Genomic DNA, 105,804 nt, shown 5'->3' with positions numbered 1-105,804 from the left:
TCAAGTGGGATGACGTCATTGACGCGCGCCGCTGCAGCACAGCTCATTCACTCCGGTAAGGACGTCCATCGTACTCCAAGGCTGTGTTCGAAACCGCCTACTACATACTACATACTTGAAAACGGCATACTCATCGATCAGACAGTATGCAGAGCGTTTACACACAGTGCACTTCACTCCTGCCCGAGCCGACATCAGCCGGCCTGAAAAGCTGATTTCGCTTAAGCTATAAACTCTGTAAATATATAACTTTAGCAACATTTGAAACATTTTCAGGCGAGAAAGTAGTCGTTTAGACCCCCAAGGTGTTGAAAATCTGACAAAATACCGGCTATTTACAATTTTGTTCCCACGAATTCGCCGCTAGTAAAGCTAGCCGCCGTGAGCAACGCACTTCCGGTTTCGCCGTTTTGACTGCTCTCGTCCCGTTAACTGAATTTGACCGTTCAAATGGCGATGGACGACGTCACGTTACGTTGCATCTTGGGTAGTTTGAGTGTGACAAGTAACCTCATGATGAATACTCAACATTTCGGCGAATCTAGTATGCATCTAGTGTACATCCGGGAACTTAAAAAAGTATGACTAGTAGGAAAAGTAGGCGGTTTCGAACACAGCCCAAGTCGTCAAAATCTGATAAATATCCTGCCATGTTGCACAAAACTAGCAGTAGCAAACTCCATGTGAAGTTTGCCGACCGTCACAGAGCACGGAGTACATAAACTGAGCTGCAACGGCGCGCGTCAATGACGTCATCCCACTTGACGCGTGTGTAGAAGGCTTCCTATAAGCCCCCGATAACAACCACAACACGGCAGCTATGAACTAACAGTGCAATAGTTTAAAAAAAAAAAAAAACTTCTCCTTTAATGAGAAAGAGGCCTGCCCATTTGACTCATACTTGTGCTCTTGATTGAGGAGTGTCACATGGGACACATCACCTCTGCTTTGTCCAACAGCATCAGGAGCCCAAATGCAAACAGCTTGGGTAAACTGAAACGTGTAACCTGACCTATTGTACACACTGACATCCAGAAAGTACACGCAGCACCTCACAACTGCAATCTGTTGATTTACTAAAATCGTACAGTCTCTTTTTTTACATTTGTAACTGAGCTCTGGTGCAGCACACCTCTATTTTTGAGACCCCTTTATAACTCAACTCTAGGCCACCCGTCTAATGGAATTCACTGGGTATAATCAGTTTTGTTAATAGTAAAGTTTCCCTCCACTAAAAACACATTTGAGCCTACCTAACATACCCAAGACATGTCATGAGAGAAGTCAGCCATCGCTTGCACGATTCAGCTAAGTAAGCTTCCTCTATTTGAGGATCACTTCAAACATTTACAGCTGAATTACTTCAATGTTAAAAAGTGTGATTTCATTTCTATTATTGGGAGGGACATGAGATTTTAGATGATTAATAACCATTGGGGAGGAACTTTAAGATTTAAATGGTTAGAAACAAGTGGGCTGACCGGAGGATAAGTAGGAAACCCGCGTGCTCGCTGTCAACATTGTTGCATATCCCCGAGTCATTCGGGAAGAAAACTGGAAAATAGGACTGCCACTCTATTTAAATTGTTTTTTTTTTTGTTTTTTTTTTTTTTTTAAGGACAGGATGCAAAATAATGGAAATTGCCTTTTTCTTGGGAAACAAGCGGGAGTGGCATTATTCCCATTGGGGACATATAACTTCTATAGTGTACCAAACCATTTAAACGCTAACCCAATAAGAAATGCAACATCCCAAATACAATAACGATGTAAAAAATAAATACTTCATTATTCTATTTCAGCGATATTAGAGTATGGTGCTAATCCTATCAGTGTGCTATTCATTACCACAAAGTGGCGGGGTAACATACATCAATACTGACAAACGAAACGTTTGATTTGAGTTTGGTCTTTCTCTTTGGTCCCAGTAAGAGTTTAGTTGATTTGATCTGAAATCTGCCTCGTTCATTATTCTGCTCCACCTTTTCCTACATGTTGAATCGGCGGGTTCTCCCGTGTAACGTTGGTAACGACACAGAAGAGAGCCCCCTTTAGCTTTAGCTAACGGTGTTCGTAGTCAGCGACAGCTAAGAGCTAAGCTCTGGCAAGTTTATCAAAGAGACAAAGTTAGCTATCCTGTTAGATACAACAATTCCAGCTTTCTAGTTCATTTTGTACCATACCTCATGCTATCTTTCTCGGCTTCCGAGGCTGACGGTTAACGTTCCGCCGCGTCGCCCGTGGCCACAATTTGATTCCACAACCTGTGGCTCTGATTGGTGGCGCGCTCCCGTTAAAAAACGGATGCAGCCGCATGCGTTACCGTACCGGACCGGACCGGACCGGACCGGACTGCACATGTGTTTAACGCATGGATGTATTATATTACATCACTGTACATCCGGATACGTTACGTTCACATCTGTGCATCATATGCACTACAGTAATCCTCGTGTTAACTATTTGTGTTTAAGTTTTAAAACGGCTCATTTTTAGGAAGAGTCTGCATGCCTGACTGCTTACACAGTATGTATGAGCCATATGTGCTCTAAAAAACAGCCCAATCATTAGAATGTTTAAGTGGTTAGGCTCAGCTCAAGGTTGGTTATGCTCAGCTACCCTGGCGGTGGATCTCTTAATAGAAACCATTTGGAAAATGGTGGAGATTCAAAAAATACTAGCAGTTGATTTTATTAAGCATCTGTCTATCAAGCCATATTCAATCAGATGAAACAACCCAGGTAGCTAAATGCTCTGAGACGAGGTGCTAAATGGGCATGGCCTCAAAATGGTCATCTTTTGAAGGGTCCGTTCAGAGTTTTTGGATTGGAAGAGATGGTGTCGTAGTCCAACCTGAACACAACTCCCTGCTTAATCGGCAGTGGGTCACAAAATTAAAGATGTGAGAGACAAAAAAACAAGTTGTCACTGATGACATGCTGAGGGGAATTAGGATTGATCGTGAAAAAAAGACTTCACTGTAAAACTCTTGCTTTGAGGCTTTTTATGCGGTTGCACATGGGAGTTTCACTGAATTTTATCTCTTTAGTCAGTTCTGGTCTATTGAGTCTAAGTTAGACTTCAACAACATCCACTGAGGCTTTGTTATTTGTACACTAGAGAAACAGCCATGATCAGGGAAAGCAAGTTTTACCACTAAACATCATTAATCCTTCTATATTTGTCTGAATGGGCATCACAGCCTATTACGCTTTCCTTGAAAAATCCTGTGATTCAGTAGACGTGCTCAGCAGGACCTGACTGTGTCCTACTTGTGCTCTTTTATATCTGTGACCTACTGACAAACAGATTTTCTCCAATCAGGTCATTTTGTACATTTTTAGACAGCTATCTGCTCTCACAGTCAGCTGCAAAACGGTCGGGTGAAATTCTGGTCAGGCTGCTTCATTAAAGGAGCTCTGAGTATTATAGGCCTTCTTGCTTGTGTGTCTATGCACTGGACCGAAAAAAAAAGAAACTGAAATTTAATTCTCCACAATCACAAAACAAAATCAGGAGTTTGGAGTTCCTTGGAAATTTGATGAAATAGATACATAATGTATATCACATTCACACAAATATTTTTTTTCTTTTTTTTTAGATGACAGCCTCGTGTCATCTCAAACCTTTCTGTTTTTGGGCTCACCTTTTAAAAGTTTCACTCATTTGTATCAGGGCCACTGTGAGGAGGGTCACTCTGACTGGGTGACTTCAAAACGTTGGTATCTTTGAGGACGGTGTCTTGGTGAAATGTAAAAGTTCACTCTGTCCTGAGATTGCTCTACACTGTAAAATCTAATTCGTTGACTTTACTTAGAAAAAGCATGCAAATTGATTGCCTTAAAAAACTAGGTAAAGTGGACTAGAAAAAAAAGCTGTACTTACAAATGCTGGATTCTGCTTGCACTTGAGTTAAAGTAACTAGAACTAGAAAGAGCTGTTCCTGCGAAACAGCTGTGAGAATGCTTATGAGCTGAATGGGGATTGCTGACCATGCTAAAAAAGTTGAAAATTGTAAAAAAAAAAAAAAAAAAAAAATTAGCAGTACAAACTGTTGCTGAGGTATTGGTTGAATGAATTGTGAAGTTGAAAAAGAAAATAGTGAAATGATTTTAAACTGATTGAAAAAGGGCAGAACTGTTTAAATGGCTGAAAAAAATGGCAGACGTTTGAGTGAAAAAAGCTAAAGGGTTAAAAACAACAGAAGGATTTCAAGCAGAATGAAAAGTATGGAAATTTTGCTGAGTCATTCTAAAAGAGTGTAATGGAAAGGATATGCCAGCTTAATTTGAACCTTAAATTGAATGTTAAAAGAGTCCAGAAGCACATTGTCACATTGAAGTTGAAAAAGAAATGAATGAAAAATGATTTGAAGCTGATTGAAAAAAGGCAGAATTGTTTAAATGGCTGAAAAAATGTCAGAAGTGTCAGGGAAAAAAGCTGAAGGGTTAAAAAAAACAAAAGCAGATTTCAAGCAGAATGAAAATAAGTGAAAAATCTTGATATTTTTCTAAATCATTCTAAAAGGGTGAAATGGAATGAATATACCAGCTTAATTGGAACCTTAAAGGATAAGACCGTTTTTTTTACATTGGGCCCTTGATTTCACTTTATAACATGATGTTCTACTCACCCCTGCTTGTTGTTGGTCATTTGGAGCTGTTCCGAAGATATTCGAGAGGCATCTGGCTGCTCTCTTGAGATATTCGGCCATGAAACGGTTTCCTATGGGCAAGCTTATACAGGCACAAACTATGCTGTTTATAATTTATTAATTACTGAACACTAGCACTGATAACGTGGAGGTGCGTCGCTTACTTAAAAAAATCCGGGTTACTAATTTTGAATTTTAGCCGAATGAATAAATAGGCAGCAGGTCTGTGGGCTGTCTGTGGTAGTAGCACGATGAGGACGTCAGTAACACCCACTTTACGACAAAAAAATCAAAATTACAGAAACCCGGATTTTTTTAAGTAAGCGACGCACCTCCACGTTATCAGTGATAGTGTACAGTAATTAATAAATTATAAACAGCATAGTTTGTGCCTGTATAAGCTTGCCCATAGGAAACCGTTTCAAGGCCGAATATCTCAAGAGAGCAGCCAGACGCCTCTCGAATATCTTCGGAACAGCTCCAAATGTTCAACAACAAGCAGGGGTGAGTAGAACATCATGTTATAATGTGAAATCAAGGGCCCAATGTCAAAAAACCGGTCTTATCCTTTAAATTGAAGTGACAGCTGAAGAGCATTTCACCACAGAGATGAACAGTTCTCATGAAAAAGGTCAAAGGTTAAATGGATCACCACAACACTGATTTTAAATGGGAAACAGAGAAGAAATAAAGAAATGGTTTGATTCAAAGCAGCTAATAATGTGACACTGTATCCTTCAGTGTTTCATAGCTTAAGTGGTAGGAAACAGTTCAAAGCAGTGTCCATCAGTGTGAAAAGGTAGAATCACATTTATGTACAAGTAAAATGGAGATTTAACATAAAAATGCACAATATTCTATAAAGAAGGTCAAAGGTCATGTGAATAATAGTTAAAATGGCTGAAGTATAATATGTAGCACAGAAGTTGAAGAGAGATATCCTCAGTGAGAGTAATGTTTGTGAACAGGTGCGCTTAACGAGCACACACCCAGCAGAACTGCACTGTAAAATCTGAAGCACAATATTCTATACTGTGGCCTCCTATGAGACAAAAGTTGAAGAGCGAGGAAAATAATTTGAAGACCGTCAGAAGCAGAAGGCTTAGAGGAACAATGTAGTTTTTATTTCAATTGAATGAAAGATTTTTAAATGGCAGCAGGTTGACGAAGGTAGTTTGCTAGGGTCCCGAAAATAAAGCGTTTTGCTTCTCAAAACAATATGCGTTCAAAAGAGTAATACATTCGCATCACAAAAAATCGTCCGTCCAGAAAAAGTCAGACCTCACAATCGCTTGGCGCTTTTGCCTCCCTTCATATCAATGCGTTCAGCCACCTGCCGATAGCCGCATCTGTTACGGTGTTTCCTGCTCGGAAGCAGGGGACTGCTCGGTCTGCACTTCGGTCTGCAAGGTTTACACAGCCCGTAGTGATACGAAGGTAGAGAGAAATAGCGCCAAGTGATTGTGAGGTCTGACTTTTTCTGGAAGGACGATTTTGTGATGCGAATGTATTACTCTTTTGAACGCATATTGTTTTGAGAAGCAAAACGCTTTATTTTCGGGACCCCAGCCAACTACCTTCGTCAACGCCAAAACGAGGCTGGAACTCAGCCTTGTCGCAGCAGGGGGTAAGAAAATGTTCATAAATGATATTGCTAATATGGGATGTCATACAGCTTCATGTCAAAAGAGGCGAACTATCCCTTTAACATTGGAGTTGGTGAGAGAATTTGAGAGATTGCTCTCGCTTGAAGGCTCATAGCTGAAATTCCGTAAATGTGAACTCTTTAGTAGTTGTATTGGCTGAAAGAGGACAATTTTTCCTACATTTTAAGATATAATTTGTATCTGTCAGTTAAACTGTATGAAAGTTAGAGGAATTTCTTTGAAAAACTGAAAAAGTTTAAACTTATCAGCACGCACTGCTGGCTGTCTCATTCATAAAAATCAAGAAGGAGCAAAAATGTTCATGTTTTTGATACTGTCATATTTCAAAATTGGCTTAAGATTTGAAAAAGCTGAAACAATTGGTAATAGCTGAATGTCTTGTGACCCATTTAAACTTTGAATTGTGCTGGATCAGCATTCTCACAATAAAGGAAAACAGAAAAACAATAGTGAGAATGCTGTATCAGCATGTGTGTGTCTTTTGATGTATGCAGAATATTTCATATGATAGAGGACACACAAAAAGGGAGTGACAGAATTTCTCCTTCTGATAGTCTTTCCTTCTTTCCAAAGCCTCTTCCTCCTCCTCTTCACACTTACTGCACAAGAAAACACAACAGTCGTTTGTGCATATGTCATCAGTCTCCAGTACAGTGGTGAAATCACGTCACATCCACTGAGGGCAATTTAACTTAAATGACTAGCAAAGAGGGTCTGCATCATTGTTAATAAACCGATCATTTGCCAGTCTCTTCTTACTGTCATCAGGAAGATGCAAGTTCTTTGAGGCCAAAGAAATTTGGCTTCATGCTACCTGCCAGTAGATTGTACCGTTACCTCCTTCAGAATATGCCTCAACTTCCTAGCATTGGATACTGGCCTGTGCAGAATTGTTATTACTTCGTCTTGTTTCTGGTAGATGAAGGAGATGGCATTGCTGCCCCCCAACTGATGTAGTCACTTTACTTGATGCTTCCAAGTAAACTTTGCTGACAAACACTGATTAAGTTATGCTCCTTACAGTTTACTAAACTGTTACTTCATAAAAGCTAGTAAGAAGTTGATATTGTTCATAACCGAGTAAAGATAGCAAATGTAAGTAAGTCAGGAAAAGTATTACATTTTATAGTGTGGATAAAGTTTTTACACAGCTTTTTTAAAATCTATTTTTGCCTGCTTCCATCTTCTACCCTGGCCTCTTCAGTCCAGCTCCCACAGCATGATCTTGCCATCACCATGTTTTACTGTTGGGTGGCAGTAATGCTCATCAGATTCTCTGATTTTGCTTCTCATTGTCTAAGAGTCATGCAGGTACTTTTTTGAGAACTTCTCAGCTCGCTGTTATGCACCTTGTAGTGATGACCAGCTTCTTTCAGGCCACTTTACCTTGAAAGGCCTGATTGGAAAAGAGCTGCATTGTTGTCCTTCCGTAAGGTTCTCCAATATCCACAAATAAACTCTGGATTTTATTCGATAACACATGGCTCTAGCATGCACAACTCTAGTGTAACGTGCAGTATTATTTTTCACCAAAAACTCTTTTGTACCAGACAAACGCTGTGTGCTTAAGTACTGCTGAGCAATTACAGTCACTATTTTTACAATAAAGACAAGCTCACTGGCATCCTGTGTCATGCTGGACAACTTCACCTAACTCAATAGAATAGTCTCGTGACTTTTATGTCTCATTGCTAACTCATGGACACATGCATTGTTTTTGCTTTATCCTCCTGCTAACAGCAGAAGACAACACAGTAGCTCAATAGCTTATAAATGCAGTCTGTGTTCACCAGACTGCACCAAAGACCAAAGACTGGCCCTGAACTGAACATTTTCCAAAGCTTTTTCCAAACACTTTCAGTTGAAAGCGCACCATTACATTTCTGCCCCAGAATTCAGTTTTCATTTCAATTTAGTTTATTTATATAGCGGCAAATTACAACAAATATCATCTCAAGGTACTTAAATAATATAGTCCAATTCAAGCCAATTGGAGTTCAATTAATTGTAATCATATTTCAATTAATTCCAATTAATTAATTTCAAAATAATCCAGTCAATTCATGGAGAGCCAATTCAAAAACAATTTCCTAGCTAAAGAAACCAACAGATTGCAGCGAAACTTGTCTTCAGTCCAATCTCCCGGCCTGAGCGTGCCTGAGGCGACTGTGGAGAGGAACGACTCCCTTTTAACAGGAAGAAACCTCTGGCAGAACCAGAACCAGGAAGGGTGGCCATCCGCCTCCACCAGCTGGGGTTTGAGAAGACAGAAAAGAGGGAACAACAAACGTAACACCATTCAAAGGATACTTGTTGGAACAGGGAAACACAAGTTAACGACCACAATAATGTCATAACTGAAGGCGCTGCCTCCCATTCTACTTTTAGAAACTCTGGGAACCTCAAGTAAACTTAAAGTTTGGGAACGAAGTGCTCTGTCAGGGAAATGTGTTATAATGATATTTAAGATATGATGGAGCTCGGTCATTAAGAGCTTTATATGTGAGGAGAAGAATCTTAAATTCTATTCGGAATGTAACAGGGAGCCAATGAAGAGAAGCTAAAACTGGAGAAATATGATCTCTCCTGTTAGTTCTCGCCAAAACTCTGGCTGCAGCATTTTGGATCAACTGAAGGCTTTTCAGAGAATATGTGGGACAGCCCAATAATAAAGAATTACAGTAGTCCAATCCTGAAGTAACAAATGCATGGACTAGTTTTTCTGCATTAATTTGAGACAAGAAGTTCCTGATTTTAACAATATTATGAGTCAGTTCTGAGTCATCCAGGTCTTTATGTCTTTAAGACATGCTTGTAGTCTGACCAACCTATTGGGTTCATCTGGTTTTATAGATAAGTACAGCTGAGTATCATCAGCATAGCAATGGAAATTTATGCCATGCCGTCTAATAATGTTACCTAATGGAAGCATGTATAAAGTGAAAAGAATCGGTTTAAGCACAGAACCCTGAGGAACTCCATGACTTACTCTGGTGTGTGAGGAAGATTCTTCATTTACAAGAACAAACTGAAATCTATCAGATAAATATGACTTAAACCAGCCTAATGCAGTTCCTTTAATCCCAATAACATGTTCAAGTCTCTGTAATAAGATACTGTGATCGCCCGTATTACAGACATCCCAAGTTCCAAAAACTCACCTCAGGGAGATGCTTAACGAACCCCGAATCTAGGATTATATAATCATTTATAATCTCTATGACATTCATTCTCAATAGACGATGAAGACAGAGGACATCTATTCAGGAAGTCCTTTTGCAAAGAAGTACAGTGGCATGTGTAGACAAATGGCACACACATTGATATTATCAAAATAGATTTTATTCTAGACCTTGAGATCTGAGTGATATTACAACAGTCTGATCAGTAGGCTGCAGACTGCAACCGTGTGAGTGAAAGAGTACAACAGGTCAGGGAAAAAGACACGAAAATCAGAAAATTGGTATTTACACGTTCTGTGTTATAATACACCAACAATTAAATTCTTCCTATAGTTTTTGTTCATTTCGAGTATGTCGCTACAAATAAATCAACATTACAAAAGTTTTGATAAGTACAAAACCTTCAATCATAGCAAAGATGAAATTAACGTTAGTACTTTCGGTAGGAACAACAGCAGGGAAACAAACAATCAGCAAACACATTTGAATGCAGTGTAAAAACCTGATCATCTAAAAAGAAAGCATTATAAAACACCATTCCACTGTCATAGACTTCATCTCAGGAGTAGCACTGCATTACTAGCACACATGCTGTATGATTAAATCTTATAAAAACTGTAGCAGTCGTCCCACAAATAAAGAAAAACAATCCAAAAAAAGAGAATCAAAATAAGAGGAAGAATACTTTCCTCTGAAATATGTCACAACAGCCGTGTGCTGTGTGAGAAGATGTTGCAATCCAGCAAATTTTTATGATTATAGCAGAGGAAAAACAGAGAAAAGGAGAAATAACAGTGGTGCTGTTTGAATTAATGGTTGTATCTCAGAGCAATGGTGTTCCTACAAAAGCTGAGAAGCTTCTGAAATGAAGACTTGTGGGAAGGCAAACACGGAGCATTCAGCCGCCACAGCCCGAGTGTCTTTAAGAAGGAGCCCAATCACTGCTGGCTTTATTTAAAGCAAATGTCAAGATATTCTTCAACTTTGCCACAAATTTTTTTAAAAATGAAATTCTAATGAAAACGTAAAATTGCCAGTACATCGTTGAATATCATTATGGTGACAAATAAGACCCAGAATGCCTCGTTTCAACTTGAAGGGGTCAGACGGATCCTCATCCATTTGAGCTCTGATTAATCCTAAACAGCAAGTTGAACATCAAATTGTGGCTGTATTGGCTTGAATGAGCCCCCCTCCCTGTTCTGCCATTGAAAATGCAGAAAATAAAGAGCACCTTTCACAGGACTTTTCTTTCCTATTCAGCTACGACTGTTGAATGGTATTTTATAAAAGCATTCCTCATATACATCACAGACTGACTGTTTCAAGCATCCAGAAGGTTTCTTTAAAATCCACCTTTAGCCCAGGGGTGGCGTATAAAAGATCCCCCTGTAATAGCTCAGATTCATCTGTAAATATGTTTATATGTTTTATATCTCAGATCCCCTGTTACAGTTTTATGCTGCCAGTTGGCTTTATAACAAGCACACTTGACTCAAAACTCAAATTCTAAAAACAACAAACAAAAGCGCCATCATTTGGAGCATGGCCAAATGGCCACAGTTATTTTAAAAAGCCTGTTCAGCCTGTCTCCCGTGTGTGTGTGTGTGTGTTTACGCAGGGCAATGGCTGCCTGACAACGGCACACCATATGCTGTGTACTTAGGTAACCGTTGGACATGAAAGCTGCTCACACTACCGAGTAAGAGTTTCACACTATTCTCTGTTCGCCTCCAGAGAACAATACGTACAACACCAGCTTAGCCTGATTACAACTCAGCAACTGACACAAAAGCGACTTTCCACTGACTGCACATCAACAGCACAGATCATCTTTCAGCCAAGAGATATTGAATTCTTCATGGCTCAAATTTACCTTTATGGTGTTTTTGGGGCACCGGACAACCATTTCCGGGGATGAAATTAACAAAGCACAGATCACCCATTGATTCACTGATCAATAAAGAAATAGGGCAAAATTGGGTAAAAAAAAAAACCAAAAAACATTTAAAAACTCTAAATAACTTCACCTTCTGCGCAGTACATCTGGATGTTTCAGCCTTAAAGAGGGCAGAAAGGTGAAGAAATGACTCTCCCAATCAACAACTCCCAACATCAATTTAAAAAGGAACATGACTCAGGACCACCTTGTCCTTTCTCCCGCCCCACATGTAATAAGAACACAATAGAGATCAGTAAAATCCAAATTCAACAAAACAATGTCCACAGGACACTAAATGCTGACATATGCAATATGCACACAGCAACAGAGAACAAAAATCTTTACAATTCTCATACAAAGGATAAAAAAAAAGAAGAAAGAAAGAAGAATCCTGGGGTTTTGGTTTGCTTGTGATGGGCCGATGTGTTTGCACTGTGTGACAAGAGATTTTTCTTCCTGCAGGTCTGTGGAGACCCAAACGGACCCGATGTCCGACGTCTGTGCGTAAAAACGGCGTGGACGATCGATGCTCTTTGCATGTACATGATGTAGGGAGCGCTGCAGTTGGTGTGAAGGTGGGCCATGGCATCTGACAGGACTACAGCAGTGTGGTGACAGGCAGGAGCAGTCATTTGGCTATGTACACATTCGTAGTCGGTCCATGGCTCCGTCCTATGAGTCATTTCCTCAGGTCTAGTACACAAACCTGTAAAGCAAGAAGCCACATAGAGTTAGACAATTTGACCCATTTAACCACAAACTGCAAAGTGAGGACTTTCATGGGCACAGGATACAAAGACATTTTTTTTTTTTACCCAAAACTGCAGACAGCAAAGATGTAATCAAATAGACAAGATATAAATAGATGACATCATACAGAGCAGGACTTTTGTTTTCTTTAATTCGCTTCCCTAAAGTCCTTTTTATATAATAAACACTTTGCACCTCAGATAAATAAGGCTGAATCCAGGAGACGCTCCTATACAGACTATTTTTTTTAATCTAGTGACTGGTCTGACAGTCGCTGGTACTGCTGCACTACGACTCCCCCTTCTCTGCTCAGTTAGTAGCTGAGAGGAAAGAGCAATAGTTACCACAAGAGCGCTGCTTGCACATTTTCACAATGATCTGCAGATATGCTCGTGTGGTTTAGTTGTCTGAGAAAGGTACAGAACTGTATGAGGGAAAAAAACTAAACACTGTATGTTTTTTTTTTTTTTTAATCTTTTCTTCTATTGCCCTTGTTCACATATGTTTAACCACCATTCCAACCAGCAGCAGCGGGTATTGATCGACTTTGGCTTAGATCTTCCCGCGTGGATGCTTTGAAACTGACAAAAACTTGAAAAAAAAAAAAAAAAAAAAGATAAACCAGCCTAATCATTGCAGAACTGTCAGAAATTGTGGTCCCTAAACAGTCCGCAGCATGCAGTGAAATAGCATCTTTTCGTGTTGTCATAGTTTAGTTTGTGTGGACAGACAATGAACAGGAGCTGTAGCTTCACGTGACGCTACAATAAAAGTTGATACAAGTCCAGGAAGAGATCAGAAAAAACAGTATATTTGTAATGGTTTCCAGTGCATGCTCATTACACAACAGTGGGTATAGACAAAGAAAGCTAAGCTGTCTAAAACTTCTGTTGTGTCGGCGAAGCCTTTGCTCGAGTCGCCAAGTACAGCAGAGACAGTGACAGACATAAACACCTAACAGGCGCTCTTACATGGTATCTGGTTGAGGAGATGGTGCCGTTTTCCACTGTGGAGAAACCTGCATTCAAGTCGCTGCTCCAGAAATTCGACAAGCGATATGAGTTGCCAGGAAAAACTTACTTCTCAGAAACTGCTGTGCCGAAAATGTACGATACAGTTCAAAGTGAGCTCAAAAGTGTGGACTTTTTCTCTGCCACCACTGACATGTGGTCAAGTGTGAATATGACTCCTTACATGAGTCTAACTGTACATTACCCGACCACAGACTGGACTCTTAAATCACGCTGCCTCGAAACGGTGTTTCTCAGTGATGGGAGTAACAGCGTTTAAGTATAACGGCGTTACTAACGGCGTTTTTTTCCCAGTAACGGGGTAATCTAATTAATTACTTTTCCCATCGTTACAACGCCGTTATAGTTACTGAGAATATAAAGTGGCGCGTTACTACAATTTGGTTGTAGGCTTTTGGCTACACATCAGCTGCACGCTGCCTGGAGAGAGCAGGGGTGGGGATGATGACACCGTTGCAAATGCGATGATGATTGGCTGCGTGGGCGGATGACCTGCTCACGCTGTCTCACTGCACGCACTGACGACTACGACTAAACACACACAAGACAGCGACAATGGCGACGAGCCAGGGAAGTTCAAAGGTAGCGTTCTCTAACTGGAAGTACCGGCACTACTTCTCACTCGTGGAGATAAAAGGAAAGAATGTGTATGTAACATGCACGCTATCATGCACCTTACATGAACCCATGCGAATATGAAGCACTTGTTGCTTCTGCAGCTGCTAACCCAACCCCAAGCCCAAATGCAGCTAATGTGAGCCCCAGCGAAGGAGACGGGGCCACTCGAAAACAAACAGCACTCGATTTTTCGGGTCAGAAACAGCCGACCACCATCACCATTTTATTTTCAATATTTATGTTTTTATTTCTATGCATCATATGGCAGGCTGCAATCTATTGAGTTCAAATAAATACCGATTGTTCTAAATGACTGTATATAGTGTTTTTATTCTTCAATCAGTTAATATAAACATATTTGATGTTAAAGATGTTATAGAACGTAACAGCGTTATAGAACATAAAAAATAACGCCACAGTTACTTTGCTGAGTAACTAATTACTTTTACAATGTGGTAACTGAGTTACTAACTCAATTACTTTTTGGGAGCAGTAACTAGCAACTGTAACTAATTACTTTTTAAAAGTAACTTGACCAACACTGGTGTGTCTGCCCCAGAATCCCACATCCGACAACATCGCAGAGGTTCTACGCAGTGCATTTGATGAGTGGTCCCTGGTTGAGAAGAAGCTGGCGTGCATAACGACGGATAACGGGGCAAACATCACCGCAGCAGTGAGAAAATTGAGCTGGACGTGGCTGAAAAACTTCGGACATAATTTACACCTGGCAGTGACAAACGCAATGGCAAGCGTTAAAGATCGCACATCCCGAGCAATGGGTCTGTGCCAAACCTTAGTGGGTGTGTTCTCCCAGAGCTGGCTGAAGAGGAGGGATCTGGCTGAAGAGGAGGGATCTGGCTGAAGAGGAGGGATCTGGCAAAAGCGCAAGCGGAGCTCCAAATCCCGCAGCACCGGCTCATAATGGTAAACTAGCTTTCAGAAGTTATATTTATGATCCAATTGTAACCCACTGCAAGTCCACTTAATAACTCAATTATCATTGAGCCTCCATATTATGATTTGTCAAAATAAACTGAAACGAAAAATAATGTTAAATGTTGACTTTTAATTAAAAAATAATAATAAGCAGTAGGGATGTCCCAATCAGGTTGTTTTGCCCCCGAGTCCGAGTCATTTGATTTTGAGTATCTGCCGATACCGAGTCCCGATACGATACTTCATTACAATAATGAAGAACGGCGAAGAAACAGATCCAGGATGTCCCTGATTTTTTTAATTTTATTCACTTATTATATAATTTAACACTTATAAACAGAGCACTTCTGTGAGGTAGCTTGAACAAAAAAAGTAATCATGTAATAAAAAAAGGTTAGTGCAACAATGTCGAAAATAAAAATGAGCAGCAGCTCAACTTGAAATACCTGGCCGACATGTAAACAAATAAGCAAATAAAAGTGGCACACTGTTATAAAGTAAGGTCAGTAATGTGCTTTTCGGAACTGCATTCCTAATTCTTACTCTCCTCCTCCGGGTTACTGTAATTTTGATTTTTTTGTCGTAAAGTGGGTGTTACTGACGTCCTCGTCGTGCTACTACCACAGACAGCCCACAGACCTGCTGCCTATTTATTCATTCGGCTAAAATTCAAAATTAGTAACCCGGATTTTTTTAAGTAAGCGACGCACCTCCACGTTATCAGTGCTAGTGTAGAGTAATTAATAAATTATAAACAGCATAGTTTGTGCCTGTATAAGCTTGCCCATAGGAAACCGTTTCATGGCCGAATATCTCAAGAGAGCAGCCAGACGCCTCTCGAATATCTTCGGAACAGCTCCAAATGACCAACAACAAGCAGGGGTGAGTAGAACATCATGTTATAATGTGAAATCAAGGGCCCAATGTCAAAAAACCGGTCTTATCCTTTAACTTTTTTCACCACCACCCAAAATGACAAGAAGATATTAATGTTACTAGCCAAACACAAAGTGGCTAGTACGTTTTCTTTTCTACCAGCCACACTAAGCTTAAATTTACCACCATTGGGCCAGTGTTAAAAGAAGAGCTGGTTTCTGTAACATGGTTACCCAGATGTCAGAACAGTAATTGGTCGTAAGTAAATGTCACTCTTAATTTAGATTAGTTGTGTGGTGTCATAACACTAGCACTTTTGAGAGCAAATAGAATGGCCAATCACTGTTTCTCACATTTGGGTAGAACTAACCACTGGACTACCAGATATCATTTCACCCTGGTGTTTAATTTAGAGCGAGATGGGCGGTGTTCGCTATTTTTAGGCGGCTTGAAACCATTACATTTCAATGAATCAATAAATAACATTACTGGCGACCAGTGTTTCTGTTACGTAGCGTTAAAAACAAGCTTGACACTAACTGTATTAACAATATCGAGCGAACAGGAGCTAAGCATTTCTACCGGAGCTTTAGCTAGCTCTCACGGTGTTCAAGACAAATTGTAGCGAACAGTGACTAGTTCTTAACCCATGTCAAGAGAGCTCCTCAGTTGAAAAAAAAAAACCAAACAAAAAAACAATCTCGGCTTTCTAACTATCAAAAAACGCCCAAATCAAGTCTGGTGTTTTTTAAAACCATCCAGCGTGAACAAGGAATTTCTCCATTCAACACCACTGTGAGCTTAGTTTCCATATCACTAACCTCGCAAAAGCAGGCTAGCAGGTAACAACTAGTATTTAACATCTGCAGCCGTCATGAGCTAGATAACGTGTTATGCCCTAAACATGATTTTCAGCACGCATGTTAGAATAACATTTATGTACACGTTTGCCACAGTAAGCGACTTACCTTCCATCAGTCAGTTTAGATCCAGCGGGAAATGAGGTTGCCATGTCAATCAATAAAAATGTGACTTTGCTGTCTGAATCACCCTTCTCTCTCTACTCATGTTGAGCAAGTGGTGGCAGGGGGGCTGTGGAACTGCCAGCCTGCTGTGCAGAAGGCTGAGTTTATCTCAGGTTATGCATCCATGCTCTTCCTTAACTTTCTTGCTCTTACAGAGACCTGGATCACCCCAGAAAACACTGCCACACCCGCAGCTCTGTCTGATGTGTACTCTTTCTCTCACACTCCCAGAGCTGCGAGGCGGGGCGGTGGTACTGGCCTGTACCCAGGCTCCGCCCTCGCAGTGACGCAACACCTTCGGCTCTGCTACACTTACTCAGGCAAACTGCTCATTCAGGTGGATTCGAGTTCCCGAAAAAATGGGAACTCCACCCACTTTGTCGGGAAGCAATCAACTTTGAGCAGCGCCAACGGCCCAGGGTAGAGGCGTGTTCAAGGTAGTGACGTGGTTGAACTGCCACTCAACCCATGGATTGTACACGGAAGCGCTTCATTCAATATCAACATGGAGCAGCGTCAAGCTTTTGACACTGCTGTAGATGCTGTAATGAAAGTGTTCGACGGGAGATTCTCGTTAAAAATCGAGCAAAGAACAGCCCTTGAATCATTTCTTGACAGGAAAGATGTTTTCGCCTTGCTCCCTACTGGCTTTGGTAAGAGTTTAATCTACCAGTTAGCCCCGCTGGTAGCTAAATCATACGTCAGGGGAAAGAGTGGTGTGATTGGCTTAAGCTTAGGCACAGCCTTTTCTGGCCACAACCAGTAGCAACCCGAGGGAGGCGGGTTGACCAGGCCATTTCGAATCGTATTCGTTATGGTCTTGGTCAGACCAGAATCTCGAAGAGATTTGAAAGTCTATGTTAATCAGGCTAACTGGCCTGTTGATTTCCAAGGACTGGAAATACTCTCTTTGTTCCCTCTTGCAATTCTCTCCCTCCTCCTTTGAATTTCATGCTGTCACTGTCTGTCACCCAGTCAAGCTCACCATCGCTGTAGTTTATCGCCCACCAGGCCCTATTGGGGACTTCCTGGAGGAGCTGGACACTCTTGTCTCTCACTTCCCTGATGATGGCTCCGGCCTCACCCTTCTCTGTGATTTCAACATCCAGACAGAGAAGCTTCACCCTCTTGTTTCTCTTCTCTCCTCCTTCGACCTAGCTCTCTCCCCATCTCCTCCTACCCACAAGGCTGGCAACACACTGGACCTTATCTTCACCAGGCACTGTTCTAGCGCCAACCTCTCTGTCACTCCTCTTCATCTCTCTCACCACTACTTCATGTCCTACACCCTCTCCCTCTCTTCTCCCTCCCTCCCGACCTCCCCCCACCCACTTGGTATCTTCTCGTCCCAATCTCCGCTCTCTCTCCCCCACTGACTTCTCCTCTTCTGTTCTCTTTGCTCTGCCTGCCCCTGAATCTTTTTCTCTTCTTTCCCCTGACACTTCTACTGATCTTCTTCTCTCCACCCTGTCCTCCTCTCTGGACAAACTCTGTCCCCTCACCTCCAGGCCTGCACGCTCAGCTCCACCTGCCCCTTGGCTGTCGGACTCAGTGCGTACTGAGAGGCGGAGCGTGAGGGCGGCTGAGCGCAAATGGAGGAAAAGTAAACTTCCTGAAGACCTTCTTGCCTTCCAGTCCTTTCCACTTTTTCCTCCTCTCTCTCTGCAGCAAAAACTGCCTTCTTCTGTAACAAAATTCAAACTTCTGCTTCCAACCCCAAAAAACTCTTCCAAACTTTCTCATCCCTCCTCCAACCCCCACCCCCTTTCCCCTCCTCCTCCCTGACGATTTCGCCGACTTCTTTGACAAGAAGGTTAACGATATCCGATCTTCCTTACCTCACCTACCAGCTGTCCACACCACCCACACCTGTCGCCCTCCCACTCCTCCCTCCCTACCACCTTCTCCCTCACCTCCCTCTCTGTCCCACTTCTCTCCCCTCTCTGCAAATGAGGTCCTTCACCTTGTAACATCCAGCCGCCCCACCACATGTTCCCTTGACCCAGTCCCTTCCCCTCTCCTTCATTCTGCTGCACCTGATCTTCTTCCTTACCTGACCCACCTCATTAACACATCTTTGACATCAGGCTCTTTTCCTTCTGCTTTCAGGACTGCCAGAGTCACTCCTCTTCTAAAGAAACCAGCTCTTGACCCTTCAGATATCAAGAATTACAGACCGGTATCCCTTCTACCCTTTCTGTCCAAAACTCTTGAACGTGCTGTCTTTAAACAACTGTCCTCTTACCTCCACCAGAACAACCTCTTGGATCCCTACCAGTCCGGGTTCAAGGTGGGCCACTCAACTGAGACAGCCCTCCTAGCAGTAACTGAGTCACTCCAAACTGCTCGAGCTAACTCTCTCTCCTCTGTCCTGATTCTCCTGGACCTTTCTGCAGCATTTGACACAGTGAACCACGACATCCTTCTCTCTACCCTGGAGGGAATGGGGGTTTCGGGCTCTGCACTCTCCATGTTCTCATCCTACCTGACAGATCGCTTCTACCAGGTCACACTGAGAGGGTCTGTGTCGAAGCCACGTAGGCTCACCACCGGGGTTCCCCAAGGTTCGGTCCTGGGTCCTCTTCTTTTCTCCCTCTACACATCATCTCTTGGTTCTGTCATCCACTCCCATAACTTTTCCTACCACTGCTATGCAGACGACACCCAGCTGATTCTGTCTTTTCCCCCTTCTGACACCCAAGTGGAAGCACGCATTGCTGCGTGCCTGGCAGACATCTCGGGGTGGATGTCGATGCACCACCTTAAGCCCAACCTGGACAAGACTGAGCTGGTGTTTCTCCCGGGGAAGGGCTGCCCATTCAGAGACATGGCCATCACCATGGATGACTCTGTGGTGACATCAACCCGGACCGCGAGGAATCTGGGTGTGACCCTGGACGACCAACTGTCGTTCTCGCCAAACATCGCATCAGTGACCCGTTCCTGCCGATTCCTCCTCTACAACATCTGGAGGATTCGCCCCTTCCTCACCGACAAGGCAGCACAGGTGCTCATCCAGGCTCTTGTCATCTCCCGCCTGGACTAAGGAACTCCCTCCTTGCTGGCGCCCCGGCTTCTGCCATCAGACCTCTGGAGCTGGTTCAGAAAGCTCGTCTGGTCTTCAACCTCCCCAAGTTCTCCCACACCACTCCCCTTCTCCGCTCTCTACACTGGCTCCCTGTAGCTGCTCGCATCCAGTTTAAGACTCATACCTCCAGGCTATGGTCAAGCCCTACACCCCTGCCCAACCACTTCGCTCTGCGGCCACCAGGCGCCTGGCTGCCCCGTCACTCAGGGGTCCCTGCGCACGATCGACACGGTCACGGCTTTTCTCTGTTCTGGCACCCCGATGGTGGAACGATCTCCCGACTGATATCAGGACAGCTGAGTCGCTGCCCATCTTTCGCCGCAGGCTGAAAACCCACCTCTTCAAGGAAAACTACCCTCCTCTGTCCTAGTTCCTTACGCACTTATTGTTTCCTCCACCACTGGCACCCTCTATATTTTCATTACCCCCTACCCGAACCAGGGTTTGAATCCCATTCCTGCTTTTCTTACCTCTTTTATTTCTTCCCCTACCCGAACCAGGGTTTGCATCCCATTCCTGCTTTTCTTACCTCTTTTATTTCTTCCCCTACCCAAACCAGGGTTTGCATCCCCACCCCGCTGTGACTGGTGTGCAGTTGGTGAGAGGCTGAGGTATCTGACTTATCGCACTTACTCTAGCACTAGTTTTGCTCTTAGCTGTTTGGTATTGGAAGGAAATGCACTTATGATTTCTTGTGACCTGAAGTTCTTTTGCCTACCGATGTTGAATGCACTTATTGTAAGTCGCTTTGGTTAAGAGCGTCTGCAAAATGACCGTAATGTAATGTAATGTAATGAATCAGTGGAATATTCGTAAGCGAGGACTGGCAACCAGGAGTGGGTTGTACCAGCTGATCAGAACACCAATAGAAAAGAAGCGCTAGTTATTAATAGCTATTAATCTCGATTGGCTGTAACCATTTGTATGCGTCAGTGGATGTACCCCCCCCAAAAAAAAAAACTCTTCGGATTTACATGATTCACACAAGTCACCTATTTTGGGACCAAAACGGCGAATTTCGCCGAAAGGTGAGGGATTTTCATGCCTGAATATCGCATACCGCGATATTGAGCCGCCCAGACTCACAGCAGGGGGAATTCCTCAACCGCAACCTCATTTTGTGACAGGGCCAAGAACTATTTGTTCATCTGCAGACACTTTCATAACCCTGCTGCTCAAGATTCGGTCTAAAATAAAATGAACACTCGGAACAATGGCAGAAATGGCAGAATGCCTTGAGCCTTGGCCCGCATTTGTCAGTAGCTGTGTGGCAGCAGCTGCTCTGCTCGTCCCTCTCCGTTGTGCAGGTGGCAGACCACACAAACCTACTTTTACAGCAGAAAACCATATTCTGCTCTCACTGGGTAGGAGTTGGTGGGAGCTTTTAAGGCATTTCATAGCATTGACTCATCCATGTCAACCTTTTAAAACACAGAGCAAACACACGCACGTGTGCCTGGTATAAAGGTTTGTTTGAAAGTCAGGCAGCAAAACTCACCGTTCCGTCTGACGCGCTGGCTCCTACTTTGTCCCCTGTGGCATTCCAGCACACCTCAAAGATCCCCCCTGTCCCTCGGTAGCTGTGGACTAAAGCACCCGTCTGAAGACAAACACACAAAAAACTCAGACTTACCACTTGTCGGCAACAACTTGATCAGTGTTTCTTCGTGTTTATTTTCGTGTGGTTCGGTCAGTGAATGAAGCACTGTATAACCTGAGTGTTCCAGATGTGGACACATTTGTCAAAAGATCCGCTGGCAAGGTGCCTGCCATCAGGGCTGAAGGCCACGCTGTAGACGGGCTCCTGGTGGCGGGTCAGTGTGTGAATACACACGCCGCGCTCCACGTCCCAGAGACGCACGGTTGAGTCAAACGATGCACTACAGAGAGAAGACAGGAGAGTTCCAAGTAAGCCTGATGTCATGAATCAGAAGTGTGTAGGGATGGAAACTGATAAGATTTTATTGATGGCAATTCCATCATCGATGTGGCTCTTCAACAATTGCCGGATGGATTCTTGACCCGTTTATCAATGAGGAAAAAGTACATCACACAGCTTTAGAAAGTTTACAGTATCAACACAGTTGCTTACCATCTGTAATCCATGAGGCAGCTTTTATGGTTGTGGGTGACTACAATAGAGCTATGATGAGGAAAGTTTTGCCTAAATATCACCAGCACATTAACTTTATCAACTCGTGGTGACCAGACTCTCGACCATTGTCGAGCCTACTGCGGGGCAGCTACACACCCCTCCCCCGCCCTGCCTTTGGAAAGTCAGACCACATTTCCATACTGCTTCTCCCCGCCTATAGACAACCCTGACCCCAGACGCATGTGGAGTAGACTATGCACCATCACAGGCTACAGAGGAAGGACTAGCAGTGATACCCCGCCCGCCGCCTCTCTCCCAGACGAACTCAACACCTTCTACGCTCGGTTTGAGGCGAGCAACGACACCCCTGCAGTGAGGCTAGCTGAGGACCAGGACGATCGCACGCTGACCCTGTCCACGACCAACGTGAGGAGAGCCTTCAAAAGAGTTAACCCACAGAAGGCAGCAGGGCCGGATGGCATCCCAGGCCGAGTCCTCAGAGCGTGCGCCGACCAGCTGGGGGGGTATTCTCCTCCATCTTCAACCTCTCCCTGAGTCGGTCTGTGGTTCCCACCAGCTTCAAGCAGACCACCATTGTTCCTGTCCCCAAGCAACCCTCCATCTCCTGCGTGAATGACTACCGTCCTGTAGCACTGACCTCTACCATCATGAAGTGCTTCGAGCGGCTAGACAGGACACACATCTGCTCCTCCCTCCCGACACCCTGGACCCTCTTCAATTCGCCTACAGGCGAAACAGATCAACTGATGACACCATCGCACTGACGGTGCACCGCCCTCTCCCACTTGGATAAAGTGGGCACATACGTGAGGATGCTGTTTGTGGATTATATCTCTGCATTCAACACGATTGTGCCCGCCAAGCTCGTCCCCAAGCTCAAGATCCTGGGTCTTAACAACTCCATCTGTAACTGGATCCTGAAGTTCCTGACGGGCAGGCCCCAAGTGGTGAGAATGGGGAACCTCACCTCCTCCGAACTTACCCTGAGGACTGGAGCCCCCCATGGCTGCGTGCTCAGCCCCCTGCTCTACACCCTGATCACACATGACTGTGTGGCCACTTTAAGCTCCAACGTCATCATCAAATTTGCTGATGACACCACCGTCCTGGGTCTCATCTCCAACAACGATGAGACTGCCTACAGGGAGGAGGTCAGTACCTTGGCTACCTGGTGCCAAGAGAACAACCTTTCTCTCAACGTCAGCAAAACGAAGGAAATGATTGTGGACTATAGGAAACGGCAGGAGGGGCACGCCCCCATTCACATCAACGGGGCTGAGGTGGAGAGGGTTTCCCATTTCAAATTCCTCGGTGTGCACATCAGCGATGACCTAACCTGGAGTAGACATTCTGACATGACAGTGAAAACTGCCCAGAAGCGCCTTTATTTTCTGAGGAGACTCAAGAAGTTTGGCATGTCTACAAAAACCCTCACTAACTTTTATAGATGCACCATCGAGAGCATCCTCTCTGGCTGCATCACTGCATGGTTCGGCAGCTGCTCTGCTGAGAACCGTAAGGCCCTCCAGAGGGTGGTGAAGACAGCCGAGCGCATCACCAGCTCCTCCCTCCCCCCCGTGCAAGGCATCTACCACACAAGATTAGGGATGTTAACCGATGACCGTATGACTGATGGTTGACCGAATCAACGTCGTTCGGTTAGAATTTTTCTGCCGTCGGTTTAAAAAAAAAAAAAAAAAAAAACTCACTATATCTTTAGAAATGTTATGTGAGCATGAGCCATCCCACGATGGAAGAACAACCGCAGCAGAGCTCACATAGAGCCCTCCTCAGAGGTCCTCTCTTACACCGGTTGCAACTTGTACGCCGTATATGACGGGTCCTGTCTGCGCAGTTAAAAAAAAAAAAAAATAAAAAAAAAAAAAATAAATAAATAAATAAAAAAAAAAAAAAATCGCCACTATTAACCTAAATAAAGCCAATGTGGCTGCGTGTGGACTACAACATAATAATAATTGTAAAACTGTAATGGCAAAAGACACAAGACTAACTTAGCCTACTTGTTGTGATATATTCATCTGCACTTAAATAGCAAGACGACAGGAACTTATTGCAAAGGATTTTGTGCAGCATCTAGCTACGCCACAGAGGCTGTTGGCATTCGGTAAGTTTTTTTTTTAACGAAGTCATTGGTTAACCTACTTTCCTGTAACACCGGCAAATGCACCCTTCTCTGTTTGTGACTTTGTAACGGGGGCTTTTAACAGCCCGAGTTCGGTGCCGCGTTTGATTCGTGTTTAAAAAGTACAGTGACTGGAAGGGCGCCGTTGCGCGTAATGTGTGGCTGTGCGTGTCTGCGCAGGCACAGCAATTATTTTTCTACCCAAAACCCTTATTCCTCCACAAGTACGCCTAGAACTAGTGGTCAATGATTGGGGAAAATGTATAATACCAAGGGCACGAACCAACATTAATTGTGTGGTGGGAGCCTAACCAGTCGGCAGAGAAAGACGCACGACAGGACACAGATATCATAAATGGCACTTATAGAATTTTCGGTGACCGACATTAATCGACTAATCAGGCTCAGTGGTTGGTCAAGACTTTTTTTAAATTTCGACATCCCTACACAAGATAACTGAGAAAAGCACGGAAAATCACCAAGGACCATAGCCACCCCTCATATGGACTGTTCAACCTTCTGCCATCTGGTAGATGCTACCGGAGCATCCGGGCTCGGACTAGCAGATTAAAGAACAGTTTCTTCCCCCAGGCCATCAGGCTACTCAACCAGTAACTCATTGGCACTCAGCCACTTTAGTTATGTACATATTCTCACCTGTGTGTGTGTGTGTGTGTGTGTGTGTGTGTGTGTATATATATATATATATATATATATATATAGAGAGAGATAGTCGCACATTTCACTTTAATTTTTATGCACAGTTAAATTTGTTTTGTCTTTTTATGCACAATTTTTCTACTTTATCTTCTTCCTTGGTTTTCATTAACCCTTCTCAATTTATTTAATGCTGTTGGCGACGCTTCGTCACCAAGAATTTCAATGTACAGTATGACCCAGTGTCTCTGTACAAATGACAATAAATCTAAATCTTGAATCTTAATCGAAAACAGAATCAACTGTGTCAACTTCTAACAGACAATAGGAATAAAATGCTGAAATGCTTCAAATAGATATCTCAGCAAATCATTTTAGCCACCCCTCTCTGAAAAACCATCTTTATTTAGACTATCAAAGACGCTGCTGCATACGTTATCACATAGTTTTTCCTACAAAAGAAAGCCCGCGTCACCCTTCCGTCTCCTCGGCGAAGAGAAGCCCCTGGTGGACAAGAGAGACCTTCCCAGGAAACGTGAAAGTCCACGGAAAGTCATCCACAACCAAGAAAGGCCCAGAGACGGCGGAACTGAGAGAAACCACTTGGACACCGCTGGCCATCAACCTGGTGTGTTCAAACTAACTGGGCTAAGTGTCGACCAAAGTAAGGTCTGCCCTCTTCTTCTCATTTTCAGGCGGTACAGTGGTATCGAGAGAATTCACTGTTAAAATAGATAAATGACTCCAAAGGTGTTAGCCTTTAACTGTAAATAGTAAATAAAATAAAGACAATTTTAGCAATTCCGGTAGGTTCCTCCATACTCTTGCCCCTTTCCAAATCTAAGTGCTCCCTATACAGCCATACATAAAGGCTCTAGCGTGGTTGCTGCGTCTGCTAGCGCGAGCGGTGTTGATGACGTCACGATTTCGTGCCGGCAATATATAGTAGTGCAAGTCGATGCGCCAGTAGTTGCAATTTTCTCCGTCACAGAGGTGGCGCTGCTACGTGAAGGTTACCGCTACTCTACAACCACGAAAGTCGAGAAGAAAACAATGCCACTGTCAAGAGCAGGAATACTGTCATCAATGATACTGCTGCAGTATCTGGATAATTTAAAATTTTTAATTCAGTCAATAGAGGTGAAGGTCTGAAGCCCCCGGCATCACCACTTGGAGTCTCTGCCCTCTCCTTTGCCTTCACGTATCTGTCCCGTAGCTTCTTCCACACATTCTTACAGAACTCTCCCTCTTTCCCCAAAGTTCTGCCAATCTCTGTTCAGTTTTGGGAGTTTACGTGGTCCCTGTGCTGTTTCACTGCAGTCTCGTACAGGTGCCTGAACAAACGCACCTCCTGACTGAGCCTGGTCTCAAATTGGTACATCCGGTACAGCCAAGTTGCAAAAATCGACTGGTGCACGACAACGCGCTGCGCCGTCTTTTCAAGGCAAGCGCCAGGACTAAAACGTCATTTTGTCGTCACGGGCCAAAACCGCCGTGAGCGACGCGTCAACTGTAACTCCGCCTTAAGTCAACGCATTTATCCTGTTTGTCCTTTAAGGTCCAACTCACTCAGGTCACATATACAGTGTATTAACACAGCCGACTTTCCAATAAAGCTCTCATTCACATACGTTTTAGAAAGTGTTTTGACTACAGCCACTGAAAGGCAGGACAGTGATGGGCACTGAAAATAAATCTCCTAACCGGGACATGCCAAAATCTGACAGTACGGTCAGAGCTGCGAATCTCATCAGATTATGACTACGGTTCAACCATTTACGTTTCTAAAGATGCACCTGATGTCATTTTATGGGACTCTTGTCAGAGGAAATATATAGTCTACTCTTTATTTGTTCTTCGTATGTTTCTTTTTTTCACTTTCCCAGCCATACAAGGGAAGAACATTTTAAGTGAAATTCATTTTATCAATGCTCATTTATTTTGTTATCACATTTTAGAATAGCAATGCTATAACTGTTTTAAACATTGTTAAAGAAAAAAAAAAAAGAGCCCGATTCGTTATTAGGATCTATGCTTGGTGCTAGATAAGCTGTATCGTAGCAGCAGTGGAGGCAGCCTCTTGTTATGTTTTCATGGCGACTGGCAAACTGCACATTAGTGCCACCATGTGGTGGTAGCAACATATTACCATCAAAACAAGGCTGGACTTGAATTTGGTTGTCAAGTGCTGATAGAGCCGTTTCTGTAGAGCCTAGTCTGCCAATACTGTGGCTCCAAGAACTTTACCTGCTGACTAAACTCAGGGTTCTACAACCAAATATGGCCACAGATCCTCATCTCTGAGAGCTGCCACAGATGTGGAGCAGAAAGTTAACATCAGTTAATTCATGACTGCTAAGTTGTGCTGGCTGTCTGTGTGTTTCCTGTGGTTACATATCTTTGGTCGGGTGAAAACCCCTCTCAAGGTTCCACATATTTGCTGTATTACCACTGTTTGTTTGTGCTTTCAAATGTGTTAAAACAATCCAAAGTGAGTTCAGCTGCATGACATTGGAGCTACACTTTTTTTTCTTCTGTTTTACAGCAGTTGTACGTAACGTAACATTGCGTCCAACTTTCTTGTTCCTCTAAGGCTGGAAAAATACCCCATTTGTGTTGTTTCTTTATCGATGCAGAATCATCCCCATCAGAGTCAGATGGACCTACATTTTCTACCTCGTGGTACCATGCATCATATTTCTATGACCCACCTTCTATGAATACAGAACTGCCATGTTGTAGATCATGTCAAATGCCTGATGAAGTAAAAAGAAGGAAAGTCTCACTTTGTACCCCTTACCTGGCCAGCATGAGGTTTGCACTGGGGTTGTTGGTCCCGGGGCCCGTGGGGCTCCACTTGATGGTGTAGATTTCTTTACTGTGAGCCTGTAGGTCATGGACACATGAGTCCTGCTTCATACTCCAGATCTATCACAGAAAGAAATAAGAGTAGAGGAAATAAGCAAAAAACAAACAAACAAACAAACAAAAAAGGGAGTTTGTCTAACATGATGTTCACAATGAGTTTTGTACTTCTCAGCCCTTTGGTGATATCCACGACACCGGCTTGTTTTGTGAACTGACCTTAAGTGTCATGTCATCAGAGCAGGAGGCCAGCAAGCTCCCAGTGGGATCCCACTTGATGGCGTTCACCTCGTTCTACAATGAGCAAGATTAGAGCAAACAAAAGCAGCAAGTTCAGAAATGCTTTGTGCAGAAGGCCTTAAACCAAGAATTCAAATTCAATGCCAATGTCCGAACAGCGTAATGAGTTCAAATGAATGCGATCGAACAGCTTTAGAACTGATCAGAAACTACAGCGATGCAGAATCAAAGCATGTATGACAGAACGGGAGTAAATCGGGAGAATTTGGATTCCCTCCTTGTGAGTGCTGTTTTACCGTGTGTCCCTGGAATGTCTTGACAGGTCTGTCCTGACCCAGCTTACACACATGGATGCACATGTCCGTGCTGCAGGAGGCAAAGGTGTTATTGCTCTGCCAGTCTACATCCAGAGCAGGTGCTGTTGGGAGGCAGAGACACACTCAGTGCTGCTGCATATCGAGCCAGAACACGAGTTTACTTTTCTTATTGCTACACTGGATCTCACAATAACTTGTACCTAAAAATACTATACGTGCCGTTATTTGTTTTTAAATGAAAAACCTTTTTTTTGGGAAACAATACTTTAAGGTTCTCAGACAGAGTGAGAATCCACCCCACCAAAATGCACATTTGATGCAAAAGATGTGACGGTATAGTTGTTAAATGGCAGGATCAAACATATCAGTCATAACGTGGAGAAAGACTTAAAGTCAGACAAAAACTGTATTTATTATTAGTTGAGTCTTGCTGCAGTTCAGCAAATACTGGATAGTGTCGTGGTAAGATTGCCACCTTTCGTGTTGGTGACCTGGGTTCAGATCCCCTGCATGAAAGGTACTACCTCCAGTAGGGGTCCTTAGGCAAGACCCCCTTACCCTACCTGCCTACCTGTAAGTCACTTTGGATAAAAGCATCTGCCAAATGTATAAACATAAAAAACATAAAACAAAAGGTAAAATCTGTCTAAAAACAAAGTCATGTGGAACAAACCAGCCGACTCCTGTCACTCACCCGAATGGAAAGGAAACTGCTGCTTTGCTTCTCCCGTGTGTGCGTCCCAGATAATCGTCGTCTGTGTGAAGAACATTTTCATCACTCACATAAACCAGCACCGTCTAGTTTAGGAGATCAGCACAACACAATACACAGATTCTTCCAGAAATAAACTCTTGAAGTCATGCTCAGGGCGTCTGTATATTGTGCACAAGTACAGAGCAACACGGGGTAGTTAATATATCTCTCAGACAGCTGAGGCTTTTCATAAACTTCCAAGTCAGGACAAAATTTAAAAAAACCCTCTGTTTTTTTTCTAGGTCTTAAAATGAGCTAAATACGACCTAAAATGAACTACAACACATGACGTATGACACGCTGTCATTATTTAACAAAAACTGAGCCAAAATGCTGAAGCAGTGTGTGAACAACAGCTTATGGAACCCCCTTTAGCAGCAATAATTTGAAGTGATCATTTTCTACAGGACTTCATCAGTCTCTCACATTGTTGCGGAAGATTTTTGGCCAACTCTTCTTTATGATGTTGCTTTAGTTCACTGAGGTTTACAGACATTTATTTATGTGCATCTCTCTTAAAGGTCCCACTACAGAATTTCATTCTGCTGTGTTTGGGATCATTGTCCTGTTGTATGATCCAGTTTCAGCCAAGCTTTAACTGTCAAGACTCCAGAATACTTTGGTACACAGAGTTCATGGTGGACTCAATCACTGCAAGGTGTCCAGGTCCTGTGGCTGCAGATCAAGCCCAAATCATCAGCCTTTCAGGATAAAAAAAACTCTCGGGGATGTGCCTGATATAAAAGCCAAAAAAAAAAACTTGTTCAAGCTGATTTCCTTTCTCTCTGTCTCGTTGAAATTTCACACACTGACAGAGATATAAAAGATCAATAAAAGGCCTTCTATATGCTTTTATAACCTCAGATAAGGAAAGTTAAATCCGATGTCTTGGAAATAAGGAGAATTCTCACTTGTCATTTATTGGAATTCAGGACCATGCACTTTTGTGGGGATCAAATGGAACATTTTTGATCCAACTCTAAATCCCACTTTCTGATTTACATCCAAACGGTCCCAAGGCTGAGCTCTGTTTCTCCTCACCCTCCTACTCCGAGATAGCACTGACATCCCACATCCTGCTCAAGGGTATCCAAACACTGAGTGTCTAAAACCAAAGGTGAATGTGTTGTAATCATCACACAAATTACATGCTGTAAAAACACAAGTGAAACTGGTTAGTTTGGTGCAACTCTTAACTTGCTGTTCTGAAGGGAAGACTGTAAAGTGCCTACTTAAGTCACCAGAGTATAGTATTCACCATGTTACCACACTGCCATCTACAGACTGTACTCTGACAGACTTTCACTCTCTACGCTGTCTGCAGCTTGAGGAATTATATCATGTCGTGAACTAATTCACTTCAGCATCGCTGTGTTTTAATATGTTCATTCATAAGGCACATCTACACATACAGATGTGCAAGTACACAAGCATTTCCTGTCCACTTTTTACCCATTGTTGTCAATAAGTCCATATGACTTCTAGAAAGGCATCTCATTAAAGAATGAGACATCGTTTTTTCTTTTGTCATTCATTATACTGTTTTCGGTTATGACAGTGAATTGAATTTACAGCATTTAAAGAAATAAAGTATGCTGAGTGGGATACTAATTCTGAATTAAAGAATAGATTCACGAAAGCTGGTTTTCTAATTTTTTTCTTTATACAGACGTAAGGATGTGTGTACTGTAATGAGTGCAAAACTGTTAAGCTTTAACGCTGCAACGGTCACAAACAGGTGGCTGTAGCTGAGGAGCAGCCGTCTGCCAAGTGGAAGGTCGGGGGTGAGAGTCCTGGCTTCCCCGGACCACCGGAAGTGTCCTTTGGCAAGACACTAAATCCCACATTGTGTCCATAGGTGTATGAATGTGTGTGATAGAGAAAAATGCACAACTGACAAAAAAACAAAACCCGATCAAATAATGAAGTGCATCTGATGGGCAGCACCTGGCTGTTGTTTACCATCCTCATTTCTACGGAAACAGTGAAGCTGGACCTAATTTTCCTCACGCTGCTTCTGTACTTTAGTTTAGTTTACATAGAATTGTACTTTCTTTTTCACATGGCTGCAAGTGTCATTATACTTCACTACACTAGATGGCAATGTTGACCAATGTAGAAAACACTGCTGTCACTGTGGCAGCACGCCTCTGTTCTCTCTTGCTTAGGTGAAAAGTAAAAAAAGATCCTGATATGCAATCACGGAGGGCAGTACACACATTTGACTGTGGCCTCATGCACGACGCATTTAAAGAACACCTTCCCTTTCTTCAACTGAGTTTTACAGGGATTAATCTTAATCTAATCATCGTAAAGCAAATTGGGTTGTAACATACAGTCATCTTTATGGTTATCATTAAAACTGTGATAGTAAGTGGTTTGGAAAATGACCATTAGAAATTAAATATGTCCTTAAATGGCTTCATTGTTTCAGACCAGTAAGCAAAAACTGGAGGAAATCTTTTTACATTGATATTAAACCCAAAATCACCATGTGCAGCTAAATTTTAGCTAAAATCAATATGTCTTACCTTGTCTACACCAGCACTGAGGATAAAGTTTCCTTTCTTATTCCATTTGAGTGCAAATATAGGGCCTTTATGCTGGCCCAAAGTACTGGCCAGGTTACCTGAAAACAGAACGCATCTTACCACAAGACCACACATTTCTTCTGCCAAAGCTATCATGTGACAGAGGGAGTGAGAGTTACCATCTTTTGTCCAGATTCTAGCAAAGCCATCATATGAGCCCGTTGCCAACAATGTGCCCTCACTCTGGAATAAAGACACAAATGATTCTGGTTAGGTTGAATCGGTGGCATCGGATCTGCTTCAGTTTCATCAGCATGTTTTACATCCAACCTCACAGGAGCAGCCCTCTGGCTTTATTTATGAGGCTCGCATTAAGTCAGAAGTGGTGGAGGACAGACAGAATATTTGTAATAATTTTGTCCTAATTAGATGTTGTGCAATGAGTTTTGCCATGCAGGGAAAATTGTTTAGCAGCTCAGCAGCAAAAACATGTTACACCCCCCCTCGTGGGAATGATTCGTCTTTGTATGCTGTGCATGTCTTTAGCAAGAAGAAAAAAAAGTGGTTCCAACCACTGATGTGCACACAGACAAACACAAACATTAACAGGGACAAACTCACATTCCAGTCTAGTGAGGTGACATCTTTGTTGCTGGGTACGTCCTGGCCCCCCTCTCGAATGCAGTGCCTCAGGACCAGCTGGGTGGATCCGCCGGTGCTGTTCTCACTCAGGTTCCAGATCCGCGCCGTGGAGTCCCCGGACCTGCCCAAGGCAAGACAAGCTGACATTAGGCACAGTGACGTGGATCGACTTCTAAGATCATTACTGAAAATGTTAGAAAACTGACCATCATAGCTCCTGAGCTGGGTTGGGGTTTAAAGGCATTTTATCGACCCTGAACCCAAATCATCAAATCCAAAACCTTTTAAAATCCCTATCAAACTTTTTTCACATGATCTGTTGAAGAAAAAGGAGAGGGACATTTTACAAGCACAAAAGTCAATGATGCTAACGTGGTTTGTGTGGATAATTGCCATCGTATGCAGACCCTAATAAATTCCTGTGTTCAGGACTGTCCCAGATTAAACTGCATTTTCTCCATTTTTAAGAGATCTGTCCCTATGTTGGAGTAGGACTCTCGTCTACAGTAAGTACCCAGATTAATACTTACCTTTACAATCTGGTCGCTTTTATAAGCGAGCAAATAATTGTTTACGGGCAACGTTTTAGAAAGATAATGAAACAGTCCTATTCTTTAATTTGATCTGCTTATCAATGTTTCGTCATTTAATCCACTGACCTTTAAGGGATCTTTTTTCTTTATTTATTTTTTCTAATGTGGCGTTCTATAAATACTTCGTAGTAGTCAGTGTGTCAGAGCACTCTCAGCTTAGCAGATCAGAAACAAATCCTGACAGGCAAGCCAAACTAAAGCCACTCAGAAGGGGCTCAAGAGGGAATTTTTTGCCATCTACAACAAATCATATAGCTATGTGGGTCTCCACACTGCGTCAATCAATTCCCTTCAGTTAGTTTATGCAGCCAATTCACAAGAAAAGCCATCTCTGGGTACTTTAAAGAGAAATTAAACTCGCCGAACCATGTCTGACACCACAACTCTGGACTGTGAGGGTAAACGTTCCAACACATTCTGTTGCTTTTAACTCTCACTGTGGGAGATCATCAGCACAAGTGACAACACGGTCGCTATGTGGACCCAGTCTGTTTAACTGTCTGTTACTGATGTGATAGATGTAAAAGTCCACAATATAACATCTGTGCAAAATGATGGGACATTTTTGAGGCTTGTGTTATTTTAGATGGGGCACTTCTCATGGCCATTCCCTGTTCATGTAGCTTTTAGCTTAGCCCTGCCCTAAAAACCTCCCAGATTCTCCTGACTGAGAGCATGCCGTCCGCTGTCTACATAACACACAACAAAACAAAGAAATACCCCTCTAATGTGTGCAATGATCACACACACTTTGACACAAATTATTTTCACACAGGTTTGCCTTTTGCCATCTAATTCCAGCATTTTGCTCCATTCCATCATTTCATTAGCACAGAAATGTTGGAGCTTTCCATGAGCAAAACACAAAGATGTAGGCATGACGTCATCAGAAGAGATAGCAGATTCACTGAGTGGGTTAGTTTGACTTAGACATTAGGAAAATAAATGACTTTGGTCCATTTCATTAAACATGAGCAAAGCGAACGTTAATAGTTTGGCTCCATCACCAAAGAGGTGAGTAGTGAGCAGAAACAGATCACAGGTTTTATAAAAAAATAAAATTAAAAAAAAAGGCAAAGAACACTTTGATGGTAAAAATGCACTGACTGCCACATGCAGGACTGTGCTAAACACCAGCTGTAGCTTTAGTGAGCTGATGTGTCAAATCTGTCAGTAGGGGCTGCTTAATAGTATTAACTGTTCCGGCCCCAGTGGACAGTGAACAATCTGCCACATTTCCACCATCAGCATAATATCAGGATACATGATGTAATAACAAGAATTCAGCATCCAGACATTCATCTCTGAGTTAAACTACAGAGGGATCATGACAGGGAAAAAAAAACAATGAATCCTGTCAACAATTTAAGGTGTAATGAGAGGAACTGCTTATAAAAACAATCTTTTTTAAATATTACATCCAAGTTTTTCTTGAAAAACAAAGTCAAAATGACTTCAAACCAAAATGTGAAAGGTTCCGTCAAAGTCAGAAAAAGTCCTAAAAGAGCAAAGATTTAGCTCTTTAATAGCTCCATGACTAAATCCCACGTTAATTTTAGGTTAAATCATTCTCTCTTAACCACAAACAGGACGAGAGAGGGGATTAAATTCTATTCTATTTATATAGTGCCAAATGACAACAAATGTCATCTCAAGGCACTTCAATCTGTCGGATCAGGACTGAGGGCTGCCATTTAAAGGCCATTTGCATCACCCACAAAAATGTAATGACAGAAAGACAAAGTTGTATTAAAGAAACTAAAGCATTAGTGGACTTGACCATCCACCTTTAAGCATTAATCCAGAAACCTTGTGATGCGTCGTAAATACTGACCCGGAGGCGAGGAGGTCGTTCACCGGGTTCCAGGCACAGATAAAAACTTCGGATTCGTGGCCCCTCAAAACCATGGCTTTGCTCTGCGGGATCTCCACATCCCTGTCCACTTCCATCATCTCAGAGTGGTGATCTATGGGAAGGAGTGAGAGTCGACCAATTTAATGGTTTAATGTAACGTTTTCCCAATCATCAGAAGGTTCCTCTCCTGGTATTGTTTAAACCCTTAAAAATGCACTTCTGTGATGTCATTTCATACTTCAAATCAGAGATGGGGACTCGAGTCGCACAAACAAAGACTCAAGACTTGACTTGAGACTCGACTTGGACTCGAGGCTTTGGACTCGTAAACAATCTTTGTTTCGTAAAATTATTGTTTCTGATCTTTATTTCAATAATTCCGTATGTATGACAAGGCTGGTGGCAGGCTGAGTGCGACATAACCTCACGCATGCATGCAGCAACTGATATCAAAACCACCGTAACCATGGCAACGTCAAGCTCATCTGGAACTGTGCCATATGTCGTCACATTTGGTTATAAAGCGTTCACGCAGACAGCAAACAAGCTAGTGGCCACTTGCCAAGTGTGTATTATCAGGATAAATGATGCTGGCTAAACTACCTCCGACTTCATCAGGCACCTGAAAACGCACAAGGACAGGTCAGTCTCTTTGTAATGTGAAAGGGAAACTTAGCGTGTATCGACAGGTACTAGCTAAGCAAACTAATCAAAGTAAATAGTGTTGTAAACTATATGCAGATTATAGCTTCATTGTTCACTTCATGGCGTTGCTGATTTTTCTGCAGCAGCCTGTGAAATTTGGGACGGACTTTGGTTAAGTAGCCTAGGTTAACAGTTACCAAATTGATTGCTAAACCAAGTTTATGTGGATGTAGTTTAACATTAATCATATGCTTATTTAAAATAGCCTAATTTTACAATTTTAGGGACAACTGATAAAATTCCAGGTTGACACATGAAAACATGAAAAATGCACTGAAATTGAGCTGAAAAATGTTATGAGAAGTTCAGGCTACACAGCCAGTTATTGATTTATCTGTTAATGTATCCTGTGGTGCAGAGCAAGCACACATATTTCCAAATACATTTATATACTTCAAACAACCTTTCATGGTGTTTCTTCACATTGGATTGAAATAGCCCTCTTATGTGACCATGCTCTGATCAATTTTGATCCTGCAGTGTATAATGATATCACATTTATTGATAATACAGTACATGCTTTCATGCCATAACATACAGCAATGCAGTCTTATCTAGACCAAATGGCATGTGTCTAATGGTAGAACATTCATTTCAGTCATTTGAGACTTGACTTGGGTCAAAAGACTTCAGACTTGACCTCGAACACAAAGACTTGACACTTGACTTGGATTTGGAAAAAAATGACTTGTGAACATGTCTGCTTCATATCAATATAGTATTAAAAAAGTCTCTTCATGCGTTCAATGTTTTAAGGCAGACAAACAGTGGTTGAAGCTGACATAAGTTCACACTGTTAGAAAGGCATCTGATGACCTTATGACAACATCATAATTGATTAGTGTAGACTGTATGATGATAATATCTGCTAAAGTGTGGGAGGCTGCAACTGTGAAGAGCAACACAGAGTTTAAGTGTCATGCTAATGTAAAGTAAGTTTAATGAGCTGACAGACCCATTTACCACTGTGTTTATTAACGCATTAACTGGTTTGCGACCCTCGTGAAAGAGAAACCATTTCATCGTCTATATTCTTCTGTGAATTCCACAAGTTATGTTTAGCTCATTCGACCTCCAACTACACAGTTCAGGTTTGTTTCGGCTTTCGCACACCCACAACGCCAGCGTCACGTGGATCAACACGTCACTCCATGCTTCTATTGGTTCATTAAGAGACCATCAGCAGCAGACACTGTCAGAAAGATGTTTCTAGTTATCTCTGGTTGTAAAACCCCAACAAGACAGTCTTAACCTCCCTTGCTGCCCAGTGTAGGACTACTGTTTCGAGCCACGATCAAAAATATTCCCAGGATTTTTTCCCAATGGTCATCTTTCATCTTGGATGACAGAACTGCACTGTGTGTGTATCAGGCTGTAGTTGTAACCCAACACCATTGCCTCATCTCTTAAACAGGAATCTATGAAAAGCCAATTAGCTCCACCAGCATCTTCGCCTGCTCACTGACTCACACGCAACACTCTACAAACAGCTACAAATGTGTTCCTACGTGAGATTGAACCTTGTTCCACACGGACAGTTTTGACAATTTAAACTGACAGGCCCCTCAGTTTGTTATGTACGAAACCCTGGCTGTTTGAATCCATGTTACTGTGGCTGTTGTTGGTATGCTTTGATGATCAGTCACGGCTCTGACTGGTTATACTGCTCACATTGCTCACAGAACGGCCTCTTGCAGAAAACAATACAGCCATTTCACATTACTAAAAAGTAAATATTTCACCAGAGCTGTTCTTTAAAGTGATACTCCGGAGTAGATTCAACCTGGGGTCATTTGAACCGTGATATCCAGCCAAGTAGCCCACCCGCAGTTTTTTCGATATTGGCTGAACATCAGCTGAGTTACTGAGTTATCCCGAATAGCTTCGTAAAAGGGTTAATGGATCCTGGTCCGTGTCTCCAAAATTACCACACTAAAATCACATGCCATGACACCAAACTTCTACAGTAGTACAAATATGGTCTGTACTCACCAAACGATGCATTTGGAAGTTTGAAAATAGTCTAGGAGTTTATTATTATCAACACAAGCCTGATAGCTTCTCTGCAGCTAAAGCTTCGTCGACGTCACTTCAGGGAGCTGGGAGCTTCAAAGTAAGATGAGGGTTGATCTACTACTGTAGACAACAAAGCAAGGCTGCTCAATTTCTCCATTGATAAAATAATTTCACAACTCTACAGCATAAAAATTCATAAAAAAAACATGTAGAATATAGCATATACTTTGTTGTCTACAGTAGTAGATCAACCCTCATCTTACTTTGAAGCTCCCAGCTCCCTGAAGTGACATCGACGCAGCTTTAGCTGCAGAGAAGCTATCAGGCTTGTGTTGATAATAATAAACTCCTAGACTATTTTCAAACTTCCAAATGCATCGTTTGGTGAGTACAGACCATATTTGTACTACTGTAGAAGTTTGGTGTCATGGCATGTGATTTTAGTGTGGTAATGCCAGGATCCATTAACCCTTGTACTAAGCTATTCGGGATAACTCAGTAACTCAGCTGATGTTCAGCCAATATCGAAAAAACTGCGGGTGGACTACTTGGCTGGATATCACGGTTCAAATGAGCCCAGGTTGAATCTACTACGGAGTATCACTTTAACTTCAGCCTAAATGTTCTAAAATAAAAACAAAACAATTAAAATTTTTCAGGGCAAAGGAATGCAATCAAACACAAGGAACTGCTATTTCCTGTAACAGAATAGCCTACAACATCCGACATGAATAATCAGTATTTCCCAAAACTAGAGACAGTATCTTAACAGCCAGGAAAGCAAACTCATAGAATCATATCAACAGTTTGACATCATCTTATTACCTAAAAAACAGACCTTTCCCCCTGCAGTAGGGGTGGGCGATATGTATCGTTTGCAAAATTATCGTGAATGTTGTTTTGACGATGAGTAATTTTGCAATATCGAGATATATATATATATATATTTTTTCAATCGCCAAAAATCAATAAAGTGCAGCGCCAGTGGTCCTCTGTCCTTACCACGGCGCCACGCCCTGCTTTGAACACTAATTTTTTCAAAGTAAACGCTTCGGACCCCGCGGGACACTCAGCTAAGAGCATCGAGGGGGTGCCGAGAGGCAGGGGCTGGGACAGACGGTAGCTCGCCTCGCGGCGGACCGTCAGCTCGATCACGAGATCCAACTACGAGCTTTTTAACTGCAGCAACTTTAAGATATGCTATTGGAGCTGGAATTACCGCGGCTGCTGGCACCAGACTTGCCCTTCAATTGATCCCCGTTAAAGGATTTAAAGAGTCCTGTATTGTTATTTTTCGTCACTACCGGCTTCCCGAGTCGGGAGTGGGTAATTTGCGCGCCTGCTGCCTTCCTTGGATGTGGTAGCCGTTTCTCAGGCTCCCTCTCCAGAGGGAGAAGTAGCCTGAGAAACGGCTCGCGGTTATCTAGAGTCACCAAAGCGGCCGCGGCAGCCCGAGGGGCACCCCGCATGGGTTTTGGGTCTGATAAATGCACGCATCCCCGAAGGTCAGCACTCGTTTGCATGTATTAGCTCTAGAATTGCCACAGTTATCCAAGTAACGGTAGAGCGATCAAAGGAACCATAACTGATTTAATGAGCCATTCGCAGTTTCACTGTACCGGCCGTGTGTGCTTAGACTTGCATGCTTGTGTTCATTTTATTGTGATCTTAATGCAAGTTTTAATTTTTTTTTTAAATATCGTCAAAATATCTTTATCGTGAAAATCCTAAAAAATATCGAGATATTTTTTTTTGCCCATATCGCCCACCCCTACCCTGCAGCATACATTAATACATTATCTTATTTCAACCAGGGAGCCAACAACAGTGCTTCTTTACAAGCTTTAAGTAAATAGTGCATGACTGAAAATAGCAGACTGACCAGAAGAGGAGGCTGTGCCGTTAAATGAGTTCCACCACTGTAAGGTAGTTACACCACACAGAAGGAGCAGCACGATCTGTAATGTACTAATCTGTAGGTCAAATATGTATAAGAAAGCGCTTGTAGTACCCAACAGTCACTTCTGTTATTCGTGTAAAATGCTGTAAAATAAATGTGAAACCAAGGGAAATACACTTTAGATCGATGCTGCCATTTGGAGCTTTTCCATAAGTGGGCAGAGTAAATAAAAGTTGTCAACTATCTCAAACACTAAGTAAGCTAGCAATGGACTTCATTTTAGCCCAAGAGAACGTCAAATGACCCCTCCGCAGCAGGTAACAGAATGCACATTAAGGAAGAAGCAGCGATTCCGAGGGAACCGAACAGCAAAATAAACTGTACAAGCTAGAAAAGATGGGGGGGGGGGGGGGAAAGGAAGCTGAACGAGACAAAACCACGACAAAACATGTGGGTAAAAGGAAAATACCGGAGCAAGCCACTTCCATTCAACACAAAACAAAACCTCAAAAATTTACTGGGGTTGCCATGGGAACTCATCAGAATGACTTTAGAGTTCATGCTGTGTAAGAGACTTACAGTCCAATTCAACAAATATTCCTGGAAAATTTGCATTAGTTTTATTTCCTACATTTACTCACGAAGGTCTTCGTGAAAACCCAGAATCATATTATTCAAGTATTTTGTATTTTATGTTGGATATATGGTAACAATGAAAAATGTAGACACTCATTTAAAAGGAAAAGGCAGGTCTGTTTAAAGCGTTCAGCCCTTCTTTTTGGGTGGTACAGAAACAGTACACACAGCCTTTTTGTTTAGAGGCTGATTCAGAGATTGTTTATAACCACGAGCTTGCTTACTAGCTAAGGCGTGTGATCCGTTTTCCTCTCCATTGGCAGCCCCCTCTCCATTCTTGGAGCTGCCCTGGGGCCCTGTGCTGCTGCCGCTGCCTGCTGCCGCCTGCTGCTGGGCCAGCTTGTCTCTGTAGGCCTGCTGCCTGGTCTGGACTACATCTGGCATCACAGCGTCAATCAGAGACAGAGACTCAATGGGCCTTCCGTCAAACAAAGTCCCATCCTACGCAGAAAAGAGGAAATATCATATCCAAACTTCCCTTACGGAAATAATAAAGTTTATTGATTGTGAGAATTATTGTCAGCAGCCAAAATAAGAGAAACTGTGGACACGCAAAAGGTGGCACTTCTTCCAGCCAGCCTAAAAGAAGTTTCTCCTAATTAATACTTGACAGTATCAAAATGCAAGCTGACCTCATTGATGCTGACTTCAGCCTCCACGTACTGCAGGCCCTTCTGAATGATGGAGATGAGGGCAGCAGGGGGCACCAGGGCTCCATTGATATTAGACTGGCTGATGTGGCTCTCTATGCCAAAGGTGAAGGCTGAATGGGAGAAGCCTGGAGGGAAAATGGATCAATTAGAAAGTAGGATTGAGTCAGAGATTGCTTCCGGTGTTCAGCGCCGAAGGGTAAAATTCATTCATTGGTAATCATTTCTATTTCACTGAAACTTGTGCAAGTTACAGCAATCACAACAGCACTCAGAAGAACTTTCTGTCAGACGTACCTGACTCTTGCAGGTATCTGTAAACCAGGAAATTGACCTCATCACTGCTTATGCTCATTTTTATTCCTGGTGTTTAAACCATTTGGTCAGCACAGGATAGGAGCCTGTAAAAAGCAAAGCACAGCACAGGAAGTGTCAGTTTAAGTTTGTGGAATTACACATCATAGAAGCCAACTGAAAGCTGGTTCCTACATTAACATCAGACAGAATCAGAAATGTAGGAGTAATTCTGGAGTGTTGACTAAGGTGCAAAGAAGCGCTGTCACACACACTTAAGGGATGGTAGAAGTTAACCCCTTAACCGACACAATGAGAGGGGATCCGGTTTGAAAAGAATATCACCTTGCATGACCTAAATCTTGAAACTTTAAAACAGAGAAGTAGGCAAAGATAAACGCTGTTTGATGAAGGCAGGGCACCAGTTTCCATTCATTAACCTACATCTGAAAATAATTTCTGCTGTGCCCGTGTCCGTCCTCTCTATCTGTTCATGCAGAACCCACTTTGTTTAGATGGGACGGTGGAAATAAACAGGGGGTCTGGACAAAGGACAGAACCTCTACTGTTTGTATATTGTCTGCCAGAAAAAGTCAATATTCTGCCACATCCCAGAGGCTGAGTTCCAAAACTAACTGAACCAAGAACCTAGTCCAAGCTGAACCAAGAGGTCAATGATCTATTAAAAGCCCTCCAGCAATCCCAGATGAGATTGTCAGAAAGTCCTAATGCTTGGAGGTTCCAATCACGACCTCTAGAACCCAGGACATCCCATCTAAGCTTTGCTAAAGACAAAACCGACAATATTTCTCTTTAAAAGCACGACATGATTTTTAAATAGAGGTGTGCTATTCCGCACATCAGTACTGAAGTCATGCTAAACTGTGTATTTCATTACAATTCATTCGAGGTTCAGTGCGTGGTTAGACACACTTAAAGCAAATGCCGAATTGCCCTCTTGTGTATATATGACACTGGCCTGGCTTTCAAAGGGTGCCGACGAAATGTCAACACCATGCCACTGACGCAGGAGCAGTGAGCAGGGTCAGAGCTCAGTTACAAGAATAAGTCAAACAATTCATCTGGCTGACCTTATGTTCAATGTGTAAATGTTTCATGAACATCAGCTCGGAACACCTGCTCAGTCAGTTTGTTATGTATGAATCCCTGGCTCTCTGCAGGGAGGAGTGGTCATCAAGACAGGAGAGCTGGTCATGAAAGTCACCTGACTGAATGCTACTGTGCCGTCATGTTTAAAGGCAGAGAATTGTTCTGAAAGCATTCAACTGTTGTGAAAGTCGGGCCTCAACGGGACACATCTGCACGGTGAAAACGCAGATCTCACGCACTTGGAGTAACTTTAAAATAAATAGTGCCTTGCGAAAGTATTCGGCCCCCTTGAACTTTTCAACCTTTTGCCAGATTTCAGGCTTCAAATTTTTTGTGAAGAATCAACAACAAGTGGGACACAATCGTGAAGTGGAATGAAATTTATTGGATGTGTCAAACTTTTTTAACAAATAAAAAACTGAAAAGTGGGGCGTGCAATATTATTCGGCCCCCTTGCGTTAATACTTTGTAGCGCCGCCTTTTGCTGCAATTACAGCTGCAAGTCGCTTGGGGTATATATATATCAGTTTTTCACATCGAGAGACAGAAATTCTTGCCCATTCTTCCTTGCAAAACAGCTCGAGCTCAGCGAGGTTGGATGGAGAGCGTTTGTGAACAGCAGTCTTCAGCTCTTTCCACAGATTCTCGATTGGATTCAGGTCTGGACTTTGACTTGGTCATTCCAACACCTGGATACGTTTATTTGTGAACCATTCCATTGTAGATTTGGCTTTATGTTTAGGATCATTGTCTTGTTGGAAGATAAATCTCCGTCCCAGTCTCAGGTCTCTTGCAGACTCCAACAGGTTTTCTTCCAGAATGGTCCTGTATTTGGCCCCATCCATCTTCCCTGTCCCTGCTGACGAAAAACAGGCCTAAACCATGATGCTGCCACCACCATGTTTGACAGTGGGGCTGGTGTGTTCAGGGTGATGAGCTGTGCTGCTTTTACGCCAAACATATCGTTTTGCATTGTGGCCAAACGGTTCCATTTTGGTTTCATCTGACCAGAGCACCTGCTTCCACATGTTTGGTGTGTCTCCCAGGTGGCTTGTAACTTTAAACAAGACTTTTTATGGATATCTTTGAGAAATGGCTTTCGTATTGCCACTCTTCCATAAAGGCCAGATTTGTGCAGTGTACGACTGATTGTTGTCCTATGGACAGACTCTCCAACCTCAGCTGTAGATCTCTGCAGTTCATCCAGAGTGATCATGGGCCTCTTGGCTGCATCTCTGATCAGTCTTCTCGAGATGAAAGTTTAGAGGGACGGCCGGGTCTTGGTAGATTTGCAGTGGTCTGATACTCCTTCCATTTCAATATGATTGCTTGCACAGTGCTCCTTGGGATGTTTAAAGCTTGGGAAATCTTTTTGTATCCAAATCCAGCTTTAAACTTCTCCACAACAGTATCTCGGACGTGCCTGGTGTGTTCCTTGGTCTTCATGATGCTCTCAGCGCTTTGAACAGAACCCTGAGACTATCACAGAGCAGGTGCATTTATACGGAGACATGATTACACACAGGTGGATTCTATTTATCATCATCAGTCATTTGGGACAACATTGGATCATTCAGAGATCCTCACTGAACTTCTTGAGTGAGTTTGCTGCACTGAAAGTAAATTGGCTGAATAATATTGCATGCACCACTTTTCAGTTTTTTATTTGTTAAAAAAGTTTGACACATCCAATAAATTCCATTCCACTTGACGATTGTTGTTGATTCGTCACAAATTTTTTTAATTTTATATCTTTATTTTTGAAGCCTGAAATCTGGCAAAAGGTTGAAAAGGCACTGTATATGTGGATCAATCATGAAAAAAAAAAAATCTTCATTTGGCCAAAATCTTTTTTTTCCTCACTGACTGCTACTTCATATCATTGTGTAAAGATGTCTACATAATAGCTATAAAAAACGAATTAACAAGTTAAAAGGTCTAAAGCATACCAGATGTTTTTCTTTTTTTTTTTTTTAATTCCAAAAATTTTACTTGACATTCCTGCACTTTATACAAGACTGGGTGATTAATTATGGGGATGATGCTGTTTAAAAGAAAACTTGGTGATGTCCAAACATGTCCATACTGCTGGAGCCATATTTGAAGGATTTTTGATTACAGCTAAAAAAAAAAAAAAAAGAAGTTCTTACTGAAGATGAATCTGTTTCTATTTGGATAACTCAAAAACCTTTTAAGATTTTTTTTTTTTATTAAATCAACACTTGGACAACGCAACGTTTGACTGCTTTCAATTCTGACTCAGAAAATGACAGAAGTTTTGCCGAAATGTGTGGCCTTTTACCAAAGTATAGAGTATCAATGAGAATATCTACAAGTGTCGTGTCAACATGCAGTTCATGTTTTAACACCGTCCTAACTATGATTAAGTACAAACAATACCCACCCCCATTCATAACATTTTACTGTAAAGCCAAGCGTTCACTGCTTTTCTTTTCTGACCATGCCTTCAGACACTTTTAGAATTATTTCTAACCGCTAAAGTTGGATTGCAAGAGCTGCCTTAGTTTACTCAAAGATGTTTGTAGGAATACAGTAGCAATAGGAGCTTATGGCATTTTTCCATCACATGGTGTGGTACAGTACAGTTTGGTTCAGCTCTGCCCTGCTTTATTTTCAACTACAGATAGTACCCTCTGGACGTGGGCCGGATCAGCTGTTTATCATCGCAGTGTGTGTGTGTGCCTCTCTGTGTTTATTGCATTACACGGATTTAGCAAAAGCTTTTATCCAAAGCGACTTACAATTAAGGCATATTGAGTGTTTTTTTGCCATGAGGGAGGTCTGTGACAAGCTTTCATCTTAAATGGGATTTTAATATCTTTTGGGAGTGATCATGAGGCCTACAGAGCTCAACTCGAGTTATCAAAGAAACAAAGATCGATCTGTACCTCTATATTCATAGTAAACACATTCATTAGCCATGCACACAATATGTGACCCTTGTGCACAGCTTAAATATCTTTGATTATGACTCTTGCATTGTTGACAGCTAAATGGGAAACATAAAGTGTATCTTAAAGTAGAAATTTAATGTATGAGAAGCTGCTCTGACAGACTACTATAACTCACCTATAACACTGGCCGAAAGGCAAGTTAATTGCATCCCTGGTGTACCATTTCAGGCTTCTAATTGACCAGCACTTCTGTTAAACTTATGTCAACATTCTGCACGGTTACATGCACAGTTCAGGCTGCAGTTACAACTTGACTTGGTTATCGAATTGAACCATAGACTTGTCTCAGTATAAATGCATGGGGGTGACTGACAGTGCTTACTGTGTGGGAGATCATCAAACACGGAAGTAGACGTCTTTAAATGACATGAATGCTGATTTTGTCAGATGATGCTGCGGTTACAAAGTCTGAATTTTATTCACGCAGAGTGACAGTCTGGAATTTTTTTTCAACTGTCTGCAAGTTCACACATTGTCTTAAAGGGCTGATTTTTAGTTATATTTCCTGACCTGTTTAGTTGTCTGACAAAAGAAATTTTAAAAATGCGGGAAACATATTGGGAATTTAACTGTATTAATAACCACTTTTTTTTTTTTTTTTTTTTTTTTTAAACAAAAAATTGGAACTTTGGAGTTAGTAGGGAGCACCTGAGCCCATATAAGTCTAGCTAAGTGAATACAAAGCAGAGTGATTTGAAATCCGCTGCATCATCTGGGTGTGTTGGTCTGATTTTGAGATGCTGCATTTTGTACAATTTTTATCTGACAAGTTTTGGTTAGACAAAATCAGTAATTTGCTTTTATCTAGTGTCATTCAGTGCTTACTGAATACATCCACACTATTAATACATTAAGTGGAGATGGACTACACCTGACAGACCAGTGTAGTCTGAGTAAGAACATTTTGATTTATAGACTTATTTATTGAATAAAACCTGTTCAAACACTTGAACAGTTTTTTAAACTATTTGATCATAATTTACCGTCCTGCACATTGTTGGACTGCTTCTTACACAGTATGTAATAGTAATATTGTCCCAGAAATATAAAAGTGCAGCCAAAGAAAGAGACCAAACTAAATCCATCAACAGAAACAAAACACTTAAGGCATCTTAATGAGACAATACCCATGTGATCAAGATGTCCTCAAGGGTGCATTGTGGCTCTGTTGTACTCAGCCCCTGGGAAGGAAAAACAAAACAAAACATAAACCTGATACATCCAGCCAATCTCATGAATCATACAACACAACAAAATTCAATACATGATTAGGACTGCACTAATATTTCACCAATATGGAATTGCACCCACTTTAGGCGCTATAAAAAAAATTAAATGCAGCATCTATTCACCCGAGGTTGAATTCAGCAACTTTTACTTGTCTATGACCCGCCAACTGGCTGTGGTATGATCGCAAAGGAGAGAACAAAACCTTTTAAAGACAAGTACTAATTTCAGGGAACTTACAGTCCCTATATCCCTGAGAGCGCCTCAGTATGAAACCCGTCTGCCGTGGAGAAAAACTTTGGGGACTCCTGCATTAAACCCAATACAGACGGGATCATCCATCCATCCATTTTCTATACCCATTTAATCCAATTTAAGGTTGCAGGGGGGGCTGGAGCCTATCCCAGCTGTCACTGGGCAAAAGGCGGGATACACCCTGGACAGGTCGCCAGTCCATCACAGGGCCACACAGAGACACACTACCATGCACACTCACACTCACTCCTCGGGACAATTTAGAATCACCAATTAACCTAATATGCATGTTTTTGGACGGTGGGAGGAGGTCAGAGTACCCGGAGAGAAACCCACACATATATGGGGAGAACATACCAGACAGGATCATAATTGGGCAAAAACAAAGTTGACACGGTGAAGGAAAGATGACATTCGTATTGATTTCTTACGCTACTATGTAATAATTGTAACAGTTGGAGCCTCAAGGTAAACAGTCAGTGGAACGGACTCTGTTCAGGTGCTATGAACCAGCAACAGAAGGAAAAGTAAGACATGGTGATAATGATGACCATGTTAGTGTTGCTACCTCGGTGACTTTTTCACTAGATTGAACTACTTTTCAGTCATAATTTACGAGCCACAGATCTACTGTCTATAAAGATGTTTCCACTGCTGCCCTGAACTGCCCCCTGGTCTTTTAGTTGCAGAAACACCTCTCAGAGAATGTGGCTGTATAAATGCACAGTACCTGAGTGTACGGGCAATAGAGAGGAAACTGGATATAAAAGGTTGGCAGAAAGCAGAAGGGCAAGGATATTAAATTTTGTGTAGAATGCAATCTAGAGATATTTAGTGACTTTTTGCCAGCATAGCTACTTCATAGCTGAACACAATGTTCAAACTTGAATTGACATTTCTGTTTGCTATATCCAGCTGTTTTTATACAGACAGATGATTATGTGATCATTGTGACGGGTCTTGGTACAAGTAACGTTGAGAGATTATAGTCAAAATGTGTACTTGATATTAAATGTCATGCCTCTAGTCTAAAATATAAACAAAAATTTAAATTCTGAAGCTGGATCATAGATGGGACAAGAACTGTGGGCCTTTTGTTTGGTGTGTATTACAACATTCAGCTACACAATTCAGCTTTTGCTCTGTTCTCTTTCAGACAAAAGGACCACCCACTGTGATGTGCCTTCTGCATATGACTGATTTGGTGAGAGTTAAACACAAACATATGTCAAAGTGCCAGGAATTATGTAATCAGTGCGAAATGAGCGAGACAGTATGGAGGCTTTTTACGGAAATAAGACACCAAATACACACTCAAGCGAGCACATGGGCCGAACAAACTTCAGCGTGTACATTAACTGGACAAGTGGTTACCCGCCTCAGAGCTCGTGACTTACACACTGGACTATTTGTACCGTAACACAACATTGAGTACAATGGCTCGGGTTCTGTATGCAGAATGTCTTAACAATAATTTATATAATCACTAATGTAATGGTACACCGTCAGCTGACCACATGTCATGGGTCCAAGCGTGGGTACACCAGGTAAATGGGCTTTATCGGCCTTGGCACTCCTAAAGATAAATACCAGCATGTACAACTTGCAGATCCTTTTCATTTAACTCCCTAACTCGCGGTAACTAGCAGTTCATTAGCAAAGGGCATATTTCGTGGCTGTGTCTGTCCTGTAATGACAGTTTTGTAATGTTAGCTTGCTGGCTACCATGCGTCTTCTCACTAGTTAGGCATGGAGGTAGCCGTACCCATCATCACACATGCAAGTGTGGCAAGGCGGACTACAATTTAGTTATTAAGATGTAGGTCAACCACTCAGTTTTCAAGCTAATACTGACAATGCCCCAATAGCAAAAGCCATGTGTATTGCTTTGTATGGTAGTATATAATGGCAATGTAGATAACTTTTTTTCCAAAAGACATTTCTGTCGACTACAGTAAGGTCGTCAAACCGCTGCCACTGAAGACTTGCCAACAAGCTAGCTTGCTAACTGGCTAAACCTAGCATGCTATGCTAATGACAGTTTTGACACAATCTCGTACCTGCTTGAATAAAACCTTTTAATTGGCGATATCTTCCACAGTTCTTGTGTTCAAGTCAGACCATATTATCGCTTTAATCGATTGCAAGACTGACCTTTTCAAACACAGATTAACTATCGTAAGGTTATAATATTAGAGCTAAAGCCCGGCGGTAAGAAGCCAGCTTCAGACACACATCGGGGTGACCTGGCATGCAAAAATTAGCTCCCTGTAACTACTAATATTTCAAAGCGCCACTCACTAAAGCTTAATGTAAAGATTATTAACCCGCGGAGACCACAGTACAGTATGTTTTCGACCCGTTTTCGGCCAAATGCAGTAAAACGGTGTGGGTAAAAATCGGAAAAATATTATCTAACTTCTTGGGATATAATACTATACAGTAACTAACCTATTTTCAAAAAGCCATCAAACAGCTCCACGTGTTTAGTAAAAGATGACAGCCGTACTCCAGCGTTGATTAAATAGAAGCTCCTGATCTGTAAGACACGTTCACGGCAACATGAAGCGGCATTTCGTCGTTGGAACCGACCGACGAGATGGAAAAGAAAAAAAGAAAAGAAAAAAAAACCAAGGCCTCGAGAAGTTTGTCCCGCAGCCAAGCACCAGTCATAACAGTGTTCTCTTGCCCATCCCCCACTACACCTCATTTCTGCCTGGCAAGTCACCACTAGCTATGGATTAATGACACCCCACCCCCTATCCTTTGCTCAGTCATTCAGACAGAAAAGTCAACAACAAGCTTACATCATCATTGCGATCTGTATTTTACACTGATTTTTAAGCTGCACACATCATCCACAATCATTTCCACAGTGCTCCATACGACGATGATAGCCCTGGCATTGCCATTGTGCTGCTCTATTATTACTCAAGATTTATTATCTTTGAGGGGGGTCACACATTTAAAAAAGAAAAAAAATGCTTACCTTAAAAAATGAATTTGTGCATGCTGCATCACAATATAAATGGTTTGATTGGGATTGCTGGTTACATCTATTCAAGTGCCTGCAAAGGCTCAGCCTTCTCCTGTGTGAGATGATGAGATACAGTGTAATGCTGTAGTCAGGATCATGAAATGGACATCCCTTTGTTACAATGCGTTTTGCTTTTACCATGAATAATAATCTCTGCACAACATCTTTATTTTATTTCACACGGCCTGTGCTTATTAACAAACACAGGCACACACCCATCCACATTAAAATACTGTGTGTGTAAGACTGATCATTTATCAGAGCATAACAGAACTCTTCCCAGGCTGTCATTTAATCTTTAACCAAATCAGGACTGATGATGAATCAGATGATCGACACCAGCCTGCAAAAATCTGCAGAGTTATAAGAGAATTATTTACTAAATATCTTTACATATGTGGCCGAGTGATGCATCTGTGTGTCTCAGATAATGCATCATGCTGCAGAGAGGAGCTCAAGCCTCTCAGCTGTTTGATCCTATCCCCTCTCTCCTTTATGCTTTTGCTCTTTGTTCTTTCAGCTTTTCCTCCGGACCTTCCTGTCTATCATACTGTGCCAAGCAACACTTTACCGTGCCATGTAACCCCACTGAATGATCTTGGAGTGCATTTAGTGAGACGCTGGGAGGATTTGAGCAGAGAAGGATTTAGGTTTGATTTTGAGACAGCACAACGTTTTGCACAGAATTCCGTAAAACCTACTGCAGCCCTGTTTGTCCCAATTTACAAATGAGCGGTCTCCCACATTCTGCTTCAGAAATATGCACTCCATCACTCCCACTGCGTGAGGGTGTTTTGGCTGGCAGGGCAAATTCCTCATGCCTAACATGCTTCACACAATGTATTATTAATTCTGGAGACAAATATTGTGTAAGTGGCTCACCTCCTCTCTGACACTGTAAATCTCACTCGTGCATTTTTACCTACTGTACATGCATAGTGCAGACCTATACTATAAGGATGATATATAGGAGGATGTGCGCATTTCAGCAGTTTGGAGGTCAGTTTGTGTCAGCATAACTTGGCACTTGTCTGTAAAATGAGTTTAGTGTTGTTTCTCTCCAGAAATGTGATAATTCAGCTGACTGATGTCGCGTGGGGGGGGGGGGGGGGGGGCGCGGCTGATCTGCAGGACAATAACAAGATCAGGTCTCATCAACTACCTTAGCAACAGCAGTATTCCCTTATCATTTGTGGGCATTTCTTGTTTTATATGCATTCACAGATTAGCGGCTTTAACTGAGATGAGAATAAATAAAGATTTTATTTTTGTTTAAAGAGAAGATACAGATAATAACTTGATAGCCGTATCAAGGATGTGTACTTGCTTGTCCCTTAATACGGGCGTTTACTCCTTTTTGCAAATGTATATGTGCCAAACCCAAAACTGGATATGTGTGCATCGGAGAGTCCCACCTGTCAGACCGGGGCTTCATTTATCATTTATTTATCGCAGGCCGATTCAAAGCATAGACTCAGAGCCAGGCCAACCTAACCAAGTTGCTTTTTTTGACATTCAAGTCAGAGTCTTATGCTTCACTGCTGTGATGTGTGTAAGGCAGAAAAAGAAGGAAAAGGGAGGAAGAAAAGGGACTGCAGCTCAGCTTCACTGCCTGCTCAGCAAGAGCTATTTTTAGATCCACAGGAACAAAGAAGCAGCTTTGCCTTTCATGCCCTGTGTAAATGTGTTGTTTCACCTCCAAATGTGGTGCTTGAAGACAGTCTGCATTGTGGGGCTATGTTTAGATTTAACCTCTAATAAAGAGAAAGGCCTTCCCATCTGCCCCTGAGTTTTTCTCATCCTATTTATTTATTCTGTGCAAAAATCTATGGTTGAAGTAGAGTACAATCAAAGAGCAAAGCACCTGAGCTAAGAAGCAGGAAAGAGTTTTGGAGTTCTTCAGGGTCACAGTCTTGTTTTGTCAACAAAGACTCACACAGTATTTGATGTGCTGCTGTTGTAAGGGACACACTCACATAATCTCACACACCAAAGAGGATGCAAAAAGATTGTAGCCAAGATCAGCTCAGTTCATCAAATAAGCCTCCATCTGGTTGGAGTGTAGAGAAAATGACTGCATACAGAAAAGTCATGCAACAAAAAATAAATAAATAGCTGGAGGACAGATCCAAAAGTGCCAGGGAAATCTAAAATGTCACTACCTGAGATTTGATAACAAAAATATTCAACAGAGGCTAAGTACATCTGTTCAAATCTAGTGAGCCACCTCTCATTACATTCAGTTTTGCTTCCCAGAAGCTCATCAGTTGTGTAATCTTTTAAAGTGGTCATGAGCAATAGTTTGTCAGACTTTCCGAAGGTCTTTCGAAGTTTTTCTTTGGACATTGGCCAATCTTCCACACACTTCCCCTCTAGTCTTTGCCACTCAGCATTTTCAGGAGAATATGTTTCTCTTGTCTTTTTTGTTTCGCCACTTAAAACTGATTTATAAATCGTTCAAGCACGAAAAGGAACCTAGCTCAATAACCGAACCCAGCGTCGTGTCTACAAATAACAGACAACCTAGCAAAGAAACTATTTTAATCTATAGCTTTAAGCACTTTGTTAGCAGCATGTTGCAAATACACAACATTTGTTACCATTTCTGTATTTACTGAATTGCCAAAGATAACATAGTTTGATAGAGAAAACAGTAGTTTTGCACCAACGAGGCAATTCCCACAGAGCTTTTTTCCTGAAAATTTGGCATATCTCAGCATGGTGTGCAGTATGTCCTTAGAGAAAACTGAACAGATGGAGGACAAAAGACGAAGTGTCAGACTGAAAAAGCTATCTACAGCAGATGAACAGTAATTGAAAGTGATGTCCTTAAGAAAGAGGGGAAAAATACAGCAAAGACCTCATACAGGACCATTACTTGATCAATCTACTGTTCACTGAAGCCTCATCAGAAATGGTCTCCATGGGAGGTGGGTGTCAAGAAGCCATTCTTAAGGAAGGGAAACAGCGAGAAAAGGCTGAGGTTTGCCAAATGACACAAGAAGTGGACTGAAAATCATTGGCAGCAGGTCTTTATGGAGGGATGAATCCTCTTCAGAGCCCAGACCTCAACATCATTGAAGCAGTGTGGGATCATTTTGACAGAGAACAGAACAAAAGGCAGAAAACATCCAAAGAAGAGTTTGGGATGTCTTCCAAAAAGCCTGGAGAACTGTTCCTGAAGACTCCTTAAAGAAATGACAGATAGCTCGTCTAAGAGGGTTCAGGCTGTGTTGAGGAACAAAGGTGCTCGGACCAAATATTTGACTTTGTAACTTTTTTGCCTGATTTCCATTTATGTTTGCATATGTTTGAATAAATTGCTTGGTCATTTCCTGTTTCTTTGACAGTATATAAAGATATAAAGGCACAAAGAAAGACTCAAGGCACATTACTTGGATCTACACAAACTGTTCAATAAGAAATGCTGCCTGTGTTTATCTGCTCACTGCTGTTTGAAAATGGGCTTCATAAGTTTACCAGCAACTTTAGCATTGTCAAATTTTTGCCATTTGCTGGTCCACTAAGAAGAAATATATAAGACAATATCTTCAAAAAGGTTTTCTAAATGCTTTTTTTTCTTTTCTCTTATGGAGAAATTAAACCAGCATCCTCAGCTAGAATCAAGTTAAATGATCCCTTGTAAACACACACATAATAATGTACCCCATTACAAAAGTGTCACACGTTTGCTCTTTTAATTTTATGCAAATAAAAGCATAATTAGTCAAATCTAAAGACATTCCATCTAAACTGTTTCTGGGAATCAGAGGAAAACCCCTAATAATTCACCCCTCTCCACTTTCTGAGGTTGTAGTGACACCTTGTGGTCACATTTAGCCACATACTTTTCTTTCGTCAGTGTGTGACTTTCAAGTTGCCTATACATATATTTATATATTGAACATTTGCAACATGTGAAGGTAGAGGTATTTGAATTCCTGAATTCTAGATTTGCTGCAGTGCTGACAGCAAAAATAGCAGCTGGTCCACAGTCGGGGGCCACTTATTCAGAGGTACAGTGGTGAGGCATTGTGCTGGACCAACTCAGTTTAAGCATGACAACATTATAAAGGGAACTCATATTACGAACACAGGTATGGCAGGCATCCCGTTCACTTGGGGTAAGAGTTTAAATAAGAGGTAGCCAGCTGCTGTCCCTTGCAGCCCAGACTTCATTGGAGAGCCACCGCTGACAGTTGGAGACCAGAGTCTGGATTATCATAACCACACAGCACAAAGAGGTAGGGCCTCAAAGATTATACATATTACCACTGCTATTTCAATTCAGCAAACACAAGTCATTGGCAGGAGTTGGGGCATACTGTAGTTTAGCTGCGAAAAACCCCCAAAACACTGAGACTGTGACCAGAGATAACACAGGCCATGTGCTAGTTTGAGTCTTCTACAGACCTCACATGTGATATTGATTCAGAAGGGATCAGATTTAACTACAGTGCAGGTTTTGTGCCGGATCCTTTGAATGAGATCATTCAGAAGAGGCTTTCTTGTGTATCCGACAGAGCTTGAATCAATCTTCTTTCTTTTTCTGTTAGCAATGTGTTGCAGACATGCAGTTTAATCTGGCTTCAGTTGCCCATTTGTGCACCTCAGAAAAATCTGTACGGCTTTGTTTTCCCTCTGTTTGGGAATAATGCAGCAGAGCAGGTAGACTTTTCTGAAGGAACAGCACTGGAACACATGAAGGAGGAGCAATAATGATTGGAAGGAGAGTGTAACAAAGACATTCTAGATCAAAGAGGATCTTAATAGGAAGCCATTCTGCGGTTCAGTTTCAGTTTGCACATAATTTGAAAAACACACAAAATCTGCAAGTTTAAAATTGAGCCTGCACATAATCACAACTCTGCTATGAAATAATGGGCCCCGGAGCTCATTGTACCCAGGAGTAGAGACTGCATGCATAGGAATGAGGAAACCAAACCTACGAACACTGGGAGTGTTTTGTTTGTCTTTTGCTGCTTTTCATTGTTTGCATCTTCTCACTGTTGTCATTTCTTACTCACACTTGTAAGATATTTTGGATAAGCTGCTAAATGATTGCTTAATGTGTGATTTTGTGTCTCTGTGTCTATTTTTTGTATCTTTGTAGTTGTTTTGCATCTCTTTGTTGTAATTTTGCATATCTGTGAGGGCCTTTCGCATCTCTCTGTGTCTCTTCTACTTGTTTTGCTTGTCTGATGTAATTTTGCATCTCTCTGTAGTAATTTTGTGTCATTTCATTGTTGTTTTGTGCCTCTTTATGGTTACTTTGCATGTCTTTATTGTCATTTTAGCATCATTTCATACCCATGATGCATGGACTCTGTCCTGTGGTCATTTTGTGTCTGTTTTTTTAAATCATGGTCAATCTGAACTGAATTAGGATTGTTTTGTCAGCAAGTTCCTCTGTGATTCTTTGTAGTATTTTGTATCCCAGTTACTTAATGCCTTGTTGTGATGATAGTAGTTTTGTTTCTCTAAAGTTAACATGTTGCATATAAAGCGGAACATTCAGGCTTCGAGTTGGCTGAAATGTGCAGCAGAACTTCAGTCATTTGTCCACCTGAGATGAAGAAACGCTCCCGGTGCTGTTTTGCCCTGCAGCCAGCACCTAATGTGCCTATTCAATGATCTGGTCCTTGAACAATATAAGATAACACCTGATTTACAATTATGTCGTCTACCTCATGTCGTTTTGGTTTACTATCTGTCATTCTGTCTCAGTTTCTTTTGAGGCAGCTGGAAGAAATATCAATTAAAGACACACCCATGGGGAGCAGGCAGGCAGGTCAGCTGATTCTATCTGCTTGATAGTAGGAAAATCTGAACAACCTGGTTTTGGCGTTGAAGCAGTTGTGCCTGGTTTTGGGGGCTCTCGTCAAACTCTTCGCCCTGCAGTCCTTCATGTGGTAACGCCACAGACCAAGAAGATTAGCATTGATATGGGGGGATGCAAAGTTTTTATTCAAACACTTTTCAAACCACGACTTTCAGCTCAGTTTTCGCAGTTTCACATTAATGATAATGCAACTAATTATTCAATTTTCAATTTTTCTTTCCCCGTGAATAAAATATGTTATGCTGTAAAAAAATTTTTTTTATGGTTAATAAAGCTAATATGATTTTCACACGATGAACTCTTTGTGTTTCAGGTTGTTTCTATCATTTGGAGCTCAGTAGGTGCTGCAAGGTCAGTTCAAAGCATGACCCAGCCTGTCTGCACCATATATCTTTAAGTCCATTCTAGTCAGTTAGACTGCCACTGTAAATCCAGCCTGCATTGCACATGAGGCACTAACACATCTACGGCTCTCACACCATTAAAAAGCTTATGCTGCTCAGAGCGGCACACGCAAGGAGGACGGCGGCTCTTCTGTAGCTGGTGTGTGTCCATGTTTAGCTGAAATCTATACAGCTATGTGTGGAACTTGAGGTGCTCCAGTGGCAATGGTCAGCATGCTTTTAGGGAGGAGAAAAGCTGGTTAGTGGTAAGACAGAACATTAAATTGATGTGAGTGAGACTCTTTGTTGCATGCAAATTCATGTGGAATGTTTCAAGGAGAGCGTATTAGTGGATGACATTCCTGGTTTCCTTCAGACGTCTTGTGTCACACTGGGGCTGCCTCTTTGCAGCTTTTCCCTTCAGCAGCTGGGAATGTGATAGAATGAGGAAATTACCTGTCTAAGAGGAACTTGTTGGCTTGTTTTCTAAATATTCTGCTTGAAGCACTCTGGGTATGTGAAACAGCCTGCTTATTCCCCTTTCATGTTGCTCAACAGAGAGCACAATGTAAGATATCATACAATCTGAAAGGAAGTAAGTTCACAACATATTCTAATTTACGACAATTACTTCATGGACTGGCATTTCTAATGATGTCTTTGCCAGCGATGGCGCAACCTTTTGATATTTGATTATTCCATTGCTTCAATATGAGCAGCTGATATCACGAAAGTGATATGGAGATATAAAAATAACATCTCCACGTAAACGTAAACAGATATGCATAAGATATTAAAATGTGGTAAATACAACGTCCCATCAACAACAACACATTATTTAATTGAAACAGTGTGTAAAAAACTAAGTCCACCCTTAATAACTCCATAATTAAGAGGGTAAGTAGCAGCCAGATGCTGCTGATGAGATGCACTTAGTTAAATGATCAAGTGAGCACCTCTATAACAGCAGAGGTTTTGTTAGTTTGCTGGTCTCGAGCATTCAGGTGTGTGTTAACACAATGCCAAGGAGGAAATACATCAACAATGATCTAAGAGAAGAAAGCAACTCTTGTTGCCCATCAGTCTTGAAAGGGTTATAAGGCAATTTCTAAACTATTCAGAGTCCATCATTCTACACTGTGGAAAACGTTTCACAAGTGGAAAATATGTTTTCAGACTTCCCAGGAGTGGACATTCCAGCAAGTTCACCCCAAGGTGGGACTGTAAAAAACCCAAGAGCTACATCTCAGACTCTACAGTCTCAGTTAACATGTTAAATGTTAAAGGTCAAGAAAGAATAGTTAGAAAAGGACTGAACAAGTTAGACTTGTTTGGAAATAGCCTCTTCTCATGGCAGCACAGCTTAGGTTTGCAAAGTTGCATCTGAACAGACCACAAGTTATTGCTGCTAAAGGTGGTTCTACAAGCTGTTGAATGATGGGGTGTACATAGTTTTTGACACCACGTTTCTACATTTTGGCTGAGTTTTTATTAGATGATTACACTGTGTAATATGTCGTGGAGTTATATATACCCATTTTTAAGACCTGATAAGGACCAGATGATTTTTTTTTCTTTTGTCCTTATGTGTGAAACCTTAGAATTGAGAGGTTTACTTTCTTTGTCACGTGACTTTATGTTCTGATGGTTTTGAATAAATGTTGATCTCTATGGTGGGTTTGCAATGACTGTCTATTTTTGTCTTGTCACTAAACCTTGGCTGAGCCAGAACCACGTTCATTCAGTTGAATTAAAGTCAAACTAATTCATGCAACAAAAGCTGCATTTGTGGCACTATGAACTCTGTGATTTCTGCCAATAGTAGGACCTGCAGAGAGTGAGACCAAACACACGCAAGGTGTTGTTATTGTACCTGGAGAGGACCCAATGACTTTGTGTTGACAGCTCAAGTGTTCAGGATACAGCTATTTGTCATCTTGTTTGCCCTTTGGAGCATTTCTTTGTGTTTAAAATGAGATGTTTACCTGAGTCCATTGTATGATGGGCGCTTCCTGTCCCAGCACACCATAATGAAGAACTGCTGTTTGCAGGGTTTTAAAAAGAAGCTTTACTCTTTACTAAATAGGACATATCTAGAAATAGTATTTGACAGCAGAAAAACATGACAAAGGTAAAGTCTTATGTGTCTTCGTCTTGGCTTACTCACTTTGTAACCAGTGACTGGGGAGTAAATGTGCAATTCATTGCAACAGTTTAAGATACAACTGTCTGTAATTTTTCACAGGACTTTTCCACAGTCCTGTCGTTCCGCTTCGAGGAGCAAAGGAGTGTGTTTCATCAAGAAAGATGTTTTTTGTGGCAGGGGCCAAAAATACTGCAGCATCGGGGAGAGGAAATGAAAGGAGGTAACAGATTTTTACCATTTCCTGCCCGAAAATACAGATTTAAAATGTGACAGGGTAAATGGGGCATTAGTTGCCAAGGGAAAAACTCTTACTGACCATGTACTTTTATATTACTGTTTGTTTGCACTTAAAAAAGAAACGATTTTTCTGTCATTTTCTATCATCAGGTCAATTTACCAGAAATTTCGTGAGGCAGATTCTTTTTTGGATAAGAAGAGGACGGTCACAGCTCTAAAGCCTGGAGAAGATCGGGCCATTCTTCTGGGCCTCGCAATGATTCTGTCTTCAGTCATGATGTATTTTGTCCTGGGTATCACCGTATTACGCTCCTATTCAGACAGGTACAGGCCCAATGCCAGAGAAGGCTTGTTTCCTCACTCTGATATGCCTTTCAGAAACATGTTTTATTCATTAGATGTGCCTGCTGACAAACTGTTTCAGTGCTCCCTCAGCCTGAAAATTGTTGAAAATGAATATTTAAAATTAGCCAGATATTCCAGAACGAATTATACCCCAAACTGAACTGATTTCTTTTTTCCCCCTTTGTTTGTGTATGAAAATGGATCTCCATTTAAATGTTACTGTAGCGTGTGGACAGAGGAGGGTGTGTGTGTCGTTCTCAACTCCACTGTCACAGCGGATATGAACTGTTCCTATAACTGTGGGTCAGACTGCTGGAGGGTGTCCAAATACCCTTGTCTGCAGGTCTACGTGAGCGTCAATAACACGGGCCATGTCAGTCGTCTATCTCACAACGAAGAGACGGAGGATGCCAGCTCTGAAGTGAGTACTGTGCCAGAGTGAAAACACTGAGGGTTGCTGAACCGTTTCAAATGTTGACAACGGCAGTCAGATTCTGGCCTGTTGACAGACTTTGTATTTGTTAGTTTTCAGTGCAGTGGAATAAAAGCAACTTGTCCCCAGTCATCCAAAACAAAAAGTGCGGCACACTGGTTGACCTGTATAACCTTCATTCCTCTCCTTTACAGTGTGTGTATGTGCCCCGATGTCAGAAGGACAGCATGGCCATGCACACTATCATCATGAACATTTCCGAGCGTTTGAAGGTGAACCAGCAGGTCCCCTGTTTCTATGACCCCAGCGAGCAGCAGGACACTGTCCTCCTGACCCGGCTCTACGACCACAGCGTCGTCCTGCACTCACTGCTCTGGCCCTCTTGCACATTCACAATAGGGGCCCTCATCATTGTGATGGTGAAGCTCACACAGTACCTCGAGAGACTTAGCGAAGAGATAGGGAAGATCAAGAGGTGAATTATGTGCCGCAGCAGTGGAACGCAGGCACGTGGTGGTTTTACACGAAAAGGATTGTTTAAGCCAAGTGAACTTGTTGCGCCCTCTTGAAAACTTTCCTCCTGGGCTGACACACTCAGGGCAGCTGCCTCCCACTGTTCCGTGAGGATGTTTATAAAAGAGAACTAAATGTTCCAAGGCGGAAACTGTCTGACATTTTACTGGCTGTTACAGAAAAAACTATTACTGTATTTTGCATGGTGTAAAGCATTTGATGAGGGCACTTGTTTACAAGTATTTGGCATACTTTAATGTGCCATATTATGAGCATCTGCTTGTCATGTCACATGACAGTGGAAAGTACTTCTGTGTGTAAAAAAATTGGCCAGTTTGTGGCCGATAATGTTGAGAAATGTTAGCAAATCCATTAAACGAGCGACCAAATAAAACGTGGTCTATCAGTGAACATGTCTTATCTGACAGGATTTTTTCATGGGAAACTCTTAAGGAAATGTAGCTTAATGAACAATCAAAGGTTTGACATTAAAAATGTATTTATGTTTTTTTTCTTTTTTCTCTCTCCAGTTTTTGCACTGACATAATACTAACTGGCAAAATATCCCAATTCTTCAACGTGTGACTCATTTCTGGGTGAATGCGCACATTTAAGAACATTTGTATTTGTTCACTGCCTCCACTTTATAGTTGATTTTGCAGTTGCCTTAGAACAAGCTGGGAAAACTATTTATGTCGTGGGTGGAGGCTGTAAAACGGACCATTCATCTTGCAGAAATGTTTCCTTTTTCTGTGAAGGATCCATTCACAAACATGCCGTAGGGACTATTTGATTTGCTTTCGGCTCTGCATATGACTGCGTTCAGTAACTAACCAACAGCAAAGGCTCTGTTTCCCCGTGTTCTCTTTGGTGACATTTCTTAAAATATACTTTGTCTCCCAACTAAGACAACACGGAATAAAAGGTTACCCGTGCTTTCCCCAGTCTCTCCACCGTAAGATAAACTGCTTCTCCAGCTGCTAACTCGGAGGGCGGTCCGAGATGATGAGCCTGCTAGTAGCCCTCGAACAGACTAGCTGTGTGGAGCTAGCGTGCTATTAAACACTGCAGTTTCTTTTTGGACACTATGATGAAGAAGATCATGAAGTTTTATAGACTTATTTCACTACAAAATATTGACAACATCACCGGGAGCTAGGGGTATCTTTTTTCCACTAAACCAGGACTGTCCCGAACCCTTACAATAACCGTTTAAATGGACAAACGATAGAGCTAGCACCGCTGCTTGAGACTCCACGAGCGGGCACGAATGGGATTAACTGAGCTAGCCGCAGCTAATGACGGTGCTGGCTGACTAGCTTCGCGGCTAACCGGTTGGCGTTAGCAATCTAACACAGGTAGCGTCAATTTTTGTATTTTCCTTAGTGTTCACTTTTTATGCTCTTAGAAACAACCACACAGTTACTCAAACAACATACTGTTGGGGTGCACCCTTTAGTATAGTCACCTTAGGCTAATTTTAGCTCATGTATGAGGCGAGGTTTTCATATTGCAAATGACATTGATCTGCTTTGTGAACTTGGCTAACGTGGTTATTTAGCTCGCTAAGATCCAACATTTTGCCAAAGTTAAAAACAGCACAAAAGCAACACAGCTAAAACTAATTCAGATGACTGTCAAGCTCAGACTTAAAGCTAAACCTTATCTGTATAAGCCGCGCTTAACTAATATGGGGTTAGCTTGCGAGTTTGTTTACATGATGTTTGAAGTCCCTTTAACCGACATCCCTGGATACTTCAGGTCAATGCTGCACTCTATGAGTTCGCTTTAAGTATTTTAACTCATTTCTCATAATGAGAACGTTTTACCGTCGATTATACGTCTCTGTTGCATTGATAAGGTTTGTCATCGCCGGGCTAGTTCATTTTCTGCCAGTTACATCGTCAAAGTTTGTCAGTCAAGTTGCCTCAAAATGTGTTTCTGTCAAACAGATTGAAAATAGCTTCATGTCTGTCTGAATCATGGTTAGTCCACACTCACCTAAGCAATGCTCTTTAATAATTCTCCAGCCATGTAAATACTCACTTCTTCTAAAACCTTTGGGATTCAATGATAAATCTGAATATGTCGGGAAATGTGTTCTTGACTTTTTTTTTTATGTCCTGTCCCTGCTGAATTGACTGTCAGTGAAGTCAGATATTTACCACAAGCATTTTACATTGCTAATTGGCAACATGTCCAGGGTGTACCTCACCTCTTGCACAATGACAGCTGGGATGGACTCCAGCCCTCCTCGAGAAATAGGGTATAGAAAATGAATGAATGGATGGATGGATTTTGCATTACTGCACACAAGACAGGAATTCATATATAAATTTGTTTCTTTCTTTCTCACAGTTGGTTGACATCGCTCATCTGGTAATTACCAGGCTCTGAATAGAGCGGATTTGCTGGCACAACCATGCCTCCCAGACCCTCCTCCGGAGAACTATGGGGGATGCACTTGATGCCCCCCAGCATCTTAGTGGACTGCCTGCTGCCAAATGGCATGATTCTCACATTGGAGTGTCTCCGAGAGGCCACACTTATCACAGTCAAGCATGAGCTTTTCAAAGAGGCCAGGAAGTACCCTCTTTACCATCTGCTGCAGGAGGAGAGTTCCTACATCTTTGTCAGTGTCACCCAAGAGGCGGAGCGGGAGGAGTTTTATGATGAGACACGGCGGTTGTGCGATCTGAGACTTTTCCAGGCCTTCCTCAAAGTTATTGAGCCAGTGGGCAACAGAGAAGAGAAAATTCTCAACAGGGAGATAGGTATGAGTCTGCTCTTATCATTGCTATTTGAAAGCTACAAAAAAAAAAAAAAAAAGAAAACGGCCTAGTGCCCTCCACAGTAATGTAACAGCTGTTGGCCTTGGCAGTGTCAGTACCCATAGTGAGAAGGATTACCTTAATACTGCTGGCAGTATACAGCCTATTGTGTTCCAGTGTGTTATTATTATGTCAAATGTCATAAGAAAATTAATTTAAAAGAAAAAAAAAATCCAAATTTTTACAAAGCTCTTTATTTCCCTTTTGTAGGTTTTGCTATTGGAATGCCTATTTGTGAGTTTGATTTGGTGAAAGACCCAGAAGTGCAGGACTTCAGAAGAAACATTTTAAACGTTTGCAAAGAAGCTGTGGACCTAAGAGACAGTAACGGACCTCACAGCAGAGCTTTGTACGTCTATCCTCCTAACGTAGAATCCTCAGCAGAACTTCCCAGGCACATCTATAATAAGCTAGATAAAGGTAAGACGAATCTTTGTGCTGATGACTCAGATGTTTGTAGGAATTAAATGAAAAGATTTTATGTCCAGAACTTCAAAGATCAGCTTTGTTGTGATTTTATGATGTTCTGCAAAACAACTCATCAGCATAACTCACAGAAGGGCAGGGTGTGAATATTTATTCAGATTCTTCACAACTTCTAATTAGAGCAGAACTGTGACGCGGTAATTCTACTTTCCTGCTTGCAGCTTCACTGTGTGCAAAATGGCTTGTCTGATCAGTTATTTTGTTTCCCTCAGGTCAAATCATTGTGGTGATTTGGGTCATCGTTTCACCCAGCAACGACAAGCAGAAGTACACCCTGAAGATCAACCATGACTGTGTGCCAGAGCAGGTGATTGCCGAAGCCATCCGTAAGAAGACGCGGAGCATGCTGCTCTCTCAGGAGCAGTTGAAGATGTGCGTCCAAGAGTATCAGGGAAAGTACATCCTCAAAGTCTGCGGCTGTGACGAGTACTTGCTGGAGAAATACCCTCTGAGTCAGTACAAGGTGATTTAATTCAATCATTGCCTGACTGCATCTGATGTTTTTCTTTTTTCTTTTCTTAAGGGAGAAGAAATCCACTTCACATGAAATTATCATACAACTCAAATGTGTTTGACATTTATGTTCAAGTCCTTTATCTTTTACCTATTGCTGAGTTGAAATTGTAAATGAGTTTAATTTATATGTTGATAAGCCCAGGAATTTCATCACCGGCTTTAAAATGTCACAAGACATGAATAGCTTCAAAATGTCACAATCACAGCCATCTTGAAATGTCACTTTGTTCTCGACAGTATGTCCGCAGTTGTATCATGCTGGGAAGGATGCCCAACTTGATGTTGATGTCCAAAGACAGCCTGTATTCCCAGCTGCCCATCGACAACTTCACCATGCCGTCGTATGCGAGGCGAATATCCACAGCAACGCCATACATGAACGGGGAAACAGCCACCAAGTCTCTTTGGACCATCAACGGAACGCTGAGGATCAAGATACTCTGCGCTACTTACGTCAATGTAAACATCAGGGACATTGACAAGGTACAACTGAAGCTGATTACATCCAAGTTCTTCAGTTTGGTTTGACTCAAACAGATTCTGACTGTAACCTCACATCTGTGTATCTTTTGAGGTTATTAGAAGATGTTGCACAGTGTGTCCCTATCCCTTCCAGTCAGTCATATGCTAAAGGAAATTTAATCACCTGGAGGCCGTAGAATATAAATCTTCTGCTTCTTGTTGCTTCTCTAGATCTACGTCAGGACTGGGATATACCACGGTGGAGAGCAGCTGTGTGACAATGTCAACACCCAACGTGTGCCCTGCTCAAACCCCAGGTAGAGAAGCCATAAAGGATACTGTTTCTTCAGCTTGGAGTTCACTCACCTTTTTGGCAGTGATGTGATCGAATATGCTAATTGTTCTTCTGCTGTTGATTCCAGGTGGAACGAGTGGCTGAACTACGACATGTACATTCTAGAAATTCCCAGAGCTGCCCGTCTCTGCCTCTCCATCTGCTCTGTGAAAGGAAGGAAGGGAGCTAAAGAGGTTAGCCATGAAATGCAGAAATGCCTTATCAAAAATGTTATGCCTAAGATTTCACAGCTACTTTTTTATGCCGCACCCATGGTCACAGATGGTATGAAACAAAGCTGTCAAAAAAACAATAAAAGATCGAGTGACATGCGTGCCTGTGACTAAACAAAACAGCACAGTGTTTAATTTTTTTTTTAAAAAGCCGAACACTTACGGTAGAGGCAAACGAGGTAGGTGGAAAATGGCCATGCTGTGTGTTGTAGACACACGATCAGTCAAAAGTGACATCTTTTTTAAATCTATTTTTAATGCCTTCTATTCATGCTCAAATGAGAGGAGATAACAGAAGTGGTTCATGTTTGAATAGTAAATGAGGAAGTTCCTTTTGTTCTGCGCCACTCCTGTCTGTTCCACAGCCCCAAGCCGTTTCCTTTCGATTGATTTTCATATTTATCATCACACTGGTATTTTTCCCTGTAGGAGCATTGTCCTCTCGCCTGGGGAAACATCAACCTGTTTGACTACACCCACACACTGGTAGCAGGAAAGATGGCTCTCAACCTGTGGCCAGTCCCACATGGCTTGGAGGACCTGCTAAACCCTATCGGTGTCACAGGCTCCAACCCCAACAAGGTGAACAGCAGCTGTCAACATTCTTGATATAATGCTCTCTCACTTTTTTCCTGTGTTTTTAGGAAGTTTAGTTTTTGTTTTACTTTCTTTTATCGAAGCAAAGGTGATCATATCATCATATAACAGCTAATGCAACCTCCTCTTTTCAGCTGTGGAAATAAACAAAAGTCTTTTTGAAGATACATTATAAGTTCCACAACTGTAAATGTCAACAAATATGATATTATATAATAATATTTCTGTAAAATTTGAATCTTGTCACATCATCATTAACCATTTTTTAGCTACGAACTTTCGAGCCTCTTGGCCGGCTGGTGGCACTCTGTGCAGCTTCAGAGCAGCTAAGCTGCCCTCATATAAGCACCCAAGCTTCTTATCCCTCTTAATTAATTACTTGTTGACACAGGCACCTTTCTATGATGACAAACCTTGAATGACCCTTCCCCTTCTACCACTTTCACACAGGAAACCCCTTGCTTGGAGCTGGAGTTCGACCAGTTCAGTTGCCCTGTTAAGTACCCTGATATGACCATCATTGAGGAGCATGCGAACTGGAATATATCCAGAGAGCTTGGCTTTAATTACTGCCACACTGGTTTGGTAAGGCAAAAACATCACAAGATCTCAATTTGATTCTGAGCAGCTGCTGCATAGTAGAACCTACACATGGAAACTGTGTGTTGCATTTTCATTCACATGATAAGCTTTGAAGACTCCATGTGTTGAGGAAATTGATAGTTTATCTTATAAAACTATTTGTCACATGGTTTGATAGAGTAACCGAGTGGCACGTGACAACCCCCTGACGGACGGTGACAATGAGCAGCTGCGGCAAGTGTGTACCAGAGACCCGCTGTCTGAAATCACTGAGCAGGAGAAGGACTTCCTGTGGAGGCACAGGTAATTCACAGGGGCTTGTGGACTCGAGTAATGGCTTACATCATTGTTTTACAGAAACGGTTGCACATATGGAGGCTGCTCAAGATGTTAGAACTCATTTATTATTTCCCCATTTAAGACACGACTGCGCCACTCTGCCAGAGATCCTTCCCAAGATCCTCCTGGCAGTGAAATGGAACTCCAGGGATGAAGTTGCACAGGTGAGCTCAGGTGTCGACTTCTTTGTTTTTGAGAGCCGATTTATTTATTTATTTTACACACAAGAGACTTTACATGCATGAACACTCTTGTGCACTGTAGGGTTGTTTAAAATTGCAATAATACTGTTTTTTTTCTTTCTTTTTTTTTCTATTCTGTGACAATTTTCATTCCAGATGTATTGCCTTCTGAAAGACTGGCCCGCAATCAAACCAGAACAAGCCATGGAGTTATTGGATTGCAACTTTCCCGATCCCATGATCAGAGAGTTTGCTGTGAAGTGCCTTGAGAAATACCTAACTGATGACAAACTCTCACAGTACCTTATTCAGCTGGTTCAGGTGCATTTCATCCTCAGAAAGAAATAACCTGTGAAACTTTTTCACTGTGCCGTGTTATTATGACAAGTGAGCTGACGTTTCAGCTTTGATATACCAAAGTTATTTTCCATATTTTCTGTGCCTGTGCCCAGGTTCTAAAGTACGAGCAGTACCTTGATAACCCACTTGCACGCTTCCTGCTGAAAAAGGCATTAACCAATCAGAGGATAGGACATTTCTTCTTCTGGCATTTAAAGTGAGTTAATTTAAAAAGGTCTTCTTCCAGGAAGATGAAGCTGTTTTTATGTGAAAGGTTAAACTGTTGTTTGAATGTCACACAACTGTCTGGTTTCAAGAAGTGTTAATTTAAGATCCTTTTTCAGAACATCTGTCAATGTTTTAGGACATTGTGGCTTTGTATGAGGGTTGGGAACATTTTCCATCAGGAGACAATCTCTTAATGTTTTTATTTGTTTTTGTTTTTCATCCTTGCCTTTATGCGTGAAGGTCAGAGATGCACAACAAGACAGTGAGCCAGCGGTTTGGTCTGCTGCTGGAGTCGTACTGCCGGGCCTGTGGCATGTATCTGAAGCACCTGAGCCGACAGGTGGAAGCCATGGAGAAACTCATTAATCTCACCGACCTCCTCAAACAGGAAAAAAAAGATGAGGCACAGAAGGTAATCTGACAGCTGGCAGCTGTTAATGTGATCCACTGAAGCATTGAGTTTAATCCTTTCAACACAGGGCTGGTTCTAGGCAGGCATATATGAGGGGGGCAGTCAGAAATGTGAAGGGGGCATCATGCGCAAACATCCAGCACTTTTTTTCCCTCTGCTTATAGTAACAGTGTTTTCTTCATGGAATTAGGTTGTTAGCAATGTGTCCAACCCCAACCTGGAGAAGTGCATTGCACTTTGTCAGGTCTCTACCTTCAGACCTGTCCAACTTGGGTGTCCCACCTGAAGACTAAGCTCCTGCTGGGGGGTTGTTATTTATTTTCTTTCTTTTTTTTTGGCTTGTGTTTTAGCTACCCAGTACTGGCTAAGATGATGCATTGCTATTGAAGTCACTGGGTAGCTGAGCAGGCTGCTTTGGGGCAGAACTTAATTGGGGGAGATACAGAAGCAGTGCTTGCTGATGTGTAGTTGAGCTAGCTGCTGTGTCTGATGTACTAGCAGCAGCATCATTGCTACTACTATTAGTGTAGGCAGGAGCAGCACTACACTTCTTAAAAACTCCCGGTCCTCCCGATTAGCCACTTCAGGCCTGTGTGTGTGTGTGTGCTGCGCAGCCTGTGAAGATACACAGCGGAGGGACAGAAAGATGAGAGGGAGCTGTATCTTGTCCCTTTTTCGGCGGATTTTTCTGCTACTGCAGTTACTTTTGTCAAATTGTAATGTAATAATTTTAGGGTTATATCAAAATGTGCTTTCTCAATTTTTCAAATTTTGATTTTGAGGGGGCAAGACGTTTATTTGAGGGGGCAATGCCCCCTCTTGCCCCTATGTAGAGCCGGCCTCGTTTCAACATCTGGACTGGTGACAGAGATGCCATGACACAGTGGGGTGTTGTAGTTGGGTATTTCCTTTCTTCTGTTTGTTTGAAACCAAACCACAATAAGACATTTCTAAAAAGTGAGTGGCCCTTACAGTGATAGTCACCGATTAAAGGTACAGTGTGCAAGATTTAGCGACATCTAGAAGCATAAACTGCAGATTGCATCACACAAAGACAGACAACTTCCCATTCCAAGTGTGGTGGGAATAGAGGTGGCCATGAAAAAAACAGGAAACGCCCACACTGGAGCCAATGTTTGCTCTGTCCCTTCTCAGCTGCTGTAGAAACACAATGGTGCAACATGGTGGACGGCAAAGAAATGTTTAAAGTTAGTTTCCACACATGTTAAAAGTAGGAAGAGCAAATCAGTCCTGCTTAGAAACTGTAATAATCCATAAATTTAGCTCATCTTGCTACCGATCCACTAAGGTAAGGAAAGTAATTAATATTCCATCTGATGCTAACTACAGGCTACAATAGCCACCAGCTAGTTGCTGCTTATACTTGTTAGTGGTCTAATGAGATGTCCTGGTTAGCTTGCTAATTGAAAAACTGCCTTGAAAGAATTGTGAAGCAAATTTGAAATCTGTATCTGAAATGTCACTTCATGGATTGTGTCCATCAGGCTTTTTTCTATTACCAGGTTTGGAGCGAAAAAGCTCCTTAAGTCCGGTTCAGACTACGTGATATTCATTGCTGTCGGATTGTTGTATTGTATAGTATGTGAAGTTCTTTGACAGAGGGTTAAACACAACTTAACCCCCGAAACGTCTGACTGAGCTTTAACAAGCACTTCTAGCTTCCATGCAGACAAGTCTGTCCTTGATTGCTAACCTTACAATATAACCTTTTTTTACACCGGTGAGAAAACGGCTAACATCCGCTAACATTGGGCTCTACAGTTCAACGTAAAATGACTGCAGTGGACCTGATTATCATAGGTATTTATTATTATGTATTAATGTGTTATGATAGATAATGATGATTATTGTTATGTTTAATATTATAGATGCTCACCACATCACAATTGATATGTGAAAGTTTACTTTTGCTTCTATGTTCATTAGTTCTTTCAAAAAGGCAAAAAACATCTCAAATAAGCATAAAAACATATTTTGTGAATAGCGGAATTTTTCTCTCTCCACGTTTTCTATCAGCTGTTTGAGATTGCATTTTAGAAATGCACATCAAGAATGTTGTTGTAAACCCGACTTGGGATGAAACAACCATTCCCCATTCAGTTATCACAATTTAGTACCATTTACGAAGTTCTTGTGACAACCTATTTGGACAGAATAGCCAATGTTCCCACAGATTTATGTTGTTGCCTGGACACACGGCACCGAACTTACTCTGAAATATCTTAACAAAAATGGAGAATTTCAGTCTGTGCCACCGTGACGCTTCTCTCCGGAATGCTTGTCTGCCGCCTGCTTGTCTTTGTCCACCAAGCTGTCTGCTGTTTGCATCAGTTCAAACTGCAACGTGCGTGGGCCAATGAGCATCATCCTGATTGTGTCACATCCATTCAGACTTTGGCTCGGGTCACATGGAATGGAAGAGTCCAAACAGTGATGTAATTAATTTATCTAATGATGCAGTCTGAATGTTTCCGCTGAAAAGACTGTCAGATCGCCCACTCCTACTTGATGCATTTTAGATGCCGTGTGAGTTTAAAAATCTTTGGTTTTACTTGTCAGTGTCAAAAAGCTGTGACCCTCCAACATGCCCACCAGAGGGTGCATGTTATTACCCAAAAAAACCAAAAACCTCTGTGAAGCAACATTACCTCATGTGAATGAGAATGGTAGATATTTTTGCTGAAGAAAAAATTGTCAGTAAGTTCCCACTATAGCATTTTTACCAGACTGACCTGTGCCTCCAGCACCAGGATATTAGTAGCTGATGGATTTCTTATCTCTTTAAAGGTTCAAATGAAGTTTTTGGTCGAGCAGATGAGGAGGCCCGACTACATGGATGCACTACAAAGCTTTACCTCCCCACTGAATCCTGCACATCAGCTGGGAAACCTCCGGTACATCAGCACTCACTTATCTGACTCTGTCCTCTCAAACAGTTGGAGTCTAATGTTCATTTCCTGTGCAGTTGTTGATTTAGCCTTTTCCCCTTCAGGGCTTTGACTGTTGGATGCAGTAAGAATTGTGGTGTTTTGTGTGAGAATAAAGAGCATTTAGGGACAAGATTTACTGACTGCTTTTAGAGTCCCGAGTTGAACTCATACCACATGACTCGACTGTGAGGAAAATAAAGCATATATTGTTGGGAGTCAGGGCTCACGAGCACTGCTGTGCTTAATGAAAAGTTACTCTCACCCTTATTTGTTATTTCTTTTCATGAAAAATATCCACACCTTTTTTTTTTTTTTTTTTTTTTTTTTTTTAGCCTGGAGGAATGCAGGATGATGTCATCTGCAAAGCGACCTCTCTGGTTAAACTGGGAAAACCCAGATATGATGTCGGAGCTGCTTTTTCAGAACAATGAAATTATCTTTAAAAATGGAGATGGTGAGTTTGGTCTGTTTGATCCACTCGGATCATCATTTATACTGCTTCCTTTTTTGTCCATCCCTACCTTTCTTTTTCAGTGCACAAACGCACACGCGCTGACCCGATGCTTGTGTTGAGCATGATTCAGTCTAAGCCTGTAGGGCGTGTCATGGCACACAGATAGAAAACCGTCTTCATGCTTTTTACACAGAATTCAGAAACGGGCTATTCGCAGCACATTTAGCCGCAGCAGCTCGTGCATTTTGCTGCACCATCTGAGATCGAGCTGACTTTGACAGCTCTGCTCCATAATGCATCACAGAGTTGATCAAAGCAGCAAAGCAGCTAAAATTCGCCTCACTGTTATCCACCTCCTTCCCTCTGCAGATCTGAGGCAGGACATGCTGACGCTGCAGATCATTAGGATAATGGAGAACATCTGGCAGAACCAAGGCCTTGATCTCAGGTAGGCTCCTCACTCCGTCGTGACAGCAGGGATGCAGGTACACATTAACAGGCACTGGGACCTTTCATGTTCTGCACTCCATACTCGAATGCAGATTAGTGGCAACCCCTGCCAGCCACTTCAGGTCATTTTATATAAGACTGTGAGTCCATCACTGCTGTATTAATTTTTTTTCTGCCCCTCTCATCCATTCTACCGTTCCCCTCTCAGGATGCTGCCGTATGGTTGTCTGTCTATCGGTGACTGTGTGGGTTTGATTGAGGTGGTGAGGAACTCTCACACAATCATGCAGATCCAGTGTAAAGGAGGTCTAAAGGGGGCGCTGCAGTTCAACAGCCACACACTGCACCAGTGGCTCAAGGATAAGAACAAGGGAGAGATGTGAGTGGCATAAAGCTGTGACTTCTACAGGAAAAAGTTCCTGAATAATCTCTGAGCTCAAGTATTTTCTGTTTGTTTGATTTCTTAGGTATGACCAGGCCATAGATCTGTTCACACGCTCATGTGCAGGCTACTGCGTGGCCACATTTATCCTGGGAATAGGAGACAGGCACAACAGCAACATTATGGTCAAAGATGACGGGCAGGTAAAGACTATAGCTGACTTTTCTTAATGTTTAGCTTTAATGTGGATACTTTTTGAATGATTCATGTAATGCTCTATGTTCTGATTTCACAGCTGTTCCACATAGATTTTGGTCATTTCCTCGATCACAAAAAGAAGAAGTTTGGGTACAAAAGAGAGCGCGTACCGTTTGTGCTCACACAGGACTTCTTGATTGTTATTAGCAAAGGAACACAAGAGTGCACCAAGACGAGGGAGTTTGAAAGGTAACAACAGCAGTTGACATGAGGTTATTTTCTTGCAACAAATGACAAATGATCTGTTACTTAGAGGACTGAAAAAAAGTGGGTGGATGAGGTGGATTTACTGCATATTCAGATGGAACTTTAGAGCATTTCTTAGACCCCTTTTTGACCAAGTGGTTCCAATGCTGTTCAGGTGCGAGAGCAAGTTCAGAGCTTTTTTTTTTTTTTTTTTTTTTTTTTTTTTTAAGAAACAGCTTAGAACTGCTCGATTTTCCAGTCGGAGAGCTACTACAGAGCTGGGTCGTTACATCACTTTAAACTCTGCTTGTAATACATTCGGTGTATTGTCAATTTCTATAGAGGATCATAGTGCTGAGAGACAGTTTACAACGTTGACAAATGCGACTGGAAATAATAAATGTTAAACAATAGGGAAATGAGACGCATGTTGAGCTCATGTTCTTATGCTGCTGCTTCAGCTTCACATCCATGTTGGAGCTCAGGTTTTTATCGTTCTCTCTTGAATTAAGCACACTTAATGCTACAGTGACTCTCAACACTTTAATTGGTCTCGTTGGTTACCATGACCCCCCCCCCCCCCAGTACTGGACAAAAGCGGTTCCTGGCACAGTAAAGATTTGGTGCTGCTGTAGCGCAGTTTTTTGGGAGTGGAATCTGGTGCTTTGGAGGTCGAAATAGTGAGAACAGTTCTAAATTAAGGTCTGGCCCCAAACCAGCACTGGAATCTTTTTGGTGAAAAAAAATAAACAAAAACAAAATGGCCCATCTGCTTAACCCAGCTTGAAAATGATTACATTTTTTAAAATGGGTTTTCTCCCTCAGGTTCCAGGAGATGTGTTACAAGGCGTATTTGGCAATCCGGCAACATGCCAACCTCTTCATCAACCTCTTCTCCATGATGCTCGGCTCAGGCATGCCTGAGCTGCAGTCGTTTGATGACATCGCTTACATCAGAAAGACCCTGGCCCTGGACAAGTCGGAGCAGGAGGCCCTCGACTACTTCATGAAGCAGATGAATGACGCCCACCACGGCGGCTGGACAACCAAGATGGACTGGATCTTCCACACAATTCGCCAGCATGCCATGAACTAAGGATGGAGGGAAGTAAAGGGCCGTAGCAACAACAGCACACTAAAAAACAGCTTTTCTTCCCAGATACACTAAAGCCTGGTTAATATTTCTGCCAGCTTGTAAATCGAAAACAATAATCGTCCAGCAGACGACAAAACAAGGATGCTCAGAAAGCCTTTTTTAGGGGACACGATGCCTAAAAGCTCCTCTTTACACAGGTGTTTAAATTTAGTTGCCCTGCATAATGAATTTAGGAGGGAAGGACAGAGGAGTACCTCGCCTATCTTTTTCATAGGAATTTAACAAGCGTAATGGACCTTGACAACGTTGGCTTTTATATGAACTATGGAGAAATGTTCTTTTTCTTTTTATTCCTTTCAAAACATCTCCACCATCAGAAGTAATAGAGGAACATCATGAAGCGGTGCACCATGAGACGGCTAGCTTTTTCCTAACGACCTACTTAAGTGTAACAGACCTTTTTTTTCCCCCTACTACCTATTTTGAAACTGATGAAAAGGAGGTGTGTGTGGAGTTGGTGTTATCAGTACACACACACAACCAAGAAGTTGTAATGAAACGACACTAAGGCTGAAAGCGCTCACTAATGCATTACTTTCCTTTACAATGGTATGAAAAGTCCACAACACTACAAGACTGACAGTCGGTGTGTTGATGAAGAAACTAAGCTAGAATTGAACCCTGTTTGGAGCAAACTAAAATGACTTATTTGTAACCCACCAGTGATGTGCTTAGAAATCATGTCACGCCAGACAGCCGACTTTTGTACAGCATGATATCCATATACTTGTATGCATTTGGTGCACATATTCCTTTTTGAGTCAATTTTCTACTGAGCCAAAGTACTATATGTATAACCCCACTACTCAGCAGTTTTATTGAGAATGAAAGAAAAGAAAAAAAAAAAAAGTCACTATTATTCCAAGTCTTGTGTGTACACATAGCACTGATCTCTGCAGTATTTGTTTTGTCTATCAGTATTACCCTGTGTCAGGCGTCCACCATCCACCCAACACAGATGGACCAGAGAAAACCTTTCTGATGGCCAGCTGTACAGCAGGATTTATTTTTATTTTTTTTTTTTTTTTTTTAAGTCTTTGTTTTTCAGCATTCAAAAATGGAAAAAAAAAAGGATGTGTAGTGTTTATTTAGCATCCTGCGCTGTTACACTATGCAAGTTGTGATCCTAACGTACTGTATATGCCAAAAAATGGAGGGAAAAAAAACAAGGTGATGTCAGAGTAAGGTAGAAGAAAACCTCCCTGAACATTCTCGCACTGAGAGGCGTTTCAGGGAGGTTTGTACAGAAAATAGATGGAAGAAAGAAGAGAGAAAAAAAAAAAGAAGCACAATGCTGCCGTGGAACGGCTTTGGTCTGCTTCTTCCCAGCAAAACAACTGTGAGAAACCTGCCTTTCTGGACCCTGCCTTTTACCTGTCCTTGCCATGCTTCTAACTAACTTTGGAGCTTTTATCTAAGCCATCTGTATGTCTGATATTGAGTTTAGCTTATCTTCTTGTTGTCAATCACAGGCTCTTGACATCCGGGTAAAGAAAATGAACCGAAGTGATATTCTCTCAATCCTCCAAGTGTCTTCTTCCGTACCCTTTCCTGTGATTGTTGCTCCCTCCGTGCGGAAGATCAGTCGTTGCAGATGTGATCACTGCACAGGCCCATGTGTAAGAGATCCGTTTAGTGTTCGAGCTTTACAAAATGATTCTTAAGAAGATGGTTTCCTGGACCCCTAAGTCACACTAAAAGTCCAGTTTGTGTTTCCTGCACATGGTTAAAGACTTAGAGTTGCTCAGGAAACCGATTCCACCAGGATGCATGGGCCTCTGTACAGGATACAGAGCAGTGGGCCGGACCCCAACTGCATAAAACTAAACCCCATGTACTTTATAGAAAAGTGATCTAAATGACGCTACTTCCCTTTGTACTTAGTCATAGTAGTTTCTTTCACACACTGCATTATGCATGAGGTCCTCAGATATCTACTTTGTATGTTTTTTTTTTTTTTTTTTTTGACCTGATGTTGTTTACTTGAATTTCGTGTATAGAGATGATCTTGTTACTTGTTTTGAGGTACAAAAAAAGTGACAATGAAGGTAACAGATACTGCTACTACATGTGCAAATGCTTTCCTTGAATAACTACAGAGGTAATATATTTTTGTATTTTGAAATGTAAACGGAACTCATATGTGTAACCGCTAACCAAAAAAGGAGGAGGCATGTGTAACATGCAACATTGTCATAGTAAAGTCCAGCAGCCATCTCCTTGATGTTGAAAGGAAGAGGTGAATGAAGGACAAGTTCACAAGTACCATCCTGGTATCAAACGGAGACATCTTGTCTTTCAGTGGAAGTCTACAAGCACAATAAGTTTGAAGAAACTACCCTGCATGTTTTAAAGCAAACGAGAGTCATGTTAATTATATAGTCATTTGTGTATATCATAAAGCTACTACAAATAACTCGTTTTAATCATCCTCATATGTCTGATAAACTGTACGCATTCATTTATTGTGTTGTTGAATAAAAACATTTTTCCCTACTTAGATACAGTGAAGAGAGAATGTCATCACAGGAGTAAACATGGGGTAAAAACGTACAGTTTTCCAGTGCACTTTATGAACAACAAATGTGAAACGGGGCTCAAAATGGAATTAATTGTAGTATTTCACAAGAAACCTGCTTGCAACAGGTTTTGCAGTATAAAAAATTTCGGAAAAGGTCAGTGCTTTAGCTGTGACATATTCAATTACAACAGAACAGCTGTTTTCTCCAAAGCCACACCACATCTGCTCAGTCCCAAACAGATAGACACTGGTGGTAGCTGGTATACATGGAGGACCATTCGTCAACTGACAAACAATAGGTATTGGGACGGGCCTGGCATCTTTCTGTCAGCATGTTATGGTCATGTATCTTTCACTTTTGCATTGCGTATCACAACCCCCAGCTGGTCATTCATAGCTGGATTTGTAAACCTCATAGAACTTTGGAAAACAGTTCAGATGTTTGTGGAAGGCACTGTGTGGCACTCGTTCTTTAGAATTAGACTAAAATTGTGTCCAGATGAAAGTGAACTCACATTTTACTCAGAGCAGGCTTTTACAAACCCAATTTCCAGAAAAGTTGTTTTCTAAAACGAAAAACAATAAAATCTGTTATTTGTCCTTTCATTTGAAGCTTTTAGATGTAATTACAAAGTCAATTATTTTCAGTCAGTTCATTAACCATTATTGTAATTGGAACATATTAACAAATGTAGAACTTGATGCCAGGAACACACACAAAAAAAGGAAAAGACGCATATTTACCACTGTGTTCGTTAAACTCTTCCCTTTGATTATACCTTTTAATAATTTGAGGATTCCAATTGTTGTAGTTTTTCAGAGGAATTTGTCCATTTTTGCCGAATAAAAGACTTAAGTTGCTCAACGGTCTGTGGTCATTGTCGTCTGAATCTCCTCTTTGTGATGCTCTATACATTTTCAGTTGGAGACGGTTGAGGACCGCTCTGTGATGTGATCTGTGTGTATGAAGCTGCGCTGTTGGAAGTCATGCACAATGAGGTCTGGCACAATGGATCTTCTGGGCAAAGACACCTTCATGGTAGCATATGTTTCTTAAAATCTGATACACAACAGTTCATCTTCAGTTACTTCTCATACCAGCACAGGTGCTGGCTGCTGCACTTTTCACTCCTAACAGTCTAGATGGTCTTTGTCATCTTTGGCACCTGGAACCTAACAGACATGTTCCCCAAGAGCAGCTGGAATGTGAACTCATTTATTATCACAGTCCACTGTCTTCTGTCCATTTGAGATGAGCTTGTGTCTAGAGAACTCTGTGTCATTACTGTATACAGTTTCTTTATATGGGGCTTCTTCCTTGTTTAAAACAGTTTAAGACAAAATTTCTGGATGCCGCAGTGGAATGTGTCGAGTCAAAAGTGCTTACAAGCATCCATGGTTATGCTCTGTAAATGCTGTACGACCAAATATCTTTAAAACCTTGAATTGAGAGATATTTTTTCAAATTTAATGGAGAGTCCCTAATGGAGTTTGGCACAAAGTGCATGAGCCACGAGCCGTCGTTTGCTGGGAAAGACTATATCTTTGGTGGATGCTCCTTTTATACCCAATCCTGACACCCTCACCTGTCACCAGTTAATCTGCTGAATATAGGATCTTCCAGAATACTGTCATTTATACATCGCATATACTTTTCTGTCTGTCTTCGAATCTCTTCCAACCTTTTTTGAGTGTGTTCATGCTTCAAATTGTAAATTTGTTTATATTTTCTAAAGACATTGAGGTCAGTCAGTAAAGCCATTAAGAATGAAAAATAATGGTTCGAACAAATCACAGATTTAAAGAATTTCACAAGTTTTCTGAAAACGGGGTTTGTTTAAAGCTGCTCTGAGTAAATTATTTGTAAATTCCAGCCCTACTATGTATCAATCTCATGATTGCAAATTGTGTTTTTGGCATGTTGCTGCTTAAACCCTGAATATGTCACGAGGGAGAATGCACGCTGGATCTCCGTAGAAGTCTGTAGAGTTTGTCCTGAATGTATCTTGAAGTCAGCCTTCCTACTGCTGTGTCACCGCTCACCTCAGAGGACAGATGGGCTAAGCACTGTGTCAGCTTCACAAGGCCCACGAGCAGAGCTCCACCACCAACCATCAAACAGGGCCACAGCAGCCCAAACAGGGCCCTCCTCAAAGTGTACTTCCTGTGTAGGATGACATGGTTGGGGTGCCTCATGTGGTCACTGATGCAGGAGGAAGGGCTCCCCAGGTGCATGTCCAAGCTTTTTTTCACTGTCTGCACTTCATTTTGCAGACCTTCTCGATCCATTTGGCACTTAGGTATGTAAAAACACTGGGAACGGAAAGATTCATGTATCATTTTTATTGTTTGACTGCCTTGTTACAGCTGGCAGAACTGAGTGCAACAAATAATAAAAGATGCAAGCGCTTTTTTGATTCTAGAACATTTTGCAGAAAACATTTGCAGCTTTGGGACAGAAAAAAAATATTTCATACAGTCTCTGAATACAACATAACACCCTCCTAATCTGTTACATCATTCACAAAAACATAAGAATTAGAGTACTGCCTCTCTTAAGTTTCTCTTTTAAAGTTTGAATTCTCAGATCTAGTACCCCAGGACTTCTATGATCCTCCTTAACATTCAAAAAGCGGATTCGGATATGTTGTACAAGGCAAATTCCTGAAACCTGAAACTGCTATAATACTTACCTTAGTACCAAGGAGTACAGACTCTTCATCAAAGTGGAGAAAGGCTCCCTGATTGGAGTCAGTGAAGTTCACTGTCGCCATGAGGCAGGGCACTGTGCTCACACCTCTGCAATCCACCCACTGTTCCAGGATCTCAGTCTGCTGCAGCACACAGCTGGCCTTCTTCTCCCAACAACTAGAAGACAGTCACCATGACAGGTTCAGAGAAGCCCATCCTAACCTGCTAGCTGGCAAACTTCCACTTTTCACTTTAGGATTGGTAAAAATACTGAACCAAGTAGCTTCAGTGACTTCTGAGCTCTCATCTGCTCAGAATTTTCGACATATGTACATATATATATCTTTATGTCCATATAATTCCATATATATATATGGACATATATATGTATATTAGCATCAAAACAATCTACATCTTACAGTCTCATCTGTGTCCAGCAGGCCTGATTCCCTTGTTATGGGAGGTTTGGGGAGTTGAGGCGCAGGCAGCAGTTATCTGTCATTCTACGAAACTTGACCGTTACCAAAGAGCCAGATTTGTATCCAGATGCAGGGATCGAGCAGCAGAAACTACAGAAAAATTATCTTTCCAGCTTCTTGACCGCAGTGGTGGCAACCTTATAGACTGTCATGAGTCACATCAGACGTGGAAGTAGTCTGACGTGGGGGCACCACAGTTTACCAGGGAGTAAGGTCTTGTCCATACTAATCAGTGACTTTAAGGTTTGCAATAAACCACCTCCACAAGCTCTTCGCAGCCAATTCCAGCGCTGTTGGTATGGGTGTGTTGATGTGACACCTGTGATCTGTTAGGTTGATGTTTACAATGACTATACTCCTAGATTTGTTGAGATTAAAATCTAATTTGAGTTCACCTAAAGTTTGAGACGTTGACCCTGAGATCAGAATTGTTGTTACTATTTCAACAAAAAGTGTTTTGCATATCAAAGAGCTGCAATTCTTTAACCATTTCTGCAATTTGGATGTAAATGAATATGAATACCTGTTAACATAGGGTTTGACAGTGGTTATGCCAACCACAAAGAACATGAGCACAGAGAAGGCCATCATGGTGAAGCCCAGCAGGATAGCTCGATCATCTCCGACACTTGAAACTGGCATCTGGGTCCGAACTCCCTGCCCTCCACGTCCATCCACCCTTCGGTTCCACTCCTGCTTGGGCGTAACTGATGTGTGGAGAAACTCCCTGTGTCTCTCAGACACACAAACACAGACACATAAATACATGCATGGACAGCAGTGATGATTCGGTTCAGACTGAATTTTTGATTCGAGACACTGACAGATTTCATGTTTACACAGAAATGTAGTCAGTTCATATTCTTCCAAACTGCTCGATCCCACTTCATGGTGAAAACAAAAAAAGGATCTGTCAGATTAAGGCTTTTGAAGTTCAAACATGTTCTACTTCAAAGGTTTAATGACATGATTAGGGTTGATTTCCTTTTAAGAGCAACAGGAAACACTCTTAAATTTTCACAAACCGTTTTAGTCAGAGCAAATCTTGCAGATCCAGGCATGTAGTTTTTACACAGGACACTGACAGTGTTTTCAGTGTGAAACTCTGTTCACAATCAGCAATGTTCTTCCATTATAATGAAGTCCCAGTTGTGTGTTAAAAAGTCTTGCTGACTGACTTAGCTGATAGTCTGCTCTTACCGTGTCTGCCGCCTGCGAGCACCATGCAGGTTGATATTAATGGGGATGTTAAACGACCTCCGGGGAGAAGCTGTGTTCAAGAACATGCCTACTCCTATCTCAGCCACCACCAAGCTTCAAGTATGTATATCCACCTAACAAGCTCTTCTCTATCTGAGAGTCAAATATTCTTTGGCCAACAGATGATCATCTCATATCACCGACAGACTCCAGTGCAGTGACTGACTGAATGCACTACACTGCGGTCCACTCTCCGGGGAACGTCCTGTTGTTTACTAAAGCTCAAAGGTGAGTGCAGCAACTTCTTCCACTCTTGAGTGTTTCTATAGAAACCACCACAGGTAAGGCAGGTAGCATGCTAATGGCCTCTCTCTGGGCCTGTGACATTCAGCTGGAGCTGTTTATCATGAAAAATGGGAGCTGGATCAACCCCCTGTTGATTGATAACTTTTTGTACAGACTGAAACAGCTCAGTGACACTGCACTGAGAACAGTGCATGAATAGATTTAGAAAAGGAGCACAAGAAAGAGACATGGTGGCAACTGTACAGCAACTATTGATATCACACTACCTATTTTTATATACATTTACACAGATCAGGAGGACATACTTACCGGAACACATGAGTCCTTTTCATCACCTCTTTGGCTTGTGGTGCTCAAAACCCTCAGATTGTGCATACACTGTGTGAAATGAGTTCTAGATGCTATGAGAGTTTATATGTGTTATTCAAACAATCAGAATACCTTCTATTATTCATGGATTGCTGAAAAACAGATGGAGGTATTAAAATGGTTTAAGATAGTTTAAGATAACAAGCCCAAGGCTAGAAACGCCACAACAGCTTGAAAATGGATCAACCCCTCATCAAAACAGGCAGCAGTGTCAGCCAAGCGCTATTGTAAACATGAATAAAAATAAATATGTACATACACATAAACAAATACATATGTGTGTATATATTTGTAAACTGTACACTCACAAGTCACCTTTGCCATGGCCACGGATGCAGCCCCGTACCATCACAGATGATGGTTTTTCACTGATAACAGCCTGCATGGTCTTTCTCATCTTTGGCACGTACGACCAGACAGCCGTTTTTCCCAAAAGCAGCTGAAATGTCGACTCATCTGACCACAGAGAGTGTCCACTGGCTTTTTTGTCCATCTCTTGAACAAAAGTTCTTTGCAATTTTGCACTGAAAATTGTTTGTTTGGAATGTATTAATGATTCTCTGACAGAGTATGACTAAATGTGGTCAGTCGATATCCATCCTTGCTGTGAAAGACAAACTTCTTTGGTGGATGCTGATTTTGTATCTAATCCTGACAACCTCACCTATCACCAGTCTGCTGATTGAGGAATCCTCTTTCACCAATGACTTGGTGGTATGAAATTCTCGATTTGTTTACATTTTCTAAATACAATAAAGCTGGTCAGTAAAAACACTGAAGCTAATATCCTTTGTACTTGTGTCTGTTAATAGAAAGATTACAGATTAAAGATTTTGTTCCGTGTTAGAAAACATTCAAACCTTTCTGCGAATGAGGTTGGTGTATTATGAGTAGCTTTGTGATATTTAAAAAAGTATTTCTTAGTAGGTAAGAGGACTTTGAATTCCATTTTCAAGTTATTTATATCCATAACCTACTATAGCAGATAGACTTTGGACATTTCCTTTCAGGGCTCTGGCAGAATCAGGTGCTTTTGATGTAACCGAAGAAAACATAATTAAAAATGTATAAAGCGTAGGCTACTTTACCTCGACTGGCAACATGAGACCTTGCCTTGACCGTGAAGCTCGCAGCATGGCAATGCACCTTGGACATGATTTAAACAGAATTCATCTTTAACTCTTTTCAAATGGGATGGTATTATTTTGAGTGTGGATTTGATGTTTTCTGTCCGAGTTGAGGCCATACCATTGCTGAGTCCTTTTCATTGGAGAAGCATAATTTTTGTTGTTTGTGCTTGAGAAGTTGTGCTATGAACTTGTACAATGGTGCACCTTATTCCTCTGATTATCTGGGCCAGCAACTGTAAGTGGATTCATGGTGTCTCTTATTAGCTGATTATGCCGCTGCTCAACATTTCAGTCCAACATGCACTGACAGAGATCAGTGTATAAAAGGCAGCGGGTAAATGAGAACAATGGATAATAACCAAAAGAAGAACCTAACTTTTCTAACCATTGGACTGATATTTATGCTGAGCGGCATGGAGTACGGTAAGTTTATAATAACAGTTTTGTAAACAGGAGTGGAGAAAAATATCTGCTTGGCATTTTGGCTGTAAGCGCTCATCACAGACATCATGACATCTAATTTAATTTGACATACTTTGCTGTGGGCACATGTCTTCCTCTTCTTCTCTCTACCCATCTTCCCTTATTCCGCTGTGGTACTCTCAGCTGTCATTCTGCCTACAATATGGAGGTATCTGCAAATTTTAGAAGCTCCACCTTACTTCCTGGGTCTGGGTCTGTCTGCCTTCAGTCTGAGTGGGCTGCTAACAGGTCCACTTTTTGGGTTATGGTCAGATCGAAGCAAAACTACAAAATCCATCATCCTATTCTCCAATCTTTTTGAGATTGCTGGTAAGTAGTCAAACCACCAGACAAATCACATGATAGTTTAAATTTGACTTTTAACTCTCACTCATTTTTTCTCACTGCATTCTATAGAGATTTATGTGTAGACAACATCATGTGTGAGACAGTAAGCTTGAAATGATCATAGCATCCAGGCAGCCTTTGAAATTTCCACAAAAGCAAATACAAGCTAAGAGCTAATATCAACATTCTAAAATGGTAACATTGACAGAGCCAACACGCTGAAATATACTAGATGTCATATTTATCACAAGATGTGTTTTGTTGGTGGCAAAATATAGTGGCTAACTGTTCAGCTGAGGCTGAAGCATTTTTAGATACAACTTTAAAGTTTATCCAACTGGTTCACAAAAATGACTTTATTTTTTGATTCATCCTCAGGTAACTTCATGTATTTCATTGGCTATTCAAAGTGGCTGTTATTGTGCAGTCGGCTTGTAGCAGGTGACATACACACACACACGCACACACACACACGCACACACACACAAAGTTGTTTTTCTTTGTGGTGATTCACCATTGGCATGATGCAACCCCCTGCCCTTTACTCTAACCCTAACCATCACAGCTAAATGCCTAAAGCCTAACATTTGCCCTAAATCTAATCATAATCTAATTCTAAACCTAACCATAAAATCAAATTTTGACCATCAAAAATCCTTAAAAAGATGACAAAGATACATTTTTTTTTACCTTACGAAGCACACAGGTTTACATAAAAGTTAGATATTAGTCAACATCAAATGTATCCATGGACTGTTAACTGACTGAAGTTAGAATTATTATTACTCCTAAATTGTACCAAAGAATTTAGAATATCATTAGAAATTCCTAATCAATTTATCTTGTACAAAAAACTTTTTTTTTTTTCCAATGGTAGATCTTAATCCTTAATCCAACGGTTTTAAACTGAATTTATGTTTGGATTCCGTGCTGGACAATTTAAAAGTCCATCATTTCTTTTAAACCAATATCAGTTAAGTTCTATCGTTTTCTGTTCTAAATTCAATTCATGGTTTCCACACTCACTTATGGACCTTATGGATCATCCAAGTTCCTTTGCGGTCAAGCTCATACAGCCCAAATATTTTTAGCCAAGCTGTAGCTTCTTTTCGTCGTTCATAAACAAACTAGAACTTTGGTAACATCTGTGCAGTGAGCATTTAAAATATTTCAATACAAAGTTTTGTAAATGAGGGAATGACCTCTTGGCCTATACATACAAAGCCCTATTTGGTTCAGTGTGTGGCAAAAAGAAAATGTTGAAATCATATCTGCATTGCCCCAAGTCAACCTGAAGTTCCTCAGGTATTTAGTGATTTTTCCCAAAAATCTAACAACCTTTAAAGATGTTTTTTTCTTTCCTCTTAGTGCCACATCTATTAAAAATCTCAACAATTTTTTAACTTTAAAAAAATACTTGTTAACTTTATGAACTTCTCAAACAAGACCTTTACTTGTGAACTCTTACATGTTGTGAAGGTGCGACTGATGGATGCTGTTTTCCTCTCAGGCATTGGTGCAGGAGCCGGCTCCGCCATCTTTGGTTTCCTCACTCGGAGCACTTTGCCAGAGGAGCGTGCTGGTATCATTGCAGCCATCATGGCCTGTCGACAAGCTGGTCTTCTTGTCGGTCAGTTTCTCCTCTTCCTCTTTCCACAGAGAGAGGTGTCATTCTCACCTCTCTACAACCCTCTGTGAAATATCGTAAACCACGAAGGATTTTGAGATGTTTTCGTTGATGTTTCCTTTTAGCTGCAAGGAGGAAAAGACTTTAAATAAAATCACTAAGGTGTAGGCAACAGTCTTCACATATAGTCCATTTATCTGGTCTTTAAAGCACTTCCTCCTGTCTCTCCAGGGCCAGCATTCAACTTGTTCCTGCGGCTGTGTGATTTCAAACTGGGGCCCTTTGTTGTGAACAAATATACGTCTCCTGGGGTAACAGCATCCAGAAAAATCAGTATTCTGAGGTCTTCTGAAAGACTCGTGCATACAGAAAGAACCTTTTGCTCTACATTCTGATCTCACATGAATTGTTCTTTTTTCTTTGCTCTTTAAATAAGCTTTTTTTTTAAAAAAAAACCTGTAGAGATGCTCAAGGCTGTACCAAACTGTATCTGTCAAATTCCACAATACCTTAATTAAACACCTGTAGCGTTGGTGCCGCTTAGAGTAAATGTGGCAAACCTCCTCTGCGCCTGCTTTCATTTTTCACATAATTTGAGACTGAATGTCTCTCTTGATTACTCTTAAATGAAAGAAAAACAAGTTTATAGGATTCTATTTTATGAAAAACACATTTTTTTAGTTTATTTTAGAAAATATTTGAAGATATTTGTGTCTGTTTTTCTCCATGCTCTTAGATCTTCATGTGCCTGTTGTGGGTGTTGCTCCAGTTTGTCGTACTGACGATGTATTGGGACATACCACCCATCAGTTCAGAAGGGGGAGCCATATTGATGGAGACAAAACAGCAGGAGGAAGAGGAGGTGCCATTGATGGGGTCAGATGAGGAGCTGGTGCACACCTACAGAGCTGTCAACTCTGACCAACTGGAGCCTTCCACCTCATCTGAGATTCAGCCTGTCCACGGAGCCTTGAACCCTTTCAAAAACTTCAGCGCCAGCACAGGTGAATTCGCTGATCTTACTGGCCGTCCTGAGCAACGACCGTCAGCTTTACTTTTGCCCATTTGTGGGGTTCATGTAGGAAGAAGTGTCACAGTCAATACACATGTTTGGTATCTGCTCTATTGATTTTCTTGCAGACACACACACTCACATTCTCTGAGGAATTTTGTGCAGCATGTCAGATCAGATTCCCAGCGTATTGATTGGACGCTGTGTGTGTGTGTGTGCGTGTGCGTGTCAGGTTTATACCAGTGTGTATGTAAATACACATACATGTGATGTCAGGTGTCCTATTAGATTAGCATCGTAGTAAGTTTACATATAATACAAGTACTGATAGTGTGCCATCACTGATTATATTCTTCTGTGCTTTGTTAGACCATCTGTGTGTGCATGTTTGTGTGAGTGTGTGTACTCAATTATTAATACGAGGATCAGTCGGAAAATTCTTTTTCTCAGGGTAAAGACTAGAATAAGATCATGTTTTATACTGAAATCATGTTTCAGTATAAAGAGGCAGGTTGGAATTTGGGCAGAGGTTAGGGTTCAGCCCTTGTTTATGATGATTAGAGAAAGCTATCTCAATGAATTTCCCTGTCATGTCTATTAATCTGGGTTGTTGAACTGAGGAGACAAAGGTGATGCACTGGCAGAGGCGTGTCGTTCACAGCTTTCCATTCCGCTATTGTTTTTTATAAATTTATGTCTTACTGAACAGCTTAACAGACTATAATGTTTCTGTTGAAGCTAAGGTCTGAATTATGGTCAGCTTTTTTCTAAAGAAAATTTTCCAATTTGTTTGCAATCCTCCTAAAAATTGTGCTATCTCCCTTTAGTGGCAAGAGGGGTATAATGTTAGTGAATGTCCTTACAAATGTAGTCATAGAAACATCAACATGTCTGTGGCTCTGCAATGTGCCATGTCTGAAAAAGGATTGCTGTATCCAATTGTGTTTGAGCGTGTGCACGTGTCAAACCCTCGTATCGATTCTCTCACTCTTTGAAGATGAGGCAAAGGGATGGCTTGCAGACCTCCTTGTTTATTGACCTGCTTGCGGCGGTTGACTTGTGGATGAAATGGAGACACAATTGGTAATGTGGCCAGCATTCGTCATATCGATTCCTTTTTGTCCTGCCATGCTAGAAACTCTGCAGCAATGGAGGATGTCTGCTCTGGCTCATACAGCAGGTGTGTCTGTTAGCTGTTACAGTGTGTCCGGCACTAGCTGTCCTGAATTATTGATTCCCCAGGACTTTTTGTGTATCTACGAAGAACCTTTGAAAATCTGGTAGATCGTTTTGTCAAGTTTTATTTCTGGTAGGGGTCACTGAGCCAATCACAAGATTGATTTTTGCTTTTGGAACTTTTAACACCTCTCTCATAGATTTTCAGTTGCATTTGGCTTGATGTGGATCAGTGGATCAATAGTCATTTAACAGATCCCAAATATATTATTTTTTATTTCAGCAAACATGTCTGCATTTATATTTAGTGCATAACTATCACTTTTCCCTCATTTAATCATGGTTAAAAGCTGCAGTGGGTGATGTACCCCCAAAGCAAGACAAAGCTAGATTTTGAAACCACACAACTGCACAGAAACTCCATCCCCTGCAACATGGACACACCCATCACCCCAGTCAGCTGGGAGAGCATCAAGTTAGCTTTGAGCTAACACAAGAAACCATGGTAAATACAGTCATTGGCTGACAAACAATGTGGCTACGGTAGCTGTATAGTAATGTAAACAACAAATTCCCCACAAAACAAACCAAAGCATTTTCATTTTCACGCTTGTGTATGTCAACACATCTGACAATAAGTGCAATTAGTAGATTTAAATTGTAAATGTAAAGAAAAATATAAATTCTTCCAATATTTATCATGTTCAGCTGTCATTGGTACTGAAATAAATAAGCTGGATAGCAACTCTGTCACATGCATTTATAATGATTTGTGTTTCTTTTAACAAAATTATTGCAGACAGGAAACATACATGGCAGACAAACCTTATTATTGGTTGTGTTTTGGTTGCCTTAAAGCATGTACATATTCCCCAGAAGTGATGCACTGATCAAACTTGTCTCACCCCTCTGATTAAATAAACCTGCATCTCTTTTTGTATGGGTAACTGGGCTTGTACAACCTGAATTCCCAAAAATGTATTCACTAAAGAGCATCCATCCAACCATCCATTTTCCATACTCGCTTAATCTAACTCAGGTTGCTTTCAAGGGGGGCTGCAGTCTATCCGAGTTGTCATTGGGCGAAAAAGGCAGGGTACACCCTGGACAGGTCGCCAGTCCATCACAGGGCCACACAGACACAAATGGGACAAACAAACATGCGCACTCACACTCTTTCCTAGGGTCAATTTTAGAGTCACTAATTAACCTGACATGCATGCTTTTTGGGCGGTGGGAGTAAGCTGGAGTATCCAGAGAAGACTCACACATGCATGGGGAAAAAATGCAAACTCAAGCTAGCCCCACAGACTTGGCCATGTTCATTTATGTGTAACATCCCTTCTTTTTTTAACAACAGGCCATCAATATTTGAGGACATCAGTGGCTGGACCTTTGGGAGAGGAATGTTGTCCCATTCTTGTCTTATATCGAATTCTAACTGCTCAACAGTCCTGGGTCTTCTTTGTTGAATTATTTTGTTTCATGAAGCACCAAAGTTTTTCTGTTAGTGAGAGGTCTGAACTGACACCCAGAGTCTCCTATTACGCTGCCATTCTGTTGTAACAGATATGCTGTGTAGTTTAGTGCTATCTGCTGAATTATGCAAGCCTTCTCTGTAAAAGACATAATCTGGAAGGGACCATATGTTGCTCTAAAACCAGTTTATACCTTTCAGCATTGATGATGCTTTTCCAGGTGTGCAAGTTGCCAGTTCCATAGGCACTAATGCACCCACATACCATCAAAGATACATTCTTTTGAACTTAGGATGTGACTTGGTCCATGATTTTCAAAAAAATTCTAAATTTTGATTTGTCTAACCCCAGAACAATTTTGTCTCAGCCCATTTTAAATAGTGACATTTGTGGATAATTTTCACATATAGCTTCTTCTTTGCATGATTTCTGGAAGTGTTCCTGTACCCATTGGGCAATTTCCATGACACAATCATGTCTGAGGGGCCAAATATCATTGCTATCCAATATTAATGTTGGCCATTTCCTTTGAAAATGGGATTCTCTGAATTGTTTTTTACATTATCTACTGTAGATTAAGGTATATATTTAAAGTCTTCACAAGTCTACATTGAGGGACATTTTTCAAACAACGCGCTTCAATTCCAACATGGCTTTTTTTTTTTCAAATGATTGCTGAAACTCTGCGTATCTTTACTTCTAAGAGACTTCTTTTCTAAGGTGCTCTTTTTTTATGCCCAGTCAAGTTACTGACCGGTTGCAAATTAATCTAATTAGTTCCAATATTTTCCTCCAGCTGTTTTTTTTGTACCACTAACCTCTCCAGCCTTTTGATGATCACATCTCAACTTTTCTGAGACGTGTTGCCACCATGGAATTCAAAGAGAGCTAACAGATTTAATGAAATGGTGAAATGTCTCACTTTCAACTTTTGATATGTTTTCTATGTTCCACAGAGATTAAAGATATGGTTTATGAGATTTTCAAATCATTTAATTATTTTTTATTTACAAATGTAAACAGCAATCCAGCTGTGCTATAATTTGGATTGTAGTTAAAAATAAGTCTTAATTTGAATTCAATTTAAATTTTCTTAAGTCAACTCATTTCCTTGACCTCATTGGAAAATGTCGCAAAGAGAGATATGCAGGGGAATTCTTAAAGATTCTGAACAACTGCAAAAAGAAGATGACAGCTTTCACACTAGTCTTTAGCATGGGTCTGCTATGGTGAACCCACAACTGCGTCATCACTGAAGTACAAAAAGTGCAGCAAATACTTCATTTTGTCTGTTCCAACCCTGTTGTTGCAGTTGTTTCTAGATTCCATTTGAAATAAATTGGCGGAAAAGGAGTTTGTATGCAGGGCCTGTGGAAAAAAGAAAACATTACAAAGTTTTCCTGGCTTTAACTCCATGTGAGCAATTACTATCAGTGATTGAACACCATCTTTGAGATTTCTACTTTTTCTAATATAGATTTTATAGAGATCGCACTAGACTAAAGCAGATAATCTTGGCCTGCGCTGTATTGATTTAAAAAAAAAATCTTCCTATTATCTTTATGGAGTACAATATTAAATCACTGCAAGGGCCCTTAAACCCATATCAACCTGTATTTTTGACATGAACAACTGCTGCCTTGAGAATATGCACATGTATTAATGCAGCAACAAATGTTTAAATCATGTAAATGATAGTGCACACACTGAACAGAAACAACTGAACCAAAGTGGATTGCATCCTGCAATAACAAGCTGCTCCAGCAGCCATCTGGCGTGGACATCCAAAATTAGCAGCAAGCCCAGCTCGTTTCCCTCCTCTCAAAGTCCACCAGGGAGTTTTGGTTCCAGAAAAAGCTGATTTCCAAACTTGGAATTTATTAAAATCTATTCTTCTCTCGTGTTATCATAAGTTGTAAATGTAGAACATTCAGAAATCCCACCTATATGTAGCAAAAGGAACTTGGACTAGAGGTTCAACATAACCAACCAAGTGGGATTTTGTCATGCCTGCCTCGTTCACTCTCGCTCCAACATAGTCCAAGTTTTCTTTTTCTCAGCCCAACTTGCCAATCGATTCTTTTATGTACCATTTGAACTTGTTTTTTTGATTTTCTTCCAGACTTTGCAGAACATCTCTCTGTCTTTCTCTGTGCAGAGTTCCTGAGAGAAGAGGTGGTTGTTGTCCTCACGGCTCAGTTCATCACTCTGTTCAATCAGACAGCGCTGGAGGTGAGAGCAGCTACCGTTGAGATCCATCACCCCTGAGTTTCGAAACATTTCTCTCAGTGCCACACAATTATACTCAGGGATGAATCCACATTGAATCAGTCTGAGGCTTGCCTGGAAAGAGTTTCACTTTGAGAGAATAAACCAAAGTGTTGCTTCAAGTGAAACTGATGCAACGTCTGAACATGAAAACTGAAAGGCCCTTCTTTTTTCTGATAAAATTGTGCTGAATGAAAAGTCATATCTGCTTACCTGGTTTATATAATTGCTTTTGAGTGCTCATTTCAACTCACACACAGAATTTCTTCCACCTCTGACTCAACTGCTTTGTCTAACCGACTGTCTTTTTAAATAAAAAAAAAACAAAAAAAAACAGACCATGGTGACTCCTCTGACGCAACGCTACTTCAGCTTTGGCGAGCTGGGCAACAGTCTGATGTACAGCCTGTGTGGGGTGGAGGTCATCCTGGGCTTTTTCTTTGTGCGCTGGCTGAGCAAGAAGGTGGCGGACCGTGTGGTGCTGGCCGTGGGACTGGTCATCTGCTGCACCGCCTGTATCTGGTGCCTCATTTTCCTCTGCAACCCTCGAGGTGCTAACCTGCCCATGAAAACACACAAACACTTCCAGACACACCAATTCAAACAAAGACTGGAAACTGCCTCAGTTTCAGAGCCAACATTCTCTCTGTGTGATTGGGGTTGGTGTGGGGCACAGCAGAACCATATTGGGTTACACAGTGGATGAAGTGAATGAGCTTTGTAAATGATAACATTCAGGCTATGTTAGGCCAGCAGGAAATCACATAGGCAGGCTAGATCCTATATGTCCATGTTGGCCTGTGTCTGTTGCAGCTCATTTATCGCTCTGATAAAAAGTGACAGGTGCTGGAGCCGCGTAGTGCCTTTGTACATATAAAAGGATTACAGCAATTTAATTACAAAAAAATGCTGTTGTAGAGTGCTTTTGTTTCCTAATTTGTTACAGTTACATTTAAACAAGCAAAGAAAAACCTATGCAAGACAGATGCCTGATGTCAGATGACTTCCATTCTTGGGCCACTGACAAAGATGTTTAATCGGTGAAATTGCTTTTTCATCATACGATTATAGACTTTCAGCTCCCACGGGAACATCCAACTATTTGAGTGGGCACACATTCACACAAACATGTGCACGATGCAAAGCAGCAGAGAACAAAAATGGAGCTGCTGCCAGCTTGGCAGTGGTTTCACTTTCAGACAGAGCTATCTGTGGTGGTGCCAGCCTGTTTGTGGAGGAAAGTTAAAAACCGATGGATGAGGGGGGGCTAAAGCATTATCTGACACTCAAATCATCACCACTTATGAGTAATTTAAGCTATGAAATATTCACATTAATTTCTAAGAGATCTTCCAAATAGATGAATGTAGATATTGGACAGTTGAAGTTAGATTACAGTAACTTTTACTTTGATTAAGTAAATAGTCCACTACATGATTGTGAAAAATTGTTCGTCATTTATTTCTTGTAATCTTTTAAAGTGGTCTTGAGCAATAGTTCTCCGAGATTTCTGAAGGTCTTTAAGAGTTTTACATTTATAGGACATTGACTGCTTATACCTGACCATTTTCAGAGGAATGTATTTTTGTTTGTCAAGCCATTCAATACTGACCTATGAATCATTCAAGCATTAAAAAAGGACCTAGGAAAGGGATGCACCAGTGTTGTGTCCACGCATAACAAACAACTTAGCAAAGAACCTCCCATTTCTTTATTTGTTAAAAAGCCAAAACAGCATTTCTACAACAGCAAGGTGATTTCCAAAGTGCTCTCTCACATCTCAGCATAATGTGCAGTGTGTCACAAGTGAAGGATAAAAGAGGTGTCACACCTAAAAAGCTATCTATAGCAGATGGATAGTATCTAAAAGGGAGTCATTAAGAAATAGGAAAATATTCCAGCAAAGACCTGACACAAGACCTGAGAGATGCATCTGGACCGTCAGTTGATTCTGTTCACTGAAGCCTCATCAGAAATGGTCTCCATGGAAGGGTGGCTGTCAAGAAGCCATTCTTAAGGAAGGGAAACAGGGAGAAAAGGCTGAGCTGTGCCAAATGACACAAGAAGTGGGCTGAAAATCAGTGACAGCAGGTCTTATGGAGGGATGAATCCTCTTCAGAGCCCGGATCTCAACATTATTGAAGCAGTGTGGGATCGTCTTTACAGAGAACAGAACAAAAGGCAGAAAACATCCAAAGAAGAGCTTTGGGATGTCCTTCAAGAAGCCTGGAGAACTATTCCTGAAGACTACTTAAAGAAAAGAAAGGTTGTTTAAGAGGGTTTAGGCTGAGGAATAATACCCAATATTGACTCTTGAGCTGTCGGAACATTACAAGCTCTGTTTTTGCCCAAAATACTGCTGTGCCATTTATAATTGCTGTTTTAAAAAATTGGTGCTCTTTTCATTACATTAACTATTTTCCAGACAGTATCAAGACTTTTGCAAAGTACTTTAGTTTTGGGTAAAGTTTTGTTAAAGAAATCTCCCATCCCTGCCAGGTGGTTATGGTTGGGAGCTGTCGGCCTTCATCATTGGAGTGTTTCTGCAGCTGCTGGGGCTTCCCTTTGTGGCCGTGTCTCAGGTGTCTCTCTTCTCCAAAGTTACTTCTGAGAAAACACAAGGTTGGCTCATTTTATGTTTGTACGGTTCAACACAATAGACAAAAAACAGTTTGCTGTTCAAGAATATGCCATGCTTAAGAAAATTTATAACACTGTTTCATAAAGACATATTTTAATGTTTGTGAATAAAAGAACTGAGCTTTTAATTATTTTGTGATCCTTCACCCGAAGGGTTTAGCCAAGGAGTCAGACGCTCAGTTGGGGGCCTGGCCACCATCCTGGGTCCTTTGTGGGCTGGAGGATTGACTAATCATTTGTACGTAATGATGGGCATGATGCTGGCTCTCCTTGTAATGATCACAGTAAGTAGTGCAAGGCACCCAACTGCCAACATGTTATCACCCCCTATACATCTCATACAGACATGTGCTTAGAACCCCTTCTGTCCAGTATACTTAAACTGGGGTCCATTAAAATCTGATCCATCTACATGGTAATCCTGGGAATGAGGCTAGTTGCTATTTTAGTTGAGATTAACATTGTTAAATTTTTAAAAAAAAAGTTAAAAATTAAAAAAAAAAAATTAATTTGGTTTTCATGAAATTTGTAGGGTAGAAATAGTTTACACATAGATTCAGTACCACAGGCTTGCTCAGGGCTCTCCCACAATTCAGCATCAGCTCTGCTGAAATTTGAAAAAGTAAGTTCCTGGAGCTTTGGAATGTGATGGCATAGGCTGCTGGCCAAGCATCTGTATGTGCTGAAAGTAAGAGTTTGTTGTCATAATGTTAAATTAACTGGCTATATATGAAAAATGAAAGTAACAGGTTGATATTTTGGGAAATTGTTTTTTTGGCAGCAAATTAGCTTGACTTGGCATAAAGCAACACAGTCTCACAAAAAAATTTGAAACCGTATTGTTTGTCCACGTGTGGGCAGTTCTTCAGTGTAGGATAAAATTGTGTTATATGACGGGAACTGTGACCAATGAGTTTAAACTCTGTTGTTCGTGCCAATGTAAAGTTTTCTAACCACAATCATGAATTTATCTAACATCCAAGTCTAACCATGTATGTTAATACTAACCATAACCATGAACTTCCAACTCGAGGGATGTATAAAAGTAAGTTATCTGTGGAAAGGACTACTTTGATGTTCCAGGGTATAACAGCTGTGAGAATCTAATGACAGAAAAGCAAAAAAAATTTCACTGACATAGAATGACATGAAAATAAGATTAATTCATATCTAATTACCTTATAACTCGCGTTTTGTATCTGATAGTTTGGCGAGTCCCCTTCCATGTTGTTAGGCATTGTTTCGCCACCATGCTACTACAGTAGCTCAGAAGGGGGAAACCAAACTCTGGGTCTCGAAAGGATGACATGCACTTTTTTCACATATTTGCTTTAAGGAAAAAAAAAGCCACTGTTGTTTTTACTGCACACTTTTATGCACTAAAAATCCTTACATCTACACATTGGACCTTTTAACTTTTTTTCCATCAATGTAGAAAACTTTAAGTGTTATGGTGAATGTGCTGATCGTTATCACTTTTTCTGCATGGAAAATGAAGCAACCCAGCAAAAGTGAAGGCAGTAGCCATCGGGTGTTCATGCAGTGAAATCCTCAACTCAGCATGTCTTTAATAGCCCGTTCTTATTACTTGGCGCTTGCTATTCTCTAAAGCCACATCACTCTGTACATTTTTGCAGGTTATGACGGTGCTGTCCTACGAGCGGCTGGCAGAGCCCAGGGTGGTGCAGTGTGCCCACAGTTCTGACAGCGCAGGATAGAGCCACGGCCTGAATGACGAGCAGCAGAGGCTGAAGAAGGGCCGAGGGAATGCCCTTCACTTCAGAGAGAATCAATCCCAGTTTACTGCGGAGGAAAGTGTATGAGCGTGGCATAAAAAATGTTCAAAGCACCTCATAGGTGAAACACCACGTGTTTTTGAAGCTTTGCAGTCTCTCTGCTATCAGTTTGTATTAGAATCCACCACATATTCATATTATTATCAAACTATTAATTATATTTTACACAAGGGGGCACCATTGCTCTCATGTTGAATATTCAGAGGTGTAATTGAAGATGAAAGCTATTATTTTTAAACTAAACTATTTATATTCCCAGGTGTTGATAGAAAAATAGGAGTGACCCGTGTTCCAATACTCTTTTCCTTAATCTTTCTTCCTCTCGGGAAAAAAAAGGCCTTCTGAAAAGGAAACAGTTGACACAATGAGTGCAGCTGTGGAGTTGGCAACATCTTTAGCAGCTCCATGTTAGAGTAGCTGACAGACGTAGACGGTCAAACAGAGTGAAGCTTTACAGTTTTGTTTGTATTTTTTTCTGAGAGTGGAGAAAAACTAGACACTCATATTAAATCCCTGGATGTAATCAAACCAGCTTGTTGTCATCTGAGTCTGCTCCTATTCATCTTGTACAAATGACACCCTCATGAAGTAAAACCACCTTTAAAGAGTACTCGTTAACTTTCCATCTGTATCTTTTTACTTTGGGGATGATTTAAATTTTAATTGCATGTATTCATTATTCAAAACTTGACAAGGTGTGAGTAGTGTGTAGTCAGCTGTTCTTGCCTGTATTCTCCTCTAGGATGTGCTGTATGCTACATATCTGTGAATGAGAGAGGGGTGCTATAAGCAACATCAAGGCACTGTCTATTCCCTTTGTAGCAATGAGCATGGGTTTGGCCAGTCTCTGTGTTTTTGCATAATTGCAGATAAGGCTCAGTAACCTTTCTGGTTTTCAGAGCTCAGCATGCGATGTTTGCCTTTCCAGAAGCTTTTTTTTTCTCTTTTTTTTTTGCCTGAAATGGAAATTCTAATCTCTGGGACTCAAGGACATAATATATATAAGTACTTTCATGCCCTGATCAGCGTATTCACGTACTTGACATTTTAAAGAAGATAACAGGGTGCATAGATTCAGGTCAAGCCTGACTCTATTCTCTTTAAACTATAGCTCGATTTTACAGGATTATTCCTGCGGTCTTATGTTTTACTATTACTGAAATGTAGTCTTACAGAAAACCTGGATTTAAATCTGCGTGATTTATTCTTCATTTTAATATTTATGCCTTGCAAGCATCCAAGAAAAAGTCCTGGGGAAAAAAAGCATATGAAAATACTGCAAATGAAAAGTTGCATTCGTCCTCATTACCTCAAACTCAGGGGTTTTATGCTGCAGCTTCACTTACTTTGCTATGACCAGGAGCTTAATGTGGCTAGGTAGTTAACAAGCCTTGAAAAGACATTACATAAAAAGAAATCCAATATACTATAAGATTCTCTGGATAAGTGCTATGATATGTATTCTAAAAATGAAAGCCCACGGAGATGGCACATAACCCCCCCCCCCCCAAAAAAAAATCATAAATAGAGAAGTCAGAGGCCCTGCTGTTTTACGTTAAATATATCACAGGAAGGCAGAGTTATGAAATTTTAAACATACACTGAAAATCATTTGATGCAGGGGCAAACAATTATTTCCATAAGCCATGGATGAATGTTTGTCGCTATGGAGATGAGATTTTGTGAAGGGGGAAGGAGGATGCCAAAGATGAATAACATTATGTAAGTGGAGAGTGGATCCAGTGGTTATTCTGGTGGAGCAGGTTGTGGAACAGAGGGATGTGCAGCAGAGCTTTAGTTGGAGGCATCTGCATGTCGTACTACTAATGTAAACGGCTCAGACTGCTGTTTATACGCCTTTTTCACTTGTAGATGTGACCAGTACTCAGTTTTTAGTGCTTCTTTGTATTACAACTCCTGAAAATTTAAACATCGAGGTCACTAGAGTGTGTTATCGCACGCCCTGATCTCGACTCCTGTAAGGAACAAAGCTTTTGTCACTCCACTTTCCTATTTTTGTCAGAAGGAGGGACAAAAATGATTCAGCAATGATTCAGAGCAACATGTGGCAGCTTGGGTAGAAAAAGTCAAATTACAGAATGACTAAAGACCTTTTAGACCAACAAAACTTGCTTGACTTAAAACTGACTTAAAGCGATACAATGTAACTTCTCAAAAAGCCCACTCTGGAGCTCCCCCTACAGGCTTGCAGGTAATGTACGGTTACACTGTCGTAAATACAACACCCTTTCACTTTCACTTTTCACGTTTGTTGACGAACCGGCGAGGAGTTAGAAGGTGCAAGCTATGTCGACCAAGAAGGTAAGAGTAATCAAATGTACCTGGGAGCGTGAGAGGGGTCTATTTGTTTTTGCGGTAGGTGTGCCAGAAAGCAAGTCAAAGTACTTCCGCTCAGCCACCGGGCCGCCACCGGGCCGCTCCAGCAAAGTTACATAGCGCAGTTTTTCCAACTCAGACCCCCGAAGGGCATAGGAGACAGGCCAATCGTAATATTAAAACTCATTCTAGCCACACAAATTTTTTTAAGCTGTTATTTTAAGGTAGAAATGTTACACAGTATTGCTTTAAAGGATAAGACCGGTTTTTTGACATTGGGCCCTTGATTTCACATTATAACATGATGTTCTACTCACCCCTGCTTGTTGTTGGTCATTTGGAGCTGTTCCGAAGATATTCGCGAGGCGTCTGGCGGCTCTCTTGAGATATTCGGCCATGAAACGGTTTCCTATGGGCAAGCTTATACAGGCACAAACTATGCTGTTTATAATTTATTAATTACTCTACACTAGCACTGATAACGTGGAGGTGCGTCGCTTACTTAAAAAAATCCGGGTTACTAATTTTGAATTTTAGCCGAATGAATAAATAGGCAGCAGGTCTGTGGGCTGTCTGTGGCAGTAGCACGACGATGACGTCAGTAACACCCACTTTACGACAAAAAAATCAAAATTACAATAACCCGGATTTTTTTAAGTAAGCGACGCACCTCCACGTTATCAGTTCTAGTGTAGAGTAATTAATAAATTATAAACAGCATAGTTTGTGCCTGTATAAGCTTGCCCATAGGAAACCGTTTCATGGCCGAATATCTCAAGAGAGCAGCCAGACGCCTCTCGAATATCTTCGGAACAGCTCCAAATGTTCAACAACAAGCAGGGGTGAGTAGAACATCATGTTATAATGTGAAATCAAGGGCCCAATGTAAAAAAACCGGTCTTATCCTTTAAAGGCTTGAACCTCTTTAAGAGCTAAATCAAAAATATAAACACATCATTTTATTTTTAGTACATTTATCTTTCGTAGCCTTAAGCAGCATTGGGGCTACATTATTATACTCAGTGATTTTTTTTCTAATGATAAAAAAAATTAACATTTAGCTCATTGCCTCTATAAGATAGAAAAAAATCGTGTTAATTATGGACACATTAAATAATGTATAATCCGATCTGGTGAGGAAGAACTAGACCCATTAAGATCTTTTCTGTTTGAGCCTGGATATCAAAACCACATGATAATTTTTTTGCTTTTGTATGATCATATATTTTCTATAATAAAAGTAATCCTCTATGACCAAATAATACTTCATTTTGAATCTAACACAATCTTGCAGAAGTTCATGAAACTGTCACATACCTTTTTCTTTTAATTCATCGCTTGGAATGTACTTGTTGACAGAAAAGTAACAACGACAATGCTTATTAAATTCAACAGGAGAAGAAACCCGCATTTGGATGCCCTGCTTGACACCAAACTTTTTACACTTTTTTTTACTGTCAAACTTAACTTTTGTTTTCAGTCACTCTGTACTTCTGAATTCTGACGTAGTTTGGATCGCTTTAGCAATGTAAGGGAGGCTTAGGCATTGTTAAAGTTAAAGTTAAAATGGTACACAATGACTCTTATTATGTTCAGTATAAGCACTCTATTTACAGCACACAGTGCTGTTTCTCTACAGTCACACACCATTGAGCATATCAGGGGCAGCATGGGGTACAGTGTCTTTCCTAGGGACAAAAAAAGCTGGAGGAGCTGGGTAATGGACAGCTGACCTTCTGGGTGGAGGACTTCCACTCAAACCACTGAACCACACACACTGCGAAGGCTATATTTAACCATTTTGAAGAGACTTGCTTAGACATTAAGAACTACTTTCTTAGGGAAAACATCATAACTTGTATTTAAACAGATAACATGCAACATAAAAAAATTATTTTATGCTTTCACGGATGATGAGTCCTGTCCCCTCTGCAAAACACACAGAACATGCTGGACCAGCATATGTGCAACAGGTACGTTTTTATTATACGTCCAAAGTGTAGTCGTGTTGCTATCCATAGTTGTTCTTGTGAGATGGAACGTATTTCCTAGCTGTTGTTTTAAATTAGGCAGCATTGTGAAATTTTGGAAATTGTTAGCTCTGAATAGTGAGATGTGTAAGCATGTCGTGTTTTTTTTTCTCTAATTTTTGTGTGTATAGTTTCATTTGTCATGTGCTTTAAAACCCTATTCGCATACGAGAGGGAAAACACTGTGCAGTCTCTGACTAGCAACCTATTTCATAAAGGCACATAGATTCGCACCTTTCACCATCTTTTTGTTCCTCGTCATAAACATTTGAGGTAGAATGAACAGTTGCAAGACGTGGAGAATGGATGCCATCACTAACCAACATGTATTTAGATGTGGAACATTTGTAACATGTTAGGCTTTGTGTAACATGCTTACAAATTGAAACTTGTGCTGCACTTGTGTATAGAGTAAAGAAAACATATTAATTGAACATGTTTTTTAACCTTTAGGCCAATTATAATATTGTTTTTTTTTTTTATCTCATTCTCAGGTAGGCAGCTGTCTCTAATTTTTCACAAATGAATTGGTGCACGATGCCTGTGACTGAAGGATTCCACTAGTTTTGAGCAAGTTCATACAGTGTAGAACTTCAGGATTTGCAGAATGTAAACAGTGAACTTGAAGACAAAGGAGTTTAAAGTAACACTAGAACTTTGGCTTTATTTGTATTTTTTTCTACCCCCCCCACAGTTGTGTTATGTAACACCACTGTCATAAAAACAAATCTCTGTATGAGCCCTGCAAATGTACAACTAGACACGGTTGAATTTGTTATCATGTTATGGAAGCCACAAAGAGGCCATAACAGTGAATAAAAACGGTGTGGTGCGGGGCTGGAAACCATAGCCGTGAACTGCGGTATATCAGTCCCATGGCACTCTGGTATGTCCATAACAAAAGTCAAACTGCTTCGAAATAAATAAAAAACACATAGCTTTAAGGTTCAGAATCTTCTGTAGTGTTGCTTTAATCTTTATTTTATGTTTAGAATATGGCAGAAAAAAGTGACAGCTGCAGCACTGTAGATGCTATTCAAAGCCACTAAAACAAGTCATTTGGATATGGGCTCATTTCACCCTCAAACTGCCTCAACTGGTCGCCAGTAAGTTTTGAGGATGTGCAAAAACAGATATAACAAAAAAAAGGCAGTTTGTTTCTACCTATTTCAGATTTTGCTGTGAGATTGAGTTTATTAAGTGGTCCATCTTCAGCTTCTGCTGCCTCTTATGGTAATGTGGACAAATCAAACTAACAAATCATGTATCTGTGTTAACAGGTATGTTCAAATGCGCTTATGTAGGTCTAATGCATTCTTTAAATAATGTAAGTCTAAGCTGTCTTCATATGGCCACACTGCACATTAACACATTTGTGTGAGGTGGTTAGTGTTGTTTGAGGCTTTATTTAAAAAAAAAAATAATAATAATTTCTCTCCGCAAACCAAAAAAAGGCAGACATTTGATCAAAGCCAAACAATTTTTTTTATCAAGGGTTACATTTAAAGGGCTATATTTATTTTTATTTGCATTAATGTAATTCTCAATTCTAAACAAAATATGGGATTGAATTAAATATTTTTCAATTAAAGGTAGATTTTTTTGGCATTGAGGAGCTTTAACCTCAAATTTAACCTAAGCTCAAATTTGTCCTTTGTAGAGGACAATTATAAACTTGAATATGTCTCACCCCTTGCATACTCCTAAAGTAACTCCTTTTGTACTCTAAAGAGGGCATTCAGGATTTTATTTTCAAGATTCAAAGTTTTATTTGTCACATGCATTGTTATACACGGTACAACATGCAGTGAAATGACTTTTGACCGCCGTCCACAAAATACAAACTATAAACTAGGTAGCAAAGTAACATTACTGGAAAGTTAAAGTAAAATTAAAAATTGCTAAATTAGAATCGTAGAATATCAAATACAATATATAAAATATATAAGCAAGATTAAAGTACAAAGTAGGATTAAAAATATATACATATAGAATAAAATAGAGTGCAAAATAAAGTAAAGTAAGTAAATATAAGTATGTGCACAGGTTAGAGTCCGAGGTATGTGCAAAAATGTGCAGTTGTTGTTGAATGTGCAAAAAATGCAAGAAAATGCAGTCTGGTTGTGTGTGAGTGAGGTGGTGGACCAGTCTCTGTTCTCATTCAGGGCACGGACAGCTACATACCAAATATGTAGGGGTGGGCCTTTGGGAACTTCCTCTTTCTCTTCAAAGAAAATGGTGGACATCACCACAAGCACATTTTATGGAAAGACAACAAGAAAGTTCAACTTAATTGTCATTAAGCCATTAATGCCTCAAAATGTTTGTTTTTTTATTATTATACATGAACCTCTTTAGAAGACGTTAAATCATTTTCTAAAATAAATTAACAATATTTTCTTGAAAAATTTCTTTGTTTAAAAAATGTCCTCTGTAGTGGACCTTTGTAGTTATTTGATACACTTTGTTCTGTATTTTTTTCAACTAAGATGGAAGGGATTCACTGACAGAGACAGAAATAATTTTACTACAGGTTGTTTCAGTAAACTCAGATATTGAGTTTTCTGATGAGGAAGATCAAGAAAGGTTAGCCTAGGTTATCCAAGCAATCAGATGTATTGGGCTTCACACACCAGAGTTCAAATAGTGGAAAAATCCATGACCATAAATCAGTTCTACAAACTAAGACATTCCTTTAAGATTGTCAATGACTTTGATGTGTCTGATGAGGATAAAAGCAAAGATCTCCTGTGGAAAGTCAGGCAAAGTAAGGCAAGGATGTCTAAGCCTGCCAAGAACAGGGAAGTTGAGCCATTGATGAGCAAATGATTTTACTGTTGGCTGCCGTGTTCGCCAGTATGTAAGGGGCAAACCATACCCAACTGGACTGAAAGTGTTTGACAATAAGCCAGTGATCATGGCATCCTCTGCCTATGGCACTGAGCCTCTGGATTCTGGAGATTACCATGGCTTCAATATGAGATTGACTGCCAGTTTTTATGTTGAAATAGATATTTTCATTGAATTTATTGATCGTCATCGTGGTTTAGTTTCACATGTATGAAATTCTAATGTACACTGTAGAGGACACGTGATATCTTTAAAAAAAAAAAAAATAAATTATATATATGTATATATATATTTGCAATACACTCATTGCCTCCCAAACAATTGGTAAACATGAAAAAATAGTGATATGGCAACAATTTTTTTTCCTGGTAGTCAGGAGCCAAATTGACATTGACATCTGACAAAGATAAAAGCACGTGCTCCTGGAGACAAAAACAGCATTCGACTGGAGCCAATATGTTTCAATTATGTTTGCAGCAGCAGAGTGGCTCCCCTCTCCTTGGTGGTATTAGCTGGACTGAGTTTGGTTGTTAATAGGTTGTAAATGATAGATGTGATATTAGTTTTGAAGAGGGGGTGGGGGGAGTGAAGTCATGGAGCCCAGTCATATTCATTCATGACCACCCCCCCACACTTTTTCCCCCTCTGCTGCCATCCATCTTTTCTGCAGAAAGACTTGTCCTTCCTAATCAGAGATTGAAATTTACTGGGATACATTTATTCAGGGTGTAATTTTGTTTCCTTGGGGGAAGTGATTCATCAGAAGAAATGTTTTAAATAGATGTCAGTGGCTGGTCTCCTGCCAGTTTGGTCAAAGACTTACATTTTCAAGCACTTCAAGCTTTATCGTTGCTGACTTAAGAATCGGACTCATAGATGACAGGGTGTGGTTCAGGTCCAGTTATGTATATGTGGAGGAAAGATTTACACACGCAACAAAACTCAAACATATTTCAAACTATTAGGGGAAAGTTTTCCTTATCTTATTCACTGTATTACGCTGTGTTAGGGCATAATTAGATGAGAGTTGGGATCCACACCTTGAAGCAATATTGAGACGAACAACTAATGAGCTGACAGGGGAGTGGGGAAAATGGGAAGAGAGGACAGAGGACAGATTGTGGCTCAGTATCGACGAATACAAATCACAGTTTTTTACATCTCTTTTCTCATAAGCAGCTTTAGATTTAAAACAGGACTAGCTGGTGGGAAGGCAAACTATTTGATTAATTACACGTGACACCGGCACTCAAAGGAGTATCCATATCTGTAGGCCCTTCAATCACTGTCCTTTTGTATTCTGTGTGGCTGGCACTGCCTCAGTTACACTGAATCAATTTCCTCCACGTACACCAATCATCCACCCCCAAACTCAGATGTAGGCTGTAGTGAAATTAATGCCTTTGGGACATGCACATGCACTGAGTTTAAGGTAGCCACGCTCACTGATTGGAGTCCATTGTAATGGCAACGGAAATATATTCAGATAATCATCAGGCTCATTTAGGTATGAGGCTTGCTTATGAACCTGGTGTTGCTTTGTAAAGACACTTTATTTTTCTGAGCAGCAGCAGCAGAGAGCCTCTGCGCTGACAGTAAATTTGCTCATCAGCCAGTTTCGTTCCAGTGCGAAGTAAAGAATTAGCTGTTTCACGGTCTGGCCCTTCGAAGGTGTTATTGCTCTGCAGAGCTCAATGTGCTGTGGAGACTAAATGTAATTGAGTCCAAACTAGAGGCAATCCTCTGCTTGAAGACATGATGAGAAATGGTATACCCTTTGTACACCTTGACAAATCAGATAAACACCGGTGCTACTTGTTGTCTGACAGCACTGGGGTCAAGGTTTATCTGTGCGTGGACCTGTGGGAGCCCACTGATCTCATTAACAATATATGTGGAGAATATTATGAAACGATGAGAACTTCATAGGAGGTCAGCCCAGGATCAATATTAAATCCTATCTCATTTATAATCCTGCAGAGCGGAGAGGCTCCGCGGGGCTTAGCTGCTTAAAGAAGACAGCATTTGACAATTTACTTTAATGCGCATATGAACAAATATAATGACACACAAACGCTTTGAGATGATTTTTTTTCGCTTTTCTTTCTCTTTTCACTGTAGCGCTGTTTGGTGTCAACAAATACACTATAAATACACTGATGAATGCTGGAGAGGTTTGACCAGCACTCACACACACAAACATGATCAAGGAGAGTATTGACATAGAAGCAAAATGAAATCAGAATCAATTCATCTGATGTTTGTTGCCTCTCCTGGCAGATTAATGTTGTGTCCTCAGCTATTTTGAGGAGATTCAGTTACTCTTATCTTCCATCTCTACCGTCTTACCCATCGTATTCCTCAGATCAAGGATTAAGCTTCTGGTTATACATATCACTTAGAAGATTAACCCTTTCACACTCTCTTATCTCCCCGAGTTATGAATCTGATCGCTAATAGTTGGCATATTCAATGAGGAGTCTTTAATGTGACAAATTTGAGCTTGGCAGCTGCAAACAAACACCCAAACTTCTTTTGTGTCTTGCTCTCCCAAATCTTGGAATTTAACCTTTGATTTTGTATGTTCCTGAGCCAATTAAGCTGTGAGATCTGTTTGAAGCAGTAGATTGAAAGGAGATTTCTTCAGTTTCAGGTCCAAGCAGAGAAGGGAGGCCACAGGGGTCCAGGTTCCCAGAGCATGCATGTGTAATCCAGTCTAACATGCATGCAAATCTCATCGGTGCCCGCACACAATGGGCAGTCTGTGTGGAGAAGGGAGGCGGGGAAGGAAGCAGAGGGAGAGAAAAGAAAAGCTGTAAGTGTGCATCCTCAGTGCCGGAGCACAAGGCATGATGGGTTTTGGGAGACGAAGCACAGACAAAATAAGGTTCACAAACTAAGTAAGTGTCTTTGATTGGGGTTGATATTTAAACATCTGCATGATTAATCCAATATCCGTGAAGCTCTCTGAGGAGAAAGAGCACAGTATCGCCCGGAAAAAGAAAAAAAAGAACACTGGAAATTCCTGGCACTGCTCTGAATTCAGTTCTTCTTCTCTGTGGTGTAAAAACAAAAGTTGGCAACCTATGATCCCAGGGGAAATTAAAGATCTGTCTTATCCAGCCAATTAAACGAAATACAAATTTTTTGTAATTGGCTGGAGTTGGCCCCCGGAATCTATTTTAGACCATGTTGTGGTAACCACTTCTCTTACGCTGCTCACAGCAGAGATGCTCACTTCGCCCTGCAGATGAAACTGGAAATCAGGGGTGAAAGGTACAGGGATTTTTTTCCCCAGAGGCAAAGACACAGAAAACTTTCTTTCCATCTGTCTCAGTCATAAAGATTCATAGGATTAGACCAAATGCTGTTGTAGTCCTCAACAGAGACTCAACTCTTTCATGTGAAGTATTGGATTAGATAGTCAGAGAGCCTTTGTGTGTTGTCTCCACTCATCCAAAAGACTCCTTTCTTTGGCATTTTATTGTTGTGTTTGAGACTGTTTCTGTGTGCACTGCATGCCTTGAACTTTATAACATTTCGATATCTTCATACATGTGTGTGCCTCTTTATTCTCCCAAGCTAGCACCTCTGCTCTTTTGGGACTCCAGCAGGCAGACCATAGCTCAGCAGGGGGCCTTCACTCCAATTTGCTATCGTTTGTCACCATTTGTTCATCCTGACAAACAAAATGTTGGCCCCCGGTCACCTCCTGTTTAGCCACAGCACACATGGGATCAGCTGCTCCTTTCCTTTCATGGCTTTATTTTAGCAGGATCCCTTTTTATATTAATAATTCCACTGAGCATGCAAGCCGGGGCAGACATGAGCTTGAAATAGTTTCCCATCTAATTACCTCATTGTATCTGACATTAATATTGTAGTATGTTGCTACTGCATTATTGAGAGTGTATTTTTTCTTGGTGTATGAGATGTTAATTAAACGATACACTGGAGCTTCTGGCTGTATGACAGTTTCTTTATATCCCAGAGTCAACGGGCCTTCCATCCTGTCTCCCGTCTATTGTTAATCCAGTCAGACTTGTCAGACTCTTCCATTCTTTGCCTTACTGTCTACTTAAACATCTCTATTATAAGCTCTTTGGATTCAAGGCAACATTGTAAGCTCGCTGGTTTCAAGGCAACTGCATGATGCACTTTAAAGTCTTCTGAAAAACTCTGGCCGAATAGGCTTCCATACACACAAGGCCAGCTGAGTACCGACAACTGTGGTCAAGATGTTTCGGCCAGATTCAGTGGTGCAGGCATAGCAAACCTTCTCTCCAGTAAGATAGCTGATACTGATATTGCTTTATTGAGTCTTAGCTGGTGTAGCATGGAAAGAAAATAAAGTTAAATTTCTCCTTGGCTCCATAGAAAAATGAAGGTCAGGCAGTTGAGGAGCTTTCCATGTGAGAGTAAAGTCTCCCTTTGGATAACTTGCAAATGAACAAGCAATAAACTTTAGGTGACTTCACAGTGTTAACAGCAAGGAGTGAATCCAGTCAGGGATTTGG

General features: G+C 41.2%; 5 protein-coding genes across 8 annotated transcripts; 3 read left to right on the top strand and 2 right to left on the bottom strand.

Annotated features, from left to right (window-relative positions):
• Positions 1–9,645: 9,645 nt before the first annotated feature.
• On the bottom strand, positions 9,646–48,958 carry tbl1xr1b (TBL1X/Y related 1b). Of its 3 annotated transcripts, none has more exons than XM_075484001.1 (16): positions 48,705–48,958; positions 45,899–45,952; positions 40,690–40,793; positions 40,375–40,520; positions 39,967–40,183; positions 34,465–34,597; positions 32,017–32,158; positions 31,575–31,638; positions 31,396–31,493; positions 28,805–28,865; positions 28,090–28,211; positions 27,773–27,847; positions 27,489–27,616; positions 21,487–21,652; positions 21,271–21,372; positions 9,646–12,151 (listed from the first exon to the last, which is right to left on the bottom strand). In XM_075484001.1, exons 3-16 carry the CDS (start codon positions 40,745–40,747, stop codon positions 12,125–12,127), a joined length of 1,539 nt encoding a protein of 512 aa, XP_075340116.1. In that variant the 5' UTR covers positions 40,748–40,793; positions 45,899–45,952; positions 48,705–48,958; the 3' UTR covers positions 9,646–12,124. The 3 variants fall into 3 exon arrangements, with proteins under 3 accessions (XP_075340116.1, XP_075340117.1, XP_075340118.1); XM_075484002.1 differs by lacking the exon at positions 48,705–48,958 and adding an exon at positions 48,314–48,511; XM_075484003.1 differs by lacking the exon at positions 48,705–48,958 and adding an exon at positions 48,408–48,504.
• Positions 48,959–55,465: 6,507 nt separating this feature from the next.
• On the top strand, positions 55,466–59,225 carry kcnmb2a (potassium large conductance calcium-activated channel, subfamily M, beta member 2a). The gene is made up of 5 exons (XM_075482402.1): positions 55,466–55,483; positions 57,761–57,881; positions 58,049–58,222; positions 58,469–58,664; positions 58,871–59,225. The coding sequence occupies exons 2-5, from the start codon at positions 57,823–57,825 to the stop codon at positions 59,153–59,155; spliced, it is 714 nt and encodes a 237-aa protein (XP_075338517.1). The 5' UTR covers positions 55,466–55,483; positions 57,761–57,822; the 3' UTR covers positions 59,156–59,225.
• A 974-nt stretch (positions 59,226–60,199) lies between these two features.
• Positions 60,200–75,957, top strand: LOC142399378 (phosphatidylinositol 4,5-bisphosphate 3-kinase catalytic subunit alpha isoform). 2 transcript variants are annotated; one of them, XR_012772867.1, is made up of 22 exons: positions 60,200–60,547; positions 61,548–61,963; positions 62,231–62,440; positions 62,719–62,969; positions 63,260–63,505; positions 63,716–63,801; positions 63,907–64,012; positions 64,481–64,633; positions 65,099–65,233; positions 65,409–65,533; positions 65,652–65,733; positions 65,908–66,072; positions 66,204–66,307; positions 66,559–66,730; positions 69,539–69,645; positions 70,014–70,135; positions 70,505–70,583; positions 70,794–70,964; positions 71,053–71,170; positions 71,263–71,414; positions 72,237–73,753; positions 73,805–75,957. XR_012772867.1 is itself a non-coding variant. In XM_075484000.1 (21 exons), exons 2-21 carry the CDS (start codon positions 61,612–61,614, stop codon positions 72,505–72,507), a joined length of 3,207 nt encoding a protein of 1,068 aa, XP_075340115.1. In that variant the 5' UTR covers positions 60,200–60,547; positions 61,548–61,611; the 3' UTR covers positions 72,508–75,957. The 2 variants fall into 2 exon arrangements, 1 of the variants encoding a protein (XP_075340115.1); XM_075484000.1 differs by having other exon boundaries at positions 72,237–75,957.
• kcnmb3 (potassium calcium-activated channel subfamily M regulatory beta subunit 3) lies at positions 74,990–79,844 on the bottom strand. Its single transcript, XM_075484270.1, has 4 exons — positions 79,459–79,844; positions 78,782–78,991; positions 77,782–77,956; positions 74,990–77,401 (listed from the first exon to the last, which is right to left on the bottom strand). Exons 1-4 carry the CDS (start codon positions 79,542–79,544, stop codon positions 77,033–77,035), a joined length of 840 nt encoding a protein of 279 aa, XP_075340385.1. The 5' UTR covers positions 79,545–79,844; the 3' UTR covers positions 74,990–77,032.
• Positions 79,845–81,295: 1,451 nt separating this feature from the next.
• mfsd8l2 (major facilitator superfamily domain containing 8-like 2) lies at positions 81,296–94,370 on the top strand. The gene is made up of 11 exons (XM_075482401.1): positions 81,296–81,686; positions 81,870–82,055; positions 82,452–82,514; positions 83,584–83,703; positions 83,932–84,011; positions 84,437–84,704; positions 89,525–89,598; positions 89,972–90,185; positions 92,134–92,256; positions 92,428–92,558; positions 93,912–94,370. Exons 1-11 carry the CDS (start codon positions 81,602–81,604, stop codon positions 93,990–93,992), a joined length of 1,425 nt encoding a protein of 474 aa, XP_075338516.1. The 5' UTR covers positions 81,296–81,601; the 3' UTR covers positions 93,993–94,370.
• Positions 94,371–105,804: the final 11,434 nt, after the last annotated feature.

Source organism: Odontesthes bonariensis, chromosome 14 (genome assembly GCF_027942865.1).
Source record: "Odontesthes bonariensis isolate fOdoBon6 chromosome 14, fOdoBon6.hap1, whole genome shotgun sequence".
NCBI lineage: Eukaryota > Metazoa > Chordata > Actinopteri > Atheriniformes > Atherinopsidae > Odontesthes > Odontesthes bonariensis.
The sequence above is the reverse complement of the archived record's forward strand: the minus strand, read 5'-3'. Positions and strand labels throughout refer to the sequence as shown.

Coding starts and splice junctions, on each gene's coding strand:
- LOC142399378 (XM_075484000.1), top strand. CDS start 61,612: ATGCCTCCCAGACCCTCCTCCGGAGAACTATGGGGGATGCACTTGATG. Junction 65,734..65,907: donor CCAGGGATGAAGTTGCACAG/GTGAGCTCAGGT, acceptor TTTTCATTCCAG/ATGTATTGCCTTCTGAAAGA. Junction 70,136..70,504: donor TATCTTTAAAAATGGAGATG/GTGAGTTTGGTC, acceptor TTCCCTCTGCAG/ATCTGAGGCAGGACATGCTG.
- tbl1xr1b (XM_075484001.1), bottom strand. CDS start 40,747: ATGAGCATAAGCAGTGATGAGGTCAATTTCCTGGTTTACAGATACCTG. Junction 40,184..40,374: donor CTGAAGTCAGCATCAATGAG/GTCAGCTTGCAT, acceptor TTTTCTGCGTAG/GATGGGACTTTGTTTGACGG. Junction 28,212..28,804: donor GCAGTTTCCTTTCCATTCGG/GTGAGTGACAGG, acceptor GCCTCCCAACAG/CACCTGCTCTGGATGTAGAC.
- kcnmb3 (XM_075484270.1), bottom strand. CDS start 79,544: ATGTTCTTGAACACAGCTTCTCCCCGGAGGTCGTTTAACATCCCCATT. Junction 78,992..79,458: donor GCTCGCAGGCGGCAGACACG/GTAAGAGCAGAC, acceptor TGTGTCTGAGAG/ACACAGGGAGTTTCTCCACA. Junction 77,402..77,781: donor CTGTACTCCTTGGTACTAAG/GTAAGTATTATA, acceptor TTCCGTTCCCAG/TGTTTTTACATACCTAAGTG.
- kcnmb2a (XM_075482402.1), top strand. CDS start 57,823: ATGTTTTTTGTGGCAGGGGCCAAAAATACTGCAGCATCGGGGAGAGGA. Junction 57,882..58,048: donor GGGAGAGGAAATGAAAGGAG/GTAACAGATTTT, acceptor TTCTATCATCAG/GTCAATTTACCAGAAATTTC. Junction 58,223..58,468: donor TTACGCTCCTATTCAGACAG/GTACAGGCCCAA, acceptor ATGTTACTGTAG/CGTGTGGACAGAGGAGGGTG.
- mfsd8l2 (XM_075482401.1), top strand. CDS start 81,602: ATGAGAACAATGGATAATAACCAAAAGAAGAACCTAACTTTTCTAACC. Junction 83,704..83,931: donor ACAAGCTGGTCTTCTTGTCG/GTCAGTTTCTCC, acceptor CTGTCTCTCCAG/GGCCAGCATTCAACTTGTTC. Junction 84,012..84,436: donor ACAAATATACGTCTCCTGGG/GTAACAGCATCC, acceptor CCATGCTCTTAG/ATCTTCATGTGCCTGTTGTG.